At 45.0% G+C, this 143,403-nt stretch overlaps 4 protein-coding genes and 1 non-coding gene across 11 annotated transcripts in view; 4 read left to right on the top strand and 1 right to left on the bottom strand.

The window, feature by feature from the left end:
* Positions 1-28,636: 28,636 nt before the first annotated feature.
* LOC118727409 (collagen alpha-1(I) chain-like) lies at positions 28,637-34,821 on the bottom strand. Of its 3 annotated transcripts, none has more exons than XM_045586992.1 (2): positions 33,627-34,821; positions 28,637-29,566 (listed from the first exon to the last, which is right to left on the bottom strand). In XM_045586992.1, the coding sequence occupies exons 1-2, from the start codon at positions 34,819-34,821 to the stop codon at positions 29,541-29,543; spliced, it is 1,221 nt and encodes a 406-aa protein (XP_045442948.1). In that variant the 3' UTR covers positions 28,637-29,540. The 3 variants fall into 3 exon arrangements, with proteins under 3 accessions (XP_045442948.1, XP_045442947.1, XP_045442949.1); XM_045586991.1 differs by lacking the exon at positions 28,637-29,566 and adding an exon at positions 29,873-30,382; XM_045586993.1 differs by lacking the exon at positions 28,637-29,566 and adding an exon at positions 32,768-32,992.
* Positions 34,822-34,904: 83 nt separating this feature from the next.
* Positions 34,905-101,958, top strand: MAN1A2 (mannosidase alpha class 1A member 2). Of its 4 annotated transcripts, XR_004990577.2 has the most exons (15): positions 34,905-35,365; positions 45,542-45,797; positions 50,387-50,483; positions 56,862-56,980; positions 61,095-61,175; positions 66,785-66,879; positions 70,376-70,499; positions 71,487-71,580; positions 76,932-77,047; positions 78,166-78,382; positions 81,386-81,558; positions 84,122-84,237; positions 96,216-96,340; positions 97,471-97,542; positions 101,634-101,958. XR_004990577.2 is itself a non-coding variant. In XM_036453180.2 (13 exons), the coding sequence occupies exons 1-13, from the start codon at positions 35,064-35,066 to the stop codon at positions 90,348-90,350; spliced, it is 1,923 nt and encodes a 640-aa protein (XP_036309073.1). In that variant the 5' UTR covers positions 34,905-35,063; the 3' UTR covers positions 90,351-92,646. The 4 variants fall into 4 exon arrangements, 3 of the variants coding, with proteins under 3 accessions (XP_036309073.1, XP_036309074.1, XP_045442946.1); XM_036453180.2 differs by lacking the exons at positions 96,216-96,340; positions 97,471-97,542; positions 101,634-101,958 and adding an exon at positions 90,218-92,646; XM_036453181.2 differs by lacking the exons at positions 96,216-96,340; positions 97,471-97,542; positions 101,634-101,958 and adding an exon at positions 84,861-84,909.
* On the top strand, positions 50,679-53,386 carry LOC118727407 (ADP-ribose glycohydrolase MACROD1-like). Its single transcript, XM_036453184.2, has one exon. It carries the CDS (start codon positions 52,244-52,246, stop codon positions 53,216-53,218), a length of 975 nt encoding a protein of 324 aa, XP_036309077.1. The 5' UTR covers positions 50,679-52,243; the 3' UTR covers positions 53,219-53,386.
* Positions 70,530-70,632, top strand: LOC118727516. Its single transcript, XR_004990596.1, has one exon. It is a non-coding gene; the product is annotated as a U6 spliceosomal RNA (small nuclear RNA).
* A 33,115-nt stretch (positions 101,959-135,073) lies between the features above and the next one.
* TENT5C (terminal nucleotidyltransferase 5C) overlaps positions 135,074-143,403 on the top strand; it is a 15,787-nt gene continuing 7,457 nt past the window's right edge. Inside the window, exon 1 of one of the 2 annotated variants that reach the window (XM_036453182.2) lies at positions 135,074-135,226. The gene's annotated coding sequence lies outside the window, so the exon portion shown is untranslated. Of the gene's footprint in view, positions 135,227-136,780; positions 136,925-143,403 lie in introns of those variants that run through there. The other variant, XM_036453183.2, reaches the window with a different exon arrangement.

Genomic DNA, 143,403 nt, shown 5'->3' with positions numbered 1-143,403 from the left:
CCAGCTGATTTTAAAAACGATTTGAGCATCTCGGTCAGTGGAGAGATTTCCTCTCTTCTCTCTCTCTCTCTCCTCTCAGTGGGCTGACTTCCTAGCTAATTCTCCCCCTCTGAATAGCTGTAAAAGCAAGAACCACTGCCAGGACAGCTCCTATCAAAATATTTTAGCACTTCTGCATCTGGTCCTGGCCATAAAATAGAAGCGAAGGAACACTTATGTAAAGCTTTCAGAGCCGCGAAGGAAAAAAAAGGAGAGCGCTCGTGTTATTGGCTCACGTCACATATCTCCGGGACAGGAAGGAAAAAAATAACTTAAAGATTTCAACCAAAAAGACATTCCGTGGAAGAAACGTCAAGAAGTGACATGAGTGCCAGCAACGAAGATAAACAAGAGCAGGAAAAGGAGTGAATGTTGTGGAGCAAACGATCTTTCCCCCGGGCTCTGCTTAGCTCTGTGCACCAAGCGAACTAATGAGCCGGGCCAGTGGGAGACCGCAATGATCCATATGCCAGCACATCAGCTCTCCACGCAGTCCTCCCCGCCCTGGCCCCACCGCTGCGCTGGCGGCCCGCACCCACACCAGTCGGCCCCAAGCCTCTTCCTCCCGTTTCCTTCTGCAGCCCAGCTCTTTCTGTCCCAACCCTTCTTGGGACCAAACAGAAAATGGATCAGAAAGAAAGCGTTCATTTAGTATGTATCCGGAATCCTGCCGTGTTCCGGAGACGAAGCTGGGATCAGGGTGTGAAGAGACCTAAGACCAGAACCCCCGCCCCGGAGGAGTGATGGGAAAGCGGTGTGCCTGAGCTCACGTGGGGGTGGCTCTGAGGCACATGGAGGGGCTGTTGCTCTCTCCGAGGGCCACGAGAAAAACAAAAGCTTCCACAGGGCATTTCTTCTCTCTGCTGTCTCATGTCGTCCTCGTGATGTCCCTTAGGAGGGAGGCATTGTTTTTATCACGTTATAGATTAGCAAACCAGGGCTCAACAGGATTAAGTAAATGACACAAGTGCCTGCATCAGAGCCTATGTCTGTCCCTGTTACCTTGCGTTGTTGGCATCTGACAGGAAGGTGAGGCTGGTGGGACACAGGGGAAAGAAGAAAGACTGGTCGGTGGGGAACCCGAGGCGGAGCTGTGCATAATACTTGGCATGGCAGAAAGAGGAGAGAGAGATGCTATGGAGAAAGAGGGGGAAGCTGTGGGTGCTGAAGGCTCCCTTACCACTCCCAGATTCTGAAATTTTCTTCTTCTTTTTTAATATATTTTTATTGATTTTTTACAGAGAGGAAGGGAGAGAGATACAGAGTAGAGAGTTAGAAACATCGATGAGAGTCATCGATCAGCTGCCTCTTGCACCCCCCTACTGGGGATGTGCCCACAACCAAGGTACATTGCCCTTGACCAGAATCGAACCCGGAGCCTTTCAGTCCACAGGCTGACGCTCTATCCAGTGAGCCAAACTGGTTTTGGTAGATTCTGGAATTTTCTAGCCAGTTTTCAGACCATTGGTAGCTCCATCTGCCATGGTGAGAAAATTTAGAGAACAGAAATTGCTAAATGTTACACCAGCATTCCCACTCCCACCCCAAAAAGCCAGTTTACCAGCATACCCTGGAGAGGAGGCACGAGCGAATGCGGATGGTCAGTGGAGCATCCTATATAATAAAAGGCTAATATGCAAATCAACAGAACAGTGGGACGACCAGTTGCTATGATGAGCACTGACCACGAGGGGGCAGACACTCAATGCAGGAGCTACCCCCTGGTGGTCAGTGTGCTCCTGCAGGGGGAGTGCCGCTCAGCCAGAAGCCAGGCTCGTGGGTGGCAAGTGCAGCCAGTCATGGTGGAAGCCTCTCCCGCCTCTGTGGCAGTTGGACATCCGCCAAGAAATCCCGGACTGCAAGAGGGCACAGGCTGGGCTGAGGGACCCCGCTGAGTGCATGAATTTCATGCACGGGGCCTGTAGTTTACACATGATACATTTCTTTGTGGTGGTGAAGGTGGGGATGTCTAAAGTCTCAGCAACACGCATCCCATCCACTCACATACCTCCGCTTCTAGAGATGGAAGAGAGTTCTGGGTGGAGGTCCTGGTGTGTCCGTGTGAACTGACTTTTCTTCCCCCTCCTTCACATGCTGTAGTAGCCAGGCTTCTTTGGATTTCAGATTGGGAGCGACAGAAACCAAACGCACACTCCCTAGAGCAAAAAGGAGCCTTTGTTTGATCAGGACTCTAACCAGGACTCGCAGGAAGGAGTTGGCCTCAGGGATCCCTGAGAGTCAGAAAGTGCTGTCATTGCCAGCTCTGTACCCTTTTCTCCCTCTTTCTTCTTCAACTTTGTTCTAGGTGTTTGCCTTACTCTTTCCAATGAGCACAGAGGGTTTCCATGCAGAGAAGGTGGGAGTGGTTGAATCTCAGGTGGGAAAAGGCGGAAATGGCCACAGATATTGTCAAGCTGTATCTTCCCACCTTGGCGACTCTGGAGGAAAGAGACAGCTTCTTCCTTCCAATGTCCAACTCCATCCCAGGGAACAACTGTGATGGTTCTGGCTTAAGTCACGCACCCAAGTCGTGGCCAATCGCTGTGGCCAGAGGAATGGGATAGAACTCTGACTGCCTAAACCTAGGTGATGTGCATACCCCTGAGGCCAGGGAGAGCGAGGTTCTGTTTGGTTGACCCACCTGGTTTGGAGTAGCTTTAAAAAAAATAAAGTATAAAGTTCCATATAAAGGAGGTCATGGGTTGTCAGTTCTCATTTAAAGAGAGTGAAACAAATGTATTTACACTATGGCATTGTCCGATGGATGTCCAGGGTGTAGGAGGGAGTGGCAGGGTAAAACATAGAATCAACTTTTAAAAATTTCTGTCAGTGAAATTGGTCTTTGTTAATTAAAGAAGGGGATTGTTTGTCAATAGTGATTTCCTGATTTTTACTTGCAAGCCTCCCAATGAGAAAAACAACAGGAATTAGAGGTGATGGCATGAATACTTAATGGACAGGAAGAGCTGATATATCGAAAATGGGATGCTGATTCATAAATTGAAACACACAATTTAATTTATTAGAAGTAATCAGTAAATCTTTATATCCACTAATGGGATAAAATACAAATTGCGCAGTCAGCACAATTCAGAGCATATGAACTCTGAGAATAATGCAAAACAATAAAGAACAACAGCTAACTTAATTGACCATTTCCGTTTTTATTAATTGGAGACCTACATGGCAATTACTTAAATTGGAAAGAACTGTGTTTTGTGGATAACGTATTTAACCATACCAGATATTTTCTTGGTAACAAGTTATTTTTATCCTGTTTGTATTATACGAGGAGCCCAGCACACAAAATCTCGCAGTGCCTCCCATCCACCTGCAGCCCTGCCTTGACACCCGAACCTGTCCTTGCAGAGCTCCAGTGTGCCTGGCCCGGCCCCCAATCCTCTGGCCTTCTCTGGCCGCTTCAAGCCCTGCCCTCAGTCTTTCCAGTTGCCTCGGACTGGTCCCTGGGCACTTCCCTGCTTCCTCCCTCTCTCCGGAGCAATGTGGCAGCTCTGTCCCATCATGGTGCCAGAGGAGAGCGTGGAAGCCTCCTGCCTGCTGCGCTGTGTGCCTCCCCGTCAGGTGGGCCGCAGAGCACTCAGAGTGTGAGCGGTGGGTGGCGAAGGACTGGTGAGGGGGGCACTATGGGCTCTCACCTCCACCCTCCCGGCACAGGTGGTCCCGCCTCCTCCCGGCACCTCCCTGCTTCCACCCCATCTCCAGAGCAGCACCCCAGCTAATACGCTAATGACCTGGTCATTACCTGTTATGGCGTATTGACCATTAGCATATTAGCTCTTTATAATTTTTATTATCATGACTTTTAATATTATAAGCTCAAGCAGTACACAACATCTCTGGGCCTTCATTTTGTCATCTGTACAATAAGGGTGCTGGAATGCTGGCCCTAATACATCATTCATCGGCAGTGGGGCTACAGGATTTCATGAACATCTTATTCCATTTCATGGAAGCCGATGTTGACCATAAAATTGTGATTATCATCCATATGGTTGGAGTTCTAATTTTTCTTAATCAAACAGCCTTAATCATCATGTTAATAAGTTTTATAGCATGCAAATATTATTCATTTGAACTTACAAATTTCCTCGTTTTAAAAATTGTTTTGCCTATTGGGTAGAACTCCATGAAAGATTTTGTTGGAGGAAAACATGGTTTTATTGCTTAAACAGCAGCAATAAAATATTTGAAAACTGTTGAGTTAGAGGAGCTTCAAGGTTATGCTCAGTGCTCAGACTTTGAGATTATATACAAGCAGCATCCCCAAGCTTCCATTCCAAGATGTGGCGGATCCAGGCCTTGCCCTAACCTAGCTCATCACCTTGAATTAAGACCCTCAAAAGACGAAGGCCCCATTTGTACTTTTGAAAAATCACTCGAAGGATCTAATGGTCTCTTTGCACGTTTAAAACTGTCAAACAAGGCGGAAAGTTCTTGCTATATTAATAAATTTAAAAAAACAGGCTACAGAGAAATATGAATACTTCCCATTTTATAAAAATAGATAGCTGGGTCTAAATAGTAAATGCCAGATAGATATAGATCATATTTCTTTTTATTGACCTTACTATGCACCATTACTATTTGAAGAATTTTGTGTATATTAACCCACATTTTGCCCCAATCACTCTATGAGATAGATAATGTTATTATCTCTATCTTACGGATGAGGAAACTGAGGCACCACAATTAATTAGATAACTTACCCTAGGTTTTATAAATTCATCGAAGAAAATTTCTGGCAGTATTTGTTCCCAAAATTCTTGTTCCAAAAGACTACAGGGTGATATTTGTTCTTTTGCCTGTGTGTAATCTCTGAAAAAAAAGAATTTGTGCACTTAGGTAGCGACATGAAAGGCGAGGCTATCAGAGTCCCCACACTCTTTTTTTCATGAAAAGGGTCTCACTTGGCCTGTGAGGGTAGAGATGCCAGAATCATAGATCCAGCCATGTTTGGGAACGGGGCAATGATCTATTAGGACTCACAGATGATGTTTTCTGTACAAATGTGGGACGATAGTGTTGTGGCCGGCAAGACGCGGTCAAGGCAGGACTCCAGATGGCCAGCAAGGCCCTATCGAGGCAGGACTCCAGGCCAGGGAAGGAACGAGCAACCAGACACACAACAAAGAATGTAGCATAACTTTTAGTCATAACATAGTTCTGTTGCAAGCCTCAACCCCCAGGCAGGCACGTCCTGTTTCCAGTAGCCGCAAGGCAGGACAAACAGACCAAACCAGGTCAAACAGAGACTGCTTAAGCTGAAAACTTCTAGCCAATCATAATCTGCCAGGCATCCCTAAGACGGGGATAAAAGTAGCATGCTTAGAGTGGGTCGGGGCTCTCGTTGCTCGCTGCTGTCAGTTGAGACGGGAGCCCGGACTCGAGTTCGTAATAAAGACTTCCTAAATTCCAATTTGGCTGACTGGTGGTCGTCATTCACGGGTCGCCCATAACAGGTAGCAATTCAGTTGGAGGGAAGAAACGGTTATGATAAATGTCCTTGGAAAAAGCCCTTCCCCTGACAGGCTGTCTCCTCTGACTGAGGGTGGGTCTTCACCCTACCTACCAGCCTGTCAGCACCCAGCCTTGGGATTGCAGAAATTAAGTCTCAGCTCACTTGGCTCAATGAGAATCCAAGATTTGGCACCAGCCCATGCCAGTGTTGTGTCGAACTGATTTATTTGTGTTATTCATCTGTTTTAAGTCTCTGTGTTTAATTTCCCCGGTGAGGCTGGAAACTCCCTGGATATCAGTGACACTCTGGGAAATACTCTCATTTTTCCCAGAATGCATTAAGTACAGAAAGTGCTTGATGAATGGTAATTGAATGGAAAGGAATCAAATCTATATGTAATGGTAGATTTGGGCAATTTGGAGTACATATTTTTCTGCTTTAGACCAATGGACAGCACATTGATAATTCAATCCATCACATCAAGGTTGGTCCCATTGAAAACAGGTCACTTAGATATATGTTCTAAACAACAACAACATCAAAAAGGCCCGGATGGACTGCCTGGGTTGTACCAGGTCAATCTACAGTGTTATAAACTACCTTAGAGAACCCACACTACAAACTACAGAAGGGTCTTCTCTTTCTCTTCCATGCCCTCTCTTCCTCTTTCCTTCTGCTTTCTGAACAATTCAGTCCTACAGCCATTATATGGGGCAGAGCAAGGTGGACATCTACTCAGATGGATGGTCTGGTGTGGGGTATCAGAGCCCAAGCAGGATGAAGATGGCAATGGATCTATTCATGGAAGGAGATAGTGGCAAGGCTAGGAAACTGGCTACAGACAGGGGATTTGGTTGAATAAATAAATATATTAAAAGTAATGGGAGCCAAGTTTCTCACTGTTGTAAAGGAAAGGGAGAAAATGAGAATGAACATTATGGTGTTAAATTGATATTGGAGGTATCTTAGTATGTTTACAGAATTCAATAAATACATATAGATGTGAAAGAAATTTAGATGTAAATATGTTTATGTATATCTATGTCTAGTATATGTCTCTCTATATCTATGCATGTGTTTGTATATACAATACTTACATACACACATATATTAATACTTTTCCTAAATATTTTCCTGATTTTTTTAATATTTTCAATTTCACATTTACTTCACCTGGCATTTATTTTTGTGTGCAGCATGAGATGGGCACCAGTTTTGTTTTGTTTTTTTAAACCAAATAGCCAGTCAGTTTCCCCAGCACTATTTATTGAATAATTTATCTCTCCCATTGATCTGAGATACTTCCATTTCCATAGGTTATGTTGACTGCAAACATCTTATAAAAGAACCCTGATTGTCTAATTGTCTCATCAGTGACAGAGAAATGCTGACATGTCTCTGCTGCCTCTCCTCTGACATCTTGCTGGGCACCAGTGGCCTATTTCCAACCCAGTGTCCCATAAGGCATCCTTAAGCTCAATTCTTCCCAGACTCACCTGGTTCTGTTTGTTCTCATGTATTCCTGACCTTAGCCTGACTGCCCAATAGCAGACTCGGCGGACCCTACACATCCCTCTCCCTATTCAGCCTCTCCCTCCCTTCCCTCTGCAGCTCCTTAGTTTAGACTGTCAGGACTTTTCCCCTGAGCTATTGCAAAGGCTTTTTCATGTTACTCCTTCTATTCCATGTCTCATACTGAATAATGATATAAATAATAAATAAATAATATATGATACTAATCATAATCTGAGCCTGGCCCTTTGGCTGCAGTTCAAAAGCTCATGTTTGTGCATAGCTGAATCACGGCCACTGTAATTGAACTTCCGGCTGCCCTTTTCCCTACTTGACTCACATTCTTATCCCTTGTACTCAGCTCCAGGCCTGGAATATGACAAATACTCCCCAATTTTGTACTTTGTTATTTTTTTGTTTTAGAAAATCAATTCTTTCAAGGTCCAGCTTCAACACATCCCCTTTCCAGGCAGAATTTACCTAATTCTCTGATTGGAACTCATTACTTCCCACTTATCTCCAAGGCACTGAGCTTATTGTATACCACGTGCTGCACGATCAGGAGCATAACCCTGAAGGCAGGACCACATGGTTGTTACGTCTGACCTCTGCCTGTAGCTGACAGTTTAGCCCACTTCCTTGGGCAGCTTGCTAAGTGCTTTAACTCCCTCCCTCCTTCCCTCCCTCCCTCCCTCTCTGCATTCCTCCTTGCCTAATAAATGGCAATTGTATCCCAGGCTCTGTTCTAACACTGGGGATATTGTGATTAACAAGACAAGGTTCTTGTCCTCATGGAGCTTGCATTCCTTTGGGATTCTTATTTAATCTTATCAAGACTCTGGGACATAGGGGCTATTATGCTTCCCTTTAAATTATATATATATATATATATATATATATATATATATATATATATATATATATATATGCCTAATATGCAAAGTGTCCCCTCGAGAGCTTGACTGACCAGGAGTTCGATCACTCACTATGATGTGCGCTGACCACCAGCGGGTGGCACAGAATGAGGAAGGCCTGGCCAGCAGCTGGCAGCCACTAGGATTTTGTGTACTGTCCCTCTAGTTCCTCAAGAGTGGCTACATATTTGATAAGCGGCAGAACTGGAATTCAGATTTGCATGATACTAGCTGTCCCCAACACCTCGCCTTGCAGAAACATTTGTGGAACTGAAAAGGTGAGAGGAAAACAAATTTGTGTCCCTATTTAAAAACCATGACCACCACCATCCCCTCGGCTATCTCTATATACTCAGGAAGTCATTAGAAAAATGAGTCTTACACCCAAGTTGGATCTGTATTCTGAGGGCCCAGATTGCTTTATTACAGAAAAGTGAACAGAAAGAAACTCACATTTACTGAGGTAGACATAGCTGCATACTTTGCTTTTTAAAATCTTCACAAGAACACTGGGAGGTATACACTGTTGTCTCCATTTTTATAGGTGATGAAACAGACTCGGGGGGTGGGGGGAGGTGAAACAACTGTCCATAATCACATAGCTATCTCTCACATTATCTTTTAAATAGAATTTTTATCAACGCATACATAGAACTTATATATAAATTAAATCATGCTTAAAATGTATACAGGGAAGTTGCTATTTAAAGGATTCCTATAAAAAGTAGAGTATTCAATAAATGGTAATTGGATTTACTGATTTGCCATCTTGGAGGAGAAAGACAAGTAAAACTGGATTTGGATCTCACTTCTTATGGCAAAATAAGTCCCAGATGGATCAAAGATTTACATGTAAAACATGAAATCACAGACATCCTAGAAGAACACATGGATGCATATTTTTATAATCCTAGAATGGGCAAGACTTTTACAAAATATAACACAAAACCCAGAAGTCATAAAGGAAAAGATGATAAATTTGATTACATAAAAATTAGAGTTTTCTATAGCAAATTTCAATCTCAGAAGTAAACGGTAAAGTGTAGACCTCACTAAAGGACTGCATAGGGTGTTGGAACTAAATCCCTGCTGGCAATACAGGACTGCGTGTCCCACCATACATACATTTTGCTTGACACCTTCAAAACCAGGATCAGGGTCCATATTCTATATCCTCGACTATCTGTTTCCTCCCAGTCTCAAATTACAGCTACAGTTGGTTCTTGAGCAACATAGGCTTGAACTGCACAGGTCAATTGGAAAAAAACGCTGAATTACACTCAACAGTAATTCACAAATTACTAGTTGGGGACCTGAAGTAGGGAAATACATGATGTGCTTTTTGAGGCTTTAAAATGGAAGGAGTGGATGTGAAGCTGAATCCTGTGGCCTGTTTGACAGGGCTGATTGGATAGCTCGGCATGACCAGATTTTCAGCATCTCCCTGCTCCTCCTTGAAGCTGCGTCTCAGTCATAGAAGAAAGAAAAGCAAGTGTGAAAAAGGCAGGTGACACCTTATTTGGTTCCTGTCGGAAATGGATTTTCTGTGCAAGGTACGACTTTGCTATTTTTAAAAAGAAATTTGGTTGAAGGGAAGCCGTGACTGAGTTTATGGGACTTCCCTTAGAAAACTTACGGAATGTATTAATTTAGGAAACATTAGGAGCTGGTTAGAGGCCTGTGGGGGAATATCTGTGTATCTGTGTCCCATTTAAATATGCAAAGTGCATATCTTCTAGTAATCTATTCGTTAGACTTGATAAACCTGGGCTTATTGGGGATGAGCAATGGATTTTTTTTTTTAATAACCGTGTTTTTATTTTCTATAGTCATTTAAGTTATATCATAATGAGACTTTTTGAATAATGATGAAGCTTTATAATAGAAGAGAGGTGTTTAGGAAGGCCATTAACCTGTCTCAATCTAGTCATTTTTGCTTTATAATGGAATCTCAGTGGTGTGTGTGTGTGTGTGTGTGTGTGTGTGTGTGTGAGAGAGAGAGAGAGAGAGAGAGAGAGAGAGAGAGAGAGAGAAAGAGAGAGAGAGAGAAAGTTGAAAGAGCAGCACAATTAAAGAGCTATAGCACGTTGGGACCCAGACAGCTTTGTTGTGACCCTGGAAAGATGGTTGAAGACACCTTCTTCCTAGTTCAAAAATTATTCCTGCGCTGTCATAGAACCCTGAGAATGAGACCTGACGCAGGAGGTGACAGTGAGATCAGGGCGAATCACCACCCCTGGATCCTTGAGCAGAGGGCAAGGGAGGGAGAGTGCAAGCACACAGGATTGAGGGGGCAGTTTCAGAGTGCCAGCTTCAGTGGCAAGCTGGAAGGGGGTACACACACATTCTCAGGAATTCATGGAACAGTTAAAGAGCGGAGCCCAGGAAAGACTGGCTTCATGGCACATGAGCCAGCAGAGGGAGTGAGGGCAGGATGTTTGCTCACAGCCATTGCAATGTGGGCACAAATGCCCGTGAGGCCCCACAGGTTGGTGAAGTCTGAATATTGTTGCACTTTAGGGTTCCATCCACGGTTTTTGTGAATCCTAGTAATACATACATATTTAGCAAGGACTGTTCTTCCCTCTAAGCACTGTAATTGGTTGGTACTTGGAAGCCGCAGTGGTATTACAGGAGGAAATGGGTGTGAGTGCCAATGAAGAGTGAAGAACCTGGACTTAAAAACACCCCACAAGCTTCTTTAAAAACCTTGGAAAGGGATAAAGTGCTTGGCAAGTTTTTCAGAACGGGAGAAACAGCAAATGCAGCCTCACTACAACTTAATTACTTTGCATCCCCTGGCGAGATAAGTGCCTAGAAAGTGGTTTATTTATTTATTTATTTTTAAACCCTGCCTTCCCTACCTTAGATACTGCGTTTCTGTAGAGACTGAACCCCTTCCTAGATCAAGGCAACGAATGTCAGACACGACCAGAGTCCTTGGGTCAGCGATCACACAATAGGTCTAAACGTATGCTGGCCACCTGCCGTGTGCTCATAGCTCATGTTCTGGGAGAGGAGGGTGGAAATCATGCGGGTCAGAGGCCAAAGCTGGTGTGCTCCTCAAGAAGATTGCCACATGCCCTGGATGGGTAGTTCGGTTGGTTAGAACATAGTCCCAATATGCCAGGGTTGAGGGTTTGATCCCCAGTCAGGGCACTTACAGGAATCAACCAATGAATGCATCTATAAGTGGAATGACAAACCAATTCTCTCTCTCTCTCTCTCTCTCTCTCTCTCTCTCTCTCTCTCTCTCTCTCTTCTTTCTTCCCTCTCTCAAATAATAAAACTTAAACACAAGTAAACTCTGGCTAAGGAAAACATGTGGACACTGCAAAAATAGCAGGTGCAGAGGTAAAATAGTAACAGCACCAATTCAACCAGGCCAATAGCTCACATTTACTGCACTGTGCAAAGCACTTCACATGCATTATCTCATTTAGGAAATGGAGGCAGGTGAATGGAGAGCCTTGCAGGCTGGACATTTGAGATCACATATACGTTAAGTCATGTGGAACTTCAGTACGAGTGGCTAAGTGAGAGCTCTTGAGCAGTGTTTTGGGAGTGTTATTGGCTATAGAGCTATACAAGCAGCATTGCTAAATCAGTAGTGGGCCAAACAATAAAACAAGAAGTTTTATAAAAACAGGACACTCTGTGATGGTAGAGAAGACCACTGTCCACAATGCTGGCCCCACCGTGAACAGGCTATGCTTGGGGCTGCCTTGAGCAGAATATTTCCATTAAAACTCCAGCAGCCGGTCTAAGAACAGGCTCCTACTTCCTTCCAGCTGCCCAAGCCAGGGACAGGAAGCCAGGAGTCCCTCAGACCCCGGCACAGCCATGGAACTGGTAGGAAGGCCATGGCCTTACCTCAGGTCCGGGGCTTCTGAGGAGACCTGCAGGTGGCCTCTTGCCCAGTCCCGAGGCTGTCTTCCAAGAAACAGCGCGGGGAGTGGTACCCAGAAAACTGTGAAACAAAACCGCCCTTAGCTGAGTTATCGAGACTGCATGCAGAAAGACCGTGATCAAGAAGAAAACCCCTGCTTAGTGTTCCCACGGAGAGTCAGACATGGCAGAGTGGCCCACGACATGAATTGGCTCTGTGCTTCACCGTGGCAGTCACGAGGCATGAGGGGGGATGTGGTGTGCAAGCGGTGCAGGACAGTGGGTCACGTGCAGCTATTTCTCCCTGACCACTCCGTGACCCACACCTGACCCAATCCCTCTGCAAGGATGGATAGGATGATGTGGTTTTAGCATCAAGGCTTTCCCCTTGGCACCTGAGCACAAGGCTTGAGGTTTTCCGGAGGAAAGGGAGACGTGGGGGTGGATGGCAGCGACTCTGTGCCTGAAACCAAAAGGCAGGAGCAAAGAGCAGCTGCGGGGAGAGAACCTGCTCCAGTTTATTCCAAGTGCTCGATTTGCTCTGCGGGCTGCAGGCTGGAGCAGAGATCTGGAATCCACCCCCCAGCCTGCACCTGCGCAGACTGAAACCCAGAAGACAGGCGTGGGGTGGAGCCGAAGGCTTCTGCTCTTGAGGTGGTTCCAACTGGATCCTCAAGAATCAACTGAGCAATCCCATAGAGAGCCCCTGACAAGAGAGGGTTAGGAGAATGTCACTCCCTGGGACCAGATTCCCCCTCTCTGTGAATGGGACAGAGTGGCCTTCAGGGAGGGGGGAGAAATAGCACAGAAAGGAGCTGCATGATCTTTCACCCTGTAGGGGGATGCTTGCAAAGACCGCATTGCTTGGGGAGAAGGAGATCACCTTGAAGAAGGCCTAGTTAATAAAATATCAAAGTCTTCAGGTCCCATGACCTATATGCTTCCTCATGGTGGAGGCTGGCGAATGGGATTGACAATAGCATTCTGCATAGATGAATTCAACCAGACCACTGTCCACAATGCTGGCCCCAGACTGCCTGCTGGAACATCGGTGGTTTCCAGCATCTGTCTGAGGAGAGGATTGTCAAAATCCTGCGATTGAAAGGAATAAAATGAGACCATGATTTCATAAAATTTCTGCATAAAATTTCAGTTGGAGAAATGTGGAAGCAGCATGGCTTGTGATTAGATGTTGTTAACAAATATATTTGAAAACTAACATATAATTCCATAAAGCAAGAAAAGAACAAAGGGAGTGGCCTGCCCACAGCCCTGGGAGCCAATCCCAGCTGATGCCACTGGGGTCGCCCTCTCTGGAGGGGAGGGGCAGATGGCCTGGCCGACTCGCTTGTGCACTCACTGGGTGGCCTTTTCCCAAGGTCACATGTCCAGAGGCAAGTCTCTCCTTGCAACTGCAGGAGAGCAGAGTACCAGCTGCCGCCGCCTGAGTCACGGCAGGACAGGCCTGTACAATGTCTCTTCCCCTCGTTGGCCGAGTATTACTTGGAAGGAGGGCTGCGGGAACTGTAACCAAAGGAGGCATTAAGCTTCCAGAAAAGTCTCCAGGAGAAGTATTGCAAGCAACAGGAATAGCTGTTGGATGGGGCTCCAAAGGAAAGGGTAGAGCGACTCAAGCAGTTAAAGTACAAATGGGAGGTAAACTTCTACCAGAATATGGAGCCATTAAAGTAGTTCTAGATGACAAGGATTGTTTCTTACTTAGAAATGGGGATATTGGCCGAAACCGGTTTGGCTCAGCTGTAGAGCGTCGGTCTGTGGACTGAAAGGTCCCGGGTTCGATTCCGGTCAAGGGCATGTACTTTGGTTGCGGGCACATCCCCGGTGGGGGGTGTGTAGGAGGCAGCTGGTCGATGTTTCTCTCCCATCGACTTTTCTAGCTCTCTGTCTCTCTCCCTTCCTCTCTGTAAAAAATCAATAAAATATATTTTTTTAAAAAGAAAAAAAGAAATGGGGACATTTGGGGAGTGCAGACTGAAATAATCACTTCAAGTGGCATCATGTGAAGTCCGTTCCACTGAAGCTCTGAACTCTTTCATCATGTAAATAATTTCTGTGTCTCTTTTATAATAAACTATTATAAAACACACACCCCTTCACTTCCCCAACCCCCCCAAAAAAGGAGAAAAAAAAGGAAGAAGAAGAAAATTACATAGGTTGATGGCATGAATCTAGGCTGGTATTTCCCTAACTTCACTCTTTCCTATGCTACCTTTTTCTTTTCTTTTTTTTTTTTAAAGTATATTTTATTGAGTTTTTACAGAAAGCAAGAGAGAGGGATAGAGAGTTAGAAACATTGATGTGAGAGAGAATAATCGATCAGCTGCCTCTTGCACACACACATACACACACACACACACACACACACACCCCTTCCCCCACTGGGGATGTGCCTGCAAACATGCCCTTGACCGGAATCGAACCTGGGACCCTTCAGTCTGCAGGCTAACACTCTATCCACTGAGCAAAACCGGTTTCAGCTTCCATGCTACCTTAAAGATGACACAGAAGGCCGAAAACCAGGACTACAGGCTTTATTAGAGGAGAAGGACCCTGCCGGGCTGCCTGGCAAAGGAAGAGAGCACAAGTGCAGGGGTGAAGGCGCCTTTTTGAGGGGAGGAAAGGGAAGGGATGGGGCTCAGGATACGCGGCACGCACTGATTGGTGGTTTCATGTAAGGCACATGATTAGGCACTTAGAGACTTAGGAATTGGGAGCTTAGGGTATTTGGCAGGTGCTGATTGTTAGTTCAGTGTACAGTTCATATTAGGTTCCTGGTTAGGTGCTCGGGAATGTCCAGGCCGCAGGTACAGTTTACGTTGGGGGAAGGGAGGATCTATCACTACCACCTTCAACATTTTGGCCATTTCTTTGTACTTAATATTTTTCTTTAAACTGATGTGCGCTTTATACTTATGCACACGCTTCTAAAGAAGAAAACTTTGTAACATGACTCTAACAAGATAACTAGTATCGCCTGGCATAAATTGGGGGTAACAATAAAAAATACTTGCGTAATGAAAACCAAAAGAATGTTACAGAACACTAGCTAGATACTACATCCTGAAGTTCCCCCCTGAGGCCAGCACTCTCTTTTCAAAAGGGAGATTAGCAAGGGACAGACCAATGGAAAGGTGTCAGCAGGCCCGAGAGAGCTGGAAGTGAAAACTCACGTGTGACTCAGTGCTGTGCAGTGCCAGTGTCTGAGCACCACTGAGAAAAGCCATCTGCAGTTCCACTGATGCTCCAGTCACGGCGGGTGTGCTGTCCATTTTGGGAAACACAGCTCCTGACCATCCTAAGGAGAGGTAACCTTCTTCACCCCTAATAGAGAAGGCATCAAATGGGGAAAGAAGATGGCATTAAAAAAAAGTCTACAAAGCAGATTGGGAAAAAAAACGATGAAGCCAAAACAAAGCAAGAGCATGATAGAAGCTGAGAGGATGAGCTTGTGTTTGAATGAAACAAAAAACACTGACAAAACAAGCAAAGAGCTTTAGAGACCAAAAGTGGCTAGGAAGTGACATCACCTCTAATCGAGACCAGCATGAGCAGAAATGCAGAAAATGATCACATAAGCATGTGAGCAAACTGCAGGCCATGGAATGGTCACTCACTGAGGGGAAATGGCAGGGTGTGTGTGTGTGTGTGTGTGTGTGTGTGTGTGTGTAAGGGACAAGGGGGGAGGTAGTGGAGGGATGATGGACAGGCACCGCTGACTGCTCACTCTCAGGTCATCACATGATTGAAACAGCTGGCTGAAGCAGCAGGACCTGTTTGTGGCTGAGTCAGGTATTTCAGCTCCTTTCGAACAAACACATTCTGTATCCCTGCCTCCCACCCCCACTGAAGGAAAAAAATGGGAATTTGCTTTGCTGAGGTTTACTTCTCAGAAAGCTGTTCTGCATGTGGACTGTGACTTGCCTATCACTTAATTTGTTTTTTCTAAAAGGAAATAAAAGGTGATTTATAGCTGGTAGGTTCAGTGGCCAGTGAGAGTGATAAAATTCCAAACCCAAGCCCATTGGTATTCAGTATCTTCAGCTATTCTGCTATCTAATCTAGTTTACAGCAAAGCAAAGATGGGCCACTTGGGGCTCCAGTGGTAGCCATTTATACCTCAGAAAATAATTTTTAATCATTAGAGCAGGGTAAATAAATAAGGACCAATAAAGCTCAAGGTAAAAGCTATGTGGAGATCACATCAGAAGCTACACATATGCTAACTCACATAAAACTGTGTTGTGTTGCTTTTAAAATTCCACCATCTGGGTTATAACAGAGACTCAACATAATAAACATAAACATATAATACTGTACTTCAATATATATATATATATATATATATATATATATATATATATATATGCAAATATATATTTTAAGCTTCAAAATAGTGTTTCTCAAGTACTGTTCCAAATGTGATTTCCTGAATTTTCAAAGTCCCTTCCAATTTTGGTTTGTCCTCACATGGACAGAATGAAGCAGAATTGTTAGGGGCAGAAATAGAATATTGGGGACCTGCTACAATCATAAGACATTTAATTATGCTCTGTTCACCGTGATGGTTCTGTTCTGATTAGAAAGCACATGCTAACCCTGGAATTGTATGCCCTGGGACATGGGAGCTAGCATCAGAATGCAGTCCCTCCTCCTGTCTGGAGAACTGTCTATCATTATGAAAAGATTTACAACCTCGTGGCTAAAACATTCTAGTCCAGGAGGCACCTGCTCTTTAGAACCCCCATCCCATATAACCTGTAATCTGGTGCCGAGCACCTGCCCTGAGAATCCCCTCCAGCCCGCATGACTTGTAACTTGTAATGATTATCCCATGCCCACTTCCCCATGCCTGTAATTCCTACTTTCCCATGTAATCTTCGTCCTTTTGCCCAATATAAACAGCTGATTTATGGGGGGCTGCAGAGCAGATTTTTGTGGATGACCTGCTGCTCTCCCACACTGCCAGCAGGATTGAAATAAACACTCATATAGGATTCAATCCCATTTCTGCTTAATTGGCTCAAGTAGTGACCAGCAGCCTGGACCCCTTGGTTGCCCCGTTACCAAAGCACTTACCATAGACCTGCGCTAAGCTTAGTGGTCTCTTTGTAGGTGCCATTGTTTTAATATTTATAGCAATCTTGTGGTTCATAAAATAGGATTCTATTTGTTTTATAAATGATTAAAATGAGGCTCAACAAGCATCTTGTCTGAGCTGGTCTAAGGGTACCTTTGTGGGTTTTCTTTTAAAATATATTTTATTGATTTTTTTACAGAGAGGAAGGGAGAGGGATAGAGTTAGAAACATCGACCAACTGCCTCCTGCACACCTCCTACTGGGGATGTGCACGCAACCAAGGTACATGCCCTTGACCGGAAATCAAACCTGGGACCTTTCAGTCTGCAGGCCGACGCTCTATCTACTGAGCCAAATCGGTTAGGGCTTAAGGCACCTTCGTCATAAAAATCTCAGAGATTTAGCTTAAAGGTTTTTTGACCCAAAGAGTAACTTTTTTATTTTTAAATCCTAGCCTGGGCCCACTGGACCCTCATGAGGAAGAAAGCATCTGTGTGATGGCATTTCTGGGTGCTGCCTCCTGAGATGGAAGTGGCCTGCTCTGAACTACAGCAGATAAAAGAGGGGAGAGACCTACTCCCACAGTCAGGGCGGGCATCCAGGCGCGAAAGGAGGGGATCTGCCTGCGGATGAACCCCTGTGAAGGGCCAGGCTGACTCCCTCTGAGTCCCGCCCCTTGATTGACAGCATCAGGGAGTGTATTTAGTCAAGGCCTTCATGCACAGCGGAGGACACCGCAGTGAGCTTCTGAGATGCAGTCCGAGCTGTAGGTGCCCTTTCCTGGAGGACAGGCCCGCCAGATGAGAAGCGAGAAGCGATTCAGGGCTTGGATTTCAAGTTTTTCAAAAAAACGTCTTGCAATTCTTTTTCCAAGAGGGACATAAATACCCTATTGCTGGCATATAATTTGATGAGCAGTACCGGGGACCCTAATCCCCTCTCCTTTTGTAACTTTATAGCTTCCACATTAGTTTTTAGAGGTTTCAATATATCATCTCCTGAGGACCCCGTAGATTTTAATTATCAGAGCCGCTACGTCAGGCCTTGCCCGGAGCAGAGTGACCTTATTTTATAACTGAAACAGCCCCGAGCGTGGTCCACGGGCAGTGAACAGGTCATTCCATAAAGATTTATATATGTACTTTGTGGACGGAGAAGAATTTCAAAGAGGGGTGAGTCAAAGTATGAACTCACTTGTCTCTCATCACTTCAGGCGATTTAGGATTTACTTCCATTAGAGGCTGCAGCCTGGCTTTTGTTTTTGCGAAGGTTCCAGAAAACACTGTCATTAAACAATTTAGAGAATAGTAAATCCAGCAACTCATTTTAATCCACCTGCAGGGGGAACAAACATAAAAACCAGGTTTCTTTTGTCTGAGCATGAAGGTAGCTTCCCCGTGGACCTAGAGAATCAGGCAGTGTTTTCTAATTGCATTTTTACACCTGGCATAGGAAATATTATCCAAAGGGAAAGCCAAACCTTGGACAGAAATAGCTGGGTGTTGGAAAGAGGGGTGTGTGTGTAGGAGAGCATGTGCGGGCCCCAATCTCTTAGATTCACTGACAGCGGTATCAACCCAGCTCCCAGCCCACTTTGCTCCTGTGAGATTCTTGAGGGGAAAAAACATAAAAATCTGCAATTAAAATTCTCAAGCTCTTCATCCCTGGTCCCACACCCACTATCCTCTTCCCTCAAAAAAACCAAAAAACAAAAAACCTGTTGCCAGTGCTTTCGCTAGGATCCTCTCTCTCATGGGGGCTTTTTCTCTGGAACAGCAGCGAAATCAGGAAAATGCCTTGCCCACAGCTCACTGCTCCGGTGACCACCTTGAGGCCCGCCGGGGGCCCACAGAGGCCGTCGCTGTGAAAGGCAGCTTCCCACGTCACCATTAACCTCATGCAGAAAAATGAAAATGGGAAACGCAGTGATATTTTATTCCGCTTTCTGCTCCTCGTCCTAGAAAATAGAACCAAGGCAACATATGATTGGAATGAAACAAGGTTATTCTTAGCAAATAAACAGTCCGCATGCAGAATTGGTACGCAATCTGGTTTAGAGAGTGTTCTGAAAAGCTGTTCCGTGGCCATTCTTCACCTTGCTATCAGCGAGGCCCGGGATGGGGTGAGCAGAGAGGAAGGTCATCAGTGATGGACATTTGGAGAATAGGCCTCATTATTCTCGTCTTGAAAATAGCCTTGGGATGAATATAAGCTTTACAAATAAGTTTGTCATTGCTGAGAGAAGTATCCTTTAAGCATATACTGGATGAGATATGAGGAACTGTGGTTGTGAGAATGTTTTGAGATGATTAGATTAAGGCCACTAGCATTTTCTGCAAGATAGGATGTCCTTTGTCCACAATATAAAGCCCCGGGCACCTTTGCTCTTAGGGAGGGAGATTAGGAGGGGCTGGGACCCACACACCAGGCTGAGACACACACCAGGCAGAATGGAATGGAAGGGACAGCCTGCCACCACATAGAATGTCTTGGCCCGAGACAGTGAATACATGTCCCTAATCACCTGCCTTATTCCTCACTCTTTTCCTCCCAAAGCTCAAACTGTCGGCCAATAGTCGCTTGCACCTGCCCTCAGGGGGACAGTATGCTGGGGCCGGCGTGCCTACAGGAGCAGAGAGAGGAGTCCCCCCTCCTCCGTCATGATCCTGTCATGACGTTGCATTGCCCCCTTCAGTGTGTCAGGGTCCAGGGCCAGGCCCCCTGCAATGCTGGCATCTTGTGAATCAACAATATCACCCAGCTCAGCACACTCCGATGTGCTGCTTAGCTCAGGGGCTAGAAAAGCTCATCTTTAGAGGACGAGACTCCAGAATGAGACGGAAGGCAGATGGGGCTGGACTTGTGGGCCAGTGGGAGAGAGGCTGGCATCTTAGGGGGCAGTTCAGTGCAGTGGCTGTGAGTCCAGGCTGTGTGGTTCAACAGTCTGCTTCCTAACTAACCCATTCATGTTAGGCACCTTTCTAAACCTGGACAGTTTCAGTGGCAGCCCCGAGTTCCCTTATTTCAATAATGGAAAAATTATGTTCTGATAATTACAAGAGATAGCATGTACCAAATGGTCTGGCCTGTAGCAAGCACTCAGTAAATGTTAGACATTATCATCAAAAGCAAACTAGATTCACAATATGTAAGTCCATCCATTATGCTGTTATACCTTATTCTTGTACAATGATGTATGTCAATTATATCTCAATAAAACTGGAAACATTGGTCCTGGCCCATGTGGCTCAGTTGGCTGAGCATCCTCCTCCCATCTGAGAAGTTGCCAGTCAATTCCAGGTCAGGGCACATGCCCAGGCTCCATATCCAGTAGGGGATGTGCAGGAGGCAGCTGATCAATGTTTCTCTCTCCCCTTCCCCGTTTATCTCTCTCTCAAATCAACAAAAACATATTTTTTAAGAAACTGGAAACATTGAGTAAAATAAATAAAAACAATAAGTATACATTAAGTTTTTAAAAAAATGTATTTTATTGATTTTTTTACAGAGAGGAAGGGAGAGGGATAGAGAATTAGAAACATCTATCTGTTGCCTCCTGCACACCCCTTACTGGGGATGTGCCCAAAATCCAGGTACATGCCCTTGACCAGAATCGAACCTGGGACCCTTGAGTTTGCAGGTCCACTGAGTCAAACCGGTTAGGGCTACATTAAGTTTTGTTTTTGTTTTTTAAAAAGAGTGAACATACAGAGTTTCCAAATGGCATCTGATGTGTGGCTGATGTCTTGTTGTCCCTGAGCCCAGGTTCTCAGATGGTTTAGCAGAGGGGCACGTTGTAGCTGGGCTTTCTGTGACGTCTTTGCTTCAGTCCTGCAAATGTTGATTTTGCGTTGGATTAATTTCTGTGCAGAGGAGCTGGCATGAAAGCAGCCTGGGCTCTCAGTTGGCCATTTTCCCTTTATGCTCTACCTGGTCACTACATGCTGTCTAATGAATATTAATGAAGCGGCATTAGCGAATGTCTACCTGGGAGAATTGCAGAGTGGTAACCTCTGACCTTTCCTCCTGTCTGCCCCGTCGGCTGGGTTTTGAGAGTGACAATTATGGTTGTAACATCAATTTTTATTAATAAGGAAAGAGATGAAATGAGGAGAATGAAAGGCTTGGGTGCAATCGTCTGCGCTGCTTTGTAAAGCGTGCATTAACTATTAACGCTAACTTTGTTCTGGGCCCCGTGCCAGCTGCTTCCCTCACGCTCTGCCCTTTAGTCGTGGCGAGAGCCTCCATAGAAGTCACTTGAGCCCTGCTATCCTGAGGATCAGAGAAGTCGAGTTACCTACTCCAGGTTACACAGCTGCAGGCGGCAGGGTCCTACTCCATCATCAGCTGCATCCAGCTGTCCACCCACTCCTTAAATATTTTCGGAGTGTCTGTTAGGTGTGATTCGCTGTTCTAGGTGCTGGGGACGTAATGTGGAGCCAGAGAGACCCAATCCTGGTCCTCACTGAGCTCCCAGGCTCCCGAGGGTGGCTGACAAACAGGCAATTGTGATCTGTTACCGCAGGGAGCGTGGGGCGGTCTGGGCATCCTGGGCAGGCAACCCCAGCCTCTGCTAAGGCCCAGGGGCAAAGGTGAACACGGCGCTCTGGGGAACTGCAAGGGATCCGCTGAGGTATTCAATGCGATGTGATTAAGGTACAGGCAGGGGCTGTGGGCGCTCAGAGAAGGGGATCCTGTCCCTGCTCAGGCTGACTTGCGTTCACTTGACAGATTGTGCTGTCTGACTCCGGTGTTACCCAAAGCAGTAATAATAGGCTCTGAGGAGGAGGATGTGTTTTCTCTGGTTATAACTGCCCATGGCAGAACGGTACGGAAGGTCTCTCCGGGGTTGCTCTGTGCTCCTGTGTAGACATCAGCTTCATCGGACAAGTGGCCGAAACAAGACACAGCTTGCGTATGCAGGCCCAGGGCGAGGTCCTGAAGTCCCGGAGGGGCAAAGCATGTCTCCTAATCATATGGCCTGACCTTGCCCATCCCTCACCCCACCACCTACTCCCCCAAAACTGTGCCAGGCTGTGTTCTTGAGCTGCACCGGTTCCGACTCACTGAGTCTTCATAATAACCCTGTGAGGGTGGAGCAATCACCCCTGATGCTTCAGTTGAGAAAGATGAGGCACAGAGAGCTTAAGACACCCATGCTTTCACACCAGTAGGAGCCAGCCAGAATCAGAATTTAAACCCAGGGTCACATGGCTCTAGAGTCTATGTTCTTATTCATGGTCCTATCCTCTTCCTCCAACTGTCAGAAGTATATTCCAATTGCTAAAAGTTCATGCAGTCATCTATGGTAAGTATGGAGGATGAGCCATAGCTCCATTCCCTAGCAGTGTATGAATTAAAGCCATTCATGGGCCACCTCGTGGGTAAAGCTACCACTGCCCACACTCGCCCCCAGGACTTTTGACTCATCACTTCTTCACCTTCGTCACACAACCAGATGCTGCCAAACTTGTTACTTCCAGTGGAGCAGTGAGCAAAGGTATCACACCAAATCTTGGCTTCACGGAAATAGAGTCACTTCCTGTGAGTGGGTGTTTTTTCACTCAAGTTTGAGCCCTGGCTCCTCTTCTCTCAGCCTCTGGGGGTGGTGGTGACACTGCAGTAGCCTGTTGTTCCCAGGGTTCATGACACCATCACGCTCCTCTCCAGGAGATTCTGATGAAGTGTCTCAAGGAAAGGCTGGGGTATGGAGATTCAAAACCACCCCCACACCAACTCCCTGGGTAATTATGATCGAACCACTGGACTGGTCACCAAATGGGACTCGTTAATATGCTGGTCAACAGAGAAAGGCGAAGAATGCCTGACACCAGTCATGATGATGATGGTGATGATGATGATGATGATGATGATAAATTAAATGAATAAATGAATACTTCCATGAAGCCTTGGGATTTAGATGCTCCCAGATAATTAGGCTCATTCATTAGAACTAAACAGAGCTCCCTGCCTTTGCTGTGCCACAGTCTTGGCAAGAGACCCATCTCTTGTATGGGAAGTTATAACCTGGGACCTCTGTGTCCCTTTCCCATGATCCATGTGCGCTCTGTGCCTTTTGGTCCCTCTTTCCCACGGGTTTTACTCAGATGGCTCCCCAGGATTCCTTTCCTAGGTAGTTTGCGTGCTTACCTTGAGGTTAGTGATCCCCCCCACCCAGCCAGCTCTGCTTTTATCTGCATAGGAATTTCTGCTTCTCTTGTTACATTAGCCTAAGTGAACCCGAGGTCCACGAGATCATTTTCCTCTCTGCCTATCAGAATCGCTGGTAGAGATGGAAAGAAGGTCTGTTCAGATGCAGGGAACAACTTTGTATGAAATAGCAAGACAGACAGGTGAGGGGTCATTTCCCCCGAAATTCTTAAAAACAAGGTCATCAACGTCTTGTGGGGACACTGTGGATGTTTTGCTGAAAAATAAAAGACAGCACTAAAGACCTTTCCAGGTTCCCTGATATTGCGTTGTTATAACGATTAATACCGCTGCTGTGGAAATGATACAATTAACTATTTTCCTGATGTTGCCGATTCTCTCTTCAAATCTTGAATTTTTCTCTGTAGCTTGTAAAAATCTTGAGCATTCTTTACATCTGCTGGTTAATGGGTTCCTTCCTTACTCCCTCCCTCACCAACTTCCTCCCTCCTTCCCTCTTTCCCTCCCTCCCTCATATATATATATATATATATATATATATATATATATATTATTTTTTTCTTCAGAAAGTACAAAGATTTAAAGAAAAACATTACCATCAAATGCAGAGGACCCCCTGGGAAGGCACGTGGGCATTTCTTTAATTATTGTCAGCTGAAACCAAGGCAGCAGGCAAGGCCACGCCCTGGGAACATGCTTTGCCAAAAAGGCAAGGGTGTTATCAGCACTGACTTACCTTTGCCCAGGTGTTGAGTAGTGGGACTTTGATATGTAAATCCAGTCAAACACCAGGAATGCTAGGGCCTACTCAAGAATGCAAGTAAGCTCCTTTGGTCCTAAGTTCTGGTGAAACCCCCTGGTATTTGGGGGTATAAAATAAACTTGCTGCCTTGGCTCTGGGTTCCTGTCCCTCCATCAGAGAGTACAGTGGTCCCACCCGGCTCCCAGCTTTTTCCTTCTGTCTTCTCTTTCTTTCTTTTATTTCTCAATCTCCAGGCCCTCTACTCAGGAACCGGCCCAACTCTTTTTTTTTCTGTGCTTGATGCGGAAATAGAGAAACACCTACAATCAAACACACAAACACACACACACACACAGAACCCCTTAACTTTAATACATATGTGGTTTAACGGGAAATATAAAGAACTATAATTTTATTGCCATGGCCTAATTTTGTCCATGCTGTTTAAAACTAACAAGTTATGATTTTAGAAAATATCAGAAAAGCAAAGTGCAGTAGCTCTATTATCTTACACTAGTAGCCTTGGCCACAAATCCGTGTGCCAGTAGCTTCCCAGTAGCTCGCTGCCCTGCCCTCCTGTAGCACCCTCTGCCTCCCTACCCTCTTCTATAGCTCTCTGTTGCCAATTTGTAGCTCACTGCCCCACCTTTCTGCTGATCCGTGATCCGGTGGTTACGCTGTTGGTCATTACGCTTCACGGCATAATGACCATTTACATATTAAATCTTTATAAGATTATAGGGAAGAGGCACCCCACATCTTGATAGCAGGCCCTCTGTGATTTTGGCATTTCTCCACTAACGGAGAGATGTCTACATAGCATGTGACACCCAAATCACTCTTTAGGTTGAGCGTCAGAGCAACTGGCCCGGAAGGAGAAGCCCACTCACTGTTTTGCTTGCACTGCCCCTGCCTGAATGCAGAGGGCTGCAGAAGCAATGTGGTCTGAGGCAACATTGTACAGTAATGGCTTGCAATGCACAACTGACTCCATGTGTGAAATTTAATGCAATATTAGGTCTCAAAAAAGCTTTCATCTTCTCAAAAACACATCCTTGCCATCGTTTAAGAGGCAATCCTAGGGTAGCATATCTCATTATGGTTCTTTTACTCTCAAGAAACTTCCAGTCTGTTGACTCCCAGTCGGATTCCTTCTACAATTCCAAAGGATTCTAGGCCCATAGAGCAGCCCTGTTCTGGACTCCAGGCTCAAGCTTTACTGGATGCGGTAAATGTTTCGCTGAAATCGCACAGCACATCTGGAACTTTTAATCTTATTTGCATTTTGGAATGGCTTTAGAAAAAATACAGTACAAAACCTTAACATTCATAGTAGGAAACCTGTAAGTTCTTCCCACCTTTGTCATGCTTGAAGCTACTAGGTAAAGTGCCTTTGTAAAAAATAGCTCCTTAATTCTCAGGACCTCAGTTTGGCTGTATAATAGGTACACGGCTCACAACTTCAGTCAACGCAAGAATCATTGTTTGTGGAAGGATAAATACACATCATAAACTCACACAATAATGTAAGGCAATTAATAACAAGAAAAGAAGCAATGTGCTATGAAATCTATGGCTCTCTGTAAGAATTCACAGGTCATCAGACTGGATTTACTTGTCCTTAGTACAAGCTGTGCCCTAAGGAAAGTCATGACTAGCTTATTTCCTCAGTAGGTAGGTATAGAGGTGTATTTGAATATTCATTATGTATATATAAGTATGAAAATATGGAATAAAATAGAAATAATCTTAAAGGACTGTTACTATTGTGTGGAAGTGATTATTTAGAATAGACACATTTTGGGGGGATACTGTTAAAGTATAAATTCCCCCAGATTATTGAAATATCCTCTAAGCACCAAAAGTTTAAAATAGAATTTTTGAGTGTTCATTTTGTTGAATTTTTTGATAGACATCTTTTCAAATTGATTTACATTGTATTTTGAATATAATTTAAGTCTTTAAAAATTTTATTGATTGATTTTAGGAAGAGGAAGGGGAAGAGAGAGGCAGACAGACATCGATTTGTTGTTCTACCTATTTATGCGTTCATTGGCTGATTTCTTGTATATACTCTGACCAGGAATTCATCCTGCAACCTTAGCATATTGGGGCGAAGCTCTAACCAACTGAGCTACCCCAGCCAGGGATAATTTAACTTTTTTAATGAGCCAGTTTGAATGTCAGAATTGAGAGGCTGAGAGTTAAGTGGTATAATCAGAAACAAGGGATCAGGATCACTTTCCTCCCCAAAGCCCTGCTCTCCCTCCTCATTACCATGCATCAGACTTTCTAGGGCAGGAATATGGATACTACCTTTGATCCCCTCCCCTGCCACCCAATCAACTATGCTATCTGGATGCCTCTTGAAATGCTTTCTCTTCTTCTTCTTCACCGATGGTACTACTGTAGTTCAGGCCATTCATGTCTCTTGGTTAGATGATAGAAAGAACTTTTTAAAATGGTGTCCCTGCCTCTGTGTAGCAGTCTGACCACCCTGAAGTCCATTATCCATTTTATAGCCAAAGCGATCCTTCTAAAAATGCATGTCTGATCTAAGCCTTCCTCTGCCTAAAACCCTTTAATGGCTTCCTACTGCTCTCAGAATAAAACCCAACTCCTTAATGTGGCCTCCTCGGAGGCCCTTCATGCTCCTATCTCTATTAGCTGTTTTTGTCTGTTTGATCTAGCTGTGTCTGATTGGTAAAGCCTCCCATTCAGATGGTGGGCTTGTCGATTTCTCTTGGTTTTATTTTCTGTAATTGAAAGCAATGTTATTAGGAACATTTAACTTCTTGGTAATGACCCTCTTTGTTTCTAATAATACATTTGGTTTAAAAGACTTTTTGGAATCTAGTATTAATAATGTTTCATTGGTTTTCTTTCTTTTTATATACGTTTATGTCTAGTATATTAGTGTTTTAGTTTTGTGTGTCTTTTGCTGGTATTATATACCTGAATATTATTTTATACCCATCTGATCATCTGTCTTTTAATAAGAAATTTAAATATCTTCAGTGTTGTTTGTTATTATGTTGGTACTTAATTCTACTATTGTCTTTTGTGTGTGTTGTGTTTGGCATGCCTTTCCTTTCACTTTTTTCTCCTTCTGTCTTCTATATAGAATGATTAGTTTTCTGTATCAGCCTTTTAAAAATATATATATTTTATTGATTTTTTTTTTTTACAGAGAGGAAGGGAGAGGGATAGAGAGCTAGAAACATCAATAAGAGAGAAACATTGATCAACTGCCTCCTGCACAGCCTCTACTGGGGACATGCCCACAACCAAGGTACATGCCCTTGACTGGAATTGAACCTGGGACCTTTCAGCCTGCAGGCCGATGCTCTATCCACTTAGCCAAACCGGTTTCAGCTATATCAGCTTTTTATTAATATAAAGTTTCTTATAAAGTATTTAGACAAAGTCATTATTTTTATACTTCTCCCAAATGTGACAAAGGCCTTAACTAACCATTGTGTATTTCCATTGTTCTTATTTTTTTAAACACTAGAGTAGTGAACCACGTCCAGCACAGCCAGGGTGAACCTGAGGAGGGGCGGTGAAGGATTAAAGAAGACAGACAAAAGAATACAGTTGGGGCCCGGTGGATCACTGTGCCTGAATGCGGAAACAGTGACACAGCCTGTAAGTTGAAGCTTTATTTTATAGTCAGATCACTCAAAGCAAAACAAGGGCAAGATGTTTACAATATTCTTGTGAATTTCAAATCTGCTTCTTTCCTGTTGCCATTCTCTGAACACTGTCAAGCCTTGTTTTGGCAGCACTTGCTTTACTCCCCCTTCCCCCCCCCCCCCCCCCCCGCCCCGCCCCAGCCCACATCCCTTATCTACCTAGGACTGCAGGGTTGGAGTATATGATCAAGCTTACAACCATAGCCTTTTGGCTATAATTGTGCTGGAGGGTTTTGTTCTCCAAGCTGGGACTTGTATGTGGCTTTGCCACAAGTCATTCTGAGGCTTGATCATGTCCAAATGCTGTAGCTGCTCTCCACAGAGTAGTTGTTTTTAATTCTACCATCACATTTTATTTATTTCCTCCCTCACCAGTACCTCTTGTATGCTTTCTCTCTGGGCTTATTTTTCTTACTGGTAGAAGTACATTCCTCGGTAGGTCTTTGTGTGTATGTCTGTGAGTGTTAAACTCTCTTAGTCTTTTATGATTGAAATGTCTTTGTTCTGCTTTCTCCCTTAAATGACAGTTTATCTGGAAACCGAATTCTTGGTTGAGAGTGGTCCTTTCAGTATTTCTAAGATACTTAGTTTTCATGTTACTGTTGTTTTTTAGCACTCTAGGTATAGTCCTTTTGTAGATAATCAATGTTTTCCCTTCGGTAACTTGAGATTTTATCTTTTTTCCTTATTGCTCTGTGGTTTCTCTGTTTGATAAAAGTTACTTCACTTTTATTTATCTTGCTCATTACACATATGTTCTGATGTTTTTATTAGAAAACCTTCTAATTAGCCGAAACCGGTTTGGCTCAGTGGAAGGGTCCCAGGTTCAATTCCGGCCAAGGGCATGTACATTGGTTGCGGGCACATCCCCGGTAGGGGGTGTGCAAGAGGCAGCTGGCCAATGTTTCTCTCTCATCGACATTTCTAGCTCTCTCTCTCTCTCCCTTCATCTCTGTAAGAAAATCAATAAAATATTTTTTTTTAAAAAAGGAAAAAAATATTTAATTAGAAGGTTTTCTTTTCTTTTTTTTTTCCTAAAAAAAACACTCTGCCGCTGAGCCAAACTGGTTTCAGCATTTTTTTCCTTTTTTAAAAAACAAGTATAGCTTCTCTCCTCTTTCCTTTTGTTTTCAGTTTTTCCTTCTGGAACTCCTATGAGGCATGTGTTGGCACCACTCAATAGAATCCCCATGAATCTTAACTTTTATTCATATTTTAAAAATCTCTTTATTATTCTCTACTGTGTTCTGGGTGAATTCTTCAGAGCATCCCTTTAATTCACTACTTTTTCTCTTAAACTTTGACAAGTTCCCCAGTTAACTCCATCTATTAATTTTTTTTTCATTTCAGTGATATTTTTATTTTTAAGATTTCTATTAGTTATTTTTCATATTTCTGTTCTAAAGTTGGCTAACATCTGATACCTACTTTCATTTGTTGCTTTGAGAATGCAAAAATATTAAATAAGTTGTCAGGCAGTTCCATAGTTTATTTCATTTCATAATAGTAAATTAATGTTCTGATTGCTCATTCTGTTGGGCTTTCTTAATATTAGATATTTGTATGTGTTTGGAACTTGGTGGTTATACTAATGCTGAATGTGAAGATCTTATATGCTTTTATGTGTTTGCTTCTATGCTTGCCCCTCAATGTTCAGTGACTTTTGCTCTCACCTGATCCCTTGGACCTCCATTATAGAATCAGGTCTAATGTTGGCATTTTGATGCTCCTACCCCACAGCAATGTTGGGGATGTTGCAAAACTAATCCCATGGCCAGTTGCTTGGCTTGGTTCCTGACTCCAAGGCCATATCTTTGTCTCTGCTTCCCCAGCCAGTGGGCTGGCTACTGTTTATTTCCAGCCTCCTTTCACAAGCACCACACTTCTAGAACTAAGCATGGCTCCTCTCCTCCACCTTGCTGGGAGCATCTTTAGTTCCTATCTCCCTGCAGGAAGACAAAAATCTTGGCTTTTGGAATAGGCTCACTGGGGTCCTGTGGCTTTAGACTTGCTGTTTCAGTTCTATTTCTGATCTATGAAAAGGTTTGTTTTTGAGCCTGGTTATGTCTTTTTGGTTTTCTCTTTGTATATTTTAGCTATCATTGTTATTTGTGTGTAGTAAAGGGAATGGATCAAAACATAATCTTGCTGTACCAACTTGAGCAGAAATCTTTCTGTATTTTCCTCTTCAGCTTTCTCTCTCACCATCCCTTCCTCTACAATCTACATTCTAGCCATAGTTAATTTCTTTAGAGGGTCAATTAATTGGATGTCCTGCTCCCATCACTCTGCATGAAGTTTGGATGAAATAAGACAAAGAGGATAGGCAAGTGGAGATTTTTTAAATGTCAGCTTTATTGCAGATAAGTTAATAAAGAACAAAGTTCTAGATCTGTAACCCAAAAGAGCTTGCTAACATTTTGCAACGCTCAACCATCACAAATGTTAGCCTGAGAACAGCCCAACAAAGGGGAAGGTTGGGTTTGCAGGGCAGACACATTTATCCAAGATCATTGTCAGCACAGGTCTTCTGGGGCACAAGAGAAAGAATCCTCAGTAATTGGGGGGTCTTTTTAATAGATTAACTCCATCCAGTCAAAAACTATGAGCCAATGAATGTAACAATACTCACCAGCCAAGTAAATCACTTCTGAATGTGAAGGTTAGTGGTGTAGGAGCCAAAAGTTAGTCTAATGAATAATCTCCAACACCTTCCTCCGCCCCTGTGGAATATGGGGCCAGAGGAAAGGAGGTCCCCCTAACATATGCCATACTCCTTCATCCACGTCTTTTCACAGGTTCTCCCCACCTCTTTCTCTGCCAACTCCTTACTCATCCTGATGCCTAGAATAAAAATAGTAGTTACTATTTATTGAATCCCAACTACAGAGAAGCACTATCACATACATTACCTCATTTAATCCTCATTAACAACGCTATAAAGTATGGAATTTTATTTTACTTTTAGGGGCAAATAAATTAAAATCACACAGGTAAATGGTAAAGGTAGGATTAGATCCAGGGTTCTCTAGTTTCAGAGCTCATAGTTTTTTCATTATATCCAGCTGCTTGCCATATTTTATTCATCTTTGGGCATGCTCAATAACGTTTAATGGATGGATACGCAAATCAGTGAAACATTCTCAGGCTAACTGCCTTAAGTGGATTAAAAACAACTTTAATACAGTATGAGGATTTATAAAGAACGCGTCACCTCCTTTGGCATCAGATTGCTCTCTATAAAGGTGACAGGAGAATCCGGTTTTGAAGATATGTGTAGGGGCTGCAAGGTTTGACATACCTCTGCTGTCACCTCTGTCCAGCCCTTTCTATTTTAGACCTCCCCCCACTACCCAAGAAGTCAATTGCTCTCTCTATAGGGGACTGAGCCTGCAATCCCTCCGCGCACGGGACCACGCCCAGTCAACTGGCCAGGGCTGTTGTCATTTCTGTATGTGAAAAGCTAAGGGAGAAGAGGTCAGTGGCCCTGACTAAATAGTTGGACATCGCGAATTTTGTTTTAAAAATTCTTGCAGCACACTAACTGGCTTGGCTCAGTGGATAGAGCATTGGCCTGCGAACTGAAGGGTCCCGGGTTCGATTGCGGTCAAGGGCGTGTACCTTGGTTGCAGGCACATCCCCAGTAGGGGGTGTGTAGGAGGCAGCTGATTGATGTTTCTCTCTATCTTTCTCCCTCTCTGTTAAAAAAAAAAAAATCAATAAAGTATATGACAAAAAATTCTGCAGCACACAGGTTGAAAATTGCTGCATGGAAGAATACAGAAAGAGCGAGGCTAAAGTCAGGTCACTCCTTTCCCTATATATTTTTTACATTTCCTACATTTCTCTACACATGGTCATGTCTGGTTATTTCTTCTCTAACATCTTCCTTGGATATATTGGGAACTAGTTGGTAGTAGGAAGGAACAGGTTATATAAGTAAATCGACTCTTTTTTCAACTGTATCTTTTCCCCTCTAGCCTATGAATCATTTCATTACCACAGAGCTATTAGGTCTAGTAATAATTAATGTCGTTTTCTAATACTTTTTTAAATCAAATTTATTTAAACAATACAACAAAATTTAATCAACAATATAGTTGCCGTTGTTTTCTACTACTTGTGCCCAACGCTCAGGAAGCATTTTAATCCCTCTGTTGTAAAATTCTTGTGATTTTGATGCAAAAAATTCGGTCAATGCATTTTTGAGGCATTCTTCATTATTAAATTTTTTTCCAAGAAGAAAGTTTTGCAAAGAACGAAACAAATGGTAATCGGAAGGGGCAATATCAGGAGAATATGCAGGTTGAGGGAGAACTTCCCATTCCAACTGGCGCAGTTTTTCAGCAGTGATTCTTGCAGTATGCGGTCGTGCGTTATCATGGTGAAGAATTACGCGCTTCCGATTAATCAGTGCGGGTTCTTTTTCTCTTAAAGCTTGGGCTAACCTTTCCAATTGGGCACTATACACTGCACTTGTAATGGTTTGGTTAGATGGTAAAAGTTCATAATGAAGAATTCCTTTAAAATTCCACCAAACACACAACATCACTTTTTTCGCATGCAAGTCAGGTTTTGGCTTGGGCTGCGGAGCCTCATTTTTGTCCAACCATTGAGGCCGCCTTTTCAAATTAACATACAGCACCCATTGTTCATCTCCGGTAACAATTTGCTCTAAAAACGGCAAACAGTCTTGACGAGAGAGGAGCAAACTGCAAATTGTGACTCTTTGATTACGGTTGTTGTCGGTCAACTCATGAGGAACCCATTTTCCAAACTTTTGGACTTTGCCAAGTGCACGCAATTGATTGGAAATTGTTTTTTGTGAACAATTTAAAGTTGTCGCAAGCTCTTGTTGGGTAATTTGAGGATTTTGCACCAAAAGAGCTTGAAGAGCTTCTTGATCAAAGTTGGACACACGGCCTCGACCACTCTTGTCATCTAACAAAAAATTTCCCTCGCGAAATTTCTCAAACCAACGCTGGCATTTTCTGGCGCTAACTGCATCTTGACCAAGAGCACTACAGATGTTTTTTGCAGCCTCACTTGCTTTTCTTCCTAATTGGACTCGTAAAGCATGCAGTGCCGAATATGCTCTTCATCCGTCATCTTCTTAGCCCTAGTTTTGCAACAAAAACCAAACCAAACACAAACTTTTTCAAGCAAAACTTGTTAATTGCACTTCACACGTTCTGTAGATACCACGTGTTTGAAGGTTATGTCAATACAAGTCAACGCCAAGCAAGATTTTAAACGAATGTTAAAAAACGACATTAATTATTACTAGACCAAATACTTTGAATTGTGCCAATGAACACGAGGTTATTTTGCTTGTTTTTCAACCTACGGCCGACTTTTCCCCTCGCTGCCATTTAAGGGCCTCCTCTCTAATTCCCAGTCATCAGTAAGGGTGTGTAGAGAGGATGACAATTTAGTATCAGAATAAAACACAACCTGGGAGCAAGGATATATATATATATATATATTATAAAATATATATATATATATATATATATATATATATATATATATATATACACATTTTTTTTTTTTACTCAATACCATGGATAACAGAATCCACTCAGACAGCTTTGCCGCCTGATTGTAAACAGCTCTGTTGTCTTTGGGGCTCCTGGCACCTCCTCATTCACACTTAGTGTTTCTTCCATGGGAGAGGCGGCAGTGAAGCCTGTGATGACACTGGGCCAGGAGAAGGCTGCTGTCCCAGATTCCTCGGAAAGGAAGCCCAATGGAAAGGGCAAGGTGGCCATTTTATTTTTAACACGGAGCCTGGCACAAGGGCTGGTGCTCAACATCGAGGCCTCGGGTGCCCAGCTCCGTGCCCACGGGCCGCGTGGAGGAAGTTGGGGACCTTTTCCTTGGGCCCCGGGAACCCCTGGTCCCTAACCAGGACATGAGTTCTAGTGACGGGGAGACCTTGGTGGCCTGAACCCCAATGCCAGTGACACTCCACTCGGCGGCGGCGAGCCCCCCGCGACCCGGCCTCCTCTCCTCGCCCCAGCGCCGGGGCCATTCCCCGACCCGGTGGCCGCGCGCTCGGCACCGGCACCGGCGCCGGCGAAGTTACCGGAGAGGCGCCGGGGGGCGGGCGGCCGGCTTCCCCCGCGGGTCCACGCGGCGGCGGCGGCGGCGGGAGCTTCCGGGGGCGCGGACGCCGCAGCGGCGCGGGGCCGGAGCGCGGCGGGCGGGGCGGGAGCGTGCGCGCGCACCGCGCCCTCGCCGCCCGGGGACGCCCACTCGCGAGGCCGGTGCGCGCCCGCCGTCCCCCGCCCCCCGCCCCCCGCCCGGCCCCGCTCCCGCGTGTGCCCAACGAGTGTGGGCCCCGCGGCTCGGCGCGCTCCGTCCGGCAGAGGCGGCGGGGCCCGGGCCCGCGCGCAGCCCCGCACCGCGCCGACGCCCCGCCCCTCCCGCCGCCGCCTCGGAGCGAGCGAGCGAGCGGCCAAGGAGGAGGCCCTCCCGGCGGCCCGGCCGACCTCCCCGCCCGCCCGCCTGCCCGGGGCGCCGCCGCCTCCTCGGAGCCGAGCGAGGAATGAGCAGGCGCCGGCCCCGCGCGCTCGGATTGAGGGGCCGCGGCTCGGCTTCTCCTCCTCCTCCCGCCGCGGGGCCGCGGGGACTCCTCGGTGTGCGCATCCGGGCGCGGCGGGGGCGGCAGCGGCCGGGTTAGCTCCGCCGGCAGCGGGAGGAAGAGGAGGAGGAAAAGGAGGAGGAGGAGCCGGCGGGCGGCCCGCGCTCCCTCCCTCCCAGCGCTCACGCCCGGGCTCCTCAGTGGCCGCCCGAGGAGGAAGTTCCGCTCCTGACCGAGCCGCGCGGCGGCGACAGCGGCTACGCGGCGGCGGCCGGGAGGCGCTGGGGCTCGGGGCGCGGATGCCCTTCGCGCCGGCCGGCCGGTGGGCAGCGTCGAGCTCTCCCCGGAGCCGGGGCCGCGTCCGTAGGCGCGGGGGCCCGAGACCTGCCGCCGCCTCTCCGGCTCCCGGGCTCCCCGGCTTCCCGGCGGGAGACCGCCCTCCCCGGTGGCCGCTGACTTCCGAGGAGACCCTGCTTTTCCCGACGGCGCCCGAGGAGGCGAAGGGGACCCCCTTTCCAACTCCGCGGGGCTTGGCCGCCTTCGGGGGCGGGAGGCCCCGCCGGAGCATCCCCGGGCGCCGGCATGGAAGCGCCCGCCGCCGCCTGGCATCCTCTCTGCGGCGGCGCTGCTCGCCGGGTTCACCCCGAGGCATGAGGAGGACGCCGGCGGGAACCCCGAGGAGGTCCTGAACCCCCATGGCCAAGGAGCTACCCCAGGACGTCAACGGGTGATCGTTTTTTTGTTGTTTTGTTTATTTTGGGGGGGCGCCCATGTTTCTGAATGTTTTTGGGGCAAGCGTGAAGAGGTTGCCCTGTTTTAAAAAAAAAGCACAACGATCCTTGGCGAGGAGAGAATTTGAATTCCCCCCGTTCGTGCCAGGATTCGGAAGGTGGAGATGAGGACTTTATAAAGCATTTTTTTTGCCCGAGAGCGTGAACGATGACCGCCCCGGCCCTGCTGCCGCTGTCCGGACGCAGGATTCCGCCTCTGAACTTGGGGCCGCCCTCCTTCCCGCACCACAGGGCCACCTTGAGACTCTCCGAGAAGTTTATCCTCCTCCTCATCCTAAGTGCCTTCATCACCCTGTGTTTTGGGGCCTTCTTCTTCCTCCCGGACTCTTCGAAACACAAACGCTTCGACCTGGGTCTGGAGGACGTGCTGATTCCTCACGTCAATGCCAACAAAGGGGCCCGAGACCCCGGAGGCTTCCTGATTCACGGGCCCGACGAACCCCGACACAGGTTTGTTCCTTTCAGAGATGGTGGTGGTGACACTTGGCAGGGCGAGATATGATTTATTGCATCAGATCTGTCGTGGTTGTTTGTTTTTTTTGGTTTTTTTTTTAAGCCTTTTTTCAGTAAGATGTCATTTTCCCTGAGTTGTGTGACTTGTTATTTCAAAACTGGTTTAGTAGAACCACAGACTGAAAAGGGCCCCTAGAGCCCGACTTAAAGTCCGGCTCCTTCGTTTTACACAGGAGGAGCATGTGTGTCCAGAGGTAACGTAAAGGAATCGTGGCATATGTTGTGTCTTCATTTTTTAAGAATGGGCTGCATTCCGTCACTGTGCCCCCCGGTGAGATAGATATATTGGATCCTGACAGCTTCTGTGGGTTTGTCCTCTCCTAAAGGGCTCTCGTTCTCTGACTTTGTAATTAAAACTTGGTAGTAAATCTTAGTTTTTTAGGAAGACGAAGATGGGCAGAATATACCTGTTATTTAATATACATGTATACGTGTATATATGTCTATGTATATATACACACACACATATATATATATACATAATACATACATATATATGTATATATTGATTTGAAAGAAGAGAGAGGGAGAGAGAAACAACCATGATGAAAGAGAATCATTGACCAGAGGTTGCCTCCTGCTGAGGTTCCAGCCTGCAACCCCAGCATGAGCCCTGTTAGGACATGGAACTGTGACCTCCTGGTTCATAGGTTGACACTCAGCTATGGGGCCAGCTTGGCCTGGCATCATTTCTTAACATGCAAGAATATTCTGATTATCGTTATTTCTAGGGGGTGTCTTTGGGTGCTCTATGTGGAACCAGTGAAGTTAAAGATGCCATTGAATCTTGTCGTTTCACTTTGAGAGTCATGTAGACTAGATCTGGCTTATGTTTTAAATTTTAATTTTACCCTGATAGATATGTAGTTGAGAGGTGGACTGTGTCAGGTAACTATTAGAAGGTGATCGATTAAAGGGTTCACGTTCTTTCAAATAATCAAATCTGAAGTTACCTCTTGGGAGACTTTGGCCAAATTGGCATAAAATGGGAGCTTTAACTCATTTATGTAGTTTGTATCAAAAGAAGAGTTTTAGAAAGTACTTAACTTTTCTCAAACCTACATTTTTTAAAATTTATGTATTTATTTATTTTTTAGCTTACTAAATCTTTCCCTTCTTTTCTTACAATAGTTTTCCAGTGTGCAGTAAGAATCATATGCTTGAGTTGTTCTCGGCTGGCGTTATTTTAACTTTTTACCAAGCATTAAGTTTTTGAGAAAGCATAGGTTCAGATGTGAGCCTGAGTTAAATACTTGGGAAAACGCACTGTTGTAGTGAGAGCGGGGTTTTCCTTTTCTCAGTCTTGTTCATTTATTATTTGCTTGCTCCTTCTTTGACTTTCGGCTGAACCTTATGGAGTAGTTACTTCTAAAACTGTTTCATGCCATTATTTTGTAATCAAATTAATTTGGAACTTTCGCCATCATTTTTAACTTCTGTACTCTTTTGTATTTATTTCTTTATTTTTGCCTTTGCTCTATGCGAATTTGAAAAAAAAAATAAAGATTTAAGAAATCATTTTATAAACGGCTAGAATTTCTTTATTGCAGTAGACTCCACCAAGCCCTTCCTCCCCCCTTTTTCCATGGTTCTGCTTTTTGTGGGTTCAGTTACCTGAAGTCACCCATGGTCAGAAAACATTAAATGGGGAATTTCAGAAATAAACAATTCGTAAGTTTTAAATTGTGTGTCTTCTGAGTAGCATGATGAAATCCCATTCCATCCTGCTCTGTCCCTCCTGGAAAGTGAATCATCCCTTTGTCCAGTGAGCCCACACTGTGTACGCTACCTGTGGTCACTTAGTAGCCCTCTCAGTTATCAGATCCGCTGTCCTGGTATTGCAGTTTGTGTTCAAGTCTCTTGTTTTACATAATAATAGCCCCAAAGCAAAAGAATAGTGATACTGACAATTCTGATATGCAAAGAAAAGCCATAACACGCTTTCTTTAAATGAAAAAGTATGTGTGTGTAGAGAAAAACAATGTGTATAGGATTTGGCACTATTCATGGTTTTAGGCAGCCTCTGGGGGTCTTGGAATGTTATCTCCAGCGGATAAGGGAAGACTACTGCATATGATCATTTATATAATGAAATCTGTACCAATTTAAAAAGTAAATGAATGAAATGTTATATACATTCTTGTTTTTCATAAGTTTAAGAGTAAACTTTATATACTAGCCTGAAGGTAATAGATATATTTATAGAAGTATTTCCAGGTGTCACTTTTGAGCCTGATTAACAATTAACATCTCTTAATTTATCTAAGACTATAGGATAGTATGATAGATCTTGTGAAAAACAAGTGTCCTTTAGTAATTCAGGCCTCAGACCTTGTGAAATTTTTTTGATTTAAGACTGTAATTTCCTAACGTTAACGTTGAGTGATGTCTTTGACAGTGTTCTCTTTTGTTCTTCATATCTTAACAAGAACTTTGGAGACAAGTTATATCGTTTTTTTATAAAAGGATATGAAGTATTCTGGAGAATACAAAGAATATGTGTGCTGTTTTCTTTTTATATTTTTTGACATTTACCTGTCTATAAAATCAACCATTGTTACTTATGCAGATTTCTTGATGACTCTTTAGTGATAGTGCTGTTATCATTTAAAGAATATTGGTCATATTTATTCAGCAAATGTTTTGAGTAGTTATTATGTGCAAAGCATTATACGAAGTATTGGGGATTATTGGAGAATAATGTAGATGATTAATTTTGACTGCAACATGACTGAAACATTTAAATCTTAGATTCGGATCTCAACATCATTATTAAAGCACATATCTTTGGAGTCAGATTCTAGGGATTCTTCTTATTTCAGTGAGGCTCTGGTGCCTGCTTTTAGGTCATGGCATTTTTCAAGAGTTGAGATTACTTGTACTGTTTTATCTTTCATCCTCCCTGCCCCGCCTCTTCACCCCTCCTCCCTGCCAACCCCTGCCCCATAAGCATTTATGCCATTAATTTACGCATTTCTGGCATGTGGACTAGGCTATCTAGATATAAGGTGAAGCTTTTTTCCCCCACAAGGAACTAGACTCTGGCATCTGAAAACCTGCTAATCATTGTGCTAAATTGAGATCTGGCACAATTCTATGTATTTAAGTATCTAAAATTATTTCTGTGTAGCTATATGGTTCTGTTTGTTACGTTTATAAAGTAATATGTGCATACATTAACCCTTCAATACTTGGCAGTAAGGTGGAATCTGATATGAAGTTTGTGTTTGTTTGGTGTATATCTGTTATGCATATTATAGTAAATGCGAATTATTTTCCTATTAATTTGTGATGCCATTATAAAACATTTTCTTTTTCATGACCTAGATTATTTTCTCTGTACTTAGAAAGATTGGAAAAACCTAGGGTGTGGTGAGCAGTGAACAGCTGGTTCATCCTATGCTTAGCCTGTTGGTGTAAGTCTAAATTAATAGAATTCTTGTGAAGAACAATTTAGTAATATTAGCTCATTTAAAGTACATATTCTTTGATCCAGTAGTTTTTCTAAGAACTTATTCTTGGTAAATCTTCACATCAGTGCACAAAGTAATGTACAAGAATGTTCCCTGAAGCCAAAACATGACATATTGTAAATGATCCAAATGTCTGTCAACAGGGGATTAGTTAACTAAATGATAATACATCACTATATGTGCTGAGTTCTTTTCTTTTTTAACCCCCCATGAATTTTTCTGGCTATTCTAAAAAACACATGCTATTTTAATTTCATAATTATATAATAGTATGTTCTGGTATCTAGTATATATTTTTTATACCAGCTTTGTTTTTTAATTTAATTTTTAAAAAATATATTTTATTGATTTTTTACAGAGAGGAAGAGAGGGATAGAGAGTTAGAAACATCGATGAGAGAGAGTCATCAATCAGCTGTCTCCTGCACACCCCCTACTGGGGATTTGCCCACAACCAAGGTACATGCCCTTGACCGGAATCCAACCTGGGACCCTTGAGTCCGCAGGCCAACACTCTATCCACTGATCCAAACCGGTTTCGGCTAGCCTTTTTTTTTTTTTTTAAAGTTATAAGCATAGATAAAAGTCTTAACAGATATATTAATATCATATTAATTACTTTAAATCTGAAAATTTCAGCTGAAGATTACCTTTCTTGAGGTAAACCTCAGAGTTTGACATTACATGGTTTTATGTTTCTACAGCATATATATTGATATAAATTACATACTAATATATATATTGTTTTGCATGTTCTTAAACATATATAATTCTGTAAGTTTTCTTTCTTTTTGCTTAAGTTTTTTTTTAAGGATTTATGTATGTTAATATATTGGGCTGTGGTTCAATTATCTACTATAGGTATACATGCTTAAACTTCAAATTATTTCTACATTCCCCTGTTAATAAATATTTAGGTTAAGTCCATATTTTTGCTACAAAAACATTCTTGTACATGTATTCTTGTGCATCCCCCGCTCCCCTGAATTTTTCCTTTGGGATAAAAGCTTAGTAATAAACTATTAAGTTGTATGTGCATTATTGACTCTAAATTTTGTTGCTCAATTAGTCTGTACAGTAATTGTACCAATTTGTACACCTACATTTTTGCAAACCAAGATATTGTGTATTTAAAAAATCTTTACCAACCTGATGCCAATTTTAGTTTTTATTACTCTCATTACTGAGTGAGGTGGAATATTTTTTAAAACATATTTATTAGTTATTTGGGTTTCCTAGCCTTTGTTTACTCACATTTTTTTTTTTTTTTTGCCTGTTTTTTCTTACGGTTTATTTTCCTTCTTAAAATTCATTTGTAGGAATTATTTATACATCCTGATGAATTCTTAAGAAGGTGCATTACATGTATCTTCTTGCAATGGGTGTCTTAATTTTATACTTTGTTTATAGTATCTTTAGTTTTACAGACATGTCACATTTTAATAAAATTGAAAGTGTCAATATTTTGCTTTATGGTATTACTAGAGGCTCAATGCACAAAATTCAGGCACTCTGGGCTGCTCGGAGAGGAATGTTCCTCAGTCCAGCCTGTATCCTCTCTAATCTGGGACCTCTCGGGGGATGTCTGACTGCCAGTTTAGGCCCTGTGAGATTGAGCCTAAATCGGCAGTCAGACACCCCTCTCACAATTTGGGAATGCTGGCTCCCTACTGCTCCCCTGCTGGCCCGATTGCCCCCAACTGCCCTCCCCCGCTAGCCTGATCGCCCACAACTACACACCCTTGCTGGCTATCTTGTAGTGGCCATCTTTAACCACATGGGGGTGGCCATCTTGTGCAAGGGTGTGAGGGTCAATTTGCATATTACCTGTTTATTATATAGGATTGCTTTTGGGATTTGGCTTAGGACAGTGGTTTTCAACCTTCCTAATGCCACCACCCTTTAATACAGTTCCTCATGTTGTGGTGACCCCCAACCATAAAATTATTTTCATTGCTACTTCATAACAGTAATTTTGCTACTGTTATGAATCGTTATGTAAATATCTATGTTTCCCAATGGTCTTAGGTGAACTCTGTGAAAGGGTCATTCGACCCCCAAAGGAGTTGCGACCCACAGGTTGAGAACCGCTGGCTTAAAGAATGCTTTTCTACCTTGAAGTTATAGTTTCCTTGTTTTTAATTTTGGTAGTTTTAAATTTTTGTTTTTTACAGCTTGGTTTTGATTTTGGTGTATGATGAGGTTAGGTTTGAATTGATAATGTTTTACACTGGTATCTACTTGTTCCCATGCTCCTTATTAAAGAGTCTGTACTTTCCCATAGATTTGTAAGGTCATTTCTGCTGTATAACATTTTTTCATCTGTTCATAGGTTTGATTCTAATAAGAATTCTAATAAGAATCAAACCTATGGGTTGAACTTATAGGAAACCAGCTGACAAAAGAAGAGACAGAGGTAATTTGCTGAGTCTAAGCTCTGGCATCATGAAGTAGAGTATGGAAGAGCGGAATTAGAATTGAGAATTTTGGTTTAGTTATTGTATGACCCTCTTGTTTTTAGCGCATTGACTTGAAGGAGAGGAATCTTAGATACATATAGTAGAAACCAGCTGTAATGCATATAAAATAGGAATTTATTGGAAAGATATTGGTTGGCTTTCAGTATTGACATAAGATCTGGAGAACTAGGTTTAGAAGATAGTCAGGCATTAAAGGAAGGCAGGTATGCAGAACCATGGTGAAGGTTAAGGAACAGTTAGTGTACCATTGTAGGTGCGCACACATATATGCACATCATTTATGCTATTTTACTTTCGTCTTGTTTATTTTGGGTCATAGTTGTTGTTCGCTGGTTATGGCTTTGCTGCCTCTGGTCACTAGATTCTCTGCTTTCTGAGTGACTTCTAAAATTGAGTTATTGTTCCTTTATGCCACTTGCTCCAGATCTGTAGTTTCAGCCAGAGCATCTGATTTCCTAGGTGTAGATCACAGGGCCGTCCTTGCCTTGATGTTAGACAATAGAAAGATAAAGTACCCAGAACCATTTGACTTCTATAGGAAGAGAAGGAGTTCTACTATTGTGTTTCCCCGAAAATAAGACATCCTCTGAAAATAAGACCTAGCATGTGGAAAAATAAGACATCCCTTGAAAATAAGACCTAGCACAACTTTGGGAGAAAAAATTAATTTAAGACACTGTCTTATTTTTGGGGAAACAGGGTACTAATATACTGGTGAATTTCTGAATTTAGATAGGAGATTACATATTAACATCTTAAGAAATGTAAACTGCAAAGAACCCTAAGTTGTATTATTGCAGTGATGAAGTTCTGAGTTGTGCTGAACTATTTAGAAATGTAAATATAGTCTTCTTAGACTGTATATTTTAGCACTTTCTGTGCAGTGGTTTAAAATGGGCCAGTACTATGAGGCTGGTTGACCTATTTGGAAATGTCTTTTGTGTGAAGGCATGTGGAGGTATTATTGATATGAGAAAATGCTAAGTAACTGATTTACTATCTGAAAAGGGATTTACTATCGGGGGAAAGGGAGGGAGGAAGAGACTGAACATAAACTGTGCACCTATGGATGAGGACAATGGGGGATGGGGAGGGGCCAGAGGGTGGGGTGGGAACCTGGTGGAGGGGGGAAGAAATGAGGAACCTTTGTAATAATATGAACAATAAAGATTGATTTTAAAAAAAAAGTGGGCCAGTACTGCTTAGCCCCTCCCCCCTCCCCCTTAATAATATAAATTCATGGGTGTCACACAGACCTGCTGAATTGGAATCTGTATTTTTAACAAAGGCTCAAGAGACTTTTAAGTAGTCATGCCCACATCAGTTGGGAACTGTTGTGCTGTAAGCTCCATGTTATTTCCAACTTCCAATGCAAAAGTTGTAAAAGAGAACGAGGTACTATATAACAAAATGAAAATTTTCCATTCTCTTATTTTTCTGCTTATCTCTTTCCTTGACCCTGTTTATATTTTTGTCCATCTTGATACTAAGTTCTTAATTCTATTTTTTAAATTTTCTCTCTCTGCTAGTTTTTCACGGGTATATCTCTTGTCCTTTCTCCCTCCCCCCCCCCCACCCCCCTTTTTTTGTGTGTGTCTACTGATTGCTGTTTTCTCTGTTTTCATTGGTCCTGAAGTTGTAACTTTCTTTCTAGGTTCCCTCTTCCTCCATTGTGTAAAGTGTTAGCTATTTAGCATCCAGAGCTCATACCAAGTTATATTTATCCTGTTCTTTGGGCAGATAAATATGAGTCTCTCACAGATCATTGCTGTCTTTCAATGGTAGGAGTAGGAATCAACTGTCTGGGTTTGGTGGAGGAAACTAAGTTTCATGTTTAAAGCTTGGAGGTGTTTTTTTTTTTTTAATTTAATAAATCTTTATTGTTCAGATTATTACAATTGTTTCTCCTTTTTTCCTCCATAGCTCCCCTTCACCTGGTTCCCACTCTGCCTTCTGCCCTTACCTCTCCCACACTGTCCTCATCCATAGGTGTACAATTTTTGTCCAGTCTCTTTCTGTACTCCATTCCCCCTGAGAATTATCAATCCACTCCCATTCTGTGCACCTGATTCTATTACATTCACCAGTTTATTCTGTTCCTCAGATTTTAATTCACTTGATTTTCAGATTCACTTGTTGATAGATATATATTTGTTGTTCATAATTTTTATCTTTACTTTTTTCTTCTTCCTCTCAAAGAATACCTTTCAGCATTTCATATAATACTGGTTTGGTGGTGGTGAACTTCTTTAGCTTTTTCTTATCTGTGAAACTCTTTATCTGATCTTCAATTCTGAATAACTTTGCTAGGTAGAGGTTGTAGGTTCTTGCTATTCATCACTTTGAATATTTCTTGCCACTCCCATCTGGCCTACGTAGTTTTTGTTGAGAAATCAGCTGATAGTCATATGGGTGCTCCCTTGTAGGTAATTAACTGTTTTTCTCTTGCTGCTTTCAAGATTCTCTTTGTCTTTTGCCCTTGGCATTTTAATTATGATGTATCTTGGTGTGGTCCTATTTGGATTCCTTTTGTTTGGGGTTCTGTGCACTTCCTGGTCTTGTAAGTCTTTCTTTCACTAGGCGGGGGAAGTTTTCAGTCATTATTTCTTCAAATAGGTTTTCAGTATCTTGCTCTCTTCTTCTGGCACTCCCATAATTCTGATGTTGGTATGCTTGAAGTTGTCCCAGAGGCTTCTTACATTATCTTTAACTTTTTGGATTATTTTTTCTTTTCCGGTTGAGTGTTTTTTGCTTCTTTGTATTTCAAATCTTTGACTTTATTCTTGCGTTCCTCTAGTCTGCTGTTGGGTCTCTGTATAGTATATTTTTATTTCAGTCAGTGTATGTTTAATTTCTAGTTGGTCCTTTTTCATATCCTTGAGGGTCTCATTAAATTTATTGACCTTTTCTAGGAAATTCTTGAAAAACCTTATAACTGTGGTTTTGAACTCTATATCCAGTCTTTGTCTTTCTCCATTTCTTTCATTTGTGATCTGTTTTCTTATCTCCTCATTTCACTGCTTCCCTGAGTTGGTAGGGTGGCTTTGTGTGCTAGGTGTCCTATATGGTCCAATGGGTCAGCCTCCCAGTTTCCTGAGGTGGACACTCTTGGTGCATCCCTTTGTGGACTATGTACAACCTTGTAGTTAAGTCTTGATTGTTGTTGGTGTCACTGTGAGGAATTGACCTCCAGGCCAATTGGCTGTGAGGTCCCGCTGTGTCTGTAATGGAAGAATTGCTGTGCTGGAGACATGCTTATGGGGTAGGACTTGTTTCAGTGGGGCTTTGGTGCTCACTGAGTCTGCCTCTTGAATGTGTCCCTTATGAGAGTAGTTGAAATTTGGTGTCGTCTCACACAGACTAATAGATACACTAGCTTCTGGATCTCCAATGGAGGGCAGGTCAGCTACTGTCTGAGGCCATCCAGCAGGAGCTACAGGGAGAACTACAGTTTTCTCCTCTTTGCTTGGGGTTTGAAGCTTTTGGAGCTGTCTGACTGGAGCTGCAATTTGTTTGGTTAAGCTGCAATATGGCAGGCCATTTATATGCAAAAGCTGCTGCATGGAGCTTGGGTAGGTTAGTAGATTGTGCAGGGCGGAGTCTCAGGGCATCGCTAGGCTAGGGTGTGGCAAACAGTGATGGCTGCCAGTTAGCCTTCTCTGCGTTTTCAAGTCCCCGCATCCTGCGCCCCAGCGCAGTAAACAATGATTGCTGGGCGCACCTCTGCAAGAAAGTCACCCTCACCTTCTGACCCGATGGCCGACAGTTCAGCTCCTCCCCGTAGGAGTTTGAGTCCCCAGCATCTCCCCAGAAACTGGATTTCAGAGTAATTGGGAGCTTGTCTCCCTTCAGTTGAAAAAAAGCAGCACATCTAATTGTCCACCAACCAACCTGATTTGCGGGCCTCCGTACCTCAGCTTTTCAGTGCTTGTGCATATCTCAGTGCTCTTTTCTCTTTCCTTTTATTTGTAAAACTTCCACTCAGCCAGTTTTCCTGTGGTTCTGCGTGATAGACGTTTTGTCTTTTAGTTGTAGTTTTGAAATTGTTGTGCGAGGCGGCAGTTTAGGTGTTTACCTATGACACCATCTTCGTTTATCCAAAGCTTGGAGGTTTTAAGGGTCATTCTAAGCAGTCTTTTTTTTTTTCTCCTCTTCTTACAGGGAAGAAGAAGAACGTTTGAGGAATAAAATTCGAGCTGATCATGAGAAGGCCCTGGAAGAAGCAAAAGAAAAATTAAAAAAGTCGAGAGAGGAAATACGAGCAGAAATTCAGACAGAGAAAAATAAGGTAGTCCAAGATATAAAGATGAAAGAGAAAAAGCCACTACCACCAGTTCCTATACCAAAACTTTCAGGAATAAATGGTGGAGATCCAGAAGATAATGACATAAGAATGAAAAGGGAAAAAATTAAAGAGGTAATAATAAGCCTAGATTTATGATATCAAGTGCTTATAGACACATTTGGACACACACACATGCACACCATTGATGCTATTTTACTTGGATCTTTTTTTTTGGGGGGGGTTATATTTATAGTTCATTTTCCAAGTTGACAGTAAAGGCTAGAACTCCCTTTTAATGTAATGTATTGTTATAATGTAAGTATTGGTCACTTAAAATTTTGCTATAATGTTTGGATGATTACATTTTTCTCTCTGTGTTCAGAAATCTTTTGATAGCATTTTATAAATAATGTAGAATAGATTTATAAATAAGTTATCACTGAATAAGAAATATCTTTAGTGTTAAGTTATAAGGGACTCTGCTGTATACTATGCATATCTCCTCACAAACATGCTTCTGAAGAGTTAGCTTTATAACTCATCTTTTTAAAAATTATATTTTTATTGGTTTCAGAGAGGAAGGGAAAGGGAGAAAGAGAGAGAAACATCAGTGATGAGAGAGAACCACTGATCAGCTGCTTCCTGTATACCCCACACCAGAGATTGAGTTGGCAACCCAAACATGTGCCCCGACCAGAACTGAGCAGTGACCTCCTGGTTCAGGTTGACGCTCAGCCACTGAGCCATGCCCATTGGGCATATCTGTCATCTTTTAGGGAACGTGTCATGAAACCCCATAATTTTACAACAGATTAAGAACACATTCCTTCCAAAGAGTCTCAATGGACTGAAGAATGGGGAGGGATTGATCTCAGAATTCTTTATACTTATTTAGTCACAGAAGTCTTTCAGTTTGTTATTTTAGGAATGACTTAGAGATAAAGAGAATACCATGGTGTGTGTGCGTGTGTGTGTGTGTGTGTGTGTTTGTGGGGGTGTGTGTAATTTAGTGAATATTTCAGTTGATCTTGGTAAATTAAAACTCCGGCTAATTTCGGGTGGAGTTTGCAGTTGGACTGCCTATGTAGATTTTGTCTGGGTGTAATCACATCTACAGTATTCCAAAGATACTGTTTATCATAAAATAAGATAATAAACTTAGTTCAACTACTCAAATATCTAGATGTATATATTTTAGTAACGAATATGAATGATTTAGCAGGTTCTTAAACTTGATCTTTTGAATTATTATAAGACGACCTTGATGGAATCAAAATAGAACTTTACTCTGATTTTACCTCACTTTTGATATTTTGTTTTATGCCCAGATTTTTAAAGCACTTTGTTTGGACAGTGTTCGGGAGACATTGATAGGTAGTTGTTGATTTTGTAAGATGGATGACCTGCTTTTTTAGATGTTATTAGATTTTATTGAAATACTGTCTCATGTACATAATAATTCAGATAGATTGCTATATATTAAGTCCACCCAAAGGTTCATTAATTTGCTAGAAGTACGTACAGGACTCGGCAAAGCTGTTGTATTTGTTGTTTCAGTTTATTACAATAAAACTAAAGTTAGTAATAGACAAGGCACATAGGACAGAGTCCAGGAGAGACCCGGTGCAAGCTTCTAGTTGTCCTCTCCGACTGGAGTGATACAAACAGTCCTTGGTTCTCCCAGCAATGATGTGTGGCAGTGTGCATGAAGTATTGCCAACCAGGGACGTTCACCTGAGCCTTTTATTGGAGGTTTGTTATGTGGGCTTGGCTGAGCTTAGTTCTCCGAGCCCTCCAGAGGTCAGGCTAATACCCTGTGGTCCAAGGCCCCTCCCATAAATCACATTGTTAACATAAACTCCGTAATCTCAAAACAGTTTTCTTTTGTCCTCTCAGGTCAGTCCACCTGATTCTTTTGTCCCAGGCAACCACTGATCTGCTTTTAGTAATTCTAGATTAGATTTGCCTTGTCTAGAGTTTCAATCAAATGTAATAATAAAGTCTGTAGTATTTTGTTGCTGGACTTTTGCTGAGCATAATGTTTTTGAAGTTTATCTGTATAGATGCACTAAAGGTAATTTTTTCTTAGTGATGTTTCTTTTTTATGGATATACCATGGTTATGTGCATTCACCTGTTGAACATTTGTTCAACATTTGTTTCAGGTTTTGGCTGTTAATGAATAAAGTTGCTATGAACATTTGTGTGCAAGTCTTGTGTAGGCACATGTTTTAGTTTTAGTTTTCACATTTCAGTTTGTGTTATACTGTGAGTTAATTTTTTTATTATGAGAAGTAAAGGTCTTGCATTATTTTTTTTCACTTAGGGCTTTCTAGTTGTTCCAGTTGTTGAAAGGATTATTCTTTTCTGATTAAATTATCTTAATGCTTTTGTTCAAAATCAGTTGACAAAATCAGTAGGTGTTGAATGTCTTTCTGGACTCATATCTATTCCATTAATTTATATATTTATCCTGAATGCCAATATGACTCTGTGTTGATTGATTTATAGTAGGTTTTTAAATCAGATAAATCCTCCATTTTTATTCTTTATATAAATTGTTTTGGCCATTCTAGGTCCTTTGCCTTTCTATAATTAGCTTTTTCTGCTAAAATAAAAGGTTGCTGGATTTTGATTGGGATTTTATTGATATGTAAATGAATTTGGAAAAATTGTCATCTTAATAATAGTCTTTCATATCTTTCCACTTCTTAAGTTTTCTGTAATTTTTCTCAGCAGTATTTTGTAATTCTCACTATATTTTGCACATATTTTGTTATATTTATTCCCAAGTATGTTATGTGTTTTGATACTATCATAAAATGGAGTTGTTTTAAAATTTCTATTTCTGTTGTTTATTACATAGGAATATATTTTAGTTTAGTTTGCTAAACTTTTATCCTGTTATTTTCCTGAAGTCATTTATTAGTTCTAGTGGCTTTTTAAAAGATTGCTTTGCCGAAACCAGTTTGGATCAGTGGATAGAGCGTTGGCCTGCGGACTGAAAGGTCCCAGGTTCAATTCTGGTCAAGGGCATGTACCTTGGTTGAGGGCACATCTCCAGCAGAGGGTGTGCAAAGGCAATTGATCGATGATTCTCTCTCATCGATGTTTCTAACTCTCTATCCCTCTCTCTTCCTCTCTGTAAAAAGTCAATAAAATATATTAAAAAAATAAAAAAAGATTGCGTAGAATTTTCCTTGTACAGAGTCATGCCCTTTGTGACTGGAGAAACTTTTATCTTTTTCCTTTTTATGCCTTTAATTCTTTTTCTTCTCCTTACTGCACTCTCTAGGACTGCTAGTACATTTTTGAAAAGTAGTAGTGAGAGTGGACATACTTGATTTTTTTTCTCAATTTTAAGGGTTAAGAATTTAGTCTTTTAGCATTAAATATGTTGTTAGAAATAGTTTTGTGTTTTTTTTTTTTGACAATGCCCTTTATTACATTGAAGATGTTTCCTTGTAGTTATAGTTCATTGACAGTCTTTATCATGAGTGGGTGTTTAATTGTCAGATGCTTTGTCTACACTTATAAAGATTACTGGAGGATGATTTTCTTTTTATTCTGTTAACATAGTGAATTATATTGATTGGTTTTTGAATGTTAAATTAGTCTTATATTTTTGGGTTAAATTGCATTTGGTCATTATGTCTTCCTATATTGCTAATTTTTAGTTCAGTAGTTTTGCATTTGTGTTTTATATTGGTTTTTAGTTTTCCTGTAATGACCTTGTCTACTTTTGGTGAAGAATAAGGTTGGCTGCAAAAAGCAAGCTGAGAAATGTTTTCGTGAATAGTGTACTGTTAAATAATTTTTATATATACTACAGTCTACTATAATTTTTATATATATATTACAGTCTACTATTAAATAATTCAATTGTTATATAAATAAATACTTCGTTATTGTAATCTGTCTCTTTCTCTCATTACTTAGTTTCTCCATTTTGGGAGAGAGTCTCCATCAGCTCCAGGATTATATATTACTTAGAGTTTGAGATTGCAAAATGAGAGAGGCTTTCTGTCTCCTGTCATCTATAATAATATGTATAAAGGGACTTGAACATCCCTTCTTGAATCACACATATACAATCACTTTGTCTGGGTCAGGAGTAGGTAAACCACAACCTGCGGGCCAAATTTTGCCTTTATTTTTTAAAAGTAAAGTTTAATTGGAACAGGCATGCTCATTGTTTATGTATTTTCAAGGGCTGCTTTTGTGCTACAACAGCATAATTAAGTAGTTGCTATGGAAACTGTATGGACTTCAAAGCCTAAAATACTTATACTTTAAAGAAAGAGTTTGCTGATCTTTGGTCTAAAGGTAAGGGGTTCTCTAGTCAGGCTTTGTTAATTGGTTGTGGAATCAGAGCCTCTTGATTGACAGCTCTATCATAATCACAGTGAGGGAAGAGAGCAGTTCCCAAAAGGATTGGCAGTTCCTAAAAGCAAAGGATGCGAAACAGACATCTTCCTTCTAAATATAAAAGGACTTGACTATTACACTCAATTTTTCCTTGTGTTGCATAGACCCTGAGATTAAACATTATCATGTGTACTGATACAAATGTTAATAGAATAACATATTCCGAGTAAGGCTGATTAATGTAGGAAATATATGAGAATATGTAAGGATATAGGAATGGAATCCTTAAGTTATATAAAATACAAAGATAACAGTGTGAATAATGTAAATTGATGGTTTATAACTTGTTCTCAGATGATGAAACATGCCTGGGATAATTATAGGACATATGGATGGGGACATAATGAACTCAGACCTATTGCAAAGAAAGGACACTCTACTAATATATTTGGTAAGTTTACTTTTTCTGATTACTATTTCCATTTTCTATGTCCATTTTTAAAACAAGATTAACTTTTTAAATACTTTTTAAACCCTGAGTATTTCTATGGAATGGGATTATAATTTGAAGCAACACTAATTTTTTCCCCTCAAGTTTCAGTAAGGATTTGAAGCAACACTCATTTTTTCCCCCTCAAGTTTCAGTCAAGATTGGTTATGGTTGCCTTGAAATACACAGATATGTAGTTTGATCTGTAGACTACTAAATCTTTATATCTTTATAAACAGCAATAAGGCTGATTTCCTTTCTTAATGTTTGTGTGTTCACTGGAGTAGTACTTTTTATCTCATTCAAGAACTTTTTCTTTTCATTCACATCTTACTGACTGGTGCAAAAGGTCTAGCTTTCAACCTACCTTGGCTTTTAGCATGCCTTCCTCTGTAAGCATTATCATTTCTAGCTTTTAATTTAAATTGAGACATGCTTTTATTTGAATAGTTAGAGGCCTTTGTAGGGTTATTAATTAGTATAATTTTAAATTGTTGTGGATCAGGGAATAGGGAGGCCTAAGGAGAAGGTGAGAGACGGGGAACAGCTGGTTGGTGGAACAGTCAGAACATACACAGCATTTATTAACTTTGTCATCTTATATGGGCACCACAAAATAATTACAAGAGTAACATTAAAAACTACTGATCATCACCATAATGAAGAAATTTGAAATATTGTGAGAATAATAAAAATGTGCAGCGAGCAAATGCTGTTGGAAAAATTGGGGCTGATAGACTTGCTCGGCAGAGGGTTGCCAAAAACCTTCAATTTGTAGAAAAACACAGAATATCTGTGAAGCACAGTAATACAAAGCTCAATAAAACGAGGGAAGCCTACACATAGAACAATTAACATGCCCAAAGTGATCTACTTGGTAAATTGAGTGGGTTATGCTGTACATTGACAGCTACAAAGGAAAAATGAACAGTGTGAATGGGAAGGAAGTCTGGGAAGAGCTGTGTTCGACGTGAGTTCTCGAACGTTCTGCCTCTCGAGTTCAGTCCATTTGTTAAACTTCTCAGTTCAAAGTTAACTTACTTAACATCTTTTACTTAGTCCAATGATAAGTTTGAGAATTATAAAAATTATTTTTAGAATCTTCACTTCTTTCCACTATTTTAAATCTTGTTGTGAGGGATATCTTTTAAATAAAAATAGGTGAAAATACTAATGGAGTGACAAGGCACATAAGCTAATCATATACAATGTAGTTGTCTCTACTAGTTGTAACACATCACTACAGTACTTCAGATAGCAGCATATTTCTTTATAAAACTATGGAAGAATTTCTCTAATGCTATAATTCTCTTACAATTTTTTTTTTTGCTTGGATGCTTTCTGTAAAAAAGAAAATAACTGAAAAGTTATTTTTTCCTGGGTTTGAAAGATGTTGGGATGGAGAAATAATGGAAAAAATTTTAAATATTATTTAAAATTTAAAATTATAACGAGATGTCAGAGATCTCATTTATATAACATTTAATTTAGCAGAGATCACTTAATGAAATAAGTATATTTCCTCAGCAGAGGTCACAGATGGAAAAGTTCCCATTGCTTTGTAGGTGCCACAATGGGAGGCATTAGTGCAGTAAAATCCATTATATTAAACGGTTAATTAAAATTAGATCCTCCAGGAGTGTGTCGCTGCGGGCTGGCACGCGCCACCTGGTTCCGGAAGTCCAAGTGGGCGGGTTCCACTCCTGGCCGACCGACCGCTCATGTCTCTGCAGAGCCAAGTCCCCGGCCCCCTGGCGCAGCTGTGTGTGGCGGGACGGCTGCTTGGCGCCCCACCCCCCTGGCGGGGCACCTTAGCCTGTGCCAGGCAGGCCCGCAGCCGTGCGTGCGGCCCTCTGTCCGCCCCTGACGCCAACGGGCCGCGCACGCGGAGCCCGGCGGGAGTTGGGCCGTGGGAGGCGCTGGCGGTGGGGCGGAGAGCTGGGGTGTGCACCTGGACCCCCCTGGCCTTGGCGGCGAAGGTGGACCCGAACACCACCAACTGGAGGGAGGCAAAATCCTTTCTGAAGGGCCTGAGCGATAAGCAGCGGGAGGAACATTACTTCTGCCTGGACTTCATCAGGCTGAACAACATCCCAACCTGGAAGGAGGCGGCGAAAGGGTTGGCTCCGAAGGTGGAGGAGACCAAGTACAAAAAGGACGAGCATCTGAACGAGAAGATCTCCCTGTTCCGAGGTGATATCACCAAGCTGGAGGTGGGCGCCATCGTCAACGCCGCCAACAACTCCCTGCTCGGAGGAGGCGGCGTGGACGGCTGCATTCACCGGGCCGCCGGGCCCCTCCTCACCGCCGAGTGCCGAACCCTGAAGCACTGCGAGACGGGGAAGGCCAAGATCACTGGTGGCTATCGGCTTCCCGCTAAGTATGTCATCCACACGGTGGGGCCCATCGTCCACGGGGCGCCCAGCGCCAGCCAGGCTGCCATGCTCCGCAGCTGCTACCTGAGCAGCCTCGCCTTGCTGGTGGAGCACAAGCTCCGCTCCGCCGCGTTCCCCTGCATCTCCACCGGAGTGTTCGGCTACTCCAGGGAGGCAGCGGCAGAGGTAGTGCTGTTCACGCTGCGCGAGTGGCTGGAGCAGCACAAGGACAATGTGGACCGGCTGATCATCTGTGTGTTTCTGAAAAAGGACGAAGACATCTACCTGCAGCGGCTCCCCCACTACTTCCCAGTGGCCTGACCAGGTCTGAGTCGCTGCACACCCTGACCAGGGCGGAGTCTCCTGGACCAGCTGGACCTTGTTCCAGCTCTAAGAGGTCGCTGAAGCCTGCAACTGGGCCTGGCCACCCCATCCTGTCCCTCAGCCCCCTGCCCCTCAGAAGCCTCCTAATAAAGACCACCCTTGTTGAAATAAATATCCTCTCTTTAAGTAAATATCCTGTTAAATTAAACTGAGTGGTAAAGGGTGAGCCCTTTTAAAGGGTTGAAGTATAAAAGTGTACTGAAAACAAGAGTTGGATATTAATTTTCTAAATTAAAATTTTAGAGAGGAAGGGAGAGAGAAGGAGAAATATAGATTTGTTGTTCCACTTATTTATGCATTTATTGGTTAATTCTTGTATGTGTCTTGACTGGAATCAAAGCGGAAACCTTGGCGTATCAAAAGTGTTCTAACCAAATGAGCTACTCAACCAGGGCCTCTGCTTGTGTTTTTAAATCTCCTTTCTCAGAACATTTAATGTATCAACATTTATTAATTAGATACTGGTTTTAGGCAAGGTAGTAGGTAAATCACATTACTTCGTATAATCATTGCAATAACTGTAAGGAAACATTTCTGAATTTAAATTCAGAAAATAAATGAGTTTTCATGTAACTTTTAAAATTTATTCCTTAGAAGTCAATACAAATCTTTTAAGTGAACAAAAGGGATGTTTGTTAACTGAATGTAATTTTGTTAAATTCTAATGGAGTTTTGACTTCATGTTTTCAAAAAAAATAATAGAATCTTAAAAAAAATGAAAAGCAGTTTTAATTTTTGGTAATTCTGTCAGACTTCTTCAAATGTAAACTTATAGAACACTGATTGGTTAGGTTGGTAAGTGATGATGGGGCTTGGCAGGTTCAGATTATTGTCAGGAGAGTTTTTGCTAGCTGGCTATGAGGAACACTTAAATTGGTTTCCCGGGCACACTCAGACTTATTTGTGAAATCATAAAAGTTAAAGGGAGTTACAGTGTTGGGAAGGTAGGTTTTACAAAAGAAGCCCTTTCATTCTGGGTTAACTGGGTATAGAAGCAGGATTTCCCCAGTGGTCCTCCATTTCAGAAGGATTATTCTTTCAGTGAATAGTAATTCAGCGTACATTACCATAAAATGTTTTACCTTCTTTTACCAATTGGACATGAGGTCAGTAATGTGCTTTAGATTATGTAATTTGGTTTGTTGAATAAGACTCTGTTTTCCTTTAGAGCAATAGTCATATACAGATCAATAGTAAAACATCTGTAGTATCTATATAGTTTATTCTGCTGTGGCTGAATTGTGTCTTTCACAAATTTACATGTTAAAGCTCCAACACCCAATATATATTTGGAGATAGAGCCTAATTGGGAGTTAAGCCTAATAAAGGTTAAATGAGGTGGTAAGTGTGGGACCCTAATCTCAATAAGGTTAAATAACATAAGTGTGGGGCCTCTAAAAGAAGAGAAATAAACACCAGAGTGTGCTCTCCCCATGTACATGCACCAGGGAAAAACTATGTGAGGACACGGTGAGAAGGTAGACATCTGCAAGCCAAGAAGAAAGCCTTCACCAAAACCTGAAGCCTTGATCTTAGATTTCTAGTCTCCAGAACCATGAGTAAATAAATGTCCGTTGTTTAAGCCTCCTAGTATGATATTTTGTTATGGCAGCCTGAGCAGTCTAATAAACTTACTCTATGCCACAGACTTACTTCAGAGATTTATGCGAATTTGACTTATTAAATACTAACAGCGACCTTATGAGACAGGGACTGTTCCTATTTTAGAGATGAGAAAGCCAAAGCACATTTAGGGTCAACTAACTTTTCTTAAGTTACGCAATTAGGAAATAATGGGGCCAGGATTTGAATCCAAACATTCTAGTGCTTCAGATCCATGCTTATAACCACTATTCTATACTGCTTCAGGAATCCTTCAAGATAGAAAAAGGTAGTATTGAGACAGAGGGAAAATCCAGTGTGAGAAGAAAATGATAGTGAAATGGTAGACAAAGTTGAAAATGCAATCTGCAGAAGTTTTAGTAGTAAAATTAGCTGCGTATATCTTTTAATAATTTTGCCTATCTGTGCCTTGGGGCTTTTAGCCAATGGCACAAACCTTAAAACTACATATAAGCTGAAATAAGAACAAAAACTGGTACTCAAGGATTTAAAATAAGCATAAATATTTTGGACAAAATACTAAAGGGAAATATTTAAGTGATTATGGAAGAGATAGGGATATATGGGTGATTAAATCACTTAATAAAGGTTTTATTATCTTAATAAAAGCTGAGGAGCAAGAAAAGTAAAAGGAAAGTATGTCTGTAATAACCCAGAACATTCTAGTTAATATCAACATGGAGTTGGGAGAAGACGAGTTGGGAATTTACCAGAGTGTGATGGAGTACTTGTCTTGTTATCAAGATACTATAGGCCCAGTGCACGAAACTTGTGCACTTGTGGGGGGCGGGGGGTGGGAGGGCTTCAGCCTGGCCTGAACCCTCTTGATGACTGGGAGCCCACAGGGAGCAGGCTTAAGCTGTCCATCGGACATCCTTATTGCTGCCATGGAAGTGGGAGAGGCTCCTGCCACCACCACTGCGCTTACCAGCTGTGAGCCCAGCTTCTGGCTGAGAAGCACCCCCCCCCCCCCCCCCCCCCGGGAATGCACTGACCACCAGGGGCCAGTAAGAATGGGTATCCAAATGGAATAAAAATGGGTAAAATGGTTACAGATTACAGGCGGGGGGGGGGGGGGGGGGGGGGGAAGAGAGGGATTCCTTGGGATTCCATTGCTGCTTCCCAAGAAGGCTGCTAATCTTTTCATGATGATAGGCAGTTCTTGGATAAGGAGAATAGACCTCATTTCAAGCTTAACTCTCAGGTTGGGGGCCTACAACTCCCAGACAGGTCAGAATGTGCTTTCTTTAATCATGGTTAATAGAGCATGATTTATATTTATTAGAACTATAGCAAGTCCCCACTGTAGGATTTCTCTCTCCCATCCCCACAATCTTATGACTTAGCTTGTTGTCTTGAACCAACCTCCCCATTTCTTAAATTAATCCTCCTTTTTACTCAACCTAATTTAGTTAAATAGATAGCTCTTATATTATGACCAAAAAGAAAAGTAAGGATAATTATAATTTTGGTTTTTTAAAAAAATCTCATTAGTTGTCAATGTGCCATTTTTAGGAAGATATATTAAACAATGTATATTATCCTTAGAGAAAAGTGAACCATGTTGGATATTCTTTTGGGTCCTAATATTCCCTAATATTCCTACTTTTATTGGCTTTTTATAATGATAAAACGGTAATATGCTAATTAGACCGGACATCTTTTGGACATTCTGGACGTCCTTCCTGATGAAGCCGGGGCTGGTGGGAAGCCAGCCCGGATCCTGGGTGCCTGTGGGCGGCCTGAGGGAAGCCAGCCTGGGTCCTGGTGCCTGCTGGTGGCTGGAGAAGGGAAGCCTGGGTACCTGGCGCTGGAAGGAAACTGGTGCCAGCAGCCAGGGGAAGGAAGGCCTACTCTTGCATGAATTTTCATGCCTCGGGCCTCTACTCTAAAACGTTACAATAAGCCTTATGGGAAGGCCATCTTTTTAATGACAGTTTTTCATCTCCAAAAATAGGAAGTTCACAAATGGGTGCTACCATAGTCGATGCTTTGGATACCCTTTATATCATGGGACTACATGATGAATTCCGAGATGGGCAAAAATGGATTAAAGAGAGTCTTGATTTCAGTGTGGTGAGTACACAGTTGATCATTTCTTCGATTGACTAAAATGACACAGTGTCAAACCCTAATAGTTTTTTTTTTTTAAACCCTAATAGTTTTGAGCACTTTACTAGGAGTTTAAGGAAATCCCAAGTCCCCTTTTTTTCTTTTGGGATTATCAATTGTTATTTAATTTTTGCATAAAATACACATTCTCACCATCTTCCTTGTACTTTTCTTGCTGTTATCATTTGAGGTACTGTATTAAGGCAATAAATAGTTAGGGGAAGAACATATTAAACTATTAATAGAAATATGAGGAAAGCACAAACTGTAAATAATGAGTTTTATTATTTTTTAAAGGTTTAACTATTTGGGTTCTGGCCGGTGTGGCTCAGCTGGTTGGGCTTTGTCTCGTGCACCAAAGGTTTGTCAGTTTGTTCCCAGTCAGGACACATGCCTGGTAGGGGTGGCTCAGTTGTTAAATGGCACTGCTCAGGTTTGAAGCCCAGCACAGCTGCATTCTAGCTGTGTGTCTTGGGAAAGTTCCTTATTCTTTCGGAACCATCATAAAGTACTATCCCACTGCAATATTGTGAGGATTATTTGAGATAATCTGGTACATACAATGTGCTCAGTAAATGGTAGCATTTTTTTTTTTTTTCATTACCATTCTTCATCTCAAAGAAGTGTGGACTTTTTTGTTGTCTTCATTATCATCTTTCATGTATTTGTGCCTGCTGTTTCTCTGACTGTAGTCAGAAGTCCTTCTTTGTGTTTTTCTCTTTGGCAGACCCTGCATTATTCCAGTTGTGATTTAAATCCAAACAAAAAAAATTTTTTTTTTTTCTAATGTCTTTTCTGATACTAACCTAGAAAAATATTATTCTAGCATTTTGGACATATTTTAGTTAGAACAATTTTTGTTATCAGGTAGGTGTAGGTTTGGCTATGAGTGGCAGAAAACCCAATATAAAATAGCTTAACCAAGATAAATGTTCATTTCTCTTTTAGTAGAGAGATGGGCTTTTCAGGGTAGATTTGAGTAGCTCCTTGAGCATCAAAGTCCTAGGGTTCTTTGTCTTGTTACTCTGTCAACTTCAGTATGTAGCTTCAAACTCATGGTATAAGGTGGCTCCTCAAGATAAGGTAGATAACCTTCCAGTTGCAGAAAAGGGAAAAGGATAGAGAAAGATATGTAACCATTCTTTAAGAACACTTCTGGGGAGTTGGTCATCCCATTTTTGCTTCTATACCATTGAGTAGCTCTTACACATATGACCCAACCTTAGTAAAAAGAGGCTGAGAAATAATAGTCCCCCCCCCCCCCCCCCTTTTTGGCTATGTGGCCCTTATAGATTACACTTTCTGTATCTTGTTTAAGAAGGCACTACTCCAGGGTCATGAAGATATATTACTATATTTAACTCTAAATATTTAATGTTTGCTTTTGCATTTAGATCTTTAATTCATATGGAATTAAATTTTTTAATGCAAGGTGAGATAGGCTATCAGTTGATCCTTGTACCATTTATTTCCCCATTATTTATACATGCCACATTAGTTATATTAGTCTTTTATTTTCTATTGGCTTTTTTCTTTATACCATTATTAAACTGTCTTCACTACAGTATTTTTGTAAGAAGCTTGATATCTACAATATATGTGAATCTAAATAGCTGATCTTCTTCCTCTATGAAATTACCTTAATTCTCAGTTCTTTGTTTTTTTTCAGCTCCGGAATACTGTTGAAATTTTTTATATATATAAAAAATTTATATATATATATATATATATATATATATATATATATATATGTATATATATATTTTTTTTTTTTAATTGGTTTTTTACAGAGAGGAAGAGAGAGGGATAGAGAGCTAGAAATGTCAATGAAAGAGAATCACTGATCAGCTGCCTCTTGCTCACCCCCTACTGGTATATGCTCTTGACCGGAATTGAACCTGGGACCTTTCAGTCCGCAGGCTGACTGACGCTCTATCCACTGAGCCAAACCGGTTTCGGCAAATACTGTTGAAATTTTGGTGGTGATTGCTTTCAATTTATAGATTAATTTGGGGAGAATTGACATTGGTGCAATCTCAATAATTTGCTAGCATATCGTTTTTATCATTTGGCTCTCTATGCTATTTATTTTAATTAGAGAATTTACTGCTTAGTATTGTTAACCAAATATGGGGAACTGAAAAGGCAAAAAGAGGACATTGTGGTATCACAAGAAGTATTAACTACATTAAACAGCTGCTACCCCTGGGACTTTGAGAACAATGTGAAGAGATTAGGATAATTAAAACTACACAAGATAGCTGCCACCAACTGGTCAAAGATGGCTGTCCCCATATGGACACAAGATGGCCATCATAAGAAGTTGGGGGCGACTAGGCCTGCAGGGAAGGGCAGTTGGTGAGGACCAGGCCTGCAGGGGAGAGCAGTCAGGGGTGACCAGGCCTTCAGGGGAGGGTAGTTAGGGGTGACCAGGCCTGTAGGGAAGGGCAGTTAGGGGTAATCAGGCTGGCAGGGGAGTGAATAGGGGGTGATCAGGCTGGCAGGCAGAGTGGTTGGGGCAGTCAGGAAGGCAGGCAGACGAGCAGTTGGGAGCCAGCAGTCCTGGATTGTGAGAGGGATCCCAGATTGGAGAGGGTGCAGACTGGGCTGAAGGACATTCCCTCCCTTGCATGAATTTTGTGCTTCGGGCCTCTAGTTTGGTAATAAAAAAGCAAGTCAAAGGAATATTGGAAGAAGATGTTATTAGAGATATGGGTATCTGATTATGTTGGATCTTATTAGTCATTGTACTCTCAATGTAGCCAGAAGTCATTGTAAGGATTTGCCATGGAATAGTAGCCTAAACTGACTTAGGATTTAAAGGCTCACTCAACTATAGGATGCTGTATAAATAGAGTGTAAGCTGAAGGTTAAGGATGAAATCAGGGAAACTAGCTAGAAGATTACTAAGGTGATATAGGCCTTCCTCCCTCTTTCTCTTCTATATATTTATGAATGTGTATTACAATGTGCTATATATTGGGAATATATGATATGGAGTGACATAAAGCACTTTGCTTTTGAGGATAGATGTGATGATAGTTATGTTATTAAAAATAACATTGTATTGTGAAAATTCTATATTGGAGAAACACTTGTGTTATCAAATACTGTATGTATTCTGTCTATTAATATTTGGAGGACTTGAAGGTAATATTTCCTTTAAATTTTTTTTTTTAAATCATAAATGAAATCTTTATATTGGTCACTTGTGTATATACTGTGAATTCATTAGTCATACTTTCTGTAATGTCTACTTTTCTTTCCTTTTCTCAGCAGTATCTATATTCATAGCAAATATATAGACTCTATATAGTAAGGTTATTAATATTTGCTATATTTGTACAAAATTTCCTCATTAATTTTGTTCATAATTTTTTTTCTCATTAGTAATTTGCATCTTGGGGAAATTCAAGTCTTTCTGTCATCATTTATTATCATTACTTTTGATTTTATAAGTTCCTTTTTCAAGGATGTCCACATGTAGTCACATTTTCTTCTACTTTTTTGTTGTGATATTTTTGTATATTTGTGAAATAGTTATTCACATTGATTTCTTACCTAGGAGCCATTTTCTCAACATTATTAATTGAATAATCCATCATCCTACCATTATTTTTGTGTGTGTGTGTGTGTGTGTGTGTGTGCCTCTTTTAACATTTATTAAGGTATTATATATTAGGAAAAATATTTAAAAGTCATGAGGAGAGATAGGAGTGAAAATAGACATTATTCCATAGTAATTAGAACAAGGAATAGGACCAGAAGAGAGTGCTAATTCCAGAAGTAGCTAATTACAGGAAGTAAAAGCTTTCAAGAAGAGAATAGTCAACAGTATAAAATAATTTGATAGTTTCACAATAATATGTAAGGAACATGAAAATGGCCCATTGTTCTAGGCAATTAGGAAGTAGCATGGTCAGTAGTGGAGGAGTTACAATAACATTACCAAATGGGAGGGGAGAGATGAAGATGTAGAAAGTGGAAAAACATTCTCCACAGGATGTTTGCAAGAAACTTAAAATATTGAAAACTAAAGTTTTACATATATGTGAATATTTTCAATATATTTTCACAGAATTCAGAGGTGTCTGTGTTTGAAGTCAACATTCGATTTATTGGAGGCCTACTTGCAGCATATTATCTTTCAGGAGAGGAGGTGAGCAAAATCAAGTAACTCATTGTTTTGGGGAAGGGGCTGTGAATGGAACTTAATAAATGAAAGATTTCCTTAATTGTCAAATATTAAACTAATATTAAGGTTTGCTGAAAGAACTGGAGGGTACAAGTAGGGCTGTTCCTTGGGAATAGTGAGTTTTTCATTTTGAGAACATAAATTTATCACACATCTTAACTTTACATACACCACGTCTCCTTTGCAGGAACAATCCTCTGGTTGTTGCTGCTATAATTAATTACATGATCAAAACAAAATAAAGATTGAATATGGATCGTCCCAAGACCAAAAGTTAATTATTAAAACTGTTTGGGAATTGACTACAGTTTTTTGCTCTAAACTTAAAATACAACAACTCTGAGTTCTCCTTCTGGAAGTCTTGGTGTAATACACACAGACACATTGGAGTTCTATGGTGATGAAGAAGTGGATGTGGGAAATTCCACCACTCAGATGGGATAAAGAATGGGATTAAGTAGTGGGAGAAAGAAAAACTAAGGGAAGGAAGCTATAAGTAATTTCTATTTCGTTTTCTGAGAAACTAAATTGCTCACCCATATATTCAATTAGTTTGTGAGCTTTTTGTAAATTTAAGAAAATTCGTCTTTTGTTATGGGTGTTGAAAAGTGGACTTCTTATATAATATGTGTTGTCTTTAGTTTTTTGTGGTAAACTATAAAGTCATCATTTTTAGGATTTCTTGAACCTTTATGGCTTCAAGATGTTATTAGAAAGCCTTCCCCATGTTTGTGTTATTACAAAACAAAAATTCCCATTTTCCATCTGGATTTTTATGATTTCATATGCTTGTATTTAAATATTTCATCTGTGTTGCATGCTTGTGTAAAGAGTGAGCTATTCCTGTACTACAATTCTTTTAGAAGCAATATGTTTGAAGGTGCCAGTGTTTAATAGAAATGTTAGATTAATAACATTGATTTAATTTGTAATTTTGCTGTCAGACTTTATTATGTAACTCTGTTATACAACCAACTTATCTTTCTATAGTTCACATTTATTCTTTTTTTAAAATCCTTACCGGAGGAGATTTTTAGAGAGAGGGAGGGAGAGAAAGAGACACATCCACTTATTTCCTTATTGGCGGGTCTTGCTGTATGAAAACACTTTCTTCACCTCGCCAGACTGCTACCTTGTTGAGTGCATCTTCTTCACATGGACTGATCTGGAACTTGACTCCCTTTGCTAGGTCTTTCCTCATGTTGGTTCCACCCCTTCCCGGACATTGCTGCCCACTCCAGTCATACCTCTGGGCTCAGACTCTTGACTTCAGGAGCTTCTGGAGTGACATATTAAACAATGAAGGGAGGAAGAAAATGAACTATTTTGGTACCTTCAATTTCAGATTCTTTTTTCAGTTTCCTTGAGAAAGGAGCACATTTTTCTTTTTACCTTTATGCTTATCTGATTATGTAGAAGTACTAAATAATTTGTGTAATTGGCATACTTGATTAATTTTCCTATCAAAAGGCAATATGATTCAAAATTAATTATGAACAACACAGGAAAGAGAATAATCATCAGTCTTGCCTGTTCACACTGGGCTCCCCACCTGAAAGTCGAAGCAGAATGTTGAAATTTGGTTGCTGTTATCATAGGAAAACATTAATATGATGAAAGGCATATGATGTTACCATTATTTCTATTTTGGCCATTTTGTGTAGAAAAGTACATATGCTTTGGAGTTAAAGGTTGAATTCCTACTCTGCCTCCCTTTCATGTGATATTTGGCAAGGTATTTACCTTCTATAATTGAAGTTTCTTCATCTCTGACAATATGAGAGTTCACTTGAGAGTTGTGAGGTTAAGTGACGTGACAGTGCCTAGCATAGTACCTGACTCAATAGATATTACTTTGCCTTTCTTCTCCTTCGCCTTTCTCCTGTGTGGTAAGTAGTCTGTGTTTCTAATGAGTAGGGAATCCTTTTATTTATTTAAAAATGGATATATATTAATTTTTTTAGGATATAGTCTTCTCATAAAATAAAGAGAACATGTTTTACTTTTGTGACTTCCACTTACAATAGAAAGTTACTGACCATTTTTCTTTTCTCCTTGATCATTTTACATGGAAAGCTCTAATCCATATGTTTTAGGAAACCAACAATAAATCCCTGAGGTCTGATAAAAAGAAATAAAACATAGAAAAATAATTTGGATATGACAATATTCTAATACCAGATAGACAATAAATCCCTATGTCTCATATAAGCCAAAAATTACCTATAACTTATAAAATGGCAAAATGCTGCTCTTATAGAACATTTTACATGCATTCTGTGTTCTGGTATAAGGAACCAAATGAGGGTCATATGTCATCCTGATAAAGCATTCCTCTCCTGTTGATTTATTAATCTCATAAATGTGAAACTTTATCATTTTATTTTCTTAGAACAAGGCTATTTATATTACATATTCATAAGTTTAAAAATCTTGATGATTTATTATGTTTACTTCTATCCTCAAATATATGGCGTACCTTTTACAGGATTGTCTCTTCTCATTTTTTAATGGTTATCAAAGTGGCATCCCTTCCTGAATAAGGTAATAACATAATTTATGTAGATAACTGCATCTGAAATCTGTCAGACCGAGTAGAGAATTGGTTTTGTGGAGTTTAATACATATTCCACAGATAATAAAAACAAAATAAAAGAAACACCACCACCAGAAGCTTTCTTTACCAAAACACAAATAGTACTGTATTGTGTCTGTGGAGTAAGGTCATTTCTAAACAAGTTTAGGGATGTTTTCTGAGACAAATGTCGTTTTTAAAAATCTAAAGTCCTTTAAGGAAAGTTCTGAGTTAAAGAAAAAAAAAAAAGATGTAGAGTATTATTATTATTTTTTTTGTCTGGTTTAAATATTAGTCATATTGTCTGACTGCACTAATTCTCATTTTACTTTTTGAAAACCTGATTTTGCTCCAAAAATTGCTACTATTTTCATTGAAAATTCAATACTTTTATTTTCTACCGATGTACTGGTACTTGAACAAACATTCCACTATGCTTTGCTGACCCAGATAACGTTTTCCTCTTAAAAGTAAAAGTTCATCTACACTTTTGTACTCATTCTACATCTTTAAAGTCTCAGAAGTAATACCAGTTCATAGTTAATGGCTATGGTTATGATTACTGGTTTGATAGATCAGAATAGTTTGGAGTCACCTACCATAGGAGCTAGAAATTTAGGGGTGAAATCCAGGAAGGAGTGAACAAGAGAGGCCGCAGTTCTGAATACATGACACTGTATTTAGACCACATTGCTTTATTTCCCTGTATTTTTGTAGAGCTATGCCATAATTTTCTGCCTAAAGTAAACACTTACCCTTCCACTTCTGCCTGGTGAAGAACTTCAAGGCCCAGATTACTTATTTTAAGCATCTCTGCTGACGTCAATTTACATACAATTAAATGCACCCACTTTAAATGTAAAGAAGCTGTTGGAGGGAATGCACATGATACGATATTTGAAAAATAATTTTGATATGTCAAGTAAACATTTAAAATTTAAAATTATCTCCCTAGCCAGTTTGGCTCAGTGGATGGAGCATTGGCCTGTCATTCTGAAGGGTCCTTGGTTCGATTCCGGGTCAAGGGCACATATCTTGGTTGTAGGCTCCTCGCGGCCTGAGTCCTGGTCAGGACTTGTGTAAGAGATGTGTTTCTCTCACACCAGTATTTGTTTTTCCTTCTCTTTTCCACTTTCTCTGCATATCAATGGAAAAATATTCTTGGGTGAGGATTAAAACAAAACATTTTAAATTCTCTTTGAGCCAGTTATTTATTTAGAATTATATTCCCTAAAAGTAACAATGTGGATACATAAGGTATACTCGGAATAATATTTCATTGCAGTAGTGTGTTTGTAGTAGCCCATTGGGGGTGGGGGCTGGATGATTGAAAAAATTAATACATGTCTTACTATAGAATACTGTACAAGTATAAACATATTTTAACTAGGAAAAATATATTTTGCTATATTTTATATATTTTAACTAGGAAAAATATGCTTGCTGTGTGTGTGTGTGTGTGTGTGTGTATGTGTGTATGTGTATGTGTTTCCATACATCCAGTCAGTTAGAATGCTGTAAATAACCCATCAACTTGAGGCATATAGGAGAACGTGCCACTTTTCCTAATAAGGTATGATGACCCAATCTCAGTTTGGAGCCTGTAAGTCACTAGTTCCAAAGTAGTGTATACAAACCTATCTGTTTTTCTGTTTGTTTGTTTTTTAAAAAATATATTTTATTGATTTTTTTACAGAGAGGAAGGAGAGAGGGATAGAAAGCTAGAAACATTGATGAGAAAGACATCGATCAGTTGCCTCCTGCACACCCCCCCACCGGGGATGTGCCTGCAACTAAGGTACATACCTTTGACCGGAATCGAACCTGGGACCTTTCAGTCTGCAGGCCGACGCTCTATCCACTGAGCCAAACCGGTTTTGGCCAAACCTATCTGTTTTGATATGCTAGGGATATTTGAAATCTTACAATGTATATCTTGGTAATAGTACCTAATTTTAAAAGTTTAGAAACACTGATATTTAGGTAATTGATTGTTTCAGGTACCAAAAATAGGAGCAATTGGGACCAAGGGATGAAGCATTTATTTTTTAAATTTCCCCCCCATTTTTTATTAAGGTTTTATATGTGTACATATCTTACCATTGCTCCCCTTCCCACTTCCATTTATGCCCTCAACCCCCAGAGTTTTGTGTCCATTGGTTATGCTTATATGCATACATACAAGTCTTTCAGTTGATCTCTTATCTCCCCTACCTCTCCCTAACCTTAGGATGAAGCATTTATAAATCTCAAATTAAACTTGGAATGTGAACTCAAATGTTTTCTTTTCCTTTAATAAATTGGTTAAACTTTGATGGAAAATGTTGAGACTTAAATGTACTTACAATATTTCAAGGTATTTATCCAAATAGGTTTGTGCCTTTTTCTTTTGTGTAGATATTTAGACTAAGCTTGTATACCATGGATAAACATTTCATAGCCTAAGGTTTTCTCTTAGATCTTTGCCAGCTAAAAATAAAGATACTATCAACACCAAAACCATATCCTTACCTTTCTTTTTTTTTTTTTTTAAATATATTTTATTGATTTTTTACAGAGAGGAAGGGAGAGAGAGAGAGAGAGAGCTAGAAACGTCGATGAGAGAGAAACATTGACCAGCTGCCTCTTGCACACCCCCCCACTGGGGATGTGCCCGCAACCCACGTACATGCCCTTGACTGGAATCGAACCTGGGACCTTTCAGTCCACAGACCGATGCTCTACCACTGAGCCAAACCGGTTTTGGCATATCCTTACCTTTCAATTAATTGTAATTTCAGCCCATTGCACATTGGGTAGCTTTCTTCAGTGTCCAATTTACATTTCCCCTGATTGCTGTATATGCTACATGTTACCACAGAGATGCCACTTTTCACTCTGTACTTGCATATATCCAGTACATTTCGGTATGCATTGTATGAGAGACCAGCGTATGGTGATGGCTGCAATTTATAAAGTGATTATTAAAATTTATGAATATTCATGTTTTTAATCTCAGATATTCAAGATTAAAGCAGTCCAATTGGCTGAGAAACTCCTTCCTGCCTTTAACACACCCACTGGGATTCCCTGGGCAATGGTGAATCTGAAAAGGTAAATTATATTTGTATGTGGGTATTCTTGTTATAGAGTTCTGTTTTAATTGATCTGTTCGCATTTTTATCTAATTATGCATTTGCTGTTTCTCTGATGGGAAATATCTTCTATCAGATCTAGTCATCCTTGCTCCTTCTTACATCATTCAATTTTCAGGCAAATTGTGTCTTTGCAGAAGCACTTTCTTGGAACATTATATATAAAGAGCCTGCCTGCTAACTCACATTCACTAGTACCCACTATTCTGTTTTTCTGTTTAATTTTCTTCATGACGACTACCACTATTTAAATTGGTCTTATTGCCTAACCAGTTTGGCTCAGTAGAGCATCGGCTTTTGGACCAAAGGATCCCAGGTTCGATTCCAATCAAGGACACATACCTTGTTTGCAGGCTCCTCCCTGGCTTGGGCCCTGGTGGGGCATGTGCAGGAGACAACCAATTGATGTGTTTCTCTCACATCAATGTTTCTCTGTCTTTCCCTCTCCCTTCCATTCTCCCTAAAAATCAATGGAAAAATATCCTTAGGTAAGAATTAATAACAACCTCAACAATCCCCCCCCCCCCCCAAAAAAAAGGTAGGTAGATAGATAGATAAAATGGTCTTATTTGTTATGGGAGCGGGAATGTTATATGTCAGGTTCACTATCATATCTCCTGGAGGATAGTAGGCACTTACTATTTGGGAATGAATGACTGTCCTACGTGGTTACTAATATATATCCTTATTTCTTCCTTGATTCTCACTTCTAGCATACACAAAAATCTGTTACTGGTACCATATTATTTTCAAAGGTAGTGTAAAAACGGCACCAAAACGTTAAAGAACGCTAAGTGAGATAATGATCATGCATTGCTAACTTTTTTTTTCCGAGAGAGAGGGCAAGAGATAGAGAGATAGAACATCGATGAGAGAGAAATATCATTGATTGGCTGCCTTCTGCATGCTCTCTACTGGGGATCAGGCCCACAACCTGGACATGTGCCCTGACCAGGAATCAAACCTGTGACTTTTGGGCTTGATAACTATTTTAATGTTTTCTCAACACAGATGAATAAGATATGACATGTTGAATTGGCACTATGCAAGTGGGTATAAAATGAGAGAAAGACTTATACTTTGTCCCCAAAGTAGAAAAGACCCAGGAGAATGGTTTAGAGATCTAGTAAGAATAACTCTGCTGCCGAAACCGGTTTGGCTCAGTGGTAGAGCGTCGGCCTGCGGTCTGAAAGGTCCCGGGTTCGATTCCGGTCAAGGGCATGTACATTGGCAGCTGGTCGATGTTTCTCTCTCATCGACGTTTCTAGCTCTCTATCTTTCTCCCTTCCTCTCTGTAAAAAATCAATAAAATAAAAAAAAAAAAGAATAACTCTGCTACTTGAATAATTAATCTAGTCTTCCAGTTCCAACCATGGAATAGCTTATATCAGACTAACCCTACCACCAAAAACAATCAGAAACACTTAACCAAATGTTTGGAGGCATTCTTAAGCAACAAACTCAGGTGGGATTTCCTAAGAGGTCATCTCCATATAAACATTGGCTCCCCCCTCCCCAGGGCATTTTCCAAGGCACAGTACAGAGCAAGAGAGGCCAAGTCTAACATGGGGCAGAGGAGGCCTGCTGAACAGGTTCTGGAGCTGCCAAAATGACTGAGACATGAGGCATAAAGTCTCAAGACAGGAAGGAATTGTAGAGGAAAAGCCCAAAAAGTTATGTATAGAGTTTCCTCAAATTGGCTGATTCTGTGATTGCACATGCATGAGGCAAGACTCAAGGAAATCCAGCAAGAAAACAGCATCTGTAGGCTAGTGGGCAAAGGAGAAAATTTAAGTGGCATGGTACTGGGGAGACATAGGTTAGTGTTTGAGAGTGCAAGGTGGAGGTCTCTTGATAAACACCCGAGGCTTTCAGCTGTGTCTCAGAGGGCTACTTAGAGCAGAGGTAAAACTGAAATAAACTACCCGTAACAAAGCCAAAAACGTAGGTAATCTGCCTCTACTCAACCTGCGTTTCAAAAGAAACTTAACCTTCTTAGAGAGAAGACAATGACTAATGCCTCAACATTTTTTAAATTTATATTGTCTGGCTTCCAACAAAAATTATAAGGCAGGCTAAAAAAAAAAATTATATATATATATGATATCCTAGCAATACATCTGCACAAAAGAAATGTACATAAGACTATTCACTGTAAAAGTTTTCATAATAGCAAAATATTAGAAATATGCTGAAAGACTACCAATAGTGCATTGATTAAATTGTATATGTTCACATAGTATAGTAGCTTTCACACTGGCACTGTTAACATTTGGGGCTGGACAGTTCTTTATTTTGTGATACTCAGTATAGTATAGATGTTACATCTTTGGCGCCAGCACAATAAATGCATGTTGCGCTTCAAGGTTTGAGACAGCAATGCTGAAACCAGTTTGGCTCAGTGGTGGAGCATCGGTCTGCGGGCTGAAAGGTCCCAGGTTCGATTCCAGTCAAGGGCATGTATGTTGGTTGCGGGCACATCCCCGGTGGGGGGTGTGCAAGAAGCAGCTGGTCGATGTTTCTCTCTCATCGACATTTCTAGCTCTCTCTCTCTCGCTTTCTCTCTGTAAAAAATCAATAAAATATTAAAAAAAAAAAAAAAAAAGGCTTGAGACAACTCAGAATGAATGCTCTCACACATTTGCATAGGCCTCTGGGGTGGGGCATTCCAATTTCAAGTAATTTCTATTACGGAATTTTGTGAAGCTTTAAAATTAAGTTGTTAATGAACTTCTTTACATATTTGTTCATTAACAACTTTCTTTTTAATGAGGTACATCTTGAAAGTTAAAATACAAGGTACAGAGCAGTAAGTATACTTTGCTATGTTTTGTTTAAAAAATGAAGGAAATATATATTTGGATTGCTTGTACAGTATGTGCATTTAAAATTCTGTACCAACTATAAGTTAATGAAAGTTGTATCTATGGGACTTGGGGGTGTGAAGAGAGATGAGATTTCTGGGGTGAAATATGTTTACTATATACTTTTTTATGTTGTTTTAATTTTTAAAAATGTGGATGCAGTACCTATTAAAAATTTTTTAATATTTTTATTGATTTTAGAGAGGAAGGGAGAGGAAGAGAGAGAAACATCAGTGGTGAAAGAGAATCATTGGTTGCCTGTCTCCTGCTTGCCCCCTGCTGGGGATTGAGCCCACAACTTGGGCATGTGCCCTTGACTGGAATTGATCCTGGAACCCTTCAGTCTGCACACCAATGCTCTATCCACTGAGCCAAACCAGCTAGGGCCAAAAAATATTTTAATAAAAAAATAAAATTTTAGATATAAATAAGCTATTGTGTTAGATATAATTTTAAAATTTTAATTTTTCAATTATAGTTTACATTCAGTATTATAAATATAATAATTTCTGAGATATTTAAAGTTTATGTATTCATTTAAAAATATTTTGGTCTTTTTACAATTCTCCTTTTCTCTTTGCTTTCATTTAGTGGAGTTGGGCGGAACTGGGGCTGGGCATCTGCGGGAAGCAGCATTCTTGCTGAATTTGGGACCCTGCATATGGAGTTTGTCCACCTCAGCTACTTGACAGGGGACCCGGTTTACTACAAAAAGGTTTGCTCTTTTTCTTACATTATAAAAGAGTTGCTTTGGCAGCACATATGCTAACATTGGAACAATACAGAGAAGATTAGCATGGCCCCTGCACAAGGATGGCATGCAAATTCATGAAGAGTTCCATAGTTTAAAAAAAATGTCCTTCAACAATTACAAAAAGACTTGACTGATGCTTAGAGAATGATTGCCTTTTTAGAAATATATTTATTAGAGTTCTGGCCTTCTTTTTCTTTTTAAATTACCTAAAGAGATGTTTTGTTTAGAACATATTTAAAATATTTACTGCTATTTGAGAAGTTTTAATGATTGGTGGGCTTTTTAAAAATCTCATTGTCATCACTATTCAGCATTGTGCTGAAATTTCTAGACAGCATAGTAAGTCAAGAAAAACAAAATGAACAAAAGTTCAAGAATGGAATTGACTTGAAAAGGAAGGAAAAAAAACAGTAATTAATCACAAATTACATGATTATCTACCTCAATATTAAGACAGTCTACATTTAAATTATTAGAAATAGCATAATATATTTTTGAATATAGATAATAAAAATCAGTAGAATTTCTCATCATCAGCTACAAGAGACAAGAAAGTGTCATTTTACAAAAACGTACTAGAGGCCCGGTGTATGAATTCGTGCACGGGTGAGGTCCCTCAGCCTGGCCAGCGACTGGGGCCTACCCGTAATTTTGAACTGTATACAAGTGGGTTTATCTGCAGAGAACTTACATTTTTGTCATCTCCAACTGCACCATCAGTTCAATGCTATCAAAACTCCAATGGCTTTTTGCTTTGTATTTTTACTGTTGCTTAATTTTATATAATGATCATATGTCATCATAAAAATGAGGCACTTTAAAAATAGTAGCTTTACTTGACCACTACAGACACAAAAAAAGGTAGAGGAGGTGGTGAAGGTTCTGAATGAGGAAAAAACACAAAGCTTTTTTATAAAGCCATTTATTTTTGTTAATTGCATTCTTTAGGTCATGCACATTCGGAAGCTACTTCAAAAAATGGATCGTCCAAATGGTCTTTATCCAAATTATTTGAATCCAAGAACAGGTCGCTGGGGTCAATGTAAGTATTTCTAGTACAGCTGATCCTTTGTTAAAAGGTTATTTGTGTGGAAACTTTTGCTTGGTGTAGTGATAAGTATACTACATGTAGAACGAGAAACCTTCAGTTAGTATCTAGGCCTGTGATTGGTTACCTTGGTCAGGTTTCTAATCTCTTGTAGTTTCAGTTTTTCTTCTTGTAAAATGGTTAAAATAGCAACTTTCTTGTTATATTTATTTCATCACAATAAAGAATTACAATAAAAATAATTCTTTCACCCCCCTCCCCCAAATAAACTGAAATTGCTTCTTCAGAATACATTGACTCTCAGCAGTATTAATTTTGAGGATGTTATAAAAAGCTATTCAATTGTTACTGGCAAGGGGTCTTTAAAATCCTAGGGGAGTTGCTCTTATATCCTTTAGCAGCTGCAGCCCTTACTAAATTGTCCAATTTGTTCCTTTTAATGTTTCATATATTTTATATCAGCTTCTGAAAAGTACATCAAATTCCATTATTATCTTTGAGCAGTATACATCTGTCATATCTATAAATAGTCTGCAAAACAGAGAATTGAACTGAAATTTAACAATTCAGCTTTGGCTAACTATATTGTAATTAGAATAATGATAATGTTTGTGACATGCACATAGCAATCACAGAGAATAATTACTGGTAATTACCTTCAGGAAAAGTTCTTGGCAACAGATATAAAAGAGTATAGTAAGAAACCTAGATTTAAAGGCACATCATTAGTATTTTTTCTTCTTTTACTTTATTTTTTGCTACTTTTCTAAATACAATGCTTAGCCTATGCCATTTAATGATTGAAGTGAAGAAAATATAGGAAATTGATCATACTAACTTATTAAATTTTATACTAATAAAAACGGGGGGGAAATAAGAATGGGTAAAATATTTGAAGTTAGAAGATTATGGATTTCCCACTTAATAATTTAAATTCTATTTAACTTTTCTGTGCCTTTGTTTTTTCATCTGTTCTAATTGTACTTACTTAATAGGATGGCCATTTGGATCATATTTTTAAGATAATGTATCTGAAAATGCTTCACTTTAAGCACATGATATAAATATTAGTTTTAAATCTAGAATTTTCTATAAAACATCTCAGAAAATAGTTTCTGTTAGAAATCTGCCATTAACTTCATGACATGCTGACACAGATTACTATGTGAATCATTGGTATTTAGTTGTGTTTTATAATGTATTATTAATTTCTGAATATCGAGGAGCTTGGAGAGTCACGTTTCATTGAATTCAACACCTCCCATGCATGGTTCAATGGTTTAAGAGGGAAGTCAGATTACTGGGTGATAAATTCCATAGTTATCGTGGATCTCAGGCTTCTGCTGTTTGTTCATTTATTAAGCAAACTAGAGGCCTGATGCATGAAATTCATGCATGGGTAGGGTCTCTAGGCCTGGCACTGCCCACACGCCATCACCTCTCTCCTCTGCTGCTGCTGCCAGTCACCTCCTTCTGAGGGGTGACAGGCAGGGCGATTGGGGGAGGCCCCCCTCTGACCTGCCTTGGCTAGCCTGGGGCCTGCAGGTTGGGGGCAGCTCCTGCATTGAGTGTCTGCCCCTTGGTGGTGATCAGTGTGCATCATAGCAACTGGTCATTCTACCAGTTGTTCCACTGTTTGGTCAATTTGCATACTAGGCTTTTATTATATAGGATGATCTTCCACTGGAGCGATACTTAAAAGAGTTGGAGAGATCCTATGAGTAGGACTGTGAATGCATCTTATAACCTGAGTAACATATAGCTAAACTGTAAACTCTGGCCATAATTCACAGATCCAAAAAGCATTTCTTCTAAGCAAACATCATGTTTGCTTTTCCCTGTTTTCTCCCACTATTTCACCTCCTTTAATTCTGTTATATTTTTTATCTTGTTTACTTTCCTGGTCATTTGTTCTTCCATAGATCTACAATATAGCCAGAGCACAAAGTTTTACAAAACCCTGTTTGGTATTCTGATGACTCTTCTCTGAGTGTTATACTCCAGAGTACCATTTATATCCTTTAATCACTCCATTCTCTCTGTATAAACTCCCATAGCTCAAATCCATTTTAGGTATTGATGACTCCCTAATGTATACCCCTAACTTAGTGCTCTCTCTGGATTTCTGCATATCTGATTGCCTATTTATTGTATTCATTTAGATATCCAACTGGCATCTCAAACTCAACATGCCAAAATTTAAAATTCCTTTGAGGTCTGGCCTTCATTTCTTCTTTCTTTCAGTTAATTAGGTCTTCATTTCTCTCCCACAGTTAATATCACCCCTGATCAACACATCCTCCATAATGGCCTCTTATTGATGGCTGCTGACTGGTCAGAGTGGTGGTTGCTGAAAGTTGGGGTGCCTGTGGCAATTTCTTAAAATAAGATAACAATGAAGTTTGCTGCATCAATTGAATCTCCTTCCATAAATGATTTCTCTGTACCATATGGTGCTGTGTAATAGAGTTTTATTCACAATAGAGTTTCTTTCGAAATCAGAGTCAATTAAAAGATCATCTTGATAAGGTTAATTAATAAAACTATTACGATTTATAAAAGATTTTTTTGTACCACCTAAAATCATCTTGAGTAACACAGTGGTTACAAGCTTAAAAGTCCAACACCAGCAAGAAGTACTAGAGTAAACTAACATTTCCTAGGCTCCCACATGCTTTGGTTTTTATTCATGATTGAGCAGTGGGAACAGATTAGGATACAAAGGAATGAGAAATTCAATATATATAACATTAACTAATTGCAGAGATATCCAAAAGGAAGTAAACTTATGAAAGGTTTATTAGGACTTACGCTTCATGGTAGAAGATTGAGCTATAACTCTACCACTATGGCCAACTATCCTTCTTGAGACATAGTAATGAAATGAAAGTACAGAAATGTAGAAAGAAATCTATAATAATAAAAGTGTAACATGCTAATTAGATCAGATAGCTGAATGACCTTCTGGATGTCCTGGACGAAGCTGCGATGGTGGGGGCCAAGGCAGAGGTGGTTAGGGGCAATCAGGCAGGCAGGTGAGTAGTTAGGACCAAGCAGTCCTGGATTGCGAGAGGAGGGTATAGGCCAGGCTGAGGGACCTTCCCCTCTCCCGCACACAAATTTTGTGCACCAGGCCTCTAGTAATCACATAAGAGTAAAGAGATTTGGAGGCAAGTTGAGAGATCATAACCAACAAGATATTTCAGCAAGCTCGTAGAAAACATTCTGGCTTGGAGTTGGTGAGTATATCTAAGAACAGTATAACCTAGAATATACTCCAAGGGATTGCAGAAAAGGCAAATGTTGTAACTCCAGAGATTAATAAACAATAGGTACAAGTATTTGAATGTGAAAAGTAGAACTAAAAGCAGGTATTTGTTCAGAGTCATTATAGGGAACATGGGCTTGTTTAAGGTACAATGAATTATTAGAGTACGGATAGACATATTGCCTGAAGTGAATTTATTTCTTTCCCCATTTATTACTTTCTATAACAAAAGATGACTTAACTGTATAACACACATATATTTTGATAAAATATAAGCATATGAAGTAAAAATTGAAGGGCTCCTCTTTTTAGATGTAATCATTGTTGACAGTTACCTTTTCAAACCTTTTCTATGTGTACAATAACATTCTTTAAACACGCGATTCTTTAGTAGTATCAAACTATGTTGTTCTGAAACTTGCTTTTTTGCCCCTTACTCAACAACATATAATAAATATCCTCCATATCAGGTTACAGATTCCTCTGATTCTCTTTAATGATTTCACGGTCTGCTAGAGCAGTGGTCGGCAAACCGCGGCTCGCAAGCCACGTGCATTTCTTTGGCCCCTTGAGTGTGGCTCTTCCACAAAATACCATGTGTGGGCGGGCACGTACAGTGCAATTGAAATTTCGTGGCCCATGTGCAAAAGTTGGTTTTTGGCTCTCAAAAAAAATTTCAAGTGTTGTACTATTGATATTTGGCTCTGTTGACTAATGAGTTTGCCGACCACTGTGCTAGAGTATGTATGTATGTTTATACATAATTTATTAGGCACATTTTTAGACATATGAGGTATCTTACTATTTTACTAATGGAAATAGTTCTGTGATGCATTTAGATTGGTGTTGTGTATTTGTGCAAGTGTTAGTGTAAGGTAATTCCAGAACTAGGAAACCTAGGTTACATTTTGATAGATATTATAAAATTGCCTTTCAAGTTCTAGTAACTATGAGCCATATCTTATCAACATTATTGTTAATCTTTTAAAATGTTTGCCCATTAAATAGACAAAAATGAAATCTCATTGTTTTAATTTGCTTTTCTCTAATCATTAGTGGACTTGAGTTTCCTTTCTTAGGTTAATTATCAATTTGCATTTTGTTGTTGTTAATTATATGTGCCCTATGTTGGTTTTTCTTCTGTTATACTTAAGTTTTGTTTACTTTTAAATCAATCTACCACAAATTTATTTTTGTGAGCTAAAGATATAAACATTAATATGCATTTTCTTCCAAACGGATAGACAGTTGTTTCTGTAAACCCAAATAGTTCATTCTTTCTTCACTAATTTGAAAGACCAATAATATATGAATGTAATATGTGATATTTTTCTTTTCAAGCAGGGAAGATGTGAGTTTTGAAACAAAGCTTGAAGGTGTGGGGCAGGTTTTAATAGAAAGTTCGAAATAAAAGAGTATGGTTGCCTTGGGAATTATATTGTTAAATTGGGTAAGATTAAAAGTATGAATGATATGTCATCTATAAAAATAAGAATATACCCAGGACAAACAAATATGTATTAATAGCTATATAAATAGTAATCAAGGATATTGATTCAACAACTTAATGTATTGTGCAAGGTGATATTACAAAGGAATTCTTGGGCTTTTTTTTTCCTTGTAGATTTCTTTTAATTTACTGCTTACTGCACAGCATTCACCATTCAACATTTTATAGAAAAATGAGCTCTTTTCGGTTAACATCAGATTTTACAATAGTATGTCTCTTATATTTAATCTTATAGCTTATATAGTTAAAACCATTAATATATGAAAGATAATTATTTTCAATAATGGAAATGTTTGTATGTGTATAGTGTCACACTGTGCAAATTGTGTGACTGGAAAAAAGACTACTAAGTATGTGAAATACATCCAGTCGAAGATTTATCTAGAAAATTTGGTATACGTAGAGGAGAGAGATTGCAGTATGCTCTTACTGGACTAAATTTGAAGTATGTTGGAAAGAGATCTGTCAACATAATTATTAAATAGTCATTTTAATTGAAAAACATTATGTAATTGTCTTCTGTCTTCTCTTTTCTTCATCTCCATCCTTCTCTTTTCTTTGTTACAGATCACACATCAGTTGGCGGGCTGGGAGACAGTTTTTATGAATACTTACTAAAAGCATGGTTAATGTCAGATAAAACAGACATTGAGGCGAGAAATATGTATGATGATGCTATTGAGGTAATGATGCTCAGAACACTTACCTATTTAACCTAAGGAATATACACTGTGTTTGATAGTGACAGATGAACATCTTATATGCATGTTATTATATGCATTCATTGTAGAGTTAAGTTTTTTAATATAAAAGTCTTAATATTAATTGTTCCTTTATTGTGGCATTTTAAAGAAATTATAGAAGAAAGATTTTACTGTAGCATATTTATGTATGAAAATGTGTTTTAATTATTTTTAGTTATTGCCTATAGAGACTAGAAAAACTTCTGATTTTACATGCATTTCCATGAACATTTCTTCTTTCAAATGGCCCATTGAAGGTGTATATTGAGAACCTCTGGGTGAATAATAAGGGCAAAACAGTATATAGTACTTCCTATATGCCAGGCACTGTTCTAACCATTTTACATATGTGAAGTAATTAATTTTTACTATACTTTACATGTGAAGACTTCAAGGCACTAAGAGTTGAAGATTGTACCAGTAAGTGATGGAGCCTGGAACTAAACAGCCTGGCTCCAGAGCCTGTGCTCTTAACCATGATTCTATATTTATATAACCTCATACCACAGTGTTGTGGCAGTTTACATTTGGAACAAGTTTCATTCTTGGCAGCACTTACATATGATATTTCCAAGCAAAACTGTGAAATAGAATAGTGTGTTAACCACTTAGTATGTTATTTGGTTTCTGATCTACAATAGTGTAAACATATCCCTTTAATGGTTTTAATCACTTCTTAAAAGTTGTATATGTTGTATTTACTGCAAAGTATATACAGTTTTGACTCTAGTCGTTGATTAGTACTTAAAGTTATAGTTGTTTGTTTTTAAATTAAACAAAGGTTATTATTTCCTATTTTATATCTTTAACTTTTAGGGAATCAATATTCATATTTGTTTACAAAATACACAGGAGTTGAACTAGTATGTGGCATGTATTGCTTTGCTCATATACAACTTGATTACTCCAAAACTCATTGTAAATTAAGCCTTCCAATTTGGAAAAGTTACTGCTTTATGAAGTCTCATATTAACAAGGTTTTATAGTCAGAAGGGTGCAGTAAGTTTGAACATTAATATTTTGCTTCTGAAAATTTGAATATCTACCCTTTCCTGTAGGCTATAGAAAAACATCTTATTAAGAAATCCCGTGGAGGCCTTACCTTTATTGGCGAATGGAAGAATGGTCACCTGGAAAAGAAGATGGGGCATTTGGCCTGCTTTGCTGGGGGAATGTTTGCACTTGGAGCAGATGGTTCCAGGAACAAAGCTGGTCATTATTTAGAGCTAGGGGCAGAAATTGCACGTACATGCCACGAATCATATGATAGAACTGGTAAGAATATTAATAATGCTAATTACTTAGTCCAAAATAACTTACAAGTTAAAAATATGTCCAGAAATTAGAAGGAAAATATATAGGCTTTTAAAAAAAAAATTATTTATTTTTTTTATTTCAAAAACAGTTATTCTAATACAGTAAATTATTTTCTTAAGAACTTGAATTTTAATTCTGGAATTGTGTTCCTGTATCACTTTCTTTTTCTGAATTCTGCTACTGTTTTTGTTAATAGAGATTTTGAAGAAGTTATTTGAAAGACAAGAGGTAGGACATTTTGGGGATGTATGGGATAACATTATTTTCCTATAATAATCCATTTAGCCATTTTTTTTCAACTTCTATGAAAAGTTACATAAAAGGACACAAAATAGACCAATTTAGGTTACATGCCTTGCCTGTCCTCTTGTGAAAATAAAAAGATAATAGTAATTGTATTGAGTATATAATTGGTGTCTAAGTAACCAGTAGTTTCTTAGTCAGTTCACCAATAATTTTGAGTTGTTTGTTCCTTTAACTAAAAGATCCTCTGGCATTGCTTTAGGCAAATATGTAATATTTCTGGGCTTCATGTCCTTGCCTGGAAAATGTGATGATTCTCAATGGTGAGAATGAGAAATATATTTTTTATATACAAAGCATAGATATACATATAGTTATAGATAGGTAAATAGTATGTATTATTAACATATCATAAAAAGAGAAGGCAAATTGGCTTTTAAAAAGCCTGAAAATACCATTGAGGAAAACTGGATCAGCCTTTCCAAGGTTTTCTGTGGCTTAAAAGTGCATGTTTCTGTATGAAATGATAAGTTCCCAGAAAGACTAAAAACTGGCGATTTCTATTTGTGATTTCAGAAGTTGAATTGTTGCTTATATTAAATAACTGAATTTCTATTTTAAGGATAATTTACCATCAACTCCCACCCCCACCCCTTGTGCATGAATCTTGTGCACTGGACCTATAGTTTCTTAAATAAAAAACACCTATGAGACATGAAACTGATAATTTGGCCAAAATATGGATGTGACAGCTTATACATTTTACACTCACCAACTCCTCACAGGACAGTTACGTTATCTTTCTGGGATGTTTTATGTGTGAAATTATGAATGACCAGTAAATGAAATACAGTTTTTAGTGAGTTTAAAATATTAGTTCCATGCAGCCAATTTCTCCTTCAATTCAGACAATATTATCATTGTAATTAAGAAGTTATTTAAAGTTAACCTTAAGGTTAACACTTGAAAACTCCAGTTGATTATTTCTTAGCATCATAGTCTTTGAGAAAGGAAAAATGTAAGAAATCTAGACAAAATAACTTATCTTACTTTTTTATTGGATTTTCCATCATATCATTGCTTAGGATGTTTGACTTTTATCATTTGAAAAGCATTTATATAAGGCCAAATAAGAGTTGATTGTGTGTCAGACCTTTCAATAGCTAGATAGATGTTTTCTTATAAAATATTGATAATTTGTTGGTTATTCCTAACTTCAGATCCCACTGAGGATCTGGTCAGCGCTTTTTGTACCCTCATAAAGTTTTGCCAACAATTGCAGAGGCTTTTGGACACAAGTCTGTCTCCCTCTTCCAAAGCCTCCCATAGAGTTCGTGAACTCAGGTTAAAAACCCCTGCTGAGTTCCGCATCAGCTCTCCAAGACTTAGCCCTATACAAACTGTTAACTCTTCTGGATCACATGTTTTGCTTTTAATAGAACTATCCGCCATCACAACAGTAGTTTTAGTTTTGTATTTTTTAGGGAGATGGGCATTGTAAGAAAGGCTTTATTTTCACCTCCTTTGAATTGTAATTATTTGGAGCTTATGGTGTCACCCTTGTAATCCTGAAATTGGGCCACAGCAACACATCATGCCAACATCTATGCCATGGTTTTGTTGATGGTCCACCAGCATGATAGTTTTTGTGCTGCCATTTCTTTTCTAAGGAAATATAAAAATGTGCAGCATTATCATGAAAGAGGTGAGAAACCTTGAAACTATTTGCCACCAGTGTAGCCTTGTGAAAAGAAAGGTGGCCGCTAAGAGTGGTAATGTGTGCGACTTCAACATCCCAGTGAAATAAGACTTTATATTGCCCAGGGTTAGGGTTCTAGTGTTATTAAAAAGAAGTTTTAAAAGGCTTTTCAAGTAGTGCTGTATTCCAGCCTGGATGGAAATCCTATCATCCAAGGAATAGTATGTAATGCTGAAATATATGTGTAAATGGACCAGTTTTATTCAAACTGGATAGAAGTTTTCTTACAAAATAATTGATAATTTGTTGGTTATTTCTCATTTTAGGACTAATTGGGCAAATGACTGGGGAAATTCTTGATGATTGCAATTTCAATCTCTTCCTTGTTGCGTGTTTTGATGCTATAGGAGAAGAAACTTTATTTTAAAAACTGATTTAAGTTTTAAAATATTACTTTCATATACTGTATTTTATAAGTTTTAGTTTTCTAATATGCTTTAAAAATTATATACTCTACAACTAAATCTAATTAAAGGTCTGAGCTTTAAAATGCCACTAAAAAATAAGACATACCATTTTTTTTTTTACTTGTGTGTTACATTAAAAGGACTTTAACATTGTCTTGACTATTTAAAAAATAATCCTGTGCCGTACAGTTTTCTGTCTCATTTTATTTTGGGCCAAAGCAGAATATGTAATGTGCTTCTGCCTACCTTTGTATTTGTTTCCAAAGGATGGCTGGACTCTCATTGATATAAATAGATTTAGCAGTATGTTGGTGTACATTATTTATGAGAGAGACTTCTTGTCAGTATAATAGGAATATTTATAAGTCTATTATAAGAAAGCCAAATGTGGATCTTTTAAAGTCCCTGATTTTGCAAAATAGCAATAGTAAAAATACAACAAATAATAAGAAACAACTTTACTTCACCCCCATTTCTTCAGGGGAGAAAACGCTCTGGCATACAAACACATACGGCTTATTGTGCTCATTTATTTCTCTGGTCATGTTACAGCATTAAAGCTAGGTCCTGAGTCCTTCAAGTTCGATGGTGCAGTAGAGGCGGTGGCAGTCCGGCAGGCTGAGAAGTACTACATCCTCCGTCCAGAAGTCATCGAAACCTACTGGTACCTGTGGCGATTCACTCACGACCCGAGATACAGGCAGTGGGGCTGGGAAGCAGCTCTGGTGGGTAAACTAATTTTTCATTTCGTGTGCAAGAGTGTTACCCAAGTCCTTCTCTAGTGCTGTGATCCTCCTCCTTGTTACCTCATGTTCAGTAACTGTGGGACTATCTTTTATCTGATGGAAAACTCTATTAGTCAATTTACGTTTCTTAAGCAGCAGAAGTAAATCTTAGAATCCAGTTTAGTTTTCTATTAAAGGTATTTTCCTATTAGTGTTCACTCATTATTCTTATTGAGTAACTACAGAGTCATTTATAAGGCAATTTTTCACTATGATTATAAAATTTCCGTACTTCTTTATTGGTGGTCAAACTCCAAAAAAAGGGAAAATATTGTAAAACTGCCCAGATTCACAGCCTTGGTGGATTACCCCATCTTCATGTTAGCTTGTATTCTAAGTAATTCCATAGTGGATCACCATAAGAAGGAGCAATAAACTGTTACAAATTTATTAGATTGATGGACAAATACATAACTTAGAAATGGGGAATTATTAATGGTTAGTCAGTAAAGAAAGCAAGTGGTTTACCCTTATAGTACTTGCTTTGAGAGAACTTCATGGCTCTTAGTACCTAGGGAGGAAGAAAATGACTAGTCTTTTTGTGGAAGTATTGCCTAGGGGTTGTTTTATTCTTTAAGATAAACTAATTATGATAAATAGTACCATCTATGATAAATATTCATATTTAAATTGTTTGACTTAAATCTGTAGTGTAGATAGAGTGAGAGAATTCTAGGTGAGATAAGTAACGTCGGTAAATAGCTCAGACAAGAATTTGCAAGATATATCCTAGGGCAGATCATAGACTAATTTATGTAAAAAGGTTTCACAGTGGCAACGAGAGAGAGGAGTTTGAAGCCATCGTGTGGATGGCCTTATGTGCCAGTGAAGGGATATGTACTTTACTCAGTGACTCCGGAAGAAGATGAATGCGCTTGTGCATACACAAACACACACAAACACTTCTCTCAGTTATGACACAGGTGCTTCTCATATGGGGATGCAAAGTCCTTTGCCTATCTAAAAAATGATCATATCTTCTTTTTTTACACCATCTCCTATCCACCAAAATTCCCTAACTTTAAGAATCCATTGTAGGACTACTAAAGATTTTCAAAAGGGGAGGAACTATTGAAGGCCTTTTAGTTGCAAGTAACAAAACACAAGGATCTGATTATAACCTGCGGATTGGTGGGGTTGGGAGACCACTGCAGTTGTCTGGGAATAATGTGATGAAGACTTGAACTAAGGTGAGGACACTCACACGTCATTGGTCATCCAGACCTGGATAGTCCTTATGAAGTTTAACAGAGAATAGTAATGGAAGGTGGGTATCTAGAACAGGAGCAGAGGCAGCATTTGTTGGTGCTGTCTTTCCACTTGTTCAGAGTTGGGAACGTAGCTGCCAATGAAACTGCTGCAGTTGAGAAGAGAGCCAGATTGTTGCCACAGTGGCTCAGGAACAGGGCACACACTTGTGCTGGTAGCAGTGGCTTACTAAAGCTTATATAAACCAAACAGTATTTTACACAGAGGCAACAGACAGGTAAAGTAATCCTGCAGTGTATCTGACTTGAGTGTCCCCTAATAGTTAAGGGTTCTTATTTAGAGGAATAAGGAAGATAGATCTGAATTAAGGGTGAAGGGTTTGGGCAGAAGTATCCTCTCATTGAGAAACACTAGGATAATTTGTCCTGTTTCTACGGTTCTTTTTCCCTACACAGCTTTTTAACATATGACCCTACTCTTATCTATTAAAAAGAGGTTTGACACACTCAAACTTTAACCCATATCTGTCCAAATTTGAATGAACAGGAGTTAGAATGTTGCTTTTGTAGTCCATATAGACAGACACACAAACAGGAAATGTTATCTCATTGCTATTATTATGTAGAGCTTCTATCGATAAATAATGCTTTCTTTTAAAGCATGTTTGGATTATTGTTTATCCTTGGAAGGTATAAAATTGCATTTAAAATTTTTAATTCAAATTGGCCTCCTCTTGATTTATCAGAATTAGTGAGACTTTGTTTTGTGATTCAGGTCTCGAACCCAGTGTGAATGACTTAAATTTGACTCCTAAGTACAAGATGTCTTAAAAAAAAAAAAAAGATTAAAGAGTTTTGAATAGGGAGAAATTCCACAGGAAACAGGACACCTCAGTCAGTTTTTCCAGAAGGAATTATTTTCATTTGATAATAAATTGTATTCTTAAACTTGCCGAAACCAGTTTGGCTCAGTGGATAGAGCGTCAGCTTGGGGACTGAAAGATCCCGGGTTCGATTCTGGTCAAGGGCATGTACCTTGGTTGCGGGCATACTCCCAGTAGGGGGTGTGCAAGAGGCAGCTGATCGATAACTCTTTCTCATCGATGTTTCTAACTCTCTATCTCTCTCCCTTTCTCGCTGTACAAAATCAATAAATAATATTTTTTTTAAAAATTGTATTCTTAAACTGTCAAATTCTCATATAGAGCTCTGTGAACTTTTGATGGGATCCCTTAACTTGACCTTCCAAACTTAGAAATTTTGTCCTTGATTCTTTTGTCTGATCTCTTCCACAGGCTATTGAGAAGTATTGCCGAGTCAGCGGGGGGTTCTCTGGGGTGAAGGATGTTTATTCCTCTACTCCTGCCCATGACGATGTGCAGCAGAGCTTCTTTCTCGCTGAAACATTAAAGTAAGTGGAGGCCTTTTACAAAATTTCACATCTTTAATATTTAGCTGCATCTCTAGAAGAATGGCAGCTATGAGGTAGATATTTAGTCAAGTAAGAGTTTAGTACCTTTCCTCCTAGTTTATTATACTCACATGGAAGACTCTTAAAACCCAGATAACTAGGTCATCCTGGCAGTTTCTGATTCAGTAGGCCCAGGGTAGAACTTAAGAATTTGCATTTCTGACAAGTGGATTATTAGAACATGGACTACATGTGCAAGATGTGGATGACGCTCGTCTGGAAACCACACCTGAACTCCCTGCTCTGGCTAGTAAAGTCTGTTAGGAGTAATCATGGTGTTTTGATAATACTGGAGAGTATATTACCATAGTCACCTATCCTTTCATTGGAGATTCCCATAAACATATACATAAAGAGAACGATGAGAAAGGAAAAAAGACAACTTTATTATTTGGGCTTATACTCTAAACCTCAGGCAGGAAGAAGGTGGAGACCTTAAAAATGTCCACTACAAAAAAAATAGTTCTTGATACTTTCTCTTTGCTTCATGTTTCGATGTCCTGTCTTTCCGGACCTAAATGCCCCATAAAGTGTCACTTTGTTAAAAAAAGTTTATTTTTCAGATATTGTTCAGGTTACTTGAGGATAAATCAGTAGACAAAAAGGACAAAAATTCCTACCCTCCTGAAGTTTACATGCTAGTATACTTCTAGCTTACATTTTGGTATATTATTAAAATTTATATGTGTCAAACAGTGTTATCCTAATGGCCATCTTATTTCAATTATTTTTATTACTTTTACTGCTCTAATTTTCCCATCTTTTCATTTTGTGCATTATAGAGTTACTTCCTTTTCCTTCTAATATGTCACTAAGTCTTTATAATTCCTATTATATTGCTTTTTTATTTTGCCTCTCCTTTCCATATCTGAGTTGATGTTAAGCCACACCCTTATTACGGTTCTGCTGTGATGGCTTAGAACATCTGCTTGGTAGTGAGTTTCTACTTCTAACAGTTATTTCTGTTTTGATTTATCCTGAGTGATTGGCCTGAGACTCAGGTAGTTGAAAGAACTCTGGACTGGCAGATAAAACCACAGGAGCTTTAGTTATATACTTGCTACAACCTAGCTGAATGAACATGTCAAAATAAAATTTCTTTGCTTTCAGTTATCGCATCTGTAAACTGTGGAATTTGACCCAAATTATTTAAAAGGTCTTCTTTTATTTTCTTAAGGCCAGAAAAATTGTAAGAATAAAATACAATGAGTATTTGTGTATCACCTAGATTTATCTATTGTAAACATCCCCCCCCACACACACACACACCCCAGCTCAAAATGGATCATAGGTCAAAATTAAAAACCTGAAAAAATACAACTTTTAGTAGAAAACATAGGAGAAAATTTTTGTGACCTTATGGTGGGCAAAAATTTTTTTAAGGTATTGCATTAAAAGCATAAACCATAAAAAATTTAAAAACATCTCAGAGATGTTTGAAAAAGAATGAAAGAAAATTATTATAAATGAAACAATGAAAAGTGTCTAGACTATATGTCAATAATAAGGTAACCTGAAATCCAATTTAAAATGGGGAAAAAGAGTTGAAGTGTCTACTTCACTAAAGAAGATTATAAAGATGACAAATGAGCTCATAAAAAAAAAGTGCGCAATGTCATTAGCACTACAATGAGATACCACTACACTCCCATTAGGATGTCAAAGTAGACCTACACCTGAAGTGATGTCTGCCTTCACTTTCTGACTGGACTTTTTGTGTGGAGATGTAAGGCATGGAGCATTTTATAATTCTGAGGAAAAAGTCAAGAATATTTCTAAGATCCTCATTACTGGTTGAGTGGGAGATTAAAGAACATAATCTGCCAACTCAGAAAACCCTCCCACAAATGTAGCTGAGAAAGAAAACATGTTTACTATTGAATAAGCATTAAGCCAGGCTGCAATTTGCGTCACAGGCCCATTGCAAAGACAGAAAGAAATCCAGCCTTTCCACATAGCCAGGTTAGGTACAATCCATTAGGTACCTGTGCTGATGGTAGGTGATAAGAATACTGTCTCCACAGCACCACTTGCTGTACACAGCTTATTCTAAATTCACATGGTCACTGGAGTGGTCATCCCTGTTAGTTAATTACCTATATCCAAAGGAAAAATAATTCATTTTAATTACAGCTTTGAGAAAGACTTCTAAACTACCCTCCCATAGTGACTAAGATTGGGGTGCTCTCTTCCTTAAAACGTTAACATTTCAAATCATAGCACCCTGGCCTTGGAGGAAAACTTTTCTGGATGTAAAACTGGTAAGAGGTTTATTTTGCTTGTAAAAAGATTTACATACACATCAAAAGGATAATTACAAGTTTTCTCAAGGCTGTGATCTCAGGGGAAAGGGGAAAAACAAAACAAAACAAAACAAAAAATAACTTAAAGGGAGGTAAGGTCTTTTGGCACCTGGAAGCATTTCATGTATTGCCATTAACCCTTACAAAAAAAAAAAAAAAAGCTCTGATAATGTTCTATTGCTGACTTAACCAACCTTCTTTACCACCTGCCTCTGGGCTGTTTGTTTGCCAGATAACCCCAATTGTTTGTGTGGTTTAGATCCTGTCTCTAATAGCCCAATGCATCCTGCCTTATTTGGCCCCTAAAAGCAGAGGGGCATGAATTCCCTTTAGCTCCCTGATATCTCTGGACAAGCCTAACCATCCCAGCATACCAGAAATGTCTGCCTTCTTCAGTTAATCTTTAAAAACTGTGTGCATATTTTGCATTTGAATCCATAATATGCCCATGTTTTCCCCCCATCTTTTTTCGTCCTTCCCACTACCCCCCAGAAAACAACTTTAAGATGTGACAGGAGATGTGGGGAAAGGTGGAGAGGGGCTGATCTTTTGAAGAGATTAATAATTAAATGTTTTAATGCATCATGTTTTAGAATATAATTTTCACTTATTATCTTCAATCTAATTTGATTCCTAGCCAGTCAATTCTAAAGACATTATTTAAATAGTAGAAGCATGAATGAAGTTTTAAGTAAGTTATTTTTCAAACTTTTTTTCTTATGAGTTCTTTGTAGTCCTTAATGCAAGCCTTTTTAGAGTTGTAACATCTATCCATAATAAGCCCAACATTGCCATTGGTAGTTGTGAAAAAGAATAAATGAGTCATCAAAGCTTGTTTAATAAATAAACAGAGGACTAAGTAAGAGTACATTAACTTGGTGGTGGGTTCTTTCAGCCTTACCTTTTCTCTAGACTCTAGAGTCTAGAGACACATGTTTCTCCTCAGACTTGGGTGACCTCTTTCTGAAAACGTTTCCTGTTCAGTTAACACTCTGTTGATGACTTTTGGCAACATTGGGTGTCTCATTTTTTTTTTTTTTAATTGATTTCAGAGAGGAAGGGAGAGGAAGAGAGAGATGAAACATCAACGATGATGAGAGAATCATTGATCAGCTGCCCCCTGTATTCCCCCTACTGGGGATTGAGCCCACAACCCGCTATGTGCCCAGACTGGAATTGAACCTAGGACCCCCTTAGTCCGTAGGCCAATGCTCTATTTCTGAGCCAAACCAGCTGGGGCACGTGTCTCATCTTTATGTAAGAGAAAACTAAAAGAGATGTAAGTGAATAGCATTTAAAAATAGCTCTGAAGGTAACCAAGACACCCAGTGAAACTGAAGTACTTAATAGCACCTTTTTATATACCTACAGGCTCCATCCAGTTAGTGTCATTCGTAATGTGTTATCGCTAATCTTGAAGTACAGTTTCAAAAAAAATCTTTATTAGAAGAAAAGAGTACCTAGTAGTCTAGTAGCTAAATTAGATTGTAGACTTTTCTCAAATTTCACAGCAAAGATCCTGCTTCTCCAATTGTTCTATTTTTAAACTCTGGGTTAAAAATCTTAAATTTAAATTAGTAATAGTATACCACGGCCTTGACACCCTCTTCTGAATTTATAATCTGAAGTTAAAAAGAGTTTTTTAGCTGTTACTTTAATTTTAAACATTGACTTTGGTATAAATTTTTAAGTGTACACTGTATGTTATTTAAGTCTTATGTCAGCCGCTGCTCTCCATGCATTGTTTGACTCTGCCTGAAGGCGTCAGTCTTGCTCCAAACCCTGGGACCAGGCAGCAGTGCTGCAATCTTGTCTTCAAGTGACCTCTTCCCTGTGTGTCTGTGGCTCCAAATCTCACCCTCTTTCTCTTGTAAAGGTGTAAGACCTTGAAATTAGGGCCCATCTAAGTTCAGAAGGATTTCATTTCCAGATCCTTGAGGCCCTATTTCAAAATAAGATTACATTTTTGGGCTCTAAGTGGAAATGAATTGGGGGGGTGGGGGGTTGCACTATTCAACCCACTATGGTAGTATGAAGGTCCTTTTTAAAAAATAATACCCTGTTTCCCCAAAAATAAGACAGTGTCTTATATTAATCTTTTCTCCCAAAGTTGCGCTAGGTCTTATTTTCAAGGGATGTCTTATCTTTCCATGTGCTAGGTCTTATTTTCGGAGGATGTCTTATTTTTGGGGAAACACGGTAGCATCTTGCCCTGGGCAGTGTGATTCAGTTGGTTGATCGTTGAGTTTAATTCTGGGTCAGGGCACCTGGCAGGGAACGTGCAGGAGGCAGCCCATGGAAGTTTCACTTTCACATCGATGTTTCTCTCTCACTCTCCCTTCCTCTCTCAAAAAAAAAAAAAAAAAAAAAAATCAATAAAAATATATTTTAAAATGATGGCATCTTTTATTATCTAAAACTTTCACATTTGTTATTTTGTTGATTTTTATAGCATTTATGTTTACCTGAAGTACGCCCATAGCAGCCCAGACGTGTGTGTACACGAACCTCAAGGGTGTGCTTCTGTTCTTGACACTGAGCAGGCCCCGCAGAGCTCCTCTGTGGCTGCCTTCCAGCTCTGCTGTCTGCCTGCAGCCAGTGAACAAATCAGTCAGGCAGGTCTCCGGTCCCGGAGAGGGGCTGAAGCCTGTGGCTCCCCGTTCCAGCTCTACCAGTTAGAAGTCCATCTGCAGTGTCTGCTCACGTCAGCTATGTGTTTTACTCTCTCATCCTGCACTGTGACAGTAAGCAGAAAAAATATTAAAGTCCCGATGTTTAAAATAAATTTTAGCTAAAATACTGTAAAGGAATTCTCTACTGAAGCCTTGTAAGGCCAGCTAATTGCTACTAAGGTCAGGAGTTAGAACCCAGATTTCCTGACTTTATATAAGTAGTTTTTTTATGCACACTTTCATGACCCCCTAGTAGAATTCAGATTGGAAATTTGCCCAGCATGATAGGTAAGAATCATTGTGCTTGCCAGATCTATCATGTTTTATTTCTAAGTCACCACTGTGGCTTGCCTCGTGGAGAGGTCAGGAATCCTTGCCTTCCTATAAACAATGCTATTACCCATGAAAAGAGATTAATAATTGTTAAGCCTCCTATACATTCATCTTTCTGAAACCTCTATTAAATAGTTGGCAGCACCTGCAAAAGCTATTCATATATTAGTGCATAAAAGTTCTTGCTATGTCCTAATAGTGTGCTTATTTACTTCAGTATTTATTTACCAATGTCAGTTAATGGATTTCTAGTTATGCTATCTAAACTGCCAAAACATATGACAGATGTAAGTTATGTTTAAAAGAATGTCTGAAAATTATGAAGTGGTTTGTTTATGCCATTTTACAGCATTGTTTTATGTACTTCAAATAGGTACGCGAACTTGTTCCTTAACCCTCTCATTTCAGAGCTCGGGTTGTGCAGCTCACGGTTTTCTTACGTGCAGTGCTGGAACACAGTGATTTTGCTTTAGGTCATATGAGTGGCGGGGTTTGTCCTCTGATGTGCTTTTCATTAAAGCTGCTCACAGCAGTTACTGGTGTCCTGTGCCATTCTAACCGGACCATGGGATGTTCTTGTTGAATTCTAACTGGAGCTCCTTGTATTTGCAGGTATTTGTATCTGCTGTTCTCCGGGGATGACCTCTTACCTTTAGACCACTGGGTGTTCAACACAGAGGCTCACCCTCTGCCCGTGTTGCATTTAGCCAACACCACACTTTCAGGAAACCCTGCTGTTCGATGAAAGCAGCTCCGGAAAGACCATTCTCACCTGTGTTTTGTTTACATGGACCCTGCAGAGGAGTCTGGAAAGGGGCTTCTGGAAACCCAGACCTCTGCGTCAACATGGCAGGGGGAAACATGACTCGCTCCCCACAGACTTTCAACGTGTAGATATCTCAGCTTTGAAATAATTCCGTTTTATACCTGACCAAAACGTACTCCGGTGTGTGTAGGATGGAGACCCGGTATACTTGGATTCTTAACGAGACGGTCACATCAACAGTGAAGCCAGTTACTCTCTGAATACTGGTTTTCGAGTCCAGGAACCTGGAGGCTTGACTTCCTAAGAATAAGCCAGAGCGTGGAGCGTCTTCAGGAGTCCGGGATGGCCGTGGCACCAGTTTCCATTTGTCTTCTCCCGAAGTGGAGCAGCTTTCAAATAAAATATTTACGCATTGGTTAGCCCCCTTTTCTCCATTTTTAATAATGGAATGAACTAAAATAAACAAGAACCAAAAAACTGTGTAACTGGATCAGCAGCAAGAAGACTCAGAAAAGAAGCAGAAATACCCTTGTCTGGATTTTCGGGTTCCCCATTGGATGACCAGACTGGCAACCATTTCAAGTCCCAATCCATTCCACTGAAATTTCTTGGTTAATTTTAACTTTCTCTGGGGTGTAATCTTACAAAGAATTATTCTTCAAGTCTTTGTCTCCATATGGAATGATTGAAGCTGTTTGTCATGACCACTACTTGTGAGCCTGGCTTGGGGATTTGGTGCATGTCATTCAGTCTCGTGTTGGTAGCATGACGAAAAGTGGAGGAGATGCCAGTTTGTTGCCTTGAAACCTGTTCTAAGAGAAAGTGTTGGTTTTTTTTGGTAGGCTATTTTTCCAAACCAGCAAATCTACCAAGTACATTTTAACCCCATTATAAACATAGTAGAATCCCTCAACTTACAACTTTATTTATGTGGCTGGGCAAAATTCATTATACTGTTATGCAGCTCTGAATTTCCCTGGTGAGCTAAATTACTTTTCCAGCCTATTAAATCAAGAACAAAATACATACAGTAAAATGTCCTTAAGTAGTCTATCTGAAATGGGGACATGGGATCCTTTATTATCTCATCAGATGACTGGGCTTTTCAAAAATATTCTTATGTAAAAATAAACTTAACTTTTATTTTCTCCAAGGATATTTAAAGGAACCCAAAGAGTTAACCAAAATAGCTGCAAAATAATTTTTAGTAATAGAAGTAAGATGTAATTAATCATATTACACTGAATTTGGGATAGAGCTAAAGGATTTTCTCATGCCATCAATAGATTTTGCAAAGATAATTCTTTTTAAATAAATTAATTATTTCTTTATATTTGGGGAAAGAACTTAAATTTTATCAAGAACTATATTGTGAGATAAATGTCTAATGCTTATACATTTTCTGTCCCTTGAATTTATGTCTTAGTGCAGGACACTTTTTCTTCTTTATATTTATCGATAATATAAACAGCTCCCATTGATAATAAAAGTTGGGAGTAGTATAATTAGTCTAATATCTAGTCTGAATTTGCAGATTTCATGAAACAATGTGCAAGAAGCCCTCCTTGGAATTCTGAAGGCCTATTCCCTTATTTTGATACTTCTTTTTAGCCTTTCATGGGCATGTAGACTTAAATTGGGGGGAAATTTACAAATTAATATAATTAAATATTTTCTAAGGGTGATCATCTTATCCCACAAATAGTTTTCACATTTCAGCAAATGATCAATAATGATAACCACTCCCAAGTTTTCCAGTATTCATAGAAAATAAGGATGTGGAGCCAGATATATTATTTAAGTTTTTAAGAGAGTTTGGTTTTAGCTCATACTTTGAAATTGTGATATCTTTTACTACTTGAAAATTAAGATTTTAAATGAGAAGGATAGATGACTATTACTTAAGAAGAGAACGGGAAAGAAAATATTTGGTTCTAAAAAATTAAAAACTTGAGTTGACAATGATCCAGAATGTCTGTGTAGATGGCCAGGAGCCCTTCCTTGCTTAGTTCAGAAGAATTCAGAGTAAGGGGCCCTTCCGGGTTCCCCAGGAAGTTCTTAAAGAATCACACACAACCCTCACTCCTGAAGTGCTCTGTTGTATTTCTCAAATGACTGAGCGTAAAGGAAGGCAAAGAAGTGCACAAGCAAAGAGTCTGAGAGGGACAGTGGGAGGGTCTTCACCACGCCCCTGCCCTACTGTGAGCTTCTGGTAATGCGTCCAGTTTTTCCTCTGGATACCAAAGGCGATTAAATTAAAGTCAGCTGCAAATGACTTGCCCAGTGTCATGTTTGGTTTTTGTTACGGATTTTTAAAATCATTTCCTCCGAGATCAGTCCTTAAGCTATATTCTGCTTGCTTTCCAAGAGTATTCTTTACTTCCTTCTGTCCTTGATAGTAATTTGCATTTTGCAGGCCTATTTCTGAATTGACACCGGTTAAATAATTCATTACATGTATAGAACCTATGCAAAGAACCTAGAAATGCTCTTTTTCAGGTATCTCCTCAAAGAGTAGGTAGGCACCAAAAAAACAAAACAAAACAAAACAAAACAAAAACACCTGTTGGAATACCCCTCTACCATCTACATTCCTTTATTTTTTTTTTTTATAATATATATATTTTATTAATCTCTTACAGAGAGGAAGGGAGAGAGATAGTTAGAAACATCGATGAGAGAGAAACATCGACCAGCTGCCTCTTGCACACCTCCTACTGGGGATATGCCTGCAACCAAGCTACATGCCCTTGGCCTGGGACCTCTCAGTCTGCAGGCCAACGCTCTATCCACTGAGCCAAACCGGCCAGGCCTACATTTATTTCTTTTACAGTTTTAGAATCACACCTTTTGTTCAAACCAGGGTAAAGTTGTTAAGGCCAAGAGAATGTGGACCTAACCAAAAAGAAGACCCGGTGCAGAAAAGTAAGTCCTCAGGCAGAGGGTTCTTCCTTCCCGGTGGGCACGGGCTGTGTGGTGTGTGTCTCGACACCAGCTCATTCCTGTTCCTGAGCAGATGTTGATGTGTCAGCGGGTACTGAGGGAATGCATTCCTTTAGTGGAAGGTTGACCCTGATTTCCTGTCGTGTCAGCTAGGGCGATCCAGGCCTTTGTTTGGTAGGTTTTAACCTAGCAGTTTGAAATTTTGGTCATCTTCGTTGTTCTCTGTTGCCAAAGTCTTTGTCAAAGCTACAGGGATGCCGGTAAGAGGTTGTGCTTGCCATTCTCACTGGGCAGTGTCTCCTTAAGCCTGGATTTCTCTGAGTGCATGCATGGGTGGGCGAGAGAACGATGAACAAACAGGCAGTGCCCACTGCGTGCCAGCAGCATGCGAGGCCCTTTCCAGCATTAGAACTCTTTGAGGCTCCCGGGGCATTCTCCGTGTGAGGAGTTCATGGCATTTCAAATGTTTCCCAGTATGAATCATGTTGCAAAATGCTGCATTGTATATCTCACCGAAATTGAGAGTAATAGAAGTTGTTTATATTTTAAACGGTGTGTTACTATATAATCCCCATAGCTATAATTGTTAAGTTAATAACTAACATTTCTTGGGAAAATGTCAAAGGAATATTTGATGTCTGATGCAACTTGGACTAAAATATTTGGAAATAAATGCAAACATTCTTATTTTGCTAAATCACCCTAATTAGACAATTAAAAATCAATGTTTTCTAGAAATGCTGCTTATTTTTTATTCAAAAATTTTGGCACATAATTCATGGGTAAAACTTGCGGTTGTGTATTGTTCTTGCTCTGTTGTGTGTCCTGGTGGTTCCATGCTGTTAAATATAAAGAGAAATATACTAACCTATTTCTAAGTTTCAAACAATAGTTCCCAATAATAGTATTTTGAGATCTTATTTTTCATTAGGTTTCTTTCCCCTCAAATTGGCCAGTTCATATCTTATCCACTCTTTACACAGATTTACACACAAATACAAGTATACACAGAGAGATTTTTAATACTGTGTATTTGTTAACTAATAAAAACAGTTGTTAACTGAGTTTGGCTGCACAACTTCTAAGCAGAATATTGGAATAACCCAATATGGTCTGGAGATATTTTAATGCACTTATTCAGGTTCAAGAACATTGATGGTAGTGATTTCCTGTTACTTTGGCTCATTTAGGTCATGATGGGGATGTTCCTTTTGGCTTATGGCTTAGCAAGCTTTTCTGTAAAGGTCTAAACAAATATTTGTGAGCCATCCGGTCTCTGTCTCTGCTACTCAATTCTGCAGCTGAAACAGGAAAGCAGATATAGCCAGTGTGTAAATGAAGGGGCATAGCAGTGTTCCAATAAAACTTTATTTAGAGAAACATGGAGGGCTGGACTTTTTGCACTGGTCACAGTTGTTAATGTTGATCCCAAAGTTTAAATTGGTGTAAGACCCTGTCCTATTTGATTGCATCTTTCCTTTATATTTGAGTTCTGTAATTCGTTTTTAAAGCGAAAAGCTGTGTATGTGTGAGATTGTATGTATTTGTGTAACCTAAGGCTATCTATTGTGTTGTCTTGAAGGTAGATATGCTCCTCTGGGGTCTCTTCAGGTTTCATGATGCAGCTCTCATGAGGGAGGCACACTTTTCGTTTCTGGGGTGTGCTGTCAGCCACTCCGCTGGCCTTGCCTTGTATTTCAGGCACACTTCCAGGGGCCCCAGGTAGGGTGAAGTGTTTCTGTGGTGTCGAAATAGTCATCCTCTCTAAGTTCTGCCTGCTCACTGACCTTCGTTCAGCCCAAGACTCGGGATTACTGGGGCTGCAGAACCCCTCCGCCTGACTGCTTCTCGCCCTCCAACTGTACGATGGGATTGCTGACCTTCGTGCTGCAGAATCCAGTCTCGAAAAATGTTCAGCAGCAGAAAACGGGTTATGTGCCACTTGGCAGCCACTGTTGCCCTTTTAGACTGCAGAGGGGCCCTGCCCCTGCTCCCTCTAGACCTGCCCGCATCTGAAAAGTGGTAGCCAAAGGATAGCTCCCTTCTCTGCACAACTCTCCTGACACCCTTCACTGGTCAATAGCATTATTTCAGAGTGCCAATAGGCATCAGAATTAAATTCGGGTATCTCCCAGTCTCAACCTTACACTTCATGTTGAACAAGTCGTCCATTTTAAACTTTGCGTGAGCCCAGCAGAACCCATGAAATGACAGCACCTTATTCCCACTAGGTACACTGCAATGCACCGATCATCCTGAGCTAATAGATGTCTCACTAAGAAGTTTATCAAATATTTCACAATTTTTGGAAATTCTAGAGGAGAAGCCTCTAGTCAGAGGGACAAGGAGTACACATTGTAAGTGAGCTGCCTCTAAGTCCAACACACGATGCAGGCCACAGCAGCTCAGTGTGAGTGAGTGACACAGGTACCCACACACAGGATTTTAAACAACCGCAGATGTCTTGCAGCTATTGGAGCACTGCAGAATTGGACTGCAGATTGCATACCAGAAACTTCCATGGAGATAAGCTCAGCTCCTGGGGAAAGTTACTTTTTAGGAAATTTGGAAGTTAGCTTTTGCTGGATTAAAGTATCCCCGGTTTTAATTACTGGATTGGGAAGTTGAAATGCCATTGCTCAATCCCACTAGTCTCATATTTTCACTGATGGAATTTTCCTTAAACTATTTGAGTGGGGTAAGTGTCATTTCTTTGAATCAGTACCCACTGACGGCTCCTGAACTGATTTCCAGTCATGTCCTCTGTATGTGATTTTTATAAATTAAAGGTAATATTGTATATTAAAGATCCAATAAAGATGTTCTTTAAGTGAAAAGTCTTTGTTTATCCTTCATTTGTACCCAGTGATGACAACAGGTTCAATCTTCTTCCTATTACAGAACACATTTGCCTCTTACAGTAACTGACAGTCTTCCGTCTCCCACATTCAGGGAATATATCCTCTGGTTCAGCTGATGGTGTCACGTTCCTTGATGTTATAGAAAAGTGAAGACCGGGCTTAAAGGTAATTTTTACTTCATCTCAAAACTATAATAGTATTACTGGGCCTGTTATCTCCTGAGACCTAGTCTAGTCCAACCTCTGAGATCATCAAGCTTCACAATACCCAAATCACTGGATCTCACTCACATTAAAATCTGACCTGACTGTGCTTAAGGAATAGAAACAGCTAGACCAGATAGTGGTTTATAGTCTATAAATGCAGACATTTAAAACCCTGTACTCAGGGAGCATCAAGCAAAGTAGTGGTAAAACCTGAAATACCACCCAGTTTATATCCTCCAGGTCTACTTCTTCCTGGCACAGTGGATTTCAACTTAATCAAAATTTTAAACTAGGAACCTGACATTGTGAATGTAATTGTGGACTTGCCTTTTCAGAAGCAACTAAAGCTTCTGAAGCAACTAAAGCAGGTCCAGATAAGAGAACAAGGATCCCTGAGTGACTGTAATTTGATAAAATCTGGGCCTCTGTCTGCCAGTAGCTGAAATTTTTATTATTTCACTGAGTTACAAAAAGACGGTCAACAACATGCAAATAGCATTCATATTAGGAGTATGGGTTTCTCACAGAGTAGATTCTTCAAGTAACTGACGTGTGAACTGAATTTTAAGAGGAAGGAGAGCTTGAAGAGAAGGGGGAGAGGAGCTATTTGACAAGGCACAGATACCTGAAGAAGCAGTGGGAATGAGGGAATGGGACTAGCCTTGAACCCAAGAAGCGACAGCCACTTCACGAAGACCTGCAAAAACACAGTCTCACACAGTCCTTTTCAGGCCTAGAGACCCAGTGTCTGTGGCCCAGGGGCACCCGCCCAGATTCCTGCGGTGGCTCTCCCTTCGGAAAGTCTGGGTTCCATATCTCCCAAATAGCCCATAGGTTGTTACAAGGAAAAAAAAGGGATGAGAGATGTCATTTTGGAAGAGTTTACAGGACTTCCCTGAAAATACTTATCAAAACTTGAGATGACTCCCAGAAATAGCATGGGTAGTGTTTTGAAACAGTTCAGCAGGAAGAAATGTGTGCCACCAGAGGGCGCTAACCAACCAATCTTGTTCTCCCTCCCTTTTCCCTCTCCCACTCCCTCTCCAGCCCTCCCTCCCTCCCCCCCCCCCTTTTATTTTAGAGTTGTAGTAAAATCTCTGGCTTACATTTCGCTGCACCCTGACATTGACTAACAGAGGGACGCCACAGCTCGGCTGCCAGGTAAGCCTGTGACTAAGGACCTGCTGGGACCTACAGTAACCTCAGCACAGGATTCTGCCATCCCAGGCTCATGCCCCATTGAAACCAAGTCAGTGATGAGATGTTTGCCAGACAGAAGACAAATATTGCCTTAAAAAGACTTCCGTTTCTTTCCAAGTGTGGCCTCCCCTTAGAAAGGACTTGGAACTAACAGGGAAAAAGTTATTAGAGGATGAAAAATATCTCATATCGGAAGCCGGACCTAGAAAAAGTCCGATTTGAACCCTACAAATAATTTTAGCTGATAACTATGGCATAGTATACTTAGTGGAATTTAAAAATCAAATTGTAATTATGGTACTTCTTTTATTTTTATGGGGTTTATCGGGGTGACTTTGGTTAATAAGACTCTATAGGTTTCAGGTATACAATTCTGTAACATATCATCTGTGTACTGTGTTGTGCGTCACCTCCCCAAGTCAGGTCTCCTTCCAGCACCACTCACAGCTATCCTTGTTTATACAACGCTGCTCCAGTCCTTTTGGACACTTTTTTTTTTCTTCTTGAAACATTCATTGAACATGTATGTGGTAAGACTCTCCTGTGAGGCACGGGAGATACAGAGCCAACGATGATACTCGAGTGTCCTCTGGGCGAGACCAGGGTCAATAGGTGAGCCAGGAATGTTTCCCAGCCAAGGTATGTCCCGGAGCTGCTGGGACTCAGAGAGGAGCCTGCTGGGGGTGGGACAGGAGGGTGCGGCGGGGAGAGAGCAGGAGAATCCAATCCGTCCTGATTCCCGGGTTTGGAGGAGAAGCAGTTGACTGAAATTCAGGGAAGGACAGGGTTGCCGGCTGTGACAGGAATCGGCTGTAACAAACAAGGCAAAGACGTTCCAGGAAAAGGAAACACATCCCGTTTGAGATTGAGGAGGGGCGCCATTGGGAGTTTGTCCTCCAGCACGTTAATCCTGCACTTCCTCCCAGACATCTGAGCGGGTGTGGAGTGTCCGCTGTTGGTCGCAGGAACCCGGAGTTCAGGAGTCTGGGCTGCAGATAGGAATCTGGCTGATCAGCAGGTAGCCGCTGGGATTTGTTGAGATCACCTAGAGACTTGGGTCCCCGAGGAGAGAGAGGGGAGAGGAGCCATCCCAGCGTCTACAGGTCTGTGTGATGAGAAGCTGGGGAGACGGGGGAGGAAGGAGAGGGGGGACTGTCCCAGGACTGAAGTTACCTGCAGACTTCCCGCACGCACCCTCGCGTGGAGGACATTTTAAAAAGCCAAATGAGATTTTGAAAACAAAAGGAAAATTATTTTGTTGAAGGCATTGAGGAGCTGCAGGCTGTGGAGGGGTTGGTCAGACCAAAATGGAGGAGCAGTGACCCCAAAGGAAGAAGTGACCCAGCTGCCTTTGACCCAAGGACATGGTGACAAGGAGGCCTGATCTGGAGGGAGGGACACCGAGCTCCTGAGCTGTGCCCAGGGAGCGTTCGGCCCGTCCCCTCCCCCGGATTCCCTGGCTGTGTCCCGGCATTAATGGCACCCTATGTGGCACCCTGTGAGGTGCCACCAGAAAGGACCAGGCCAGGGCCTCGGTCCCGCCATCCAGGGGCTTGGGACAGCTCAGGCCCAGGAGTAAATGTGCAGCTGACCTGGAGGTGGGTCCCTCCTTCCTCTCATCGGCCTCAGGAGCCCACAGCAGCGTGGGGCCCCGGGAGGGCCCCGAGGGGGCACCGATGAAGCCTCAGGGTCTGGTATGCCACATGCAGCTTGGAGCTCTCTGTCCTCACAGGCCAGCTGTGGCTTTGGGCCAGGCTCCTCCAGGCGGGAGCCAGGGGCCAGCTGGGGACCTAAGCAAAGGGGACTCATGAGAAGGACACGGGGGCTCAGCCCCTGCAGAGAGCTGGAGGCACAGGCTTGCGGAAAGGGCAGTAGCTAGGGTTTCAGGACACCAGGCCCCTGAAAGCCCTGGCAGCCGCCTCACCGTGGACCATTGCAGACCTGTTCTTGGGGGCCTGGGTTGGCAGGTGTGAAGTGTGGGTTTTGGGGTGAACAGGGAGGAGGGGTTCGATTGCTCACTCTGGCTAGCAGGGTGAGGGCGCTTTCCATTCACGGAGACTCTGGTCAGGGTGGGGTTCTCACACTCAGAAGTCAGTGCCGGGGCTGGTGGTGGCACCGGGAGGCAGGAATCCCGGGAAGTCCCACACTCCGTGCAAGTCCCAGGCCTGGTGCGCATTCGCCGAGTGAAGCGTGAGCCACGAGGCTAACATGCCTGAGCCTCAATTTTCTCACCGGAAACTGGGGTGATAGCGCACCTCCAACAGGTGGTGGCCCTGAGGGCAGGCCAGCAGACTCAGACGTCCTCGCTCCCTTCCCCGTCCTGTGGGCTGGAGCCCGGCTGAGGGTCTGGCTTCGCTCACAGACTGGCCATTCAACTGCAGCCTTGCTCAACTCCCCGGCCCCCACTCCCCATCCATCGTGGCTCCTGCGTGTGAAAGGTGCTGCTGGACATCGTGCAGAGACCATAATAAATCCTCGCAACTCAGGTTCCTGGCTCTCAGCTTAACGACCATCACCTGCACTCCAAGCCCCTCTCAAATGCCAGGCACCGGGCTCCTCCCATCACAAGCGGCCCCACGCCGTCCTCGGAGCAGCGGGAGGCAGGTGCTGGGATCTCTCCCATTCTCAGATGAGCAGACAGCCTCTGAGCCTAAGCTGCTTCCCGGTCCTGCGAGATGAGCGCACCCCTAACCCCTGGGACACACCACCTCTGACAGCAGCAGACAGAGCCGCCTACAAGCCGGCCCTGGCCATGCAGCTCCCAGCAGGAAGCCAGCCTTTCCTGAGAAGTTATGGGGATCCGAGCTTGCTGCAGTTGAGGGGCTGCTCTTCCACATCCGGGTGTGAGGGTGTGCCAGGGCTGGAGCTCCGGGCGACCCCCACGGGTCTGCCCCTAAGGAGGTCTCAGGAGCTCTTTCTGGGGTTCTCAGAGGAAGCAGCCCCAGGGAGCGGCCCACGCGGGCTTGAAGGTCGTCTGTGCCGGGACTGCCGCTTACAGGAGCCATGCTGTGCACGGGGGACCCCGAAGCACTCAAGAGCGAGAAGGCTGGACCCCTGGAAGCCTCCAGTGGGGCGAGGACATCCTCTCGAAGGGGCACCAGTTCCCTTTGGGCACTCAAGACCCAGCACCCCTCAGACCAGATCCCGAAGCGGCAGCCCTGTGTGGGGAGGGCAGAGGGAAGCAGCCCGCACCTGCTCGGGCAGGAGCGGCTCGGTTCATCTTACCCCTTTGAGGAACCGCTTCCAAGAAACACAAGAAGAAACTTTCTGCGGACTGGGTGTTTTTCCACTTGGCACACGCCTCTGATTTATAGGACACACGGTACTCTTTCCCGACTCCGGCCCTTTCCTTCTTCCTCCACCCACGATCCTGTCCGCCTGGCTCAGGCCGAGGGCCCAGGGCAGCCGCACACTCAGCCCGGGCCTGTGTCCCTGGGTGGGAGGACCAGGGAGACTGACTGCCAAGGAGAGGGGCCGCCCAGCTGCCAGCAGAGCTTGCAGCTCATCTTCAAGGGCCAGCAAAGTTTCTCAAAAACCAAAAGTCCCCCTCCGCTTCTCCGGAGCCAGTAGGTGTCAGAGAGCCCTCGGTGGGGCGGGGGTGGGGGGATGGTTCCTGGCTTCGCAGCACATACGCAGAGTGGGGGATGCGCAGGGCAAAGCCACCCGCCACCCTAGCCACAGAATGAAGTGTCTGTGGCTCTCACCAGCTGGGGCCCAACAGCCACCAGCATCCTCCTAAAAGAAGCCAGAATTTTTTAACAAATCTAGTTTGAAGGGGTCCTTGAGACTGTCCTCAGAGACAATTTGCAAATTAGGAAACCCAAAAGAAAAAAAAAATGGAGAGAGGGAAGAGGGTTTTTTTTTTTGTTTTTTTTTAATGTATTCAAGCAACATTTGTTTATTTACAAAGTACATTCTATAATCATTAGTGCTGGGTCACTGGAAGGCTTACAAAGATTGGTTATATTTAGTCCCTACCCTCAGGGACCTATCAGGAAAATGACCCCCAAACAGGCCTAATCCCATCTAGTGTTTTGGTTCATAATTTTTAGATCTGGTTTGCTTTGGCAGAAGTGACTCAGCTGACAATTAAGCTGAAGACATTTGAAGTTAGAGTTAGTGTAGCCAGTATGAGTTCAGCCCAACTCAACAGCGCTGAGTGAGCATCTGCTGTGTGATAGACACTGGGCCCGGCATCAGGGGTGCAAAGGTGAATGAAATACAGTCCCTGTTCTCAAAGTCACAGTCTAACTGCATCCGGAAGACAAGCGGAATAAAACGCCATGAAGAGGCAGGACATGCCGTGGGCGGAGAGGGAAGGACCACGTGGCTGGGAATCCAGATGCTTTCTGAAGAAGGTGGCAAGAGTTAAAACAACCCTCCCCAACCTCTGTCTGTCCTATGCCACTTTGCTCTTCCCACCCAAGTCAGTTTATTCATGCATTTGGTCATTCATTCAGACATTCACTAAATATTGGTTCAACTCCAGGGTGTCCTCAGCACTATTCGCAATATGGGGATACAGGATAAGTAAGACAGATAAAAGTCCCAACAATCTGCAAACATTCCAGGATAGGTATGGATAACAGAGACCAACAAACAAATAAAATAAGAGGTCAGTGATGTTGTAAATACAAATAAGACAGGGCCAAAGGAAAAAAACTAGTGTGTGTGGATGGGGAAGGCATGTGTGATTCATTCCACACGCGGTGTTGGGAAGACTTCTCTGAGGTGAGACATCTGAGCAAGGACTCGAGTAGAGAGGCAGAATGAGCCTGCACCCCCCTCCTCCGGGGGTGGGGAAAGAATAGAGAGAGGATGGCAAGTATGAAGGCCTGGAGGCAGAAACACGTTTGATGGCCAGATGGCAGGAGCACCTTGAGATGAGCCGAAGAATAGTGAGAGGCCTTGGATGGAGAGGCAGGCGGGCCTGACTGGAGGGGCCAGGTGAGGAGTTCAGATTGTATCCAGGGGTGATGGAAGCCCCTGGAGGGCTTGATGATCTGATATGTGCGTTGTTTTTTTTTAAATATATATATTTTGATTATTTTTACAGAGAGGAAGAGAGAGGGATAGAGAGTTAGAAACATCAACGAGAGAGAATCATCGATCAGCTGCCTCTTGCACACTCCCTGCTGGGGTTGTGCCCGCAACCAAGGTACATACCCTTGACCGGAATTGAACCTGGGACCTTTCAGTCTGCAGGCCGACGCTCTATCCACTGAACCAAACCGGTTTTGGCTGATATGTGTTTTTAATAGATGATTGTGGCTGTGGGGTTTGAGGAAAAGCACGAAAAGGTCAAGACAGGAAGCAAGGACAACTTGTAAAATATTTTCAATTTGAGGAAAAATAAATAGAGTTGACCTTTCTTGATTAAGGGAAATAACAAGAGGAGACAGGCTGGGGGTGGGGGACTTGAGGGCTCAAGGTTGGACCTCGGTTTAACATGCTCATTAGATGTTTGAGTGGAGACACTGAGCAGGCAGTCGAGATAGTTGAGTCTGAACTTCAGGGAGGAGTCAAAAATACCCATGGCCACCCAGAAGGCAAGGGAAGTGGGACTCCTGACAGCGGGTGGTAAGCTTTGGCATGCAGGACATTCTTATGACTTCCTTTCTCAGAGAATGATGAGGGTAAAAGCCAAACTGTGGGTGTGAAGACAATGAGTAGAGACTATTCTTTCAAAAGAGCCAACAACTTTGGCTTTGCTTACTCTCTACTTCTTTGTTTTCTATTTCATTAATTTCCATTCTTTATTATCTCCTTCTTTCTACTATCTTTGGGTTTTCTGTTCTTTTTTCTAAACTCCTAGGGTAGAGTCTTACCTAATTCATTTCCAGCATTTCTTCTTTTCTGATGAAAGTGTTTCAGGATATAAAAGTTTCCAAAGCATATGCTTCATTCCACTGGCTTTGATATGTGGTGATTTCACCCTCATTTAGTTCTGAGTATTTAACATTTTCATCCTGAATTGTTTCTTGACCTGCCTTCTGTTTCATTCCAACAAGGATGCCATTGCAGAGATAAGTTTACTGCAGAATACCAACAGAAACGATTGACAGGTTTGAATAACAAACAAATGGACTTCCTGGCAATGGAAAATGGAAGCACTGAAATGAAAATCACATTTGATGGATAAAACAGAAGATTAGACACACCAAAAGAGAATTTATTTAAAATGCAGCAAGGAAATATAAAAATACGTACAAAATGAAAAGAGTTCTACATCAAAGAAAGAATGAGAAGGCCTCATATATCTGATTGGAGTTCTGAAAAAGAAAATATAGAGAGAATGGGGACGAGGCGTCAGGAGATTCTAGAAATGATGGAAAACACAGATGAACCCAGATCCAGGAAGTATAAACTATCCTGAGGAGGATAAATTAAAAACAAATCCATGCCTAGACACAGTGTAGTGAAACGTCAAAGACAGAAGACCTTGAAAGCAGCCAGAAAGAAAAGACAGATGACTTAAAAAGGACGGTTAGAATGACAGTTGACTTCTCCCCAGAACAATGGAAACCAGAAGATGAGCCCTGAAGTACTGAGTGGAAATAGCTGTCGACCTGGACTTGTGTACTCAGCAGAAGTGTCATTCATGACTAAGAGCAACATACTGACAGGAAGTGAAACAGAGAGCATCTACCACCCAGGACTATTCTGAAGAGTAAACTTAAAGGGCCCTGGCTGGGGGGGCTCCGGTGGTTGGGGCATTGTCCTGTGCACAAGAGATGGGAGGTTCAATTCCCAGTGAGGGCACATACCTAGGTTACAGGTTCGATCCACAGCCTTGATTAGGGTGCATGTAGGAGGCAACCAATCGATGTTTCTCTCTCTCTCTCTCTCTCTCTCTCTCTCTCTCTCTCTCTCTCTCTCTCTCTCTCTGTGTGTGTGTATGTGTGTGAAAAACCAATGAATGTGTTCTATGTAGAGAGCAGCTATAGTGTTTGGACAGGTTCAAGCCTCGCACTAATGAGATGGCATGGCCCTCTCGTGGCAAAGCCATGTGCAAGTCCCAGCTTGGAGGGCAAAGCCCTCCCAGCACAATTAGAGCCAAAGGCTATATATAGTTGTAAGCTTGACCTTATGGTCCAAACCTGTGGTCCCAGGTGGCTAAGTGATATAGGCTGCAGGAGGGGCAGCAAGTGCTGCCAAACAAAGCTTGGTAGAGTTCAGGTGCATGTAATTGAGTAGATTTGAAACCCAAGAGAACATTGTAAAGATCTTGACCACGCCCTTACTTTGCCTCGTGGAATCTGGCTATAAAATAAAGACTCGGCTTGCAGTCTGTGGCACTGTCTCTCCATCTGAGGACAGCGTCCCACCTAGCCCAGGCTTAATTCTCTTGTCTGTGTTCTTTAATCCTTCACCATCCTTCCTCAGGTTCACCCCTGGCCGTGCTGAGCGTGGCACAGTTCTCAGGTGAGGATAAAAAAAATAAACTTCAAGGAAGAAAATGATGCCAACAGTATGGCGTCATTTGCAAGAAATGATGGTAAGCAAATAAATGGTAACTGTAGCAGTAAATTCAAAATGTCATTTGCCGAGTTAAAAAAAAAAAAAAAATATATATATATATATATACATACATATATATATATATATATATATATATATATATATATATCTTAAACAGTACTCTGAGTTCAAAGGGAGAGAAATTGAGCTAAATTCTAGGAGAGGATGGAAAATATAGTTCAACTTTAAGATTTTAGGTTAACAATGGACACAGATGCCCTAATCGGTTTGGCTCAGTGGATAGAGCTTGGGCGTGCAGATTGATAGGTCTCAGGTTCAATTCCAGTCAAGGGCATATCCCCAGTAGGGGGTGTACAAGAGGCAGCTGATTGATGTTTCTCTCTCACTGATGATTCTAACTCCCACTCCTTTCCTCTCTGTAAAAAAAAATTAAATTAAATTAAAAAAATATATATATATAAGGGAGGGAGGGGGGCAAAAAAATCATTAAAATATGTAAAAAATAAATTAATTAATTAATTTTAAAAAAGAACATAATATATATATATATATATATATATATATATATATATATATATATATTAAAATGGACACAGATACCAGAGAAGTGAGGGCATGAGCAGGGGAGGGGGGGAAGGAGGGGATGGGGGAATACAGACACATATGTAGTACTTTAATCAATAAAGAAAGAAAATATTTTGGGTTAAATATGTGTGACAAACTTTGAAGGCAACCACTAAAAGAATAAAAATAGCTTGCAAGCATTTCAACTGTGAAGAGGGGAAAAATGAACTACAGGAAAGTATTTGATCAATTGTTTTAACAGGCAAGGATGAGGGATGACAGAAATCGCCAGGTGAAACTAAAACTGCTTTGCTCTTTATGCAAGGCAAGGTTGAATGACAAGGTCACGGAAAAGCCTCCTGTCCCCTCATGGGGTTTAACACGGGAGTGACTGGTCAGACCTGTGCGAGAGGGGCCAGGCGGGAGGCTGAGTGAAAGTGAGGAGGCTTCACCACAGTCTAAGCCAGGCTGTGTCAGTGACAGCCGGGGCAGGCAGAGAGGCCTGGGAGGTGAGAAAGACATCTTGGTTATCCTGAGATAAAGCCCCCAAGGGGTAAGCTCTTCAAGTCAAAATGACAGCCCCCACCCGGCTGGGGTGTGACTCAGCGGTTGAGCGTTGACCTGTGAATCAGGAGGTCAGGCTTCGATTCCTGGTCAGGCATATGCCCGGGTTGCAGGCTTGATCCCCAGTGTGGGCCATGCAGGAGGCAGCCAATCAATGATTTCCTCTCATCATCAATGTTTCCATCTCTCTCTCCCTCTCCCTTTCTGTTTGAAATCAATTAAAAAATTAAAACACACACACACACACACACACACACACAAAACAAAACAAAACAAAACAAAACAAAAAAAACACAAACACGACAGCCACAGGCCTCTGATCTCACAGAAGCACTGGTCCCATAGCCAGGTCTGGATTCTGGGCACCACATCAAGGCATGGGGAACTGGGAGAGGCGGACCGTCTTCCCTCACAGGTGACATCATCCATGCTCTAGGCAGCCTGCCCTCGTGGGAGGTGCCTGTCCCATGGTCGCCTTGAAAACCTGTCTCTGCAATTGTCATTTGAAACTCTCCTCCCTCGCAGCTGGGCAAACACTGGGTGGAGGAGAGAGAAACACATGCACTACCTTAAAAACTACCAAGCCTGGTGTCCCTGCCACAGAAATTCCTTCCACTTGAAGGAAGCGTGGCAGACTCCACCTCCTGCTCTTCGTTCCTCACATCCCTGGGCAGGAGGGAGGAGCCCCTATTGTTGGATTAGGTCAGGCACACAGCACCTTCCACATTTCCACTTACAGAGCAGGGGCAGCGGCCCAGATGTGGATGTGGCCGGCCCACGGTCCCGCGGCAGTCAGCGGCCGGCCACGCCGAGAATGGAAACCAGTTGTCTGGGGTGGGGCCAGTTTCTCTCTCTGCTGTCAGGTGTGAATCTGTTTTGGTTTTAAGAGGCAGGCAGCGGAAGAGAAACCGGCCGACTCAAGCCTGTATTTCCATCCACCCCCACCCACTGGTCTTCCTCCTTTATGTAAAGAGCTTTGGTTTTGTTCCAACAAACAAGGAAGATTCTGAGATGACTATGGAACCTTGCATTTTGATCTTTACAGATTTATCAAGCTCAAGTGTGTCACAAGGCAATTCTTGAGAAAAAGACCAACATCCTCACAACAGTACTTAGTGAAAGAGAAAGTAGAAGAAGAAAGCATCGAAGTATTTTTTTTTTTTTAATTTAAGAGCATTTCCCCCCAACTAATAAACACCAATTTATATGTTGGAAGGACTATCTGAGTGCCCATCACAGAAGTGGCAGGCTACATATCTGGAACGGTGATGTTTCTAAAACACTGTAGATATAGAAAACAGGCCAAAACCGGTTTGGCTCAGTAGATAGAGCATCAGCCTGGGGACTGAAAGGTCCCAGGTTCAATTCCAGTCAAGGGCATGCATGTTAGTTGCAGGCCCATCCCCAGTAGGGGGTGTGCAAGAGGCAGCTGATTGATGACTCTCTCTCACCGATGTTTCTGACACTGTCCCTCTCTCTTCCTTTCTGTAAAAAACCAATAAAATATATTTTTTTTAAAAAGAAAACAGTGAAAAGCTTCTAAAGAGGGACGGGCGGGGTGCTCAAGGTCCTATAAAAAGGAGCAGGAATCGGGAGGACCTGGATTTCTCAATAGTAATCCGAGAAGCTAGAACATATGGACCATTGCTTTCAATATTCTGTGCAAAAATCATCTTCAACCTAGAATTTTACATGTGGTCCAACTCTCAAGGGCACTTCCAACAAGCCAGGTCTTAAATATTTGCCACCTAATGAGAGATGCTGAGAATGGCCAGCTAACCTCCATATTTGGCTGAAGCCCAAAGCCACCATCATCCAATGAACTCCTGAGACACGTGACTACATCTGACATTTTATTTTTAAAGGAGACGATTACTTAATATGTTTTGAGTATTCTAAGTTTTAGGGGCTGGTTTTTGAAGTTCGGAGTTAGAACCAGCAGCCATCATTTGTCAGCTCCGGAGGCTGCTCGATGACACCTGTGGTCATTGTGTTTGTCACACACAGGTGCCCACTTCCCGCTTAGGTTTAGGGGCAGAGTTGGGGGGGGGGGTGGAGAAAAACGTGTTTTTAATGTCTCCTTGCCATTACTGGGTACCCCAGGGGTACTCACAAGTAATTATTCTTTTCTTTTCTCCACATAACTAAGGCAATGTTTATTTCATTTTCGACTCCTACTTAGAGATTTGGTTGCTGATGAAGATGCTACTTAACTCAAGTTCAATCTGTTGGAATATCTTCATAACGAAACTTCAGATTTTTGTTCTGACACAAATTTGTGCTTGATGAAACCTTGGATAAACAGGTATGGAAGTAAAATAAGACTAGCTTTCAGAATAACAGAATCTATGAATTTTCCATCTGCACTGAAGATTTTATTACACACACGCCAAATTCAGCATTTTCCCTAGAGAAGAGAGAAAAGGGATGGTGGTGTCTTTTTTTCTTTCTTTCTTTCTTTTTTAAATCAGGCATAACTTAAGAAAAAGGGCACTGCGAAGGTTCATTGTTCCAGTTACTTCTACAGCAGATTATAGCAAATGAATTGGTTTCTCTGTAAATCAGCTTGTGGTTGTTAGCAAATCCCACTCAGCTGGTATTACTACACAGTAAGTCATTTTTTTAAATAATCGAATCTCCTTTTTCATCTTGTTTGACTACCTCACATAAATAAATGACAAAACAATTCCAGAGTCTACGTACTTTCTCTTTGGCTAAAGAAGAAGAATGATGAAAATGGCCCACTATTTTGTTTCAGCTTATAATTCTGTTCAAATACACTGTTATAATGTCAATCTTAACATATAGCTTAAGGATGTATATGAATTTTTTTGCATGTGATTCCTAAATCACTTACTTTCTTCACAATGATTCTTCTATTGGCAATGTAAAGATTGGTTTCCTGTCCTATGAATATGTTTTCTATCAATTTCATTGTTTTCTTGCTGAGATTTCCCCAGCTAGAACACCATAACCAAACACCAAGAGAGAATACATACAGCATCATCAGTCTCACGGATAATCCTGGTTTTGAAGTTATCAGACATGATTCTAAAATACAATTGATCGGTATTTTTAGGAACAGATGACAAGACAGAAATTTCATCAGAGAATTGAAACCTATAAACAGAGTCACATGGAAATTACAGGACTGAAAAAATAACCTAAATTAAGCATCCCATCGTGGGCTGTCCATCTTACAGCAGAAGAGAGAACTCATGACGAGGAAGACAGGTTAGTAACAAAATACTGAAGTGAGGAGAGAGAGAGAGAGAGAGAGAGAGAGAGAGAGAGAGAGAGAGGGAGGGCGGATGGAAAACAGACAAAGAGTGGGAGACGCACGTGAAACAGAGAAGGGGGTCTCCTGTGAATGTTATTAGTGTCTCAGGAGGAGAGGGGAGGTAGAAAGGGACAGAGAACAGGTTAAGAACCACTAGCCGAGTGAGAAGAAAATGTTTTTGCCTCATTTTGTCCTAAAAAAACTTTATTTTTTATGCATTATTTATATATTTATTATTATGTCTGGGCTGGAGATGACTCATCATGGGTGATGTTTGAAGGTTTTTCCTCCTTATGAAACGCTGAAGGGACGAAGTACCTCCTCACAAAATGTCTTGAAATAGCCGTGGCCTAAATAGAATTAAGTAACAAAAAGCAAAACATGGTTCTTAAAGTTTATTTTGTTAGTGTTGTGAACACTGGTACATCAAACCATCCTATGATGATTCAGATTATGTTGTAATTTAACCTCTTTATCCTTTTTGTGGAGCTTAGTTTTTGATGAATATTTTTAGTTCAAAAATTTCTTCAAATAGTTATCTGACTAACCACCCTATCTTACCCTTCATATCAATTGATAATCTGTTTCCTATATATTCAACTATTCAAATGTGTTTTTGTTTTCATAATAGTTTTTAAATAAAATAACTCATTAATTAGGACAGCACTTCAATGCTGAAGAATTAGACATACATTTACATTCAACTTATTTATAGAATTAAAACATATTCTATACACAAGGAGATACTCCAAAATACATCTAAAATGATGACTTATACTTGAAGGTCAATATTCTAATGACTACTGACATTTTTGTGCTAATTAGATATGACAGTGACTCTCAAGGTCACACAATGATGGACTGTCACAAACTCATGGATGCCAGGAGTGACGTTGAAGTGTGCCTGTGGCTCTTTGGCCTCCTTAAGTCTGAGGCTCAATGCCAAGGCCAAAACCAGTTCCCAGCCCATGCATGCTGTGCTCCTTTTCTTAGGAGGTCTTCTACCAAAATGAATGTGTAAACCAGGAAAGAAGAAAGCTTGAGATTCAGGCAACACAAGGTGCAACTTAATGGAGGGAGGGAAGCAAATCTCTAATTGATGGTGAAAGGAGGCTTTGCAATAGGCTGTGCAATAGGTATAGCAGTCAGACACGGGGCTTCCCCCTGTCCGGGGTGGACTCTGCCCTGTCCCCGGTGGCCGGAGTCAGCTGCTGGCAGCTCTGGCAGCTGCAGCAAATCAGAAGCCAGGGCTGAGAACAGAGCTGCTTGAAAGCACTCTCTCCGGTGGGAGCTTCTGTTGTGCCGGACAAAAAGCCTCGCGGCTTCCCAGGGCGGTGTGATCCAGGCTGGGGGCTGGAGCTGGCCAGGGCACAGACCCACCAGGAGGGCAGGGGTTGTGTTCGCCCGGAAGGAAGCACCCCTCAGCACCAGAGGCCCCGCGTGGTCCTCGAGGAGCACGGTCGCTAACCCCACAACCACTCTGCAGGTTAGTAAGCCTTGTTCTGTCCCAGAGATGAGAACCTGGCATTCAGAGAGGTCAAGTCACTGGCTAAAAGGCACAGAGCACCAACTGGGGGATCAAAGACCCATCCATCCATCTATCCATCCATCCATCCACCCATCCAGAGCCCCATGTTTCCCACTAACATCCCACTGGCCCCTTCCAGGAACAGGCCAGTGGTGGTGCTGGATGCTGAGAACCAGCAGATGGTGCAGAGGTTCCCGGGGAGAAGGGTCCCAGAATCTGTCTGCTCCCAGATCGCTGCTCACCTGGGCCAGGGGCCAGCTGGGGCCACGAGCAGCGCCTTCGAGGCCCTGGCAAAGGGCTTCCTCCTTGTCGTCATCACGGCTGTCGCTGCAGTTTGGCTGCACGCTCCACAGCCGACGAAAGCCTTGCACGTCCCTCTTTTTATTTGAACTGTGACACCCTGTCAAGGAGATGTCAACGACTCATCAGAATGAAACTCAGAAACGTCCTTCCTCCCAGAATCTTCCCTCCCCATGAGCGGCCAGGGCAGCCCCTCCGGGAGGCGGGAGGCAGCGGCCGGCTCCCCACCTGGGTCGTGAGGGGCCTGGCCAGGTACCTGCGGATGGAAGGACGGATGGACGGACAGACGGACGTGAGTCCTCACCCAGGTGAGGGCGGAGACGCCAGGCCCCGGGAATCAGCGAGCATTTGAACTTGGCCGCAGAACAGCAAATATTGATTCAAGAAGCTGCCCAAAGGAGCTGACATTTTTATAGTCAACAAATCCAACCCAGCCCCTCCCTGCACCCCGGGCACAGGCCCTTCCTCTCCGGGCTGCCAGGGCCCAGCTCCGCGGCCGCCCTGGGAAGAGGAGGAAGAGCGGGTGGGAAAGGTCCACAGGGCCTGGCTGGCGTGGCCACTTCACCTTTCCAGGGGAGCAGGAGCCTCCCCCTGCAGGGGTGGGACCCGGGGAACCGGCCAGCCAGCCCGACAGGTGTCAGAATCCCCTGGGACAGAGCAGGACCTGGGCTGAGCCCCAAGGACAACAGACACACCCCACACAGCTTCCTCCTGGGGTGGCTCTCTGCTGGGTAGCACGGCCTGGGGCCCCTCATTCAGGGATGAGGAACCCGAGCCCCAAAGAGAACAGTGCCTCCCTCTCTTAGGTAAACAGCCAGGGTGGGGGTGGGGGGGAGAGACAGCGAAGGAGGCTCCTCTCACGAAGGGAAGTGAGAACTGAGGCAGTCGCATTAAGCAGGCAGAAGCTGCCCCTGCCCCCCAGCTCTGCCCACATGGCCCGAAGCTGCACTCACTCACGCGCCTGCCTGCATCCTCTGCTCCGGCAGGTCCCTTACCTGGAATCGCTCCCTCCCATAAATAACCTCCTTGGAATGCTGCTCACCACGGGGCCCGGCCCACACTGAGTGCTCCGAAGCGCAGGCTGGTGCCCGCTGGTGGCACTTAGGCTGCTCGCCTGTGGGGGGCATCGTTCCTGGCCTCGTCTCTCAGGCCTTCCAGACCAAGAGCCCCAGCAAGAGCAGCGGCTGCCTGGGTCCATTCCCATTGCCTCAAAGGGCCTAGAACAGCGCCTGGTGCTCAGCAGGCCTTCGGTGTCTGCGGAATTGAATCAGAACAACGCAAGACACGTGATGCAGACACCCAGGAGCACCAGCGGCTGCGTGTGGACCAGGGAGGAGGCCGAGGAGCCCGGGCGGCCCACGGCGGGAGGGAGGATTGTTCCTTCTCTGCTCGCTCAGGCTCAGCCTCGTCCTCCTCCAGCCACCCACCGCCAGGGGTTGAGCCTCTGGGTGGGTCGGCCCTGGCTGGGTGCTGTGAAGGCGAAGGCGGGAGCTCGTCTCTGCATTCTGTGTGGAGCTGCTGGAGCACGCAAGCATCCTGGCCAGGGGCCCAGAGGCGCTGGTCTGCACCGGCCTCCGTGGGATGAGGCTCCCGGACTTCTTAGAGAGGAGGGCAGCCAGCCCCGTTGGGGATCTACCCCAGGCGGAACGGCAGGGCAAACAGTGGTGCTCGGTACTGCTGCACACCAAAGGCGCTCCACCTTGCAGGTGCTGGAAGGTGCGCTTTCCCGGCCCAGGGCTGAGGGTTTGCATGGAGCTAGCTCAGGGCAGAGGTGATGCAAACTCCTCTGGGCTGGGCACGCAAGTGCAGATTTCATCAGCTCCAGGAGACCCTCCAGGACTCTCTCTCTTGTCTTGAGCAGGCAGTTCTGTGCCCTGAGGGCCACCCAGGGATCAGGAGTAGGGGGGCTCTGCTCCTCTCCACAGGAGGCCTCCATATAAGGGTGTGTCCAAGGCGACCGCCCCCCTCCCCCATCACCGATTCCCAGACGTCAGGCAGGGAAGGAAGGGCATGCGGACCAGCAGCTGATCTTTAGGAAGCTGACCCAGGAGCATTTGGGGTCTTTTTTTGATCCTATCTGTCAGCCTCAACGTTGTCATGTGGCTACACCAACCACAAAGGCCTCTGGGAAATGTAGTTACTGGTAGGACAGCCACACGCCCTGCTTCAACTCAGCAAGGTTTACTATTCAAATGAGAAAGAGAGTATGGACACTGGGGACAGTTAGTGGTCTCGGACTCACCGCCACCCACTCTGAGCAGTGCCCAGTTCTCCTCATGGGCCCTCCGTGCCCCCGCCAGCTGGGTCGCCAGCCGCCATCCAGCCCCGGATGACCTTGGGCGTCCTCTTCCTCGTCTGTAATGGAAGAGTTTCAGACCACGGATCACTGAGGTTCCTCCCAGCGCTGCCACTTGACGTCCGTGGTTACGGGCGAGTTATTCGACCTCTCCGGGTATCAGTTTCCTCATCTAGAAAATAGAGATTAAGATAGTTCTGACCTCAGAGGGCTGTTGTGAAATCACCCAGGGTTATGCCTGACATATAATAAATAATCAATAAGTGCTTGCTACAATCAAAATAATCTGGGTTCCGTCTGCCATTTCCTTAGGAAGAAGCTGATGTACTGGCTCAGGCCGAGGCCTCGCACAGGGTCAGTGAGTACTTGGCAACAAGCCTGGGCTAATCCTCCCTCCGTAACTGGAACAGACATCGCTAATCGATCAAGACCTTCTCCGCATGAGCCAGGAGACAGCCTCACAGGCCTCAGTGCAGCCCCGCCACGCAACCCGAGATGGCACCCCCTCCTCCAGGCAGCCTCCTTGGCTTCAACCCCAGGTATGCTCCCAGTCACCTGCTCACACTCCTCTCGTGCTCATGCCATGCTCTACCGAGGTTTCCTTTTTGCCTGTCTGCGCCCCAGCTAGACTGGGGACCGCCTTGGTCTCTCCACGGTCCAGCCCAGTGCCTGGGACACTGTATATACTGGACAAAATGAATGCTAGACCCTGGGGCCGGCAAGTGGAGAGATGTTCCGGGATGGGCAGGGTCTACGGGACCACCTCACAGAAGACCATGTTCCCTGTCTCCTGAAGCTGCCGCGGGAGCTGTGGGGCAGGTCTTCCAGCAGGGCGAGCTGGACACTTCCAGCCCAGATCAGTAACCATGGTGGCCCCACGATTGCTCTGAGGGACCTGCCCTCCCCAGGGCTGTGTCATTGGCCTGCACCTCGGGCTCCAGGCTGCAGGGCAGCTCCCAAGTGAGCAGGCACCTGCTTTCTACTCCAACAGACCGACACTCGGGATCACCTTGGTGACATAGTGGTGAGGGGGAGGGGAGAGGGGCACCTGCCACCTGCCTGGTTACCCTAGAGAGACGCTCACTGCTGGGGCTCAGGCCGGCAGGGTGGGGGCTGGGGGCGCACTGTCCCTGAGCCCACTCATCCGTGGAAGACAGGACTCTTTCTTACTGGCCTTTTAATGAGCCTTTACGAGGCTCAGAAGGTTCGCGTGGATGGGAACAGCCGTGTTTACCTTTCGTTTTGTCCGACTTCTTCAGTGGCCTTTATGGGTGAGACGCTCTTTGCAAACCGGCCCGTGCTTCTCTGGTTTCCCGAGACAGCCTCTCCTCCTGCCCGGCGCTGGCCCGGCCCGCCCTGGGCTGTCAGGCGGCTGGATGCTCCTGGGCTTCTGCTTCCCCAGAGCGAGGGGGTTGGGCTGAGTCACACCTCCCCCAAAGCCTCCGACATGCTTCACGGGAAAAGGGTTTCCTGGGCAGAGAGGTTTGGAACACGCACGTTGTTACATGAAAAGTTCTGAGAAATCGCACGATAAAACAGCGATTTTCAGGTGGTGCGCCACAAGAATGCTTAAAACGTGTGATGCCCGACCGTTTGGTCAGGGGCACGGCCTCTTCTCCAGCTCAGGGGATGCCCCGTTACCTGTGGCTGTGGTCACCCCCTTTCTCAGAGGAGAAAAGGGAGGCACTTCAGCCAGCTGTCTTAGGCCTGATTTCCATCCCACCCCCATTGAACTTGAACCCCACGGCTCAGTGCTCTCTGAAGAGACGGCTGGCAGCCATAATATTGCCGTGGGCACGCTGCTCCTCCTTTAGCTATGCCCCTGGCAGTTGCCATTTGTTCCTGTTTTACTTTAAAATAGGAACCACCACGCAATGATGGACAAGCTTACCCATTCTGCCTATTTTATGTCCTGGAGGTAGATTTCTGGAAGTGGCGTTACTAGGCAAGAGGATGTAAACTCGTTACTGTCCTTCCTGTATGTCGTCAGGTAGGTTTCCAGAAAAAGAGAGGCCGAGCCGAGGTGGACAGGGACCCGCTAGGGCCTTCGTCCTGTTCTCATCCGTGGGGACGACCCCTGGAACAGACCTGAGCCAGCCTGGCACCCATGAGAACAGGTTAACTATTATAGTAACTGGAAGTAGTCAAGTCCCATAGGCCCCTGGGAATCCCCGGGCACCTTCCCACGGGGCCCTCATTGTCAAAGGTAATAAATCCAGAGGGAGTGGCTAGTCCCGCAGACACCCTAGTATTAGCGGCTCTGTGCTGCAGTCTCAGGGGTCCTCTGCAGGGACAGTGCCAGGCCTGGTGAGAACCATGGGGCTTGGAGGCTGTCATCACCAAGCCAGGCATGTGATTCCCAGTATGGATTGAGTGTTTCCTCAGTACATTGTGTGGGTTAACTAACCCAGTTCTGACAGTAATCCTGCGAGGGAGGCGTTCTCACCGTGCCCACGGTGACAGTGGGACGGGGAAACGAAGGCACAGGAACGTTGAGTAACTTGTCCGAGGTCACACAGTAAGTGGGTGGCGGGTTAGGGGTTTGATTTGATGCAAGTCAGTCCACGGGCCACAGCCTCACCCAGGACACCACACGGCTGCCTGTCTCATAGGAGGATGGCAGGTACTCGTGGTTCAGCCGTCTGGCATTGGCAGGAGGGCGCAGAGACCTGGCACCCTGTCACCGGGGCTGGTTTCTAGAAAACTCCGGTGAGGACAGCACTGGACAGAAGATTCGGCCACACTTGAGGCAAGCCAGTGAGTGCCGGTGTCCATCAGAGGGCCCGGGCATAAAATGGTTTTCATTCGCTTCCCTTTGTGGTCACACTTCCTTGGACCTCTTCTCTGTGCTGCCGAGAGTGGCCAGGAGTAAGCATCGGTGTGGCCATCAAAACCCTCCGGGGTCCTGCCCGGCTGCGCCCGTCCCCCCCCCCCCCCCCCCCCACTCCGCAGGGCTGTAAGGGGTGTGACTGCCAAGGGGTGGGCTGTGCTCACTCTGTTTGCTGGCACGGCCTTCCTTCCTGTCTGCATGCTGCGCTGGGTCTGGGTTGGGGAGGCCAGGCTGGGAGGCATTAGAAGTGGAGATTCCTTCCACAAGCAAGTCCCCACGAGGTGCTGGACAAACGTGCCCAGTCACATGTTCTGCGATGGAGAACCAAGGCAAGCCAGGCCCCTGAAAGCCAAATCCCCTCCCAGGAACCAGGGAATGGGGCTGAGATGGGGAAAGCAGTGGGCCTGTGTCTGGCTCAAGCTCAGCCTCTGCAGCCGAGGAGTGAGCAGGCAAGCTCCTAAACCCCCTGAGACTATGGAGCTGTGTCTGTAACGCCAGGACACTGGAAGCTTCCCACACACAGGGTCTGTCCCTGGGCCTCCCCTTCTGCTCTTCCTGAGCTCCCCAGCTTCCTCGGCGCCTTCCTTTTGCACAGGATGCAGCTCAGTCACCCTGGGGCCTCTGAAGGACACCCAGCTCCACGTTCAGCACAGGATCCCGTCCCTCCTCTGAGGAGGTCCCCCTCCCCACCCCACCTCTCCGTGGCCCGTGGCTTCATCTGCTCCACTCTTGACCAGCGCCCTTCATCCAACCTTCCCTCCACCCACACAGGGGGCAGCAGGGCAGGGTGAGGCTCAGGAATGTGTTGGTCCTGGTGGGAAATGCATATCTCCTGTGGATCCAGCTGCAAAGTACATATGAAGCAATTATTTACCGAAGGAAAAGGCAGTAAAGGAGCTCAATAAATATTTGCCCAATAGGGAACACAGACACCACTTTCCATGATGCACACTCAGAAGCGACTCTCATGGGAAAGCAATTCATCTCTGAGCCCTGCTCATATGCATGGGAGCCTGGGCCCTGACCGCAGGTGTGCACGGGAGCCCTGGGCCCTGACCCGCAGGTGTGCACGGGAGCCCTGGGCCCTGACCCGCAGGTGTGCACGGGAGGCCCGACCCGCAGGTGTGCATGGGAGCCCTGGGCCCCGACCCGCAGGTGTGCACGGGAGCCCTGAGCCCTGACCCGCAGGTGTGCACGGGAGCCCTGGGCCCTGACCCGCAGGTGTGCACGGGAGCCCTGAGCCCTGACCCGCAGGTGTGCACGGGAGCCCTGAGCCGCAGGTGTGCATGGGAGCCCTGACCCGCAGGTGTGCACGGGAGCCCTGGGCCCTGACCCGCAGGTGTGCACGGGAGCCCTGAGCCGCAGGTGTGCACAAGAGCCCTGAGCCCCGACCCGCAAGTGTGCACGGGAGCCCTGGGCCCTGACCCGCAGGTGTGCACAGGAGCCCTGGGCCCTGAGCCGCAGGTGTGCACGGGAGCCCTGGGCCCTGACCCGCAGGTGTGCACGGGAGCCCTGGGCCCCGACCCGCAGGTGTGCACGGGAGCCCTGGGCCCTGACCCGCAGGTGTGCATGGGAGCCCTGAGCCCTGAGCCCTGACCCGCAGGTGTGCACGGGAGCCCTGGGCCCTGACCCGCAGGTGTGCACGGGAGCCCTGAGCCGCAGGTGTGCACGGGAGCCCTGAGCCCCGACCCGCAGGTGTGCACGGGAGCCCTGGGCCCTGAACCCCGACCCGCAGGTGTGCACGGGAGCCCTGAGCCCTGGGCCCTGACCCTCAGGTGTGCATGGGAGCCCTGGGCCCTGAACCCCGACCCGCAGGTGTGCACGGGAGCCCTGGGCCCTGACCCGCAGGTGTGCACGGGAGCCCTGGGCCCTGACCCCCAGGTGTGCACGGGAGCCCTGAGCCCTGACCCACAGGTGTGCACGGGAGCCCTGGGCCCTGATCCGCAGGTGTGCACGGGAGCCCTGAGCCCCGACCCGCAGGTGTGCACGGGAGCCCTGGGCCCTGATCCGCAGGTGTGCACGGGAGCCCTGGGCCCTGACCCGCAGGTGTGCACGGGAGCCCTGGGCCCTGACCCGCAGGTGTGCACGGGAGCCCTGGGCCCTGACCCGCAGGTGTGCACGGGAGCCCTGGGCCCTGACCCGCACACAGTGAGACGCAGGAGCCCCTGGGGAGGAAGTGTCTGGTGCAGTGACCTCCAGGGAGTGTGGCAGCTGGTGTCCAAAGATGATGTGCTAAGAACCCCGGAGGGACCTGGGAGGCACTGGAGTGAATAAATGTCCACAGTCCCTGTGTGAGAGGGGCTTCTCTGAGCTTCAGGCCTTAGGGACCACGTCCCCAAGCTCACTGCCCTGGGATGCACCTGATGGATACCTGCCTGAGATCCTCTGGGAGGGGGCAGGGGAGGAAGGCGGGGGCAGGAAGGAAGGAGCTTTTATCCAATCCCAGAGCCTCTCTCAGCTCAGAAGCACCAGCATTTGTGCCCAGGAAGGGGGAGGGCTTCCTTTCCTCCCAGGCTTCCACCAGCAATGCCTGAGGTCACCCCTCCTGAGTCCCAAAGGGATGTTGGGGTCTTGGGGGTAACTGCTGAGGATGGCAAACAGCCCGGTGACCTGAGGTCAGAGATTCACACACACACACACACACACACACACACACACACACACACACACTAGGGTTCTGTGGGTGCACATCCTGCAGCTCCAGGCCACTGGAGACCAGGTCCTGCTCATCCCTCCCAGACTCAGAGCCCAGGGAGGACTTGTGGGAATACGGCCAAACGAGTGGGCGGGGGGTTGGAGGGGCATCTCTGGTACAAGGCTGGAAGAGCAACGCCCCAGAGACTGGACTCGAGGACACTCTTTTGGAGGCCACGGTGGCTGAGACTGAACCGGGGGCAGCGGGTCCAAGAGACAGGACTCGGTGAGGGCAGCCTGTGGCTGGTGGAGCCCGCGGGGGGCCGGTTGTGCTGGGGTCTGGGAGGCCAGGGCAGCAGGTGGTGCCTGGGCAGGTTGGAGCCATTGCCCACCGGCTGGCTCTGCTCGGGGCAGGAGGGAACAGACGGAGTCAGGCCGGGGGCTGGGGCCCTGGAGGAGAGCAGCATTGCTGGGCTGTTCTTCAGCCTGGACACCCAGGGGGGCGGGGTCATGCCTGGCTCCGCTTCCCCTCCTGGGCCACACTCGTTTTTTAATTCTTCATGTTGCTGGCGCTCCAGACCTCCACCGGCCGTGACGTCTTTCTCACGCAGGAACCGGCGGGTGACTTCGGAGCCGCTCTGGACGTTTCCTTCTGATTCACCCTTCCTGAGCGACGTGATCCACGTTTGGGACCTCGACTTGATGTTTATCTGAGTTCACAGAGGGCTCAGGCTGAGAGTTTAGATTTGATTTGTGGAGGGGAGCCGGGGGGGAGAAGAGGCATGAAGGGTTAGTCAAAATATACTGTTGGTCTCCATTTCAGCACCTTTTAGCTGAGCCTTCACCCAGTGCCATGCCGTGTGACAGGAGCCGGGTCGGTGGAGACAAATAAGACATAAGCCCTGCCCCGAGCAGAACAAGGGAAGGTGACATAGGAGCCGATGAACCACAATGCTGAGAGATACTTAGACGCAGAGCTGGCTGTTGTGGGACCCTGAGACTCCACCCACGAGTGTGCTTGACAGTGGGAGGGCGTGTTCAGGGAACCCCTTCTGGGGGAGGCGACATTTGAGCTGGGTTTTGAAGGATGCATAGGAGCTTACTCCTGGTCTGTAGTAGGGAAGGTCGGCAGGCATTACAGCAGAAGGAATCGCCTCGGCGGGGCCTGGCTGGCCTGGGTGTGCATGATGAGTACAGAACGATGGTTATTAGTAAAGCCCACTGGGGGGCTGGGGTGGCCGAGAGTGACTCTGGGGAGAAGGCGTCCACCTTGGAGGACAGTGCGGGCAGCTCGTTGCTAAGTGGCCTGTAGCCTCAAGCTGCGAGTGATGGGTGTGTCCTGGCATTCTGCATCATGCCATCTTTTCCCCAGGACCTTCTCTTGTCTTGCCCTCAACTCCCCTGCTCCTGAGGTTGGCCCTTCTGTGTCAGTCTGGTGCTGGGTGCCTTTTCCAGCCACACTGCAGGGGCGCGTGGAGGGCAGGAGCCCGAGAAGATCCAGCCCAGGTGGAGAGCTGTCCATGGGTGGCAAGCCCCAGCGCTGAGGCTAGGGATAGAGAAGGGAGGGCAACCTCCCCCGCCACGACCACTGATCGCCCAGTGGGCACCGCCTCGGAGGGTAACTGGTCAGAACCAGGCAGAAGAACCAGGGCAGAGGAGATGGAGCCACACCCAGGGGTGGGGCAGAGGGGCCAGTGAGGGCTGCCTGCCCCGGGCAGCAGCGTGGGGCCCGTGGCCTCGTGGCGGGCCGAGCCTGTGGAGACCATCTCCCCCTGGCATAGCTGGCGGAGGCTTTTGGAAAGCCAGGGAGGCGGGGCGGGGGGGCACCCAGATCCACCCCCTGGGGAAGGGGTGCTCCCCCTTTGGCTGTTTGCCTCCGCATGGGGTGAAGGCTGGCATGTGCCTGCTTCTCATTGACGGCTAATATTTACAGCGTTTAGGGCTTATCCTCTGACGGGCACTGTGCTCTGTGTTTTGAAAACGTTGCCTCATTTCATCTTCATTCCCGCTCTGCATGGAGGTACCGGAGTTACACGCACAGGCAGTTACACACATGGCCGAGGCCATGGCCTACAGCGAGGAGCTGATCTTGGGCCAGCTCACGGCGCCACCTCAACCCTGCGCTGTGCCCGCACTGCCTGCCTGCCCGGCTGGGGTCCCCACGCTCAGCCCAGCAATCGCTGATGGGGAGTGGGGAGCCCTGGGTCCCCATCGTGGTGGGGGAACCTCTGAGCTGAGCCATCCTGCTCCTCCCTCTCCCCTGGCCCACCGGCCCGGTAACGCAGAGGCGGGGCAGCTGGGACTGCACTTCCCTTCTGGGCTGAGAAGCCACCAGGGGCCGAGTCCCGGGCATGTCCTTGGGACCAGGGTACCTCGGAGGCCCATGGTACCTGGCTGTGGGCGAGGCAGCCAGGCACTAATCCGAGAGGAATACTTGGTATTTCCAATCATTCCGGCTGGGATTAAACTTAAATCAGGCCCCAGAAGCACGGCCAGGAGAATGTGAGCCACTTGCCAAAGAAACCAGGCCCGAGAGCATGGAGGCTGGTCTGACTCCGCAGGAAATGTGGGCCATTCTCGCCCCGTGCAGGAGAGCAGGAAAGCGGGAGGGGAGAGCTGCGCACCCCTGTACTCCCAGGCACCCCCATCCTCGGCCCCGCTGTCTGGGTGCATCCCTGGTACACCACCCGGTGGTCAGGTCACAGGCACCTCTGCCAGGGAGGCAGCCAGGCGTCAGAGCTCTGGGTCTCAGCCGGGCTCTGCTGCTGTCCCAGGTCCCTTCGCCCAGGGTCCCCCGGTTATAGCTGGTGGCATAGAAGCGGCCCGGTTCCATGGCTGGGGCTCAGAGCACAGCCGTGGCACCTCAGCCTCAACCCTTAGCAGCTCTGGGCATCACAGCCTCTCAGCCTCCGTCTTCTTCCGAGTGGAATGGGATGCCCACGGTCTCTGCCTCGAGGGCCGCTGTATTGACCCGGATCATCCCTGTAACACACTGAGCGCAGCGCTTGGCACAGAGAAAAGACTTGTGAACCCTCGTTGCTGTTGCAGCTGCTGCCGCCTCCTAAGGCCCTCCGGGTGGAGAGTTTGCTGCGGGCGCACAGGCCGTGCTGAGCTGTGGGGAGGTCTGTGCGGGGCGGGGGGGGCGGGGGTGGTGGTGTCTATCATTGTTTGCACTCATTCATGCCCTCCTTCCCTTGGAGATAACACATTTCACCCCATTGACTTTGGACGTGACCGTGAGACAGGGACTGGGAAGAGGCGATGACGTTCTCCAGGTCTCAGCAGAGCTCAGACGTGGCGAGGGGGTTTCCATGACGCACTTGCTCTTTCCCCTCCATCATGGAAGGGGATACCCTTGAGGGGCCGCTCCTCCGGCCTGGACCCCGGGATGAGAAGTCGTGGGCAGAGCCACCAGGGCCACGGTTGACTGCCAGCCGCATGGGATGGGAGCGAGAAAGCCAGGTTGGTGGTTGGGAGCCCCTGAGGGTGGGGACTACTTGTTACCGCAGCCACACGGACCCATACCGACCGTGGGAGGATGGGCCTCTGCGGAAGGGTCCCAGGGTCTACTGGTACAGAGAGGGCTTGGAGGCTGACGGGAAGGAAGCGATGGGAGCAGACAAAACCCGGCACACAGAGGCTGGCTGCATGCGCACACACGTGAGACACAAGGAAACTCCCCAGACCATCTGCCCTTCTTTTCCACCGCATGGGCGGCAGCAGGCTGCTGGAGCTCTCTCACTTTCCCGCAGGGTCCGTCCCCCCTGCCCCAGGGGAGCTAGCAGGCTCTCCTTACCACCACCACGACCCCACCCCCCAGCCCCGGCGCCTCCCTTGCTCCTGGCCCTGATTCCTGGGTCGCTCTCACTGAGCAAGCCCAAGCCCTTTGCATTGGCCTCTGGTTTGTTTGCCTGTGCCTGTGCCATCCTGCTGTGGGCAAGAAGGAAGCGAGCCAACATCAGCCGCTGCCACAGACCAAGGGCAACATTTCCTGGCCTCGGCTGGAACGTGGTTCCCCTCCCGTGGGTCGTCCTTCCAGAGTGAGGTCTGTAAACGGTTTGCTGCTACACGCTCCCCAGCCCTGGGGTCTCTGCTCCATGGCCTGCCCTCTGGGCCCCCCCCCCCCCCGCAGGTCCCCCTGGGGGGCACCGTGAGCGGGGCAGGCTCTGCCATCTTGCTTTTGGGAAGAGGGGCCGTGCAGGAAGCCTGACCTCCCTGGCCTGGGAGAGGTTTCCATTCGGAGTGCTTTCCACCCAGGAGGCAAAGCAAACATCTGGCCGCACAGTCCCCTCGGCCCCTGCCAGCCACCCCACTCGGGGATTCCAGGCAAATTCCATCATTTCCCCATTTCCTTTCCTCCCTGTCTAGCCTTGGCTGCTGTCCTCCCTGCATTCGCGGCCTCTCCCTGTGTCTGCCCCAGCCCTGACGGGCGTTTTCCTGTGGCTTTCTGTGGCCGCCACCCCACCACCCACCGCCCGGTGCTGCGGGCTCTCGGGCACTAAGGACCGTGTGGTCGCTCCGGGTGATTATCACCAAGGCCTTGGAGAAGCCGCGTCCTTGGCCCAGCAGCTCCCCAGCCCCCACCCAGCTCCTGGTAGCTTGGTCCTCGTGTTGGGTGCTGTGGGTGCAAGGACCAGGCACTCAGAGGCCTGAGGACGGAGGCTGGGCAGCCCAGCAGGGCTGTGGGGGCCTCCACTCAGCCCCACAGTTGGGGCCCCTTCACGGGTGTGGCATCGTGTCTGCATTGTCCTTTTCTCGGCTGCTGCTCCTGTGGCTGGTACCCAGGCTCTCTCCTCTCTTCTCCATCGCATGTGCTTCCTCGTGGGGTCTCGTGCTCTGTGGCCTCTGCTGACGGGAGCCGTCTCTGGACAGCGGCTCTGGAGACCCCCTGAGAGGACACGCTAGGGGCATTCCTGGCACCTGGTCCCGCTGGACAGAGGCCTGGGCCAGGCCGTCTGGCAGGTCTCTGATGTCCCCATGACCAGCCAGGGTTGCAGGCTCCATCCCCAGTTGGGGGGTGTGCAGGGGGCAGCCAATCAATGATTCTCTCTCATCATTGATGTTTCTCTCTCTTCCTGTCCCTTCCTCTCTGAAATCAATAAAAAATATATATTTTTAAAAAATAATGCCAATCACACAGACCAGGAGCCTGGAATGGATGGGACTCACACCTGGCGATTTAGGCATCAGAGCTCGGCCGGAGAACGGGGTTCCCAGAGCTAGGAGCCGGGCCTTTGGGACCCGGGGCTGCGTCTGGGGTCTCAGGAAGGGCCCACGCCCTGGGTGAGGGCTGGGGCAGCTCTCGGGCCAGCCTGGCTGGAGGACTGGCTCTGAATTTGACTCAGCGGTGAGGAGCGCGGGCGGAGGTGACAGAGGTGACAGGGGAGGGACCTGCCGCCGGCCCCTGTCCCATGCAGGGCCCGAGGCTCCTAACCCTCTGATAAGACTCGTGATGAGGCAGCAGCTGGAGCCACGCCCGCAGCAGGGCTCAGGCTTGGCTGAAGGTTCCAGCGACCTTGGGGCTCCCCGTCCCCACAGAGACCGAGGAGGCGGTTTCTACCAGTGGAGACGTTTCTTCAGACTCTCCTCTCCCTGGAACCGCACTCACGCTCCGCAGAGCGTCTCGGCCCCGCCCTGGTTTCTGGAACTCTCCAGTCCGGGCACCGAGTTGCATCCGCATGACGCCAGCGCCTCGCCGGGGCCTCAGCGCTGACTCAGCGGAGCCCGGGGCCTGGGCCTGCGGCTGCCGGGCAGGGGTCCGAGGACTCCCAAGCTGCTTTGCACCTCCTCTGCCCCCTGGACCTCAGAGCTGCTTGTTAAGGGCTGAACTTGGAGGCCGGGGAATGCAGTGGTTATTAAACGTCCCGAGACAGCTGTCACTTAGTTCTTTAGCGGCTGCTGGCTCCTGAGCCCAGGTCTTTCCTCCTGCAAGCTGGTGCTCTGTGCCAGGGGTCCCCCAAGATTCTAACTTAGAAGATGGGTTCATGAAGTGACCTTTTCACAGCCTCCCCAGACGGCAGGCGGAGGAGCATTTAGGAGGCTGGGGCCAGGAGGGCAGCGGCCGCGGGAGACAAGGAGCAGCAGGCTGCCCTGTGCAGGGCGGGACTTGTCACGGGAAGTCGGCTCCTCTCTAGGCTCCCAGGACGGGGTGGAGGGAAGGGTGCTCAGAGCAGCCCAGGGGGTGTCTGGAGAATGCCCCACCCTCCGAAATTCCAGAAAGACTGCTCCTCAAGAGTGGCCGGTGGAGCAGGATGGCCCGATTCAAGTCTCTCTCTCTCCGGCTCACAGGCCCGTGGCTTTGCCGAGTCCTTCAGTCTCTCTGCGCCTCAGTCTTCCTACAGCAAATAAACATCCTCCCTCCGGGAAGCAGGCTCTGGTATACAGTGAGTGCTTAATCATTGTGAGCAGCCTTTGGGCCTCGGGCTGCCTGTACTCTGGCAGCCTCTCCCATTCCCAGCCTCCTTCTCGGCAGCTCCCGGGCAGGCCCAGGGGGAAGAGACAGGCTCTCGGATGAGATGGGAGATGAGACAAACCCAACCCAGGCCAGGTCAGCTCTGCCCCCAAGCTCTGCCCTCCCTCAGGGCCTCCCCTCGCACCAGTGCGCCCATCCCCTTGCACAATTCCAGAGAAGGGGGACCCCGTCGGCGTGGTGACAAAGGCGCGGGCCGGGCCAGACGCGTGGGTGCCCGGAGGCGCTGTCCACGCCGCCTCTCACTGTCCTGGCGTCAGGAAGACTCGGCTCGCTTTGCCGGCGCTGGAAACTATGCCCTCATCCTGGGCTCTCTCCATTACCACCAGCCCCGCGCCGCTTGGACGGCCGCCCTGGGGAGTCCGTTCAGCAAAACAAATAGACGTGCGTTTTATATCGGATCACTGGCAGCGAGGATGGGCTCTGGCCTGTCAACTGGAGCCAAGGCCAAGGTCGTTCTCTGGAAGCAAGAGGCCTCGCTCCCCCCGCCCCCTTCCCCATGCAGACCACTGGGCTGGGGGGAGGGGGGGCATGGGACCAGGGGACAGCAGCTCCATGTGTGTGCATGGGCCCCCCAAAGCTCCAGGGCGACTGGCCAAGGTCACACAGCAAGTTCAGGGGAGTCACACCTTGAACCCAGGCGCCGAGTCCTCCCCACCCAGGTGCCACACACACACACACACACACACACACACACATCCCTTGGGCTGGTTTGTGCCAGCGCTTGGAGCTTAACAAGGTAGACACTAATTTCATCAGCGACAAGGCCAGTGTGGGGATTCTCAGATACAATGACGAGCATCATCCCTAAGAAGGACAGCAGAGCTTCTCAAGATTTTGAAGTAATTTCCTGATCCTCAAAGACCAGCTGATGTCCGAGGGGGTGTGGGAACTACAGGTGCTCCGCCTAGAGCAGCCGTCCTCCTCTGCGCTACGATCGACCAATAAAAAATAGGTAAGGCAGCCGTCCTCCAATATCAGCGCGCAGGAAACCAGCCAATCACCGGCGGTGCCACCTCCCCGTGAGCCCGGGCACATGACCGACGGCACAGAATATTCTAGCTCTCCAGCGGCTGGAAACCCGTTCTTGGAATCCTACTTGAAAAACCAGAAGGGTAAGACGGGAGTGCTCACGGTGGGTGCGGGGGCCTCTGCCCAGCTGTGATGTTTGTACGGGGCTCATGGTCGCTGCTGCCGGTGTCCTGTGTGGGGGTGGGGGTGGGGGGACAGGCCAGTGGGGCGTCAGGGCTTCCAGACAAAGGCTGGTCAGTGAGACGGAGAAAGGAGGAGGTGCGTGCCAGGGTGGACCTGTTTATGGACACTGATTCCGACCAGAACAGCCTCAGCTGGCATCCCTTCAGGACGCTAGGCTCAATGTTCTGCTCCTGCAGAAAGGGCCCCTGGCCACGTCCACACTCTGCCATCATGCACGGACAGTAGCACCTCCTATCACTTATTCTTCCCCCCTGGCCCCGAAGAGGCCAACATTACTGTTCCCATTTCTCAGAAGAGGAAACCGGGGCACAGGGAGAGTCAAGAGCTCGCTGAGGCCACACAGCCTCCAGGCTGTGAATGCTGGCCAAGCTGGCGCCAAGCCGTCCCCTTCGACCAGCTGTCTTCAGGGTGGGTCCGTGCTCACCCAGGTGGGACGGACCGGGAGTGCCTCTCCTGAGCCATGAAGAGGGGCCTCGGTTGGGGCATGGGAAGGCGCCTTTTCAGCAAGTGCCGGGGGTGGGGGTTTATGGGGGTAGGGGGGTAGGGGGGTTCCCACAGTCTTCAAGTTTGCAGAACAGAATCCTAAATGAAGGCACCAACTCACTGCCCCCGAGAAGAAGCCCTCTCGTGGTGCTTCAGGTCAAGTCCCCGGGGACGGGTTTCCTCCCACTGGGCTCAGCGGTTCCGGGCTGAGAAGCACACCTCCTCCCCAGGTGACGGACACCAGGACAGACACCAGGATAGACAGGACCCTCCCATCTTCGAGGGGCAGTTCCCATGGGTCACCCCCTTCCTGCTGGGACTTGCCGTCATCCATGGTCCCAGCTGCCCTCCCCATACCCCCCGAGAGCAGGGGAGAGGTGCCACTTCATCCCGGTGGGCAGTGAGAACCCCGTGGCCCACGGGCAAGGCCACACAGGCATCCCACCCTCTGAGCGAATCTGCACCGCTTGGGGCCAATGAGGATACTAAACCTCTCTGCCAGCCGCAAGCACCAGGCCTGGGGGCGTTGTTGTAGGATTTCTCACAGGAAACAAGCCCTCGGGGAGAGAGGCTGCTCTCAGACAGCATAGTCCTTTGCTTTGGGGTGGCACCAGCTCCACGGAAAGGGGTCCTCGGGCGGGGAGGGATCTGCGGCTGTGGGCGTCGCACTGCTGCTGGCTGCGGGAGGCCTTAGGCCCTTTGCCCCCTCCCCGCCCCCCTCGCTGTCCCTGGAGCACCTGTGCTCCGTGGTCCCAACCTAGAAGCCATGGAGGGCAAGCACATGCCCACACAGAGTCGCTGGCGCCAACCCCCCTCCGGGAGTTTGAATCTTAGATGGCAAAGGAGTTGCATATTCATGGTGGGAGGAGAGGCTAGAATCAGGAGTCACTAATGAGGTGCAGAGAGGACATGGAGAAAAGTGAGTTCCTGGATCCCCGTGGCCCTCAGGTCCCCCCTGGGGCCTCGGTTCCTGGCCATTCGAGGGAAGCCTTTACCCCACATGCAGGGGTGAGGACTGGAGGGGCCTCGCCACGGAGTGGGTACCATCTGCCTCCTTTGGCCTCTCGTCGCTAAGATGCAGTGAGCGAAGGAGGGAGAAGGGGGAGGCGAGGAGGGCTGGTGGCTGAGAGGGGCATCGGGATGCACCCCCCCCCCCCACACACACACACACGCTGGGCATCACCAGGAGGAAACCCACAAGGGGGACTTGGACGCCGCCTGCGGGATCTGTGCTCCGGAAACCACGGGGACCCGCTGGAGGCTCTGACCGATGCCGTGTTCTTTTCCATCTCTTCTCTGATTACATCGATCCTGTCCTTCTGCTGAGGTTGTGACAGGCTAATTATAGCGCGCTCGCTGCTGAGCAAACAGTCGTCCCCGCTCAGCGTTACACAAACTCAGCGCTGGGCACTGTCATTACAGCGCCAACCCCAGGATGCATGAGGGGACAGCCACGCACCCACCACCGCCTCCATTCACGTCCCCGCCGGAGCCATGGGTGCTGGGGGGGTGAGCCAGGCCAGGTCCTTAAAAAAGATGGGAAACCGAGGGCTCAGAGCAGCGGCTAATATAGCACAGAGCTGGACAGGAAGCCTGAGACTTGGGGCTGGGGAGCTGGTGGCATCACCCAAGGCCTCTGCCTTTCTTGTTTTCTTCTTCTTTCTCCCACCAGACACCCACGAGGTGTCCGTACTAAGAAATGTGAAGGAAACGTGTCCCCTGGCCAAGAGCGGGGCGTGCTGGCCCAGTGGGGCCAGCTGGACGGTCTCCATCCTCGGCGCTCCTCAGGAGCCCATTTCTTGGTCCTCCAGCGGGTGGGCCTCAGAGCCACACCTGCACCTGTGACCCCGGGGGAGCTGCATCGAGGACACTGATTGGCTGAAGCCGTGCTCGCAGGGGTGGGTGTAGTGGCCGGAAGGAAGAGGCACGTGTTGTGAGCCTCCAGCATCGGAACTTAATTGCTGCTGGGCTAGAGCGCCTTGCTGGGGTGAAAACTGAACGCATCCGGTAGCCTGTTCTGAAGCTTCTTTGCAACGAGGGCTGGGCTCTGTGGATGAGATGGTCCCCGCCCAGGTTTTGGATCAGAAGTTAGCGATGGGAATAAGCAGGGACACAGACTCGATGATCAACAGGTGGTAGCCGTGGTGGCTGTATTCCCCAGCCATCCTACGGATTCTCTGGGCTCCCCAGCAGCTTTTATTTTCATTTTTATTTTTTTTAAATGTATTTTATTGATTTTTTTTTTTTTACAGAGAGGAAGAGAGAAGGATAGAGAGTTAGAAACATCGGTGAGAGAGAAACATCTATCAGCTGCCTCTTGCACACCCCCTATTGGGAATGTGCCTGCAACCAAGTATATGCCCTTGACCGGAATCGAACCCGAGACCTTTCAGTCCGCAGGCCGACGCTCCATCCTCTGAGCCAAACCGGTTCTGGCCCCAGTAGCTTTTAAAGAAATCCCGTTTTGTGTTAATCTCCAGAGACGTCTTTGATGAATTGCAACTAACTATTCAGGCTGAGCTGAGGCCTGGAAGATGAAGTGTGAGCATTGAGAAGCACACCTGGTAGGTGAGGGCGCCCTTCCTAGCAGGGGGGCACGCTAGCCAGTTTGCGGGGGGGTAAGCAGGTCTCTTCTTCAGCGGATGTGGACATCAAAGGGGGAGTTTCGGGCATTTGGCAGCTGGAGAGAGACTTCCGGGGCCTCACTGTAAGGCTGGTCCAGAGTGGCCCCAGGGGTCGGTCACAGGTATGAAGTGATCCGTTCACAATTTACTGGTCCACGGAAGCCCTTTTCCCTGAAGGGAGATTTGGAACATTAATCCTCAGATAAGAAATCTGGGGCCTGAGAAGTGGCCACAGCAAGGTGTGGGGCATTCACACACACACACACACACACACACACACACACACACACCGACTCTCCTCCTACCAGCTTGCCAAGGTGTCATGACAGTAACATGAGAAAGGGCCGAGGCTGGCAAAGGGAGCCACAGTGTGCACGGGGCCAGGGCCTGTGCAGGGGTTTGCTGCCGCGTTTGGCCAGCACACACCTCCGTGGAGCAGGAAGGCTGATGGCCGTTCCCATTTTGGGGTGAGGAAGCCGAGACTCAGATCGAGGAAGCCATATGACAGGGATACAAGCCATCTGACCCACCTCCCCCTTCCTGCAGGGACATCGTCAGGTAGGTGGCCAGAAGGGGTGTTCAGAGACATCCCTCAGAGGGGTGCAGCCAGCACAGCATCCACCCTCTTCCCTCTGGCAGTGCCTCCATCACCTTCTCCCCCTTTCTGAGCTCTGGTCTTCCTCCCTCCCTGATGCTCTGGTGCCCCTGTGTCTCTGCTGTCAGAACTGTCCCAAAGATCAAGCCTATTTTCCCCTCCCTTTCCATCAGATCTGACCGGTCCTCGGTTCATTCCTTCTCTGCTTTGTGCCAAATAAAACTTACACCTTTCACCTGGCTAGCATGGCTCAGTGGTTGAGCATTGACCTGTGAACCAGGAGGTCACGGTTCAATTCCTGGTCTGGGCACATGCCCAGGTTACAGGCTCAGTCCCCAGCAGGCTGTCTACATGAGGCAGCCAATCAATGATTCTTTTTTAAAAATATATTTTATTGATTTATTTAATTTTTACAGGGATAGAGAGGTAGAAACATCGATGAGAAAGAAACATCGATCACTGCCTCTTGCACCCCCCGACCCAGGGGGGATGTGCCTGCAACCAAGTTACATACCTTTGACCAGAATCAAACCTGGGATCCTTCAGTCCACAGGCCGGCACTCTATCCACTGAGCCAAACCAGTTAGGGCCGATCAATTATTCTTATCATTGATGCTTCTCTCTCCTCTCCCTTCCTCTCTGAAATCAATAAAATATATATTTTTAAAAAACACCTTTTTACTCTAAAACCAGTGTTCTTTCTGAACCACCCAAGAAAAACAGCGGCTGGAAGAAACCCAAGAAGAGACAGGGATTTCCTGCTGGAAGTTCTAGATGGAGCGGGAAGCGGGCCCGGCCTCCGCCCACCCCACCAGAGCCTGGTGGGGAGGAGACAGCACCCTGGAGGCTCCGGCTGGCCCACACGCTGTGCTGCTGCTGCGTTCCTCAGTCCGAGCGCTGGGGACACGGGTTCGTTCAGTTTGTGGGCCTCGTTGAGCTGTGCTCTCATGACCTGGATGCCATGCTCTATAAGTCCGTGTACAGCAATAAAAAACTTTGCTTAAAAATCATTTTAAAAGAGATATTTGGAACGGGGCATTTTATTAATAATAAACATTTAGTACGGTGATCCACCTAGAGATAAAGTAATATTAAAACTCCAGATTTAGAGGAACTTGGTAAGTGAGGATCACCGGGCAGTACACAAGGTGTTTTCTTGCCTTACAAAACGGATTAATAATAGAACCTTGTATTTGCTTATTTATTTGCTTCCCTGTGAATTTAAATAAGATTCTATTGGGACATAAGACTTCTTCAGGGTCATGGCCACAAGGGAGGCACAACCCGCATTGTGGAGACTTCCCTGCCTTCGCGTCTCTCTCCTCAGCAATCCCAGGTGCCGATCACAGCAGCACTCAGCACGCAAAGGTCTCGAAACCATTTCGGTCGGCTGTGCTCCAGCAGAGGCCAGCACTGGGCAAGGAGGAGGCTCCGATAACCTCGGAAGGACAGTTCCAATCGTGGTTCTGCAGCCAGTGGGCAGTACCTAGCGACTTCCTGAAACTCCCTGCGCCAGGGTGCCATAGCTTCATGAGGTAGAAAGAACACTGTGTATTTAAAAAAAAAAAAAGAAAGAAAAACACAACACACACACACACACACACACACACACACACACACACGAAGAATGAATTTCTTTTCTGGCTCGTGGCTCCCCCTTCTCCCCTACCACAACATTGCCTGATGGTCAGGAAGCTTGACAAAATTTTCTCCAAACAAAGGGAGAACCAACCAGCCCATGCTAGATCCAATTCCAGGTAAGAGTTTCTGACCTGTGTTCTGCCCTGAGGCTATCTGTGCTAATGGCACCCACGAGGCATTGAGAAAGTAGAAATGGTCCAAGGGCCAACGGAATATAATGACCGGCATTCATGTTAAGGTGGTTGTGTATGCTGGATTTTTATGGGCAATCTGGATTTTAAGTAACCCATCACTCCTAACTGCATTTTTTTTTTTTTAGCAATTCACTCATTCATTTCATTTCATTCATTCATTCATTAATTCAGCAAAACTATGTGTTGATGGTGCTGAACTAAACTGTATATCCATGTGGGAAAAATAAATTTGACTCCCAAGCTGCACAAAAAATTACTCTGAGCGGAATCATAGACCTAAATGTGAATGCTAAAACAATTCAGGTCCTAGAAGAAAGCTAAGTAGATGACTCCTGGACAAAGATTTTTTTTTTTTTTTTAAACAGGACATGAAACGTACTATTCATAAAAATAAGGCTAATTAGGCTTTTTTAAAATTAAGAAATCCTGTCCATTAAAAGATAACATTAAGAGAATTAAAAGGAAGCCACAGATTGGGAGGAGATACCTGTAATCCATGTCTTGGACAAAAGACACACAGATCAGTGTGACAGACAACTCCCCCCAAAATGGGCAAAAGATCTGAAAAGACATTTCCCTGAAAGGATATTGAAATGGCCAACAAGCATCTGGATATTATTAAGAATAATTATCTCAATATTATTATTAGAGAAATTTAAATCCCAGTGGAATCCACACCCCCTTTTTAAAAGTAGACAAACTGACCATCCTAGGCAAAGTGGTGGTTCAACCAGAAATCTCATGTCACTGGCTGGGAGATCAACGCTTACACCACTTGGGGAAACTGTTTGGCAAGCTTACTATGCGCATGCTCTATAATTCCACAATTCAATCCTGGGTATAAACGTAGGATGAATAGTGGGGATCTAATCTAGAGCAGAGTGATTACAGCTAATAACATTGTATTATCTACTTGAAATTTGCTAAAATACTTGGTCTTAAGCATTCTAACTACACACACACACACACACACACACGGTAACTATGTGAAGTGATGGATATGTTAATAGCTTGGTTGTGGTGATCAATTCACACTGTATATCAAAACAGCATGTAGTGTACTTTAAATATATACAGTTTTTATCTGTCACGAATACCTCAGACTGGAAAAAAAAAAAAGATTATTTGTAAGCAGCTTCATTGGTGACAGCTTCATTTGTAAGCAAGCTAAGCATCCACCAGTGGAATGAGTCCATGAGTTATTGAATGTTTGTGTACTGGAATAAGACACTGCATTGGAAAAGAATGAGTCACGGCTTCATGCAACAACATGGATGCATTTCACAGGCACATTATTGAGTGTAAGAAGCCAGTACCTAAAAGTACACACACTACGCCATTCACCCATATCACGTTCAAATATTGGTAAAACTAATACATGGGGAGAGAGGTCAGAACAGTGGTCACCCTCGTGGGACACTGGATGGGAAAGGGGCATGAGGGAGCCGGAGAGTGCCAATGTCCTGGTCTGGGTGGCAGTTACATGAGTACACACACATGTAGAAACTCATCAACCTGAGCACATAAGCTTTGTGCACTTGACTGAATCTATACCTCAAAAACAAAGTAAAAAAACACACAGAGACCATATCACCTGCGTGCGTGTCCTAGGAGAGTCACCGTGGCTTTTCTACCAGCACTCATACTGGCCTGTCTCCTTAATGTTTCAGGAGCCGCCCTACCCAGGGAAGGCGAGTATGTGAGAACTCTTTTTATCCTGCAGACACCGATAGCACATTGCATATTCCTTCCAGGCAGCAGTGCAAGGGGCAGGTACGGAAAAACCGCATCTGAGAAGTAAGCTCTCCTCCCACCGCCCATCGGTACAAGCTCCATACATGTGTACTGATCAATGACAGCTACTATTTCATATCCACAACACTGACCACACACCTTATGTTGGGCATGCTCGCAGAGCTTCCCCTTTTCTTAGTTCAGAAGTCTGAACTAAGAAAAGGGGACCCTACCTCGCTGCTCCCGGGTGGGTCCGTTTCACCGTCCAGGTGAGGAAACCGAGCCTTAGGGCTGGCGGGTTGGTGAAGTGAGTGGCTCCAGGCCTTTGCAGAGAGTCAGGTGGTGAATGGCAATCCCAAACCCAGGTTCTCTGAATTTAGAACCTGGACTCCCGGCCACTGGCTCCGGTAGGAGGGGTGGCATCCAAACCCCGCCCGCGGGTTACATAAACCCCGCCCGCGGCCCCACCAGCGGCGCGCAGGTGGCGAGCCATCCACGGCCTCTTTCCCCAACGACCTGCAGCCAATTTGCCGGGCAATCAGGAAGCCTCCCTCTGCTTCGAAACCATACATTTATTTTATTTTCCCCCCCCCCCCCCGACTTCAAAACACACTCCACTCCCCACTCCTGGAAAGAGAGAACCGACCCGAAACTTCCAGAGGAGCAGGAGAAAAACGGGCCTGCGAGGGGGCGGGACGGAGATGGGGAAAGTTGGGGGGTCCAGGGGGTCGGAGTTGGGTGACAGGAACGGCCGAGGAGAGCCTAGCGGAACGGAGAAACCGAGGGGAGTCCCAGCAACTCCGAAGTTCACGGGGTGTCCGCGCAGCCCCCCTCTATTGCGCCTGCGCGGTGCCCTTCTCGGTGTCCCACCGCCGAACGTTTACTCGTCTCCAGGCAACCATTCACCCGGGAAGCCAATCAGAGGGCGCCGCTGGCCCGGCCCTCGCCGTCAGCGCCCCTGCGGAAGGATCCGGTGGGCGCTGGCTCCGCCCTGCCCTGCCCCGCGCGCCCCGGGGAGGCAGGCTCAGGGGCGGGGCGGGGGCGGGGCGGCGGGCGGAGGCGTGGTCAGGCCGGATAAGAGCGAAGGGGGCGGCGGCCGGGAGGCTCACTCGGCGCCGCTGCCTGGGGGCCCTGGTGACCGCTGCGCCGCTCCTGCTGGGGAGCTGCCCGCGCCGAGGACCCGCGTCTGTCGTCTCCTCTCCCGTCGCTCAGGTGAGTCCGGGGGCCCCCTCCCTCCTCCCAAGGGGCGAGATGGCAGCGGCGGCTCCCGCGCGCTCTGCCCTCGGGGGTCTCAGGTCCTGGCCCCTGAGCCCTTGGGGGCTGCGGGGCTGAGCCCTTGGGCGGGGGGGGGGGGGTGCGGACAGGTGCCGGGACCCGGTGCCCCCTTCCCCCGCTGCTCCCTCCTGGCAGCCGCCCTCCACCCCCCGTCCCCGTGGGTCCGGCGAGACGCTCTGCAACTTTCCAGAGACTTCGGCGCGGGCTTGGCAAACTTGGCGAGTTCCTGCCCCGCGCGCGTCCGGCGGGTGTTGCGCGCTGGCCGGGCGCCCCGCGGGGGCCGGGGCTCCCCCCCCATCCCCCCGGAGTCCGCCGGCGCCCGGCCCCCTTCCTCGCCCGCAGCCTCCGGGCTCGCACCTGCGCTCCCACCGGCGCGGCCGCCTCTCCGGCCCGCGCAGCGCGGATTGGAGAGCGGCGTCTGGGGAAGCGCAGTTGGAAAGGCGCCGCGGCCATGGCTGGGGGGTGGGGGTGAGGCTGGTATCAGGCTGGGGTGGGAGGGAGGGAGAGGTGCCCCCGGTGCCAGGCCCTGGCGGAAATCGCACACTTTTCCTGGACTCACACCAGCCTGTGGGCACCGCGAGCGGCCGCAAAGTGACCCAAAGCGAGGGCCCTGGGGCGCCGCGCTCCCCTCGGAGACTCCTCGGGAGCCCGGTGCCGGCGCCCTGGGGCCGCCCCGTTCGGAACTGAAACTTGCGAACTGCGTAGCCGCCAGGCCAGGGCCGTGCGCGGGCGGACGCGGCTAGCGGTGCCCGGGCGGCGTGTGTCGCAGTTGGGATCGCGGACGTGGGGGGGCGGGGGTGACGCACCTGGCACAGGTTGGCAGCCTGTGGGCGGGGCTCCCCCGCAGCGAGGGGCCACGTCCCCCCTCCTCACTGGAACCCAGGGTTGGGGCTGGACCCCGCGGGAGGGATCGGCACAAGTTTCAGTTATCTCAAGGGAAAGCTTGGCTCCCTTTCCTTTCGCTTCGGAGGAGGAGAAGGCTTCCGAGGGGTTGCTCTAGTCCTTGATTAGGGACCTGCTGCTTTTTAAATTTTTTTTTTTAATGGAGTTATAACATGCAAACAAGGCAGCGCTGGAGGTACATGGTGCAGCGTTGGGAAGGCTGTGTAGTCGCCCGTATGGTGACAGTTGGTATTCAGGAGAGTTGGGAGGTGGGTTAGGAACCTGGACCTCCCCGGGAAGTGAAGGGAAGGTGATTAAATCCTCCTGAAGGGAGACTCTGGGCTTGGCCCAGCTGCCCTCCGGGGTGGGGGTTGGGGCAATGAGAGTGGCCATTGTTGGCTGCACTAACCTTCCAACCTGTGCAACTTGGCAAGGACTTGGCTGGGAAGGGAGTGAGGGTGGTGGGAGCGCTTCCCCAGGAGGATGGTGCTGAGTCTGGAGTCCCCAGAGGTACCAGGGGGTGGGGGTGGGGGAGAGTGGGGAGGGAGGGGGAGCTGAGCCCCGCACAGACTGCTCGCTGAAGCCGGTGGGGCGGGGACCAGAGAATGCTGACTTTTCCTTCGCTTTCCGGGGAGCGGTCTGAGCCGCAGCAGCAGGAATTCTGTCCTTTGCCATTGTTGTTTGTGAAAATGGAAAACTTAGTATCTCGGGAGTCAAGCTTTTCCCTGAGATAACTGAAACTTGTGTCCTAAGGTATACCCCTCTCTGCAGAGCGCGCTCGTTCTCCACAGGAGCGTAGAGAGAGCAGCTCTGAGCGTGCTGCCTGGAGCTGCTCAGGTTGTCCTGGGGAGCGTCCCATAAACAGGCAACAAAAACAAAACCACTTTTTTTTTTTTCTGCCAAGAGGCTTCTAAATCGTCGCCCCGAGCTCCGTGGGTCCCTAATTTCCTAAGGAACGTTAGTGTGCGCGCGCGTGGGGTGACACAGCGACACCCTCTGTGCGGACTCGCTCCCGCAGCACCTTCCTGGTCTCCGGAGATGAAGTCTGGAACTCTGCAGGGAAGGACTTGGCCCCGGGCCTGGCTGTCAGAATGCACGTGAGCCAGTCTAGCACCGGGGCTCCCCCTCCTTCCTCTGCTCTAGCCTGAGCTCCATCCCGAGTTGCAGAAGCTCCCGCCACAGCCCCTCTCCCCACAGTGCCCCACTCAGCCTCCCTGCCCCAGAGGTCAAGGCCGGAGCAGACTGTGGACATTTTGCACCATCCACCACGGAGCTGTTGGCAGTAAAGATAACTTGGGGTGGACTGCCATGCCCTTGCTCTGCCAGGGACGACTCTTTTGATACAGAATTAGAAAATGACTTAAAAAAAACACACACACACACAAAAAACTGCACAAGTAAGTAGTACCTTATCTTCATCTTTGAGATGTGTGCACGGGGTCAATCACTAGAGAATGACAGGCCCGGAGCTATGAGTGCGTGTGCTAATAAGCGTTGCTTGTGCTGCTGAGAGGAGTTGTGGAAGCCCCAAACTGGTTTGGGGAGTTACATTCAACTGTGCTTGGCTTTCTTGGTTTCACACCAGACAGGGGCTGTATCTGTTGGGTGTGTGTGGGGGTGTGTGTGTGTGTGAAGGGGAAGCCATGCAGCGTCTGAGGTGTTACTTGGGATAAAATATTACTCAGGTTAGATAAGGTTCATTGCTTTATTGTGTAGTCACTGGAGTAAACAAGGCAGGGGAGGGAAACATGTTCTGCCACGTGGGGCCTTGACGGTAGCATGTTACACCGGCACTGTCATTATCATGAAGCACACATCTGTGGGCAAAGGCATGCTCGTGTGTTTACAGCCACTCGGCTACAGCGGTGCCGGCGGCCTGTGCTGCTTCGGGGGTTCCTGGTCTCGGATTTTTTTTTCTTTCTTTCTTTCGCTGATAAGGAAGTTCCTATTTGAAGCTGAGATGGTTTAGAGGAAGCACCTTGGCACCGACTGGGTCAGAAACCCGCCCTGTGAATCGGTTCGAGTGAATAGATGTTGGACAGCTGTCCCCGGTCGCTGCTCTAGAACTGTTTCAGAACTTCTTGGAACAACAGGAAAACGCGAATACGAAGAAACAGTTGCAGGTGTTAAGCAGCTCTCCCCGTAGGGTGTTTTCAGTGTCTGAGCCTTTTGGGGGTCCTGGCCACTGACCGGCGTTAAGGGTTTATTTCTTGAATGACAGGGATGGAGCCAGTAAGTGGTTAAGTGCTTCCTAGGCCTGGTTTGGGCCAGGTACTGAAGGGAACGTGGAAAGGCCTGGGCCGCCGGATGCAGGAGGAGCTGGGCTGCTCTGTGTCCTTTGGCAGGATGTGTGCTCGTGTGGGCGCCCAGAGCAGGGCCGGCACACAGAGGCTCAGTGGGCGCAGGGCTTGCTGGCACACGGCAGCCCTTCCGGGGGGGGGGGGTTGGCGCGGTTGCTTCCGGGAGGTGTGTGGTCCAGGTGGGCCAGGTACGGGAAGCTCCTGCACTGAAATGCTGAGTGGTTCCTCCCTTTTTCTAAATGGAGGCCTCAGGGGTATAGGTTTGGAGCTGAGAGGCTGTGACCACTAATTGGCCCCCAGCTGAAACCCCTCAGGCTGTTAACTTGCTCCCTTCAGCCTCTCCCATCCACCCAGCCGGGCCTCCAGCCCCAGCACCCGCAGCCTCTCTCTCCCCACGTGCCCTCGGTGGTCAGTTCTGCTGAATCTTCGTCTTTTGGTTTGTTTGTTTTCCACTGCCTTCACTGACCCAGTTCAGGGCCCCGCAGACGGCAGCTCGCTGAGAGCAGTAGTCAGCTCCTCTCCCTGCCCGCCCCGTTCTCCATCCCCAGCTCCTGGGCTGCTACCTTCATAGCCCGCAGGCAGAGCTGAGCATCTTGTTAGGGCCTGAAGCTTCCTGACCTTCAGTTCATTCTCGACCTTCTGCCCCCGAGTCTTCCCAGTTGCCCTGCCTTGCCTCCCGGGATACGCACTCAGAGGCTTCTGAGTTCACCACGTCTGAGGATCCCTCAATCCCTGCCTCTCCTCTTAAATACTTACAGTTCTGCTTTGTGCCTTACTTTCTACTCTTTTCAAACCCTTTCTTCAATTAGATACACAGAGACCGTCCCACATCTGTCTCCGTAATTCCTCCCTGGAAAGCCCTGTGAATGAATCTTGAGCCCCACCCCCTTGTGGTGATGTAGCTGCTGTCACCCTGCCTAGCTCTCAGGAGGGTGGGTGAAGGGGCAGTCCTCCACCTGGCTCGGCTGGCGACCCCTCACCCCAAACACACCCTGTCTATCTGTTGTTGACCTGTGCTTGCAGGAGAGGAGAGGTGGGTGTGAGGATCTCCGTGGCCAGCTGACTGGGTAGTCCTGGCCAGGCCCGTCACTCACGTGGATAACTGAGAGGTAGCTGTGTAGGAGGCGCACTGATCCAGAGCAGAGATGAGGGAGACACCGGCCTGTGCCCAGGCCCTCAGTGCTCTTGATCCTGACCTCCTCCCTGCTCTGAGGCAGCCGTAGCTGTGTCAACACCTGAGTTCGGGCCCTGGTAGCACCTGGACCTCTTCAGGTCTCGGGTCCTTCATCGTAATAAGGACCATACACCAGCACTGTCCAGTAGGAATGTGAGAGCCACCATGAAGCTTCTCGTCGTCCCATTAAAAAGCAAACATAAAAACATAACCAGGTTAAAATAATTTTATTTAACCCATCGTGACCCATAGCATTTCCATTTAAAACGATACGAAAATATTGATGAGCTGTTTTACTTTATTTTTTTTTTGTCTTGTACTGAATCCTTGAAATCCCCATGTGTGTTTACATTCACAGAGCATTTGAATTTGGACTTGCCCCATTTCTAATGCTTAGCAGCCCCATGAGGTTGTGGGCACAATATCGGGCAGTGCCAGCCTCCACCGTCTGCAAAAATGCTTGGCTCTCCAATTCCTGTGTGGAAGGCAAGAGTTAACAGCACAGTTATGGACATCAGCTGGGACATGAGCAGAGGTCTTTGTTTCAGAAGCTTCTAGAACAGCACTGGGAGCAGAGCAGGCACTCACATATTTGAAAAGAGTGAAAGGCAATTCAGTCCTGGTGGCCAACTCATTGGTAATCATTCAACTGTGAATGAGACCTGACCCTGGAACATAGGGTGTATGATTTCTGGGTCCAGCATGCCTTACTTTGTTTTTCTATAGTTGAAAATACTCATAAGGTGATCAAAGAATTGCAGATCCAATGTGAGGGGGGCAGGGGACCAGGAATCCACAATTTATCAACAATTAAAATTCGAAACTGCACCGGGAAATAACTTTCCAGTAAAAGGGTCTGTGAGATGCCCAATGACAATAGCACCTGGCGTGGTCAATGCTGAGGTCATAGTAATTGTCCTAGTGAGTTACCGTCATGGCTGGTGTGACTCACACGTGGGCACACCAAGAGACAAAGCGAGGTGGCTTGGCTACCTGAAGCACATTTGCTGCAGAAATAAGTACTGCTCCACAGTTTTGCCCCTTTATGTCTCACCCCTTCACCCCAGATTGTGTACACTTACCCGCCTCTCTGTTCTCAGCAGCATTTAGAATGCTGTCAGAGGGATCGCTGAGCCTGCTGTCTTGCCCAGACTTGGGACTCATGTAGCTGCTAACTCTAGGGAAGGATCTGTGCAAACTAAACCCTGGATGGGACTTCATATGTAGCTGGCATCGTACTGTAGTTTGGAGGCAGCTCGGGCGTAGACATATGTGAGGGGGCGGGTGTATATGTGTTTAATGTATGTGAAGTGCGTTTGAGCATCAGACAATGGCTCGTGCCTCTCCCGAGAAGGGATGCTGGTAGTGACGAGGCTGCCAGGGGACCGAGGATCTGCTTTGCACCGCTGACGGCTGACCAGAGCTCTAAGCTGGAGAGCTGGGTGGTAAAGTCGCCTGTGGAAGCAACCCTGGGTCAAACCTGGAGGCTGCTGGCCCTTAAACACTGTGGATGCAGGTAACCTCGATCAGCCTTCCGGTAACGGCCATCCTGCTGGAGATGGCCCTGGCTGCCCGGTCTATCAGTCTCTAACACAGCACAGCCAGCTCTGGGCATCTCCTCCAGTGCATGCAGACCGGTAGCATCTCTGACTTCGAGAGGGAGCGGGCCACCCGGCAGCAACAAGGATTAGTTCCATTTCAAGTTGCGTAGCTAGCACTTAATAATGCTGACACCTTGGAAAAAGCGAGGCTTCTCTGCTCAGCTTCCACCGAGAGATGTCTATGTTCCGACCTCGTTGACATCTGCGTCTGCAGCCATTTCTGTGGATCCCTGTACGCCCTGGAGGTCCGCGGTGTCCGTTAGGCGGGGGCCGTGTTTTGATTCTGTTGGTGCTGTTTTGAAGCCCGGTGTTATCTCCCCGGCCACACTCGCCGAAGCGCCCTATTTTGACTGACGGGATGAGCTTTCTGTTTCGAGTCTCCTCTGGGCGTGGTCTGTGGACAGGGCCCTGTCCCTGATAACCACGAAGACGGAGTGTCGGCATCAGCGGGGAGGAGGGACTTGGGTGGGAAGGACTTGGTGCAAAGCAAGGCGCCCACCGGGGCCCATCTCTCCCTCCAGCGTAGGCAGCGCCCATCCATCCGGGTCCGGTGTGGTGGGAATCGGCCCGAGCTTTTCCCCCCCGGTGCCCTAACCTGTGGTAAGTTGCTAGGAGGATGCTGATAACCCTGAGAAAATAGATGGAGGCCTGAGTGTGGTCAGGGGGAGAGTGGGAAAACACCATCTGTGGGCTGGTTGTGTCACCGCCTTAGAAATGTTCTCTCTGGGTGCAGCTCGGTGGCCTGGGGCAGCTGGTGGAACCGAGGGAGAATGTGTTTGTGGGTGTTTGCACAGGCAGCTGTAAACATACCTTCGTGGAAAAAGGAACCAATCTATTTCATTGTCCTTTTCATAAACAAGGTGTAATTTTACCTGGTCCCATTGCCTTGGGCTGTCTGCTCATGTAAACGTTTAGTCCCGTGCGTTAGACACAGGGGTGCCTCAGTTATCTGGAACTTTCTAACGTGGTTGGGGGCAGTGGCGAAGGCTCCAGAACCCCCTCTCCTCCCTGCGGTGGGGCCCGGGCCCTGGTGAGGGGCTGCAGCTGGCAGACAAAGGGCTCTCTCAGGCTTCCCGGGTCCCAGATAACTTTGGCCTTCAGCCGTCTAGGAATGCAAGGAGTCAGGGAGGTTTGCTCTCCAGAAGGCCACCTCTACCTTGGCACCCGCGCTGTGTGTCGTGTGTGTGTGTGTGTGTGTGTGTGTGTGTGTGTCCCCCGCTTATCTATCTGCCGCTGCACATATCACACCCGGGCCACCCCTGCTTCCCTCCGGATGAGGACCCTCAGGGTCACCCTGGGTGCCAGTGGGAAAGAGGCAGGTGTGCAGTCCCAGGTTGACTGCGCACACGGGCGCTCTGTGCCAGGCTGTTCTGCCTCCTCCCTCCTGTGTGCCTCCCCCCATCCCTGTGGGTCCTGCTCATTCTTGCTGATGGCCAGCTGGTCCCTGCAGCTCCAGTCAGGTGGGCAGGGAATGTCTGTGCTGCAGGTGGGCCCTCCCAGTCTTCTAGCCAGGGCTGAGGACGCTGCGTTATGCTGTGAGCAGAGCAGGTGCCTTAGGTGCCCAGACACGTGAGGGGCAGCCTCCCTGCAGTCTCCCTCCTGTCATTTCCTTCTTTTCCTGATGCCTGTCCCGCAAGCGGGCTGCCCAGCTCCTTCCTCTCCTGGCCCTGCCTTCCGCACCTGCTTCCTCTGAAATCCATGCCTTTCTCCCCAGCCAGCATCCTCACGCTCCCTCGGGAGAGGACCCTGTTCCTTTAACACAGCATTCGCATAACGGTGAGAGGTTCTATCATAATCACACTCAGTTCTGGTGGCTGGCCAGACGGCACCCCCAAATCCAGGATGGGTTTGAGGGGTGCAGTTCGGTACTGATGGCTGTTAGTTCAGCTCTAAACGTGCCATCTTGCTTCCAGCACCTGCCACCTGACCTTCCCTAAGGGGCTCAGCACACCTTTCCCTCCGGCACATAGGAAACCTTCCCTCCTCCCTCCCCTCTCCTGCCTTCTTCCCCTTTCCTGCTTCCCGCCCCTCTCCCCCTCCCTGCCCTTTCCTCCCTCTTGCTGGCCTCTACGTGTCCCTACACCCACCTGAGCAGATAGCTTGTCCTCAAACCCTCCCCGCACCCAACACACACACCCACGCCCCACTTCCAGGGAG

The sequence above is a fragment of the Pipistrellus kuhlii genome, unplaced genomic scaffold (assembly GCF_014108245.1).
Source record: "Pipistrellus kuhlii isolate mPipKuh1 unplaced genomic scaffold, mPipKuh1.p scaffold_m20_p_24, whole genome shotgun sequence".
In the NCBI taxonomy this organism is placed as follows: domain Eukaryota; kingdom Metazoa; phylum Chordata; class Mammalia; order Chiroptera; family Vespertilionidae; genus Pipistrellus; species Pipistrellus kuhlii.
Note: the sequence above shows the minus strand (reverse complement) of the source record. Positions and strands in the feature narration are given on the sequence as shown.

What these genes read in the sequence shown, in the direction of transcription:
- LOC118727407 (XM_036453184.2), top strand. Translation starts at nt 52,244, where the DNA reads ATGTCTCTGCAGAGCCAAGTCCCCGGCCCCCTGGCGCAGCTGTGTGTG.
- LOC118727409 (XM_045586991.1), bottom strand. Translation starts at nt 34,821, where the DNA reads ATGGGGGTTCAGGACCTCCTCGGGGTTCCCGCCGGCGTCCTCCTCATG. An exon ending in CGCCCCCCGGCGCCTCTCCG is followed by an intron (nt 30,383 to 33,626) that starts GTAACTTCGCCG and finishes TTTTTATTCTAG; the next exon opens with GCATCAGGATGAGTAAGGAG.
- MAN1A2 (XM_036453180.2), top strand. Translation starts at nt 35,064, where the DNA reads ATGACCGCCCCGGCCCTGCTGCCGCTGTCCGGACGCAGGATTCCGCCT. An exon ending in GCAATGGTGAATCTGAAAAG is followed by an intron (nt 66,880 to 70,375) that starts GTAAATTATATT and finishes GCTTTCATTTAG; the next exon opens with TGGAGTTGGGCGGAACTGGG. An exon ending in GGGGCTGGGAAGCAGCTCTG is followed by an intron (nt 81,559 to 84,121) that starts GTGGGTAAACTA and finishes TCTCTTCCACAG; the next exon opens with GCTATTGAGAAGTATTGCCG.